Raw genomic sequence first — 144,179 nt, forward strand, 5'->3', positions numbered from 1 at the left:
CTGTATCATTACCCTCAAAGAATTTTCTGGAATAGATATCTCTCCAGCACCCTCCTCAGTAAAGACCAAAGCAAAGTATTCATTTATGGCCCGATTTTTAATGGCCCGCGTGCGTAAAACACGGGGGTTACGCGCGCGGCCAGGCCATGCGCGCACCGCATGCATTTTAAAAGGGGCCCGGCCGCGCGCGTGACCCCTGTGAGGTGCACAAGAGCCAGGCCTCGGCAGAGGGACGGTCCGGAGGCAGGGCAGGGCGGGGCTACAGCCGCCCCAGTACAGCGGCCATTTGCTGCTGTGCCGGGGGGATCGCGCACCGGCAGGATGCCGGCGCGTGCAACTCACTACAGCTGCTTTGCAGGAGAAAAGTAACAAAATGGGGGGGGGGGGGGCCCTAGGATAGGGATAGGGGGGGGGGTAGGATAGAGGAAGAGGAAGGGAGGTTAGGGTAGGGGGTAGGAAAGTTCCCTCCCAGTCCACTCCTTAATTGGAACTGACTGGGAGGGAACTGGGGAAGCTGGACGATGCATCGTCGCGCGATTATGGCCTACGCCCCTTGTGCGTGCCACCTGCGCATGGGCGCGCGCATGTTACAAAATCGCGCATCCATGCGCGCGTGTCGGGTAGCGCGCGCACATGGACGCACACTCGTTCTTTTTTAACATCTACCCCTCTGTTTTTTTGCTATGTCCTTGTCTTCTCTGAGTGCCCCTTTTTTTTTTTGTTATTTCAAGCTTTATTAGATCCGTAGGCACTAAAGTACAAGCAATAAGTTTGGCTGATACAGGAGCATGAAACAATAGAGCAAAATGACTCCTCATAAGCAAAAGAAAGCAAATGAACATACAGCATACAGCATAACCGCTCCACGTCAACATTCAGTGGAGGTGTTCCGTCTGAGTAAACACAAAACCCAAGCTCACCACGCCAACCCGACCAAATTAAACTCTAAATCCCACCGGATCCCTGAGATACCTAAAGATCTCTAAGCTCCGGTTGTAAAACAGTATGAACAATAATAAACAAACCCCCCTCCCCGTTTCCTACTCCAACCTAAGACATCGCCACAATATACAAGAAAATACGTCAATCCCACGAGTAAGCCCACTATGCGCTATCCCAAAGGAGCTTTATTCACTCTTCATCCAGTCCCGATAGGGCTGCCAGGTAGACACAAACTTTCCATATGTTTTATGAAGGCGAGCTGTGATATCCGCCAGCATATAAATTTTATGCATCTTAGTATAGACACCTCCCATAGTAGGGGGACGGCTATCCTTCCATGTCTGGGCAACATGAAGGCGAGCTGCCGTAAGGATAAAGGAAACCAGCCTGTTACCTATGGTCCCAACCAGGGCTATGGATTGACCTAGTAATGCCTGACCAGGAGTGAGGGTGATATGCATCTGAAAAAGAGTCCCAAGCCACCCCTCCACTCCCCTCCAGAATTCCCGAATTCGCAGACAACCCCACCACATGTGAAAATAGTCCCCCGGTTGTGCACAGCCCCTCCAGCAGAGATCCGAAACTGATGCTTTAACCAAATGTAAATGGACTGGGCTATAATGCCAGCGATAAAGCAATTTATAGGCGTTTTCAATCATAGAAACAGCAATCAGTCCCCTCCCCAATTGGCCAAAAATTGTTTCCCAATCCTTTTGGGTTAAGGAACACTGGAGATCCCTTTCCCAAGCCTTCATCTGAGTTGTACGATCAAAAGGGTCAGTACCCAGGAGCGAGTAGACTTGGGATACCAATTTAATTCCCTGGTCCGCTTTCAGACACAGCTCCTCAAAAGCTGATTTACCACGCCCAAGCGAATTGCCAATGGAGTGGGTATGAGCGAAATGCCTCAATTGCATATACGCCAGCATATCCACACCAGAGAGATGAAACTGCTCCTGCAATTCTGGAAAGGGGATCAAATTCGCCCCTCGCCACAAATCGCCCCACCGAGCTATGCCCAATCGTTTCCACCGTTGGAATGCCTAATTGGAGTACCCCGCAGGGAATTTCTTATTGGCATATAGGTAAGTACTCCAAAAATATTCCCCAGGACCCACCAACAAGTGCCGCTTACCATGCCAGAGTTTCAAAATATGGAGCATAGAAGGTGGCAAAAGGTCCTCCATATTATTACCCCAAGTATGTTTAGGCTGCCAAAGATAGCTGGTAAGGGGAACCAGGCCCACCAACTGCTGGCTGAATCTGAGTGCCCCTTTTACCCCTCAGACTCCTAGGGGTCCAACAGAATCCTTCACAGGCTTCTTCTTGCTTCGAGTGTACACGACAAAGTTTTTATTTTGAGGTCTTGCCTCTCTGGCAGCCTTCTTTTCAAATCACATTATCTAATTGCAGTTGGCTTAGGCCAAATTTGCTTCTGAGAGAAGAATTGTCTCACTATTATATTTTAGGAATGCAGTAAAGACGTTTGTTTACTTAGGGGCGGATTTTCAGAGCCCTGCTCGCGTAAATCCGCCCAAAACCGGGCGGATTTACGCGAGCAGGGCCCTGCGCGCCGGGAAGCCTATTTTACATAGGCCTCCCGGCGCGCGCAGAGCCCCGGGACTCGCGTAAGTCCCGGGGTTCTCCGAGGGGGGCGTGTCGGGGCGTGTCGGGGGGCGGGCCCGGTCGTCGCGGCGTTTCGGGGGCGTGTCGGCAGCGTTTTGGGGGCGGGTACGGGGGCGTGGCTACGGCCCGGGGCGGTCAGGGGGCGTGGCCGCGCCCTCCGTACCCGCCCCCAGGTCGCGGCCCGGCGCGCAGGAGGCCCGCTGGCGCGCGGGGATTTACGCCTCCCAGAGGGAGGCGTAAATCCCCCAACAAAGGTAAGGGGGGGGTTTAGACAGGGCCGGGCGGGTGGGTTAGGTAGGGGAAGGGAGGGGAAGGTGAGGGGAGGGCAAAGGAAAGTTCCCTCCGAGGCCGCTCCAATTTCGGAGCGGCCTTGGAGGGAACGGGGGTAGGCTGCGCGGCTCGGCGCGCGCCGGCTATACAAAATCCATAGCCTTGCGCGCGCCGATCCAGGATTTTAGCCGATACGCGCGACTACGCGCGTATCTACTAAAATCCAGCGTACTTTTGTTTGCGCCTGGAGCGCAAACAAAAGTAGGCTGTTCGCACTCGTCTGAAAATCTACCCCTTAGCATTTATATATTGTTTACCATTTAGCTATAGACAGCCTGTCCATTAGTGATCTACCCATGGGGATTTTAGTTGTGGTTTGAACAGTTTGTTCTTAAATTTATTATAATTGATTTTCTTTGTTGATCTTGATTTATTTTTCCCTATTGAGAATGATATGACCTAGTTTTGTATTTTGTTTTTATCCATGATTTCTTTTGGATATGTTGTTCTCCGATGTTATTATGTTACTGCGTTTTTATGTGATTATTTTGTGTCGTAAGCTGCCCAGACCTGTGTTTGGTAAGAGGAAATGCAAAATAGATTTTAACAAATTAAACAAAAAAACGTGACTTCTGTGGGCCACTTTTATTTTTTGAGTGTCCTACGTTTGATCTTTGGCTATGCGGGGCACTACACAATCGAGTGGTTTATGAGTATCACGTGTATGCGCTGGCCTACCCTTTGACAGTGGTATATTGTGTTTCATTTAATAGGTGTTGTCGGAGACAATTCATTTTTCGACAGTGCAGTAAACTTAAACTGAAGCCTAGAAAAAAATAAAAACATCTCCTTCCTCATCAGACGCACAGCTCCCAGGCACAGGCCCGCTCGCCCTGGCACATCTGCCTGTCCTTGTTGGACCACAGCATTAAGTGTGCACCAACACCCAACACCCTGGGAAACGGACGGCACCGTGCACACCGTAGGTGGGGCTGGATCTGAATTCAAACGTTTCGGGTTTTTTAAAATTTAATAATTTACAGTAAGCACGCTGTAAATTATTGAATGGAGCAATCATCGAAATACAAGGTAGGTGCCCCCCAGTGACCATCTAGGGAGTAAGAAATGAATGCTGTTCTGGGGGAGTATTATTGTTTTCCCCTTGCCCAAGGGGCCTCTTCTTGTTCCTGTGGGCTTCCTGCTCTATCAGAAACATTTCATGTCAATTCATTTTAAGGTAACAAAAACAGCTGCTGCACAGATGTTTAGAGAAGCAGCCATGATGAATTGGTCCTTGCGTGTACGTACTCCCTATGAAGATATATGAGGGTCGCATTGCGGTGAAAGTTTTGGGTTTTTTTCAGTCAGTGCACAGTATGTTCTGCTGTCTAATATCTATCCCTTTTTCAGGTTCTTAGTATTTTAGTGACCGATAATTTGCACACCTTGACTTTGTAAGATAATGGTAGAATAACCGGTGGGTGCCAGATGCTGTTCTGGATGCTCTGTTTCTGCCCTCTTATCAGAAGCCTCACTCTTTGACTCACACCGGCTTTAATGGATTTGAGCCATCAAGCCCGAGGCAAGCCAGCTTCAGGGATGATGACGTGGCTTGCAACAGATGCGGTCTCTGCGTTTGTGATCCCCGGTCTCTTTTGGTGAAACCAGAATGGAAGTCCTGGTGCCCACTGCGAGCAGGAAGAAAAAGTATTTCCACAGCTTCCCCGTTTCTGTGGGGAAAGAAAAAGGCGATTTAAAATTTACCAAACGTGTTCTAAATTTCCTGAATTTTGTTGTCCTTTCGGGTTGGGTGGTCTCTAGCTACATCCTGAAACATTGCTGAACAGCAGGTCGGCACACACTGTGCCTGCTAAATCTTTTCCCCCTTCTCTTGCCACCCAGAACCAGAGGTACCTAGTGAACCAGCTCCTGGAGAGAAACCTCAGGCCAGTGCTGGCTTTTTCTGACTCTCTTTTTGATGCATTGCAGTACCTGTGGTGCTAAAAAGGCCGGTGGAAGTACTAGATGAACTAGGCGACCGCCTAGAGCATCATCATTCCAGGGGCAGTGCAGGAATGGCATTTCCTCCTTCCCGCTGGAGCCCAGAAGAGGAAGTGGTATAGTGGCCTGAGCATTGGAAGGAGGAGATGCTATCTCCGGGAGTGAGAGCATGTTGGAACATCAGCCATTGAGGTGGTGAGGAACAGAAAGCCTATCATTGAGAGCATGGATGTGATTGCCAGCCTGTGTGTGTGTGTTTTTGAGAGAGAGAGATAGTGTGTGTGTGTGTGAGAGAGAGAGTGTGTGTGTGTGAGAAAGAGAATGTGTATGCGAGAGAGAGTGTGTGTGAGAGAGTGTGTGTGTGTGTGTGAGAGAGAGAGAGTGTGTGTGTGTGTGTGTTTGTGTAAGAGAGAGAGTGTGTGTGTGTGTGTGAGAGAGAGCGTGAGTGTGTGTGTGTGTGTTTGTGTAAGAGAGAGAATGTGTGTGTGTGTTTGTGTAAGAGAGAATGTGTGTGTGTGTTTGTGTAAGAGAGAGAGTGTGTGTGTTTGTGTGTGAGAGAGAGCGAGAGAGAGTGTGTGTGAGAGAGAGAGTGTGTGTGTGTGTGAGAGAGTGTGTATGTGAGTGTGTGTGTGTGAGAGAGAGAGAGTGTGTGTGAGAGAATGTGTATGTGAGAGAGAGAGTGTGTGTGTGTGTGAGAGAGTGTGTATGTGAGAGAGAGAGAGTGTGTGTGTGTGTGAGAAAGAGATTATATATATATTGAACGTCCTGTAGGTGGGTCCCTTTCCAGTCCTCTTTGCCACTCGCTGTCTAAACGCCCAGCTCTGCAGGGTTTCGGAATCACTTCCTTCTTCAGGAGGAGTGCCCGTTGCGCCACTTCACAATTCACCTTAAAGTTAAGCGTTACACTAACTTAAGGACTTTAAGCAACCGATGATTATACCAAATCGCACGCAGAAGCCAGTTCAGCTCTGTCGGGTTAACCGGATATATTTATCAGGAGCCCAGGGCTATATGAAGGTTGCTCTAACCGATACAGTAATAGCACTCTCTAAGTTCTTCAGAAAGTGAGAAGTATGTATATATATTTGTTTTGGTTGTTTTTCTCACTGTAAGAGGTTTTGTTTATATTTTGAATATTCATGAGCGGCATTTGCCAGCGCGCCACCTTCCTACCTGTTCGTTGTGGCTATCCTGGAAACCCGATCAGCTCGCTGCTCTCTAGGACCCCCCCCCCCCCCCTTCTAAACCGCCAGCGTTGCTGTAGGCCAGGACTTCTGTCTTCCCATTTCTTCTCGCAGTGACTTTTCATGCCTCCAGCAAGACCCGGGTCAACCCCGCCAGTCCTTACGGATGTGCAGGGAAACAGCTTTTGTGTTGTTATTCATTTCATTTTGGGGTTTGGGGTTTTTTGGGTTTTTTTTGTTTCGTTTAGTTTCATTTCTTATCGCATACTAAAATGAGAAAAATAAATAAAAATTTGTCGGGGTTTTTTTTGGGGTTTTTTTTTCATTTTGTAAATGGCAAGAAACAAAAGAGCAGGACTGGATTTTGGGCAACTGGCCCCACCCCCCTACCCGATGGCACCCCCCATAGGGGCCTCTCTTTGGCAGGACGGGTTCCACCCTGGCCACTGGGCCTCTCTTCGGCCGCGACGGCTTGGGATCTGCCGCGGCCACGCTACCGTGGGATGGGCGATGCTGGCAGTGCCCCGGGGGTGCTCCCCAGCTCATGGCAATCACCCAGCTGGCCCGTCCCTAAAGTCTGGCCCTGCAAAACAGCAAATGTCGTCAATGTTTTCTTGTCATTTCAAAACGAAAGTGCATCCCCCCCCCTACCAGTCCTGCATCTATCCCCATTCCCTTTGTGGACTTGTGGTTCTGCACTTGGGTGATAAGCAGAGCCGGATCAGCCTCTCAGGCTCTGGCCTGGGTCATGTGATAACCCCTAAATCTTCATAAATGTTTTGAAGATAAACATCTTTCAGAATTTAAAAAAACAAACAAACCAAAGGGGCTGGACTGAGGTGTGTTGTTGTAGATAAGGCTCATCAGTGCCCGCCCTCATGGTTGCACGGCTTAGGAGAAGCATTGCTGTCACCTGTTGCTAGGTCATTGGCTAACTGACCGTGAGCATGGCGACATCAACCGGTGGTGGAGCCATCGGGTCAGGCCTCCCGTGCCCGCTCTTTCCTCGCCACTCTCCCCTCATACAGCGGGACACCAGCCGCACGCCCTGGAAGCTCATCCTTCCCACTCGCATTCCAGACAAGAAGCCGCGGGGCTCAAAACTCAGTTTGATTGTCGTTGATGCGCCCATTGTTTGCTGGGAGGCTAAGAGCAAAGAGGAATGTTGGATTTAGATCAAGTTAAAAAGTTTGGTACAGTGTGTTCCGAGTATTGTTTGTTTTTTTTTGTTCTGTGTTTTCCAAACTAACCTGGGAGAAGTCAAGGAACTACTGCTGACTCTGGACAACCAACAGGGAAAGGGCATGCATTGGGCCACATCATCTCTTCGCCATTAGCCCGGTGGCTACTAGAGGGCCAAGAGAACAGTAGTGTGTGTGTGTGTTGGGGAGGGGGGTAGGTTCCTGTGTTTTCATCCTTTGACTGTGTTCCTATGCATGTCCCTTGGTTGATCCCGTGTCAGTTTCTGAGTGTGTGTTGGAAAGTGTGCTTTGATGTGGTCTCTGTGTCTGTCAGGTGTGCTGGTTTTGGCAGGCGCTCTGCTGTTCCTGGCCCTTACTTCCGTCTCTGTCCTTTGTGCTGCTTTTGTTTCTTTACCTTCGTTGTGTAACGGTGTCTTCACGTGCGCTGCAGGTTCTGCTTTTCCTGTCCTCGTGTTTAGATTCTGTTCTGGACTGGGCAGAAACCACCACAATTACTTATCTCGAGGCCTTGACTCCCGCTCCGTGGTGCAATCCATTAGCGTGTTCACCTGTTAACCATAAAGGTTGGTGGTTCAAGTCCCAGCCAGGGATGCTTTCTACCTTTTCGAAGATTTGGCAGCTGGGATTCAATGCCAAGAAGTGCAGAGTCCTGCATCTGGGGTAATCTAAGAGAGCTGTATGCGATGGGGGGAGGGGCTGTTGTGCACGGAGGAAGAGAGGGACTTTGGGGTGGTAGTGTCTAGTGATCTGAAGATGGCGAAGCAGTGATACAAGGCAATAGCTAAAGCCAGAAGGGGGTGCATAGAGAGAGGAATAACCAGTAAGAAAAAGGAGGTGATAATCCCCTTGTACAGGTCCCTGGTGAGGCCTCACCTGGAGTACTGTGCTCAGTTCTGGAGACCGTATCTCAAAAGCATCAGAGACAGGATGGAGGTGATCTGAAGAAGGGCGACAAAAATGGTGGGGGGTCTCCATAAAAGGACTTATGAGGAGAGGTTGAAGGACCTAAATATGTATAAAGAGGAGGTGCAGGAGAGACATGATACAGACCTTCAGATACCTGAAAGGTTTTAATGATGCAGCATCACTAAACCTTCTCCGTTAGAAATCAGTAGAACTAGGGGCCACGAGATGAAACTCCAGGGAGGACGACTCAGAACCAACGTCAGGAAATATTTCTTCACGGAGAGGGTGGTGGATGCCTGGAGCGCTCTTCTGGAGGAGGTGGTGAGGACAAAACTAGTGAAAGATTTCAAAGGGGCATGGGATAAACACTGTGGATCCATAAAGGCTAAGGATGGAAATGAAGAAATGAGTGCTTGGGGGGTAACTTGCTGGTATGGTGGTTACTCCGTTTAACCAATAAGCCTTCACGCTGTTGATGCTGCTCCATCATTGCTCTCTGCTTCAGTGGCAGGGGAAAGAGGAAAAGGGGAATGAGATTCCGACAGCAACCAACAAGGACATTGGGTTTTACTGTCTGGGAAAAGAAATAAGCATGGGGGTAACTTGCAGATGCGGCAGTTACTACCCTTAACCAATAAGCCTTCACGCTGTTGATACATCTCATTATTGCTCTCTGCTTCAGTGGCAGGGGGAAAGAGGAAAAGGGGAATGAGATTCCGACAGCAACCAACAAGGACATTGGATTTTACTGTCTGTGAAAACAAATAAACATGGGGGTAACCTGCTGGTGCGGCTGTTACTACCCTTAACCAGTAAGCCTTATACTTGTGTTGTAACTCCTACATTGCTCTCTGCTTCAACAGCAAGGGGCAACGGAGAATTGGACTCAAACAGCAACCAACAAGGGCCCTGACTTTGACGGTTTGGAAAACTAAGTATGGGGGTAACTTGTATGGCATGGCAGATGCTACCATTATGGGGGAGACCTGTATGGCACGGCTGATGCTACCATAAGCTTGCTGGGCAGACTGGATGGACCATTAGGTCCTTTTCTGCCGTCATTTTCCATGTTCTTCAGGGTTGGAAACAGTAAACACATGCATTGGAGCATCAACTGGACTAATAATGAGGGCCTTCTCAGAAATGGGGCTATGGATGCTGTCTGCTGTCTCCCTTGCTTCTTCAGGGGCTCTGCGTGGCTTTACGATACAACAGTGTGGAGCATGGGGGGATTATTTGCTTTTTTTTACTCTTTCAGCCGCAGTACACCCTGCCACCAGGGATCCATCTCCTACCCCAGAAGGGTTAACTTCCTCCCCTTGAATCAGTGTTGCAATGAAACATTGTATTTCTGCCTAACTTTGGTCTCCTGTGCTTTTTCCTCTGTAGGCTTCCTGCTGCATGAGTGATTGAGATGTTCGAATACAGGATTGTGAGTGTGGTAAGACATAAACATGCAAAGGGCTGGTAACCCCAAGGAAATTCCCCTGGCAAGATCTGCCACTTCAAGACCCAAAGCCCGGGATCTCCTGGGCAACTCCACTCGGTGAGATCTGCCACTTCAAGACAAAAAGCCCGGGATCTCCTGGGCAACTCCACTCGGTGAGATCTGCCACTTCAAGACAAAAAGCCCGGGATCTCCTGGGCAACTCCACTCGGTGAGATCTGCCACTTCAAGACAAAAAGCCCGGGATCTCCTGGGCAACTCCTCTCGGTGAGATCTGCCACTTCAAGACAAAAAGCCCGGGATCTCCTGGGCAACTCCACTCAGTGAGATCTGCCACTTCAAGACACAAAGCAGTATCTTGCAGGCCCCTCACTGAAAGGATCTGCTACATAAGAAAACACAAAGCAACACTCACTCTGAGTCAGTACACAATAGATTCCAGGATAGCTGGGTTTACTATTAATGCTAAGTTAAATTCCAGAAAGCAAGGCATAATACACAGATATAGCAAAGGCAATAGCTGCAATGATAATAATGAAATACAAACGTTTTTCTCACGATCAGAGCAGCTGAGTTGCTTCTGTCGGTGAGGATTCTCTCTCACTATCTGTCTCTCTGCCGTCTCCCTCTCCTGCCTCTGTTAGTTATACCCTCTTTGTCTGTGCATCTGAAACTGTGATTTGAGAAACATACGCAGTTTTCACAAAACATACTGGCTTTCTTTTGCACTTCTAAGTCCCTCACCACAGATCCTGCACGCCTGGTGTTTACTTCTTCCCTTCTCACGCTTGCTGTCCGGTCACATGATGTGTGTCAGTGTGCGAACCCTGAGTACATTAAAAGCCTAGCTCCTGAATGCATTCTTAGCCAGGTTTGTCAGGCTTAGGAACAGATACAATGGTGGCAGATAAAGACCTCAAGGTCATATTAGTCTGCTCATTCCTGATTGTAGGCTTTACTGTCCCTTCCTCATGTCTCACAGGTCCTCTGTGCTTATCGGGTTTTCTCCATTCAGAGGCTGTTCCATGCATTCATCAAAAAATATTTCCTTTCGTCACTCCGAAGTCTGTTCCAGGGGCAAGCAACTCTAGTCCTCAAGTGCCACAAGCTGGTCAAGTTTTCAAGATATCACACTGAATATTCATGAGATGCATTTGCACACTTTGCCTTGTTGTGGATATCCTGAGAACCTGAACGTCTTGCAGCATTCGAGGACTGGAATTGCCTGCCCCTGGTCTACTTCCTTTTGCAAAGAAAATGAGTAGCGTAGAATCTCACACTCGATAAATCATCCAAATAGCCAGCAGAGTGCAGAGCCAATGAAAGCCCTTACACAGTTCTGGTGGTTCAGGATACTTTATTCAAAAGACAACTCCTCTTGTCTAAACATTCTCAGTCAACAATCTTGACAAATGTCCCCCGACACGGACACCGTGTTTCGCCCAAAGGCAGCTGCGTTGGGAGGGAGAACGGCATAAATTCCAAATCCTGAAATTAAAAGACGAAAACTATTGGGGGCGGATTTTAAGAGCCCTGCTTGCCTAAATCCGCCCAAATCCGGGCGGATTTAGGCGTGCAGGGCCCTGCGCGCCGGTAAGCCTATTTTACATAGGCCTACCGGCGCGCGCAGAGCCCCGGGACTCACGTAAGTCCCGGGGTTTTCGGAGGGGGCATGTCGGGGGGCGGGCCCGAACCGCGCAGCGTTTTCGGGGCGTGTCGGGAGCGTTCCGGGGGCGGGCCCGGGGGCGTGGCTACGGCCCGGGGCAGCCCGGGGGTGTGGCCGCACCCTCCGGAACCGCCCCCAGGTCGCGTCCCGGCGCGCAAGAGGCCCGCTGGCGCGCGGGGATTTACTTCTCCCTCCGGGAGGCGTAAATCCCCCAACAAAGGTAAGGGGGGGTTTAGACAGGGCCGGGCGGGTGGGTTAGGTAGGGGAAGGTGAGGGGAGGGCAAAAGAAAGTTCCCTCCGAGGCCGCTCCGATTTCGGAGCGGCCTCGGAGGGAACGGGGGTAGGCTGCGCGGCTCGGCGCGCACCGGCTATACGAAATCGATAGCCTTGCGCGCGCCGATCCTGGATTTCAGCGGATACGTGCGGCTACGCGCGTATCTACTGAAATCCAGCGTACTTTTGTTTGCGCCTGGAGCGCCAACAAAAGTACGCCTATTCGCGGTTTTTGAAAATCTACCCCTTAGAGAATAAGGAGCAAACAAAAAATAATAATGTACAAATCACGATAATCACAAACCTTTTCACGTGCAGAACGTCAATATAGGAGTGCAAACATGTCACCCCAATCCTTAAACATTTAAAAACGCCGAAAAAAGGCACCAAAAGGGTTAACCAATCATCAAACCTAGAAGGATGTAGTAGATAGCCAATCAGACCGAAGCTGCCATCTTAGAGGAACGTGGACCTGAGCGGGAACTATCATACAAACGAGAGGTTAAAATCAGCGATAACGCGGACGAGTAAAAGGCCTACAGGAAAGCGAGACATAAAATAAAATGCTTCACTAGTTTTGCAAAGCGACCGGTACATAAGACCGTCATTGGATAATTAGATATAGGAAATGCAGTAATTACATTGCAAAGTCACATATAGAAACATAGAAATGACGGCAGAAGAAGACCAAATGGCCCATCCAGTCTGCCCAGCAAGTTTCACACTCTTTTTTTTTTCATACTTATCTGTTTCTCTTGGCTCTTAGTAACCTTTTGGTTCTATTACTCTTCCACCCCCACCATTAATGTAGAGAGCAGTGTTGGAGCTGCATTTAAATGAAATATCTAGCTTAATTAGATTGGGGTAGTAACTGCTGCAATAAGCAAGCTACTCCCATGCTTGTTTACCCCAACTATGTAATTCAATCTTTGTTGGTTGTCTGTATATAGATCCACTTTTCTTCATTCCCCCTGCCGTTGAAGCAGAGAGTTATGCTGGATATGCATTGAAAGTGAAGTATTAGACTTTCTCCCTGCCGTTGAAGCAGAGATATATAAAAGATATATACATATAAAAGACATTTTTAACAGTCATGCCAATAAAATCAAATAGAGTAAAGGGGAATAGTGTGGCATGGGCTGGCTCAGACGAGTTTCCATAGGAAACAGAAAGAAAGCCACTCAGGCAAAAGGGAGACCACCTGCATCCATCTATTTGGGGTAAATAGCTCAGGAAGGCAAATAAAAGACTAACTTGGGGGTGATAAGGAGGCGGAGCCGAATAATGGAGATTATAGGTGGACTCTGCCTCCTGCATACTCCAAATATTATTTTTGGACCCTTCCAAATACCTTTTGGAGTGGCTGAACGTCCTCTGTTACGACAGCGGAGAGTTGGGGAAAACCCAATATTCAGCTTCTCTTCGCCAAAGTGGAGGTGCAAACCCCTGGGGGTGAATTGTGCCCCGTGGGCCGTGAAGGGTGAAACGCCGCACTGCGCCCGGCAAAGCTTGCCTTTATCCCGTTCCATAACCCTTGAATGCACCTTGCACCTCCTTCCCGTACTCGGCCGTCCTAGCACCGAGCAGCAGCGCGGCTGCAGAGAGGAACCCAAAGGTCAGTCTTGTCTCCCTGCAAGCGTTTCATACAGGCCCTGGTTCACATTCAGATCTCTAGGAGTACACAGGATGCTTCGGGGCCTGAAGAGTGATCAGGTGATTTTGGGAGGAGGCAGGGAGCGAGATTTCAGCTCATTATTGTTTTGAGGGGTTTTTTTTTTCCCAGTATGTGTTTCTCCTCTGCTTGGTCTTTCGGGTAGCAAGTCCCTTTGCCGATCAGCTGCTGCATTCGCCCTGGTTTACAGAGGCTCGGCACGGGAAGAATGTCCCTGTAGTTAGTATTGAAAGGGAGTGAGAGACACAAATCCGAGTTGGTGTCTCTCTTTGACGGCCTTGTGACCTGCCTTGATGGTCCTGAAGGAGCCGTTTTTCTTTTCTTTGGCATGGATGTGGACGCTCAGCTGCCCAGACCTGTGCTCAACGTGAGTAACAGATCAGGTGCAGGAGGCAAGTCCCTGCCCCAGAGAGGGCACAGAATTGAAGCTGATACCTGGGGCGATCCACCCGAGGGGGAAGTGATATTTCCAGCCAGCTTCCCCAGTTCTCGGTTTGCGGTTCTAAGCACCAGACACCCCTCTACCCTTTTTAATTGGCATTATCGACTGCAGTTTCTTGCCTTACCACTGTCGCACGTCACTGACTCGCGGGCCTTTTGTATTTGTTTTATTTTTATGCCTGGTCGTTTAAACAAGAAGCTTTAAAAAGGAATGAGCAGGTACGTAGGGCCCAAACAGCTGTGTGAGGGTCGAAACTTTGGAAGTTTCTCCCGACTTGTAGCAAAGTCAAAAATCCGTCTTCTGCTTGTGTCCCGCCAGCATGCCAGTCATAGGCTTTTCCAGGCCCGGGCACCCTGTTCAGACCTGCCACGGCGAAAGGCTCCTCCGGCGGTCGGCGAAGCCCACGGCTGTTCCTTGCTGTGCGGTTCACCGCCGTGACTTGGGTCTGGATCACTGGAATAACCCCACGGCCCCCCTGTCTGCGGGCGCTTTGCGTGATTCCTGATGGCCTTGACCCTTCCCTGCACCCGCGAGGGAAGGCACTTGGCAGAGCCACCCTGTGGTGTTTGTCGTCCTAGGTGAGCGTGCCTAGGCACGCACAACACATTTCCAGTCGCGGGGCAGCCAGGGATGAAGCGGCTCTCCTGCGACCAGGAAGCTTTCCTGCCACCCCAGGCAGCCGCAGTGCGGGCAGATGGCAAATGCTTGGGGGAGGCGGGAGGTCGTTAACCTGTCCTGATCGTTCTGTTTTTGCTTGCCACCTGACGTCCAGTAGAGTCATTCTGGCGAGCATCTATGGGCTACTCACGTTGGCCAAGTTCAAGCATCGCATCGCACTGGCAGCTGTCATTCAGCGCAACACCCGGCTTATTATTGAAAAGGATCAAAGAGTTCCCTTTCCTCAACAAATGTTAGCAGTTACCAAGTGCAGATGCTGGGACATCTGTTGAGCGCCTCTCTATCCATCTCTTTTTTTTCTTCACATGATAATAGCTTTCTAGTTCTACTTTTAACTTTCTCTAGCTGCCTTTGTGATTAGTGCCTCTGTTAACCTGGGATGGAAACTCCACCGCGGCCCGTTATGATTTGGCACTTGACTTGGCGAAGTTACAAGAACAGCCAGCCCAGTGGTTGAACAACCGAGCAGTTCGGAAACCTACAGCTAGATTTAGGGACGGGCCCTCAGGACACAATGGATTAAAAAAGTATCCTTATAAGATCGAGCCAGAATCATAATTAGGTTTGAGTCAGAGCGAGCTCTCGCCAGCACACAAAGAAAAACAAGACTGGGGAACAAGAAAGCAACCTGAAGCCCAATGGTGTGCCTGGGGAAAGAACTTTTATGTCCAATGTCTTCGTTTTTTTGGCAGCCTGCGAGAGTCACACCGCGTGTGCAGTAAGAAAACATTTTTCAATGGATACCTGTGTTAAAAGAATTGCAAAAAAACCAAATTCTTAATATTATAAACTAATTGTAAATGGGATGACCGAAAATAAGAGGGAGGCGGATATCGCAACCGCAGTAATAATCTATTTTCAGTGAACAATTAATGCAGTTACAATGCGGAGAGTCCAAAACTGGTGATGAGCAATAAAGAGCAGAAACCCTGCCGCTTATCCAGGGAATTTCCCGTGGGCGGGGCTTACTGACTTCTGATGATATGAAGCCAAGAGGTCAATATTAAACTGGCAAAGTCACAGAGGTCGTGGTGAGGGGGGAGAGGTACTTTGCCCATTTGGAAATCCAACCAACTCTGCCCCTAGCAAGTGCCTGGCTGGTGGATGGGTTAGGAGATCACCCTCACTGATGGCAATTTTGTTCATCCCCCAGCTCTAGTCACTGCCCAAGGTGCTTTCCATCTGAATTTCTCTCTGCTTCCTGAGCGCCTCCTGCTGGTGCGATAGAACTGTTCGTCCTTGGGTGCTGTGTATTATAGGGATGGGTTTCTGGCTTTTAAGATGCAGAATATTTGCTTGGGCCTACAATGGTTTTCCAGTTTCTGGATTACTGACAGATGTCAAGATGAGAGATCGTGTTACATCTGTTCCAGAGAAGCTCCATTGGCTGCCAACTCAATGGCGGATCGAGCTCAAAATCCTATCCATTGTATTTGAATGCCTTTGTCCGGCTGGCCCTGCTTAGCTAACATATTTACTAACACGTTACTTTTCCAACCAGAACATCACAGGCAGTGCTAGTGGCTCCTCCAACTCTTACTGTCCACCTTGGTTGGTTCTACCCTCTACCCCAGGGGTCGGGAACCCATGGCTCGCGAGCCAGATATGGCTCTTTTGAGGGCTGCATCTGGCTCGCGGACAAGTGTCGCCACACTTCGCGGTTCCCTGCTGACCCAGCTGCTCCCCGGTCCTCCGCCGCCCGGGCTTAAAATGCTGTCAGCCCGGGCGGAACGCGGCAGGACAGCTGGAGTCAGCGGTACCGGCGTGCTCTCTTCTCCCCCCCCCCCCCTCGCGGCCCGGAAGAGGAAGTGTAGAGCATCGGGTGCCTGCGCGGAAGAAGAGACCACGCTAGTGTGGTCTCTTCCCGCGCAGGCACCCGATGCTCTCCACTTCCTCTTCCGGGCCGCGGGGGGAGGGAGAAGAGAGAGTCAGCGGCACGACTGGAGTCAGCCGGGTGCCAGCGCTGGAGTCATCGGGTGCCTGCGCGGGAGTCATCGGGTATCAGCCGGGTGCCAGCGCTGGAGTCATCGGGTGCCTGCGCGGGAGTCTTCCCGCGCAGGCACCCGATGCTCACCACTTCATCTTCCGGGCCGCGGGAAGAAGAGAGCGCACCGGCGTGCTCTCTTCTTTCCGCGGCCCGGAAGAGGAAGTGGTGAGCATCGGGTGCCTGCGCGGGAAGAAGAGGCCACGCTAATGTTCGACGGGAAGAAGACTGCGGCCCGGAGGAAAATGAAGAGTTTCAACCGTGACCGATGGGACTCCGCCTTCGCCTCCGCGAGGGCTGAAAATGAAGGAGGTTAGCGTTGGGAGGAGGCTGCTGCTGCCGCGAGTTCCCGGGGTGGGGGTGGGGGAGAGAGAGAGTGAATGAGCGAGCAAGCATGTGTGTTTGAGATCCTGTGTCTGTGATTGAGAGCCTGTACATGTGAAAGAGAGTATGTCTGTGATTGAGAGCCTGCCTGTGAGAGAGAGAGAGAGCATGAATGTAAGTTTACCATTGGGAACCTGTATGTGTAAGTTTGTGATTGAAAACCTGTTTGTGTGAAAGAGTATGTGTGTATGATTGAGATCCTTTGTGTGTGAGAGAAATCATGTGTATGTATGATTAAGAGCCTGTGTGTATAAGTAAGAGAGAGATCATGTGTGTCTGTGTGTGATTGAGAGCTGGTTTAGGTGATGGAGCATGTGAGTATGTGATTGAGAGCCTGTGTGTAAATGAGAGAAAGAGAGGACATGTTTGTAAGCATGTGAATGAGAGTCTGTGTGTGAGAGAAAAAGACAGCATGTATTTATGTGATTGAAAGCCTGTGTGTGTGTGTAAGCGTGAAAAGATAGACAGCATATGTGTAAATGTGTAATTAAGAGCCTATATGAGAGAGAAAAAACATGTGTATATGTGAGTACTGAGAGCATGTGTGTATAGGTGTGTCATTGAGAGCCAGTGTGAGAGAGAGCGCTGGTATGTGACTGAGAGAGGAGAAAGTTCCAAGCAAACCATCCATCCTCCTGCTAATTCAGAACAATCTCAGGACACCTGGATATCAAACGTTCCCAGGTATGCAGAGCAAAAAAATTTTTGTATCCTTATTATTTTTCATTACTGGATCTTTGTGTCTGCTATTTTGAAATATTTTGTTGGTATCTGGAAATGTTTTATATGAGTTTTTAATTATTGGATATTCCACTCATCAGCTGTTTCGAAATATGTTCTTTTTGTTAGTACAGTTTTACTGCTGATGATTTTATATTTCTTGATTTGTTTTATAAGGATGGGTGATGTTTCTTTTTTCCTTTGTTACACTGCATACAGAGACTCTGGCTTGTTGCAGTTTCCAATTCAGTTTTTTCCGCATGCTTCTTGTTATGCGTTTTGGTCTCTTTATTCTATGTTAGGTGAGGGACAGCACGTGATTCAGGTGAGGTTTTCTGCTGGCGTGTAGTTTCTGTGTAGGACTCTATAGCAGCCTGACTTGGTCCGTTTTCCTAATAGGAGATGTATTGGTGACTTAAGGCCTGGTGTAATATTTTCAGAGACTTATTGTACATTAAAAGTGTGATCTTACATAAAATGCACATATTTACTTGTATTTAGTTTTAAACATATTGTATGGCTCTCATGGAATTACATTTTAAAATATGTGGCGTTTATGGCTCTCTCAGCCAAAAAGGTTGCTGACCCCTGCTCTACCCTGTGGACCTCAATCCCTCTTCACATCCATCTGGAGCCCCACTATCTATCCTTTAGAAGGCAGTTAAAGCCTTGGTTTCCTTGAACAAGTATTTGTGGGGCATCCTCGTGAGGTTTAGAGAAAGTCTCACTGTATTCTAGCTGGTATGGGAGGCCTTAGATCTGAGGCTGAGGAGGACTTTGGTTACCGCAAGTATGGGATGTTCATAGACCTGTTATTTTAGAGCTTATTGCATTTTATTTTAATTTTTGCACTGTTCTAGCCTTTGTTATCCACTTTGGCTCTTTAGTGGTATAGCAGACTATCAGTCTCAGATAAATGAATATAATGTTTGCTTTTTGGATGTGCTACAGAACTGCTAAGTATTGGGTGCTGTGTAGGGGATAGAGAATAAGGGGAGGGGATCTTGAGAATGGGGAGGAAAGAGAAGGGAGCTTAGAGGAGAGAACTGGGGAAAGTGAGAGGGATAGATAAGTGATGGAGGGGATGGGGTATTGAAGATGGAGGAACGAGCAGGAAGAGAAAATCGAGAGCAGAAGGAGAAGGAAAAGGGGGGAAATCCAAGATCGGAAAAGGGGAGAAGGGCAAGTCTACTCTCTCTCTCTCTCTCTCATACAAACACACACACACCCCTAACCCCTTCTGATCAACTCACATATACACTCCTCACTCACCTTCTGATTCACTCATTCATTTACAAACACACAGTCCATACCCCTTCCAATCCACTCACTCACACATACACCTCACTCACCTTCTGATTCACTCACACACACACACCCCTAATCCCTTCTGATCCACTCACATACACACTCCTCACTCACCTTCTGATTCACTCACACAGATCACACACACACACACACCTCACTCACCTTCTGATTCACTCACATACACACAGATCACACAGTCCATACCCCTTCCAATCCACTCACTCACAAACACATCTTACACACCTTCTGATTCACTCACACACACACACCCCTAATCCCTTCTGATCCACTCCCATACACACTCCTCACTCACCTTCTGATTCACTCACACAGATCGCACACACACACACCTCACTCACCTTCTGATTCACTCACATACACACAGATCACACAGTCCATACCCCTTCCAATCCACTCACTCACAAACACATCTTACACACCTTCTGATTCACTCACACACACACACACACCCCTAACCCCTTCTGATCCATTCACATACACACACCTCACTCACCTTCTGATTCACTCACATACACACAGATCACACAGTCCATACCCCTTCTAATCCACTCACTCACACACAGATCTCACACACCTTCTGATTCACTCACACACACCCACACCCCTAATCCCTTCTGATCCACTCACATACACACTCCTCACTCACCTTCTGATTCACTCATTCATTTACAAACACACAGTCCATACCCCTTCCAATCCACTCACTCACACACACATCTCACACACTTTCTGATTCACTCACACTCACACACACACACCCCTAACCCCATCTGATCCACTCACATACACACCTCACTCACCTTCTCATTCACTCACACACACACACACACACACACACACACCCCTAACCCCTTCTGATCCATTCACATACACACACCTCACTCACCTTCTCATTCACTCACACACACAGATTACACCATCCATACCCCTTCCAAACCACTCACACACCTAATTCACTCACACATATCAGATAGTCCATACCCCTTCCAATCCAGTCACACACACACACACACCTCCACACCTTCTGATTCACTCACACAAAAACCCCTAACCCCTTCTGATCCACTCACATACACACACCTTCTGATCCACTCACTCTCACACACCTTCTAAATCATTCATTAACTCACACACACATCACACAGTTCACACCCCTTCCAATCCACGCACTCACTCACACACACACATCACACAGTCCATACCCCTTCCAATCCACTCACACACACATACCTCACACACCTTCTAATCCACTCATTCACACACGCACACACATCACACAGTCCATACCCCTTCCTATCCACTCACACACACCTCACACACCTTCTGATCCACTCATTCACACACGCACACACATCACACAGTCCATACCCCTTCCTATCCACTCACACACACCTCACACACCTTCTGATCCACTCATTCACCCCCACACACAGTCCATTCCCCTGCTGATACATTCATAATCTACGCCCCTTCCAGTCCTCTCACTCATAACCCTCTGATCCCTTCATTCTCTCCCACACACAGACACATACATACAGCTCTGATTCCCTCAGTTACCCCACACAATGCACACCATCTCCATTCCCTTCCCCGTCCCTGTCCCCTTCCCTACACAATCTCCTCCACCAAGCCGGAAAAAGATAGCTCCGGCACAGTGCCTCGGACTGCTGCTTCTTCCTCTGCTGCCCGGGACTGGAATGTCGCTTTGGCGCTGTCCCCCTTACAGCTGCCAAGCCCAGCAGATGGGAAGGGGGAGAGACGTAAAGGGATGAGGATCGGCCCAGCTCCATGAGGTGCAGGAAATTCTGTGGCAAGGGTCAGACTCTGCAGCCCTTCCTGTGCAGAATCATATGACACCGGGATCGCTGGTGTTAGGGCACTGCTGTATGTTAAATAAAAGGTAGAGCGAAGAAGATTGCTTTTCTGTTCAAATCCTGGAATTCTCTTTATTTTGAAATAGGAATCTCCAGAAGCTCAAAGGTCAGAGGATAAGGACGTGCACCACGCAGCTGGCTAAAAGCTCCTGTGGGTGTGTATATGGTGCATGTGCCTTAAAATGCTACATTCCTACTGCCCTTAATAAGGAGCATACATGCAAACAAGTTCTTTGTACAAAACGTAATAAACTTACACTAGGTTATGTGCTCTAGCTTATCTCTGTCCTTTCTGATGTAGGGCCTCCAGAACCGAGTACAGAAAGAACTTAGATAGGTTAGAGAAGGGCCAGAGAAAGGCAACCAAAATGATGTGTGGTCTGCAACTGAAGCCATAGGAGAATTAAAGACTGAAATATGTATACTCCAGAGTTCTCAACCCAGTCCTCAGGGGCTACCTAGCCAGTTGGGGTTTCACGATTTCCACCATGAATGTGCGTGCGATAGATTTGCTTACAATAGAGGCAGTGCAAGCAAATCTATCTCAAGTTCTCTGATCTCTGCCTCCCCCCCCCCCACACACACATCTACCCCTGCTTCCCGGTCCTAAGGGCACCAAATTCCTAAATCCAGCCCTGATTATCCTCTTCTCTGTAACCTTCAGCCCTTTTTCCTCTGACGGTTCAGGCTAGCTTCCAGAGCCCCGGCTGGATGATTGATGGCTAAGTGAGAGGCTGTATCGGTGGCTGTACCCATCAGCTCTGCCACTCTGTGAAAACCTTTGCTCCAGGGAAATCTTTAGTGAGCTAAGGGCCCAGAACTGAGAGGAGAACGCAGCTGGCCGAAATACCTTGAGGGGTGCACTTGACATGTTAGACTGTGAATTTGAGCGAGCAGCTGATCGGATGCTGTTGATTTCTCACAGTCCCTAGTTTCTTCTTCTTCTTCACAGTTTCCATTCAGAATTGTTTGTGACACTTAGCAGGAATTTGAGGAAGGAACATTTCGTAATCATGTATTCATTGATAGGAGGGTGTGAGAGGAGAGAGGGAGAGCAGCATCCAGGCTACAGCAAATGGGGTCCTACCAGGTCAGTTCCGAAAGCCTCTCCTTTAGCTCAGTGTAGAGTCCCTGTTATAAAGCTAGGAGGTTACAGACTCAAGCCCTGAAGTCCCTAAATTGGAAAAGAGACATGGGGTACCATGCAGCGCTGCAGTGGGTGCAGTCTTCACTGCTACCACATGCAACAGGCGATTTGCACAAGTATTGTTAATTAGGAATTGCAGTGAATATTGCATAAAACAATTACTCTAATAATATCTTTGCTCCTTCTCCCTCTCCAGAGATGGATACGTGCATGTTTCTATGGTACAAAAAGCTATTCTTTCTGATCTTGTCAGATGAATGATTTTGCACAAATACGGAGTATTTTTCTATAGATAGTTAATATAGTCACATACATACAGACCTCTGCACATACAATAATGATAGCATGCAGACGGTTTGTCAAGACGTCACTGCAATGTCAGATTAACTCAGGGAATGAATTGCTGTAAACTGGACCTTCCCTCACAAAACATCTCACAATGGCATCACTACATTGTAAACAAGGCTCATAAACCTCTGAAGAGGAAATGACTGCAGAGGTGGGCCAAGCACAGTGCAACAGAGCTCAAAGACCTCCACCACAACTGGCAGACCACACACACTGACATCACATCCTGCGATGCCTACTGAGGTCGAGGCGGAAAGCACCAGTGTGCACCGTGGCATGCAGCAGCACCCGCGCAGAGCAAAGATGGCCGTGAGGTCTGAACAGCACCCTATGCGGGTGCGGACGCAAACTCTGGCACTTTTGGATAACTTCAAAGCAACACATAACCATACATTCAAAAACTGACTTCCAATATATGTCATTTGGCCGACATGTGTTTGATCTCTTGAGTGCTCAGCAAACTCCCCCTTGCTGTAGAGTCCCTGCTACCATGGGCAGGGCCACCCCTAGCGTAGGATGGTTCAGGCTGACTCCCCATGAGGCCCCATGTGTTGTGACAGACAGCCTCTCCCTCCACAAGGCGGATATGCAGCAATGACCTGCAGAGAACCAAGCAAGGCGACATCATCCTCTACGGCAGGCCTCTAGCAGACCAGCATTAGCACTGTCAGGGCACAGAGAAATGTGATAGGAAAGACGTAGGGAGTCCAGTCCAGTAGAACTATATTCTATTCTATTGTGAGTTAATGTGGCTATAAGTCCAGTGACTAGCAGACAGATTTATTTTTTGTCATTTTAGTTTAGAAGCAGTCCAGGCTGGTACACACATCTGAGAGAGACTTATTTGCATTACAGGAAACTCTGGAAGACATTGTGTGACAGTCGACGTCAAGAGAATTAATTTTATTTGATTTTTATTAGCAAAACAGATCATTAGCACTCTGTGAGTGAAGAGGGCTTCCGAAGCCTACTCCGAGGGACAGGAATCAAAGTGGAACCGTCCGCACTTCCAGGATCACCCTCCAGCTGCTCTTTGTCAGGATACTGCGTGGGATTTATCCAGATCCCTCCACCCACCAGGCACACGAGCCGGAACTGCAATCACACATAACTCGGGCCAGAATTAAACATTTTAATTAAAGCAACATACAGAGAATAGCCACTGCTATTAATTGCATCAGTAGCATGGGATCTTCTTAGTGTTTGGGTACTTGCCAGGTTCTTGTGGCCTGGTTTTGGCCTCTGTTGGAAACAGGATGCTGGGCTTGATGGACCCTTGGTCTGACCCAGCATGGCAATTTCTTATGTTCTTATGTTCTTATAGTGGTTAATTTGAATCAGTAACTTAAAAGGTCAAGTGCATTTGGAGAATTCATACACTGCTAATTAGGGACATAAGTACCTGTAGCGAAAACAAACAGGGGTAGATTAGTTTAATTGAGAACTCAATAGTCGAATTAAGGAATGTAAAGTGGACTTAGCTGTTTATATAACTCCATGTGAAAACCTGAAAAAATAATTGTTGTCCAAGAAATTTTAAAGTTCTTGAATTGCAACCCAGCTTGTTTTTTTGTGTTAACCCTTGAACAGCCTTTTCCAGCTAGAGCAGGAAGTGTTCCTGAAAAATAAACAGTTGTTTTGTTTCAGAGACGTGTCCTGTAGAGATGAGGAGGCGCTTATGCTCGTAAAGTGAGTAATACAAAATTCTACTATAACTGTACTCTCTGTGCCTGTACTGTTCAGGGTCACCATTTCTCATGTTCCAGTTCCTCGTCCCTTCCTCTGGAGAAAACCCTTTCTCTGTACTTGAAGCAATTGATTTGTCCCAGAGACAATGGGAAAGGTACAGACCCGCACGGGACGAGTGAGTGGAAGTCACGTGGGCTCTGCTGAAGCACCACTGATTGTGCTTTCGTGGGGGAAGAGCCGTGGCCCTAGCCTATTGGCGTGGCGACCCAACGGCAACGCCCTGAAGAACCCCAGCTTGTGGGGAGGGTGCAGCTGGAGCCTTTTGTTCTCACCAGAAAAGACTGACCTGGGAGACGTAACCTGGCCAATCTCACCCAGTGTAAGAGGAGAGAAGCAGGGATTTCCCTTTCACTAAATTATACCTGGAATTGGAGCCATACTGGCGTCTAAGCCCCGAGGAAGGAGTGTGCCTTGTTTTCTTATAGGACTTGTAAATAACTTTATCTGCCTCTTCTGTAAACTTTTGCTCCATTCCCTAGTGGGATTTACGAGTTTTACCTCAAATAAATGGCCCGGCATTGGGGAACTCAACCCAGCCTGTGACGTGCACTGTCACAGCTCTCCTGGCTTTCCTTCCATGGGGAGTCCAATCCACCGGCTCCAGGTCCTGCTTCATGAGGTTGATAAACCCCCACTTCTCCTGTCACTGAGATGGGGTGGCTACAGCCACATCACCCTACTTTCAAATTCAGTTTAGGTGGTTAAGGGCTCGTTTAGTGCTGGCTTTAAAGTGCGCACATCGCTTTGAGTCGGGCACCCTCGGAAAAGCTTACGTCTAGGGACCTTCCTTTTCAGGTTTCATTTTATTTTCCGTGGGAATTAATCAATGCTTATTACAACAAGAACAAAAATTATTAAAGAAATCAGTGGAAAAATTGTCATTTTTCTGGGTAGATATAATTTTTGTTCTTGTAATAAACACTAATAAAACCCCAGGTGAAATAAAATACAAATTGAACACGACGGTCCCTAACTATCAGGCCGATTCAGTAAAGTCCGCGGGAGAGCGGGCAAACTGGCGCGCGCACAGGCCACTCGCCTGTGCGCGCAATTCAGTATTTAAATTAGGCCCGGTGGTAGGAACAGGCAACAGAAATTAGCGCCTACCTTTGGGTTGGTGCTAATTTCTGAAAGCAAAATGTGCGGCTTGGCTGCACATTTTACTTACTGAATCGCGCGGGAATACCCAATAGCGCCCTCAACATGCATTTGCATGTTGAGGGCGCTATTAGGTTCGGCGGATTGGACGCGCGTTTTCAGCCCCTTACTGAATAAGTGGTAAGGGAAAACGCGCGGCCAGTGGCGGGTTAACAGTGCGCTCCAACGGAGCGCACTGTACTGTATCGGCCTGTATATCTAATTAGGACATGAGTGCTCTTTGCAGTTTCAATAATCAGGGCTTTTTCAGTCAGGTATATTTTAATCTGGTACAGTCAGAGGCAGCAGAACAAAGCTGACCCATCCCATACGTTTTCATTGGTTCTATTGGATGCTCTTCAAATCCAGTAAGATAAATCTTGAACATTTTCAGCTTTTTTCATCAGTGTAGATTAGGAAGTACTTCAGGTCACAGGGAGGATCATCCCAACATCCATTCCATCTTTAAATGTACAGAGAAAGCATGCAAGGTTAGCATAGCCCACTTTCAGTGAACTGGACACACTTGGGTCTTCATGATTGTGAATGCTGTTGGGGTTTGCATCATTTACAACTGCACATGGTGCAACCTTACAACGCTGCACTGTTCAATTTTAAAGCTTCTGAAAGTCAGTCTAAGGCAGAGCTTCCCAAACCTGTCCTGGGGACCCAACAGCCAGTCGGGTTTTCAGGATATCAATGAATATGCATGAGATCATAAGAAATTTCCATACTGGGTCCATCAAGTCCAGCATCCTGTTTCCAACATTGGCCAATCCAAGTCACAAGTACCTGGCAAGTACCCAAAAACTAAGTAGATCCCATGCTATTGATGCCAGTAATAGGCAGTGGCTATTCCCTAACTCAACTTGATTAGTAGCAAATAATGGACTTCTCCAAGAACTTATCCAAACCTTTTTTAAACCCAGCTACACTAACTGCACTAACCACATCCTCTGGCAACAGATTCCAGAGCTTAATAGTGTGCTGAGTGAAAAAGAGCTTTCTCCGATTAGTTTTAAATGTGCCACATGCTAACTTCATGGAATGCCCCCTAGCCTTTCTATTATCTGAAAGCGTAAATAACTGATTCACATTTACCTGTTGATTTTAAAGACCTCTATCATATCCCCCCTCAGCCATCTCTTCTCCAAGCTGAACAGCCCTAAGCTCTTCAGCCTTTCCTTATAGGGGAGCTGTTCCATTCCCCTTTATCATTTTGGTTGCCCTTCTCTGTACCTTCTCCATCGCAACTATATCTTTTTTGAGAAGCGGCAACCAGAATTGTACACAGTATTCAAGGTGCGGTCTCACCATGGAGCGATACAGAGACATTATGATATTTTCCATTTTATTAACCATTCCTTTTCTAATAATTCCTAACATTCTTTTGCTTTTTCACTGCTGCAGCACACTGAGCTGACGAAGTCAGGCTCACTAGTCTATAGTTTCCTGGATTGCCCCTGGAGCCCTTTTTAAATATTGGGGTTACATTGGTCACCCTCCAGTCTTCAGGTACAATGGATGATTTTAATGATAGGGTACAAATAAATCTGCATACCATTCAGTATGCAAAAACCCGACTTCATTCCAAGCCAGGAACTCTTCACAGTTCTAATCACCAGACCATTCTTCCCCCACCCCAGTAAAACAACATCATTTCCACCCAAATAAAATAATGCTAATAGATACTGGCATCCATACTGCAAAACACAATCACAATCATCAATCACAAGTGAATTTTAAATTTGCTCTGATAGAAAATCATGCTTTATTTATTTATTTATTTTATTTAAAAATCACTTATATTCTGCGCAATCTAAAACATTCAATCACAGATTACAATAAAACATTCATAAAATAATTACAAAAAATACAATACCTAACACAAATAAAACATTGAAATTGCATCAAGAACCAACAAAACCTTGCCTTAGGCTGTCTCTACACTTCTGGATCATTCTCTGCAAAAGCTCTAGGAAACAACTCTGCTCTCAATAGTTTTCTAAATTTCAGATACTCTCATTCACCCCTGATTGCCACTGGTAAGCTATTCCACATATCTGGCACAGCAATGGAAAATGCCCCGGTCCTTGGTTTATGCATCCTATAGTCCCGTGCTGATGGAATTGCCAGAAACCTTTGACTACAATTCTCGACTGGGCACGCAATGCACAATCTTATTTCTTAAACTGTGTGAATCGTCATAGGCTACTCTACGCATTGTAGCTAACAACTGAAACTGTACTCTAGCACTAACTGGCAACCAGTGAAGTCTTTTAAAAAAAAATGAATTAAAGCATGTACTGAGTTTTTGCTTCCACTAACCACCAACAAGTGTAGTGGGAAAGGCGTGCAGATGGTCAAACCTTGACCGTGCCATTGTTTTCATTGTCCAGCGTCCATGCCTCCTCCAGGGGTGCGTCACGCACAATCTCCTAAGAATATGGTGCCCATGCCAGCGCTCCTTTGCAGAAGCCAGAGCTGATCTGCACAGCAGAGGGGGCAGCACTGGAGAGCCAGGCAGAAGAAAGAATATCACTTACGTATGCCATGGGAGAGGATACAAAAGGGAAGTTAATTTGACTTATTTCATCTGAAAGGAAACTAATAATATTTAGGAGAGTGTATGGGCCTGCACATTTGAACAATAGTCCCTTGCCTGCCTGTGTTATTTTTGTTTGGCAGCCCCCTTGTGATTGTTAGCCAACGAATTTCAGCTCGGCCTGGATCAGCATCTTTTTCGCCATTCAAACCTAGGTCATCCTGCTGAGAGAAATCCAGGAGATAAAGAAGCTCCGGGGATTGGCCTAAGTTCTGGGTTGGTAGGTGGGAGAAACTGTGATGCTTTCAGCAGGCCTTAGCAAAACATTTGGATCGAAAATCCTAAAACCACTGGTAACAGGAAAATCCTCTTTATCTACAACTGAACAGGCCTTCTGGACAGGGGGTGGCCAACTCTGCTTCTCCAAGAGTCACAAACAGGGCCTGGCTTTCAGGATGTCTGCAGTGAATATGCACGAGATAAACCTGCATGCAAGGGAGGCCAGCTTGCAGATCTCTCTGGTGCACATTCAAGGCAGATATTCCAGGGCACCCTCAGCACAGGTTTGGGAACCGCTGATCTAGGCAGTGCTGCTCTGTACGGTTGCCAGCCAGTTCCATATTTTCAGGACAGGGTTGATCAGGCCTGGAGTCGCTTCATTCCTTGCAGTTCCTTTGCTTTTCTTAGGGAAATCAGAAACACAAGTCCCGGCAAGCAGCAGTGTAAAACCAGGCCTGGATCAGCCTGTCCTGAAAAAGAAACAACAAGAAAACACAGAGACAAGTGACAGCCTGAGGAACTGAACACCTTGTTGAAGGAGTGAGCGCTACCAATATCCATCCGAGCTGTTCTCACCCTTCTATGACTTCTTTTTCCCACGTGATCTAATTGTTTCTTTTACTATCCCAAGAAGAAAAATTTGCAAACGCAAGTTAAAGAAGACTAAACCAACAGCATAGATTTTAAAACTCTCCCATCGCTACAAGCTTTTCCTGCTATACAAACAGAAAGGATGGCTGCCGGGAGGGAGGGGCCACTCCTGTTCATTAGCGGACGGAGGGACCGCAAGCAGCAGACATCATCCCTCTTCAGAATAAGGCAAACTTGTGCAAAGCAGCGGTTACATTGCAAATACCCCTAACCCTACCGATTCAAACAGGACCCTGGGCCCACTCTCCCCCGCCAGCTCCAGCCAGTGCGATTTCCAGGATATCCCTAATGAATACGCATGAGATAAATGTGCATATAGCGGAGCCCCAGTAAATGCAAATATATGTCATGCATATCCATTAGGATATCCTGAAAGTCAGACGGGCTGGGGGGGAAGGAGCGAGGACTGGTATAAGAACCGGTGTATGTGGACAGTTATTGTTTTGGATATTTTGAAGGCTGAATAAGTTATGGAAGTTCCATTAGAAAGCACAAGTTACAATAATTTGAGTCTCTCCCCAGGTCGACGGGTATTCTGAGATTACTTTTCTACTACCTCTGCTCTCCTCCCAGTTACCTTGCCACTCTGCTTAGAGATTTCTAAAATACGGCACTCTGCACCGCACCCTCCATCCCATGCGCACAGAACCACCAGCTTCTGGTCTTCAGGCCTCCGTTCCCTCCCCTTCCATTAACCTCATCTCTTTCCCAAAGTCGCACAGCCGTGAGTGTTGCTCCTAGTACAAAGGCTCTCAAAGAGAGGTGGCAATGGCCTCCTGTCACTGAGCCTGTGGGCAGTGGGTCAGTGCACACTCCAGAACCCCTGTGAGGGGCCCGTCCCGCCGTGCAGGCTTTCTGCAGGGAAGACGAGGAGCCTCCGCAGGGACTGTGAGAATGCGATGGCTCACAGGCCTCACACTCTATCAGGGCTGCTGCTAGGGAAACCAGTTGGCGGCCCCTTAGCATTTTATCCAAGGCCACTCACTTTGCTGATTCGTTGGACCTAAAATAAAATCTGTTCCTGGAGGGTATATAAGAGATGCCTCCCGAGCTCTTTGGCCAAGAGCCTTATATGTGCATGTAATTCATTGTAAAGTGCTGAACCAGTGCCGAGGATGTCTCTAGTTGAGCTTCCCATTTGTTGCAAAGGTTTCTACCAGCAAAGTTCAAGTAGAAACTGGCAGATGAGAAAATAATGCTGGTGCTGAAGAAATATCACCCGTAATCCCAATCTTAACCTCTGCCCCTGGTTCAGACATTCCAAGGGCACGATCACAGTCACAATAATACGAATCCCTACCTCAATTTCCTGACCTCGTATGATTGCACTAAGTGATGGCAATTTCAATAAACCACACCCACAGGCTAACATTTGGCTTGGAAGTGGGACCTGGCCAAAATGGTGAGACAGACAGTGAAATGCCTAGAAAAAATAGGGAAGCTAATCAAACTGGTAGTGCAGGAACAATGGGAGATTTCAATTACCCTAATATTGACTGGGTAAATGTAACATCAGGACTTTCTAGAGACATAAAGTTCCTGGACAGAATAAATGACAGTTTAATGGAGCAACTGGTTCAGGAATTGACAAGAGAGGGAGCAATTTTAGATCTAATTCTCAGTGGAGCACAGGATTTGGTGACAGAGGTAACGGTGGTGGGGCCACTTGGCAATAGAGATCATAATATGATCAAATTTGAATTAATGACTGGAAGAGGAACAGTGTGCAAATCCATGGCTCTCGTGCTAAACTTTCAAAAAGAAAACTTTGAGAAAATGAGAACTAGTTAGAAAAAAACCTGAAAGGTGCAGCTACAAAGGTAAAAAGTGTGCAACAGGCATTGTTAAATACCATCCTAGAAGCACAGACCAGATGCATTTCATGCATTAAGAAAGGTGGAAGGAAGACAAAACGATTACCAGTATGGTTAAAATGAGAGGTGAAAGAGGCTATTTTAGCCAAAAGATCTTCATTCATAAATTGGAAGAAGGATCCATCAGACAGAAATAGGATAAAGCATAAGCATTGGCAAGTTAAATGTAAGACATTGATAAGACAGGCTAAGAGAGACTTTGAAAAGAAGTTGGCAGTAGAGGCAAAAACATAATAAAATTTCTTTAAAATATATCCAAAGCAGAAAGTCTGCAAGGGTGTTGGTTGGACTGTTAGATGACCGAGGGGTTAAAGGGGCAATTAGGGAAGGTAAGACCATTGTGGAAAGACTAAACAAATTCTTTGCTTCGGTGTTTACTGAAGAGGATGTTAGGGAGATAACTGTTCCAGAGATGGTTTTCAAGGGGGATGGTTCAGATGAACTGAACCAAGTTATGGTGAACCTGGAAGATGTTGTTATGATTGTCCAATCTGGAAGTGGATCCTTGGGCCGACCGTCGCTGAGAGACGAACGGGAGGCAGAACTCGATGGTATCGAGGAGTCTTCACCTGGAAACCCGTGACCCCTCCAGAGGAGCTGTAGAGGCCCGGGTTGCTAGGACTTAGGAGTCTTCGCCCTGGAAGCCCGAGGCCCCCCCAGGAGGAGCCCGTAGGGACCCGGACCGCTGGGACTTAGGTGAAGACCGAAGGATCCAAGAAGAAATACGAACCGGAGTATGGGCAGGCAGCAAACCGGGAGAACGAAGACACGGACCGGATTCAGGGCAGGCGGCAAACAAGCAGGGTAGAGGTCACGAACAGAAGTCAAGGCAGGCGACAAGCAGGCAGAGTAGAGGTCACGAACTGAAGTCAAGGCAGGCAGCAATCAAGCAGGCAGAGTGGAGGTCACGAACTGAAGTCAAGGCAGGCGGCAAGCAGGCAGAGTAGTGGTCAGACAGGCAGAGATCAGGAACCAGGCAGGCATGCAGAGATCAGGAACCAGGCAGGCAAAGAGCAGGAATCAGATGATCCGACGGCAACTAGCACTCCGAAGAGAGACCTCGTTGCAAGGCAAGTTTGAAGCTCAGAAGTCCCGGTTTAAATCCCCTGCTCAGCGTCTGACGTCAGCGGAGGCGTGTCTGCACATCCGGGTGCAGACGCCTCAAAACGCGGCCTTTCGCGCGCGCGTGTTCCCCTGTTGAGGGGAGGAGTTTCTGGCGGCGTCTCCACAAGGAGACGCCGCTGCCATGCCGCCCTGGAGGCCAGAAACCCAGCGGTTTGCGGCGCCGCGGAGCCAGGTAAGAGCCCAGTCACTAGATTAGTGACCGGGATCGTAACAGATGTACTAGGCCAGATTGACAAACTGAAGAGTAGAAAATCGCCTGGACCGCATGGTATACACCCCAGGGTTCTGAAAGAACTAAAAAATGAAATTTCAGAGCTATTAGTAAAAATTTGTTACCTATCATTAACATCATCTGATGTACTTGAAGACTGGAAGATGGCCAATGTAACCTTGATATTTAAAAAGGGCTCCAGGGGAGATCTGGGAAACTATAGATCGGTGAGCCTAACTTCAGTGCCGTGAAAAATCATGGGAACTGTTATAAAGAATAAAATCACAAAACATTTAGATAGACATGGTTTGATGGGACACAGCCAAGGGAAGTCTTGCCTCACAAATCTCCTACATTTTGTTTGAAGGGGTGAATAAACATGTGAACAAAGGTGAACCAATAATTGTGGTGCATTTCGATTTTCAGAAGGCGTTCAACAAGGTCCCTCATAATAGGCTTCTAAGAAAACTAAAAAGTCATGGGATAAGATGCAATGTCCTTTTGTGGATTACAAACTACTTAAATGACAGGAAACAGAGAGTAGGATTAAATGGTCAATTTTCACAGTGGAAAAGGGTAAACAGTGGAGTGCCTCAGGGATCTGTACTTGGATCGGTGCTTTTTAATATATTTATAAATGATCTGGAAAGTGGCACGATGAGTGAGGTGCTTAAAATTGCAAATGACACACAATTATGCAGAGTAGTTAAATCTCAAGCGGACTGTGATAAAGTGAAGGAGGACCTTGCAAGACTGGAAGATTGGGCATCCAAATGGCAGATGAAATTTAATGTGGGCAAGTGCAAGGTGTTGCATATAGGGAAAAATAACCCTTGCTGTAGTTACACGATGTGAGGTTCCATATTAGGAGCTACCATTCAGGAAAGATATCTAAGCGTCATAGTGGATAATACATTGAAATCATCGACTCAGTGTGCTATGGTGGTCATAAAAGCAAACAAACTGTTAGGAAGAGAATGGCGAATAAAATGGTAGATGTCATAATGCCTCTGTATTGCTTCATGGTGAGACCGCGCCTGGAATACTGTGTGCAGTTCTGGTCACCGCATCTCAAAAAAGATATAGTTGTGATGGAGAAGGTACAGAGAAGGCCGACCAAAATGATAAAGGGGATGTAACAGTTCCCCTATCAGGAAAGGCTAAAAAGGTTAGGGCTGTTCAGCTTGGAGAAGAGACAGCTGAGGGGGGATATGACAGAGGTCTACAAAATCATGAAAGGACTTAAGTGGGTAAATGTGAATTGGTTATTTATTCTTTTGGATAATACAAGGACTAGGGGGCACTCCATGAAGTTAGCAAGTAGCTTATTTAAAACAAATCCAAGAAAATTCTTTTTCACTCAACACATAGTTGAGCTCTGGAATTCATTGCCAGAAGATGTGGTTACGGCAGTTAGGGGCGGATTTTAAAAGGAGCGCGAATAGCCTACTTTTGTTTGCGTTCCAGGCGCAAACAAAAGTACGCTGGATTTTAGTAGATAAGCGCGGAGCCGCGCTTATCTGCTAAAAACCTGGATCGGCGCGCGCAAGGCTATGGATTTTGTATAGCCGGCGCGCGCCGAGCCGCGCAGCCTACCCCCGTTCCCTCCAAGGCCACTCCGAAATCAGAGCGGCCTCGGAGGGAATCCTCTAACGCCCTCCCCTCACCTTCCCCTCCCTTCCTCTACCTAACCCACCCGCCCGGCCCTGTCTACACCTCCCCCTTACCTTTCTCCGGGGATTTACGCCTCCCAGAGGGAGGCGTAAATCCCCGCGCGCGAGTGGGCCTCCTGCGCGCCGGGCAGCGACCTGGGGGCGGGTACGGAGGGTGCGACCACGCCCCCGGACCGCCCCGGGCCATAGCCACGCCCCCATACCCGCCCCCAAAACGCTGCCGACACGCCCCCGAAACGCCGCGATGACCGGGCCCGCCCCCCGACACGCCCCCCTCGGAGAACCCCGGGACTTACGCGAGTCCCGGGGCTCTGCACGCGCCGGTAGGCCTATGTAAAATAGGCTTCCCGGCGCGCAGGGCCCTGCTCGCGTAAATCCGCCCGGTTTTGGGCGGATTTACGCGAGCAGGGCTCTGAAAATCCGCCCCTTAATGTAGTTGGGTTTAAAAAAGGTTTGGATAATTTCCTAGAGCAGAAGTCCATAAATTGCTATTAATCAATAAGGATTAGTAGCTTGGAATCTTTTAGTTAATGTTTGGGAACTTGCCAGATACTTGAGTCTTGGATTGGCCACTGTTGGAAACAGGATATTGGGCTTGATGGACCCTTGGTCTGACCCAGTATGGCATGTTCTTATGTTCATAGGTTATTATGATCATGATCACAATTATTTGGCCTACTTTTAAGCATAACGAATTGTGAAAACAGACCTTACTGTAACGACAGCTTTGCGCATTACTAAATCTTTTGCCAACCTTCACAATGGTTTTGCATTTTGGGAAGACTTCTCCCCAGCTTTTAACCTTCCCTTTTGAGATGGGCTCAGTAGATAGATAGATAGATAGATACAAGCATTCTGTGCATGCTCAGGAGGAAATCCCCCAGGATCCTCTTGGGTTGGAGTTGGAGATGAGGGAGATTTTGAAGGTGGTGTTATTGGTGATAGATAGATAGATGCATGCATTCTGTGCATGCTCAGGAGGAAATCCCCCAGGATCCTCTTGGGTTGGAGTTGGAGATGAGGGAGCTTTTGGAGGTGGTGTTATTGGTGATAGACAGATGCATGCATTCTGTGCATTCTCGGGAGGAAATCCCCCAGCATCCTCTTGGGTTGGAGTTGGAGATGAGGGAGCTTTTGGAGGTGGTGTTATTGGTGATAGACAGATGCATGCATTCTGTGCATGCTCGGGAGGAAATCCCCCAGGATCCTCTTGTGTTGGAGATGGAGATGAGGGAGCTTTTGGAGGTGGTGTTATTGGTGATAGACAGATGCATGCATTCTGTGCATGCTCAGGAGGAAATCCCCCAGGATCCTCTTGTGTTGGAGATGGAGATGAGGGAGCTTTTGGAGGTGGTGTTATTGGTGATAGACAGATGCATGCATTCTGTGCATGCTCAGGAGCAGTTTCTAACAGGAGGGCTGTTTCACCCCTTGCTGAAAGAAATGGATTTTCCAGTGGTTCCAACCTGCCACCCAGTTACCCGTGGGCCAGAGACCACTGGACAGAAGAGTTTGCGTCCAGTGATTTTGGTCCAGTTGCCAACACTGAGGCAAACTCCCCTTTGCCGGAGGAACTGGATCTGTTCAGCTCCTTTTCCCCCTTGCAGTCAGTAACCAGCGGGGTCAGAGGGCGACTGAGTTTTGGGGGTCTTTGATGCAAGGAAGATTGTTTCCCCCCCTTTTTGCAAGTTGTTTCCATCTGGTTTCGGATAGCGAAAGAGGAGAATTTCCCTTCTCCTCCACAGGGAGGGAGTTCTGGACACCGACTCAATGGCCGCTCTAAGAGTTAGGAGGTTTTTGCACCGTGGATAAAGAGACCGCGGCCTTTGTGATCCTGACTTTTGTTCTTTCATTTATGAGTTTTGCAATGTTGGCATGGGTTTTGTTTTTTAAGTTAAAGTAAATTTCCTTTCCGCTGAACGCCACTACTGGCCCTCTGCTGGTGTTTTGCTGCCTTTCCAGCCGTTCGAACTCAGTGAGGAGACGTGGGCGAAAGTTAAATGGACTGCGATGAGCATCCCCAGCGCTGCCCCGAGGGGCCCCAGAGGGTTTGTACCTCCTCCCCGCCGGTGATCCCCAGCGTCCCAGGAGCTGCGCGTGTGACGCGATGGCCGAGTGGAAGAGAGAGCCGGGATGCGACCGCATCCTGGGAACTGCGGGGTCCCCCCTCCCTCGTTCAGCCTACCCAGACCAAGCAGGGGATACTTCACTTTATGCTTTGACACTGCTTTTCTGTTACAAGATATTTGGGGTTTTGTTGCTGCCTTTTTAGTAAAGGTTTAATCAACAAGAAAGGTGGAAAACACAGCAAGTGACGCCAAGATTTTGCTCCAAACAAGCGAGTTCAAAGGTTCAGATAAGCTCAAAAAAATAAGCCCCAGGAAGTCAGCAATCTATTTTTAATGACCTAGAACAGTTTATTTATTAAAATGATATAAGTGTTCTGGGACTTCTGGTTTCCCATATGATGAAGGCATTAACTCCTTTACGGGGAAAGTAAAGGCCAAACTGAACTGCTGCTGGGCACAACCAGAACAAACCTCCACATTGGGTTCACACCCATCTCCTCCAAGAGAAGGAGAGCCCAGGAAGAGATTTGGGATGCTAAGCCAATTGCCGACTTTCCGGCTACTGAAAAACTCCTTGTGCTACAGCTGAAGTGGCCGGCGTGACACCAGAAGAGGAAGCCTTGTCATGTCGGTGCACATATAGGGGAATGAAGAGGCGCAATCGCCATATCTGCTATTGTGGCCGGAAGAAGGAGGAGCAGGAGCCATCCCCGGCTCTGCCAACATGGCCCAAGAAAGAGGAGCAGTAGCAGGGCTGGTCCACATGGCCAGAAGAAAGAGGCTATGAGGTCTGAATGAGGGGTGAGGGGGAATGAATGAGTGTGTTAAATAAATAGAGAGAATGTGTGTATGTGGGAGAATGAGCAACTATGTAAGTGTGAACGAGAGTGTGTGTGAGTGAATGTGTGTGAGAGTGAGCATGTTAGAGCATGTGTGTGTGTGTGTGTGTGTGTGTGTGTGTGAGAGAGAGGAGTGAGAGTATGTGTGAGCATGTGAGAGTGTTAGATTGTGTGTGTATGAAAGAGAGGAGAAAGTTTGTCTGCACCCATCATCGCCACCACCGCTTCCATCACCTCTAATCCATTACAATCTCACGGTGATCGGAAACCAAAAGTTCCCAGATCTGCGTATAGCCGCCTTCTTCTTCCTCTCACAGCTTAAGATCCTTAATTCTCCTTTCATAAGACCCCTGCACCATTCAGGGAGGTATAAGACCTCCAGAGCTGGACACAATATTCTCGATGAGGTCTCACCCCTGACCTATATGGAGAGGCCTACTCATCTCCTTTTCTCTGCCGGTTAAGCCTCTTCCTATGCACCACAGCATCCCTCTGGCTCTGACCACCGCCTTGTCATGCTGTTTTGCTTACCTTGAGATCATCGGACGTGTACACCCTGGTTGATGTACATCAGTGTCTCACCCACCACTGTATGCTCATTCCTTGGATTTCTGCACCACTCTCCCCCCCCCCTCCAACCCCCCCGAGCCAACCGGGCAGGTGGATCAGTCCTGGTTTTGTCCCACTGCATGCATATATTTGTAGTTCTGCTGAGTTTCCTACTGACTTCCCTAAGAAACTCAGAACTACAACCTGTGCAATGGAGCAAAACCAAGAGAGGATCAGCCTGTTTGGTTGACCCGGCTTAAGAAGGGCAATCCTACCATATGGTGTCCATTAAGCCCCAGCTGAGAGGTTGTTTTTCTGTTTTTCTGCATGGCCTGCATCACGTGATTCACTTTGTGGCCAGCCATTGATTGTTGAGTTTATCTTTGCTCTGTTAATGGTCTATCCATGGCAGCTATTCATTACGTCTGGGCACAGATTAGATGCTGCTATTCACCGCACGCCACACAAGTAGAGCGGTTTCAGGGGAATTCACTTTATAAAGATTACTGTGCATCATTAACATGAAAGAGCTCGCAGGAGAGGTTTACTTTCCCAAATGCAACAAATCTAGAATTGCCCGGGAACTAAAAGGAGCACATTTTAAGAGTCCATAACCTGAATGTGTGTCTTGCAGTGGCTCTGGGAGTGGGTGGGAGATGTATGTGTGTCTGTGTGTGTGTCTGTGTGTGGATGGGGAGGGGAGAGGTTTGGAGGGTGGGGAAGGGGCTTGGGTGTGAGAGTCTGGGTTGTGTGAGGGAGGGTGGGAGTGGGGCACGCAATCCTTTCACACTTTCTCACAGCCTCCTCCTCTTCCCCTACATTTTCTCACGCTAAACACTCCTCCCTCCCCAATTCCCCTTCTCTACCTCTTCCCCCATTCCCTCCTCTTTCCTCCCTTCCAACCTCCCCTGCCTGTGCCTCCTCTGAGAGCCTCGCCAGCCTTGCTGCTTCCTCTGCCAATGGCATCTTTTCGTCTTTATCTGACAGCGACCGGGAGCCTCGTTTGTCCGCTTGCCCACCAGATGGATTCATGGACAGGTGAACAAACCCAAATCATAGACAAGAAAAAGGTCCAAAGAGCAGTCAAATGCAGAATAGTAAAAGTGCAAACAACAACTCACCTAGACCTTGTAACATGTTACAACACGTGCGGGACTTATTTGTATTTTTTACTATTCAAACCCTAATCATAACCATGGGGTTGGGTTTGTTTTTTTCATAAAATGCATTAAAAATGGCCATTTTTATAGTACTTTGAAAGTAACAAATAGCAGCAGGAAATGAAAAGTATCCCTTCCAGATCGACTGTATCACAAAAATGTCTCCACAAGGTATTAGTTCCTATTTCTTTAAGTGTCTGCATTCATTTAGTAGTTTATGTGACCTGAGCTGTTGGTCTCAGTCCAGCTCCCAGTGCACAGGTTTCCACATCACCAAAACCTCTCAGCACAGATTGGCAATAGTTGACCTCCTGGTTGGTAGGCTGAGGCAAGAGGCCATAGACAGCTCAGTGTGCTGCGGCAGTCAAAAAAGCAAAGAGGACGTTAGGAATTATTAGGAAGGGAATGTGAATAAAATGGAAAATGTCATAATGAGACCGCACCTTGAATACTGTGTACAATTCTGGTCACCGCATCTCAAAAAAGATATAATTGCGATGGAGAAGGTACAGAGAAGGGCAACCAAAATGATAAAGGGGATGGAACAACTTCCCTATGAGGAAAGGCTGAAGAGGTTAGGGCTGTTCAGCTTGGAAAAGAGACGGTTGAGGGGGATATGCTAGAGGTCTACAAAATCATGAGAGAACTAGAACGGGTAGATGTGAATCGGTTATTTACTCTTTCAGACAATAGAAAGACTAGGGGGCACTCCATGAAGTTAGCAAGTAGCTCATTTAAAACAAATCGGAGAAAAATCTTTTTCACTCAATGCACAATTAAGCTCTGGAATTCATTGCCAGAGGATGTGGATAGGGAAGTTAGTTTGGCTGGGTTTAAGAAAAAGTTTGGAGGAGACGTCCATTAATTGCTATTAATCAAGTTGACTTAAGGAATAGTCACTGCTATTACCAGCATTAGGAGAATGGAACCTTTTAATGTCTCAGATCCTGCCAGATACTTGTGACCTGGATTGGCCACTGTTGGAAACAGGATGCTGGGTTTGATGGACCCTTGGTCTGACCCAGTATGGCATGTTCTTATGTTCTCATGATGGCACAGGCATGGAGGCTGAGTTGCCCGCTCAGGCTTAGAAGTGAATCTTTCAGAGCCGGACTGAGGCATGTTAGTGGCTTGGGAGGGAAGCTGGAACTGCCAACGCCCACGCTGCACCTACTCTGCATGTCAATGGAGGACTCTGGTTTCACCTTTGTCAATCTGGCGCCTCTCGTACTCACTAAAACACAAAAGCATCTATTGCTGAATGCAGACAAGGAAGCACCGTGCCAAGGGAGGCTAGGAAGATTGAAATTAGATCTGGAGCAGATCACAATAGTAAAATCTGATGGTAGGAATGCCCATCGGCCCTGTATGTCCTCTGCAGATCTTGCCGGCTTATCTTAAGGAACGAATTCTGAGAACTCGTGTAACAGATGCAAGGGTTTATATTATTTATTTTGCAGCAAATATGAGGCCTTATTTATCAAAGGCTTTCCTCAGAAGTCAGGACCATCAGTTAAGGATGTGAGAAAAGTGAAACTTTCCATCTGCAAATATAACACCAAAAAAATCTGCAGATGTGCAAAAATATTTGCTATGAATTTTAATGAATTTTTAGAACTGATGCACGAAAATTGCAAAAGGGCAAGTTTCACTATTTTTATAAATAATTTTGTTTCAACGGTTTTAAAAAAAAGCACCAGTAAAAATTAGAGTTATTGGCAAACAGCAAACTTGTCAAATGTTTGCAATTTGTCACCTGTTTCATCAAAACGTTTCCTGTTAAGATTTATGGAGAAAGAAATGTGACACACAGGTGGACATCTTTTTCTTTCACAAACGTTTTCCCCACAGAGGAAAACCCAATTTCCACTGTGAATACCGTCACACGTCTCTCTCGCTCATCATTCCTATTTTCTGGGACTCGACTATTGGGTGCTTGGGGTAAGGGGGAGGATGTGTGAGTGGGACCCTACACCTCCAGCAAGAGCACACCGATACCGGCCAGTCCTACGAAGGCTCGGAGGGGCTGTTAACGGGATCCGCTGGCCTCTTTCAAAAAGCAGGCATCTGCGTGCCAGGCATGGAAGTTTCACAGTGATTGGTTTCTGGGTTCTCTGAAGCAGGCGATGCTCTCACGCCCCCCCCCCCCCCCACACACACACACACATACTTCCTCAATCGAGAGCTACAGTCTCTCTTGCAGGTGGATATGCCGTTATGTTTAACTCTTGCTGAATAATCTCTGCAAACAACCTGGAGACATGGTGCAGGGAGAGTGAATGGTTGCTGCCTTCTCTCATTCCATGAGGTGCAATCTGATGTGGGAGAAACACGCGCGCGTGTTTTTCGGTGTCTTTCTCCATGATTCCATACCTCTCCTTGACTGTGTCCTAATCGTCATGGGCATGCTCAAAGTCAGGTACTTCATGGCCTCTTTGGTATGTTTTCATCCCCATCTTGGAACAATAGTGGGAATGACGGACATTTTCCATTGCAGCCCCAGGTCGTCATGGCAAGTTTGGTGAAGAGAAAATTGGTGGTTTGCCTGTTGGAACGTTCAAAGTGAAGTTCATTATCCCTTCGGGCCTCACGTTCACCCTCCCATATCTTCTCTGAGTGTTCGCTGGGGGCTGAGGCTGGACATAACTACTCACACTCCCAGGAGTCATTCTGAACAAGAGGGAAGAAAAGCTTCCGGGCACTTAGGGTTAGGAGAATCCCTCACAATGACGCTCCATGAAATCAGGTCGCACTCCAGGGACTGGTCTTCCCACAAAAGAAAAACGTTTTCAGTGGAAATGATAGTGCACAATACACACTTCTTAGGAATTTAATCCATATTTTCACAATACAAGTTCTCAGGGGGTCTTTCTCTGCCTCAGGTTCTCCTACACATTATAAGAACAAAAGACTCGAAGGAAAATTATTGTATTCATTTATTTATTTTAAAATCTTATAACCCACAAATTCACAACAGTTCAATGCAAGTAACAATTTTCATACAAATTGAAAACATTAAAATACTGTAAGGTTAAAATATGCACAAACAGTAAACCATAATCCCACTGCAGTCCTCGCATACTAACGCACATCATTCTGGATAAGCCTGCAAAAATAAAAACGTTTTCAACTTCTTCCTAAAAACGTTATTATTATTTTCTAATCACAGTTCCATAGGGAGCTTATTCCACACTTCTGGAACATGATATGTCTAAAATCTTTCATAGTGGGGACATTTAATAATTTCTGAGCTTGTGATTGCAAAGATACTCTTTCTGCTAAACAACTATTCTCATCATAAACTGCTTTCTGCAGAGCGGCTTACAATTGAAACTCTGCACATTGGGCTTTTGGTGCTTCACATCGTTACCCACTGAAGCCCGTAAATCAACCTGATCACCTCAGACTGGTCCAGCTGTAGGACTTTTATTAAATATTTCGGTAATCCCATACATAAAACATTACAATAGTCCACTGAACATAAGACTAGAGCTTGAACGATTATCCTAAAATCCAGAGGCCTTAAATAATTACACAAGGAACTTCCTAAAAGCATTTTATAGAAGGCCAACTTCAATACACTCCTAATATGGCTCTTTAATGAAAGTTTGCCATCAGCCATTGCGCCGAGATTGCGAGCCTCTTCCAAAAGCTCAAACTTCTGCAACCCGGCAATATCTGCTGAGGTAGAAAGGTCTCTCCAAATGCTCCGGCCATAGAATTGTTGTTTTTCTTTCATCCAGAGCTAACCGGTTAGCTAAAAACCACTCTCCTGCCTTCATGCTGGGAATAAAATATTGTACGGCGTCTGCGTATAATTTATAAACCAGCCCCAGTGACTTCTTTAAAGACTCCAGTGGTGGTATAAATACCTTAAAAAGAGCAGCCAGCGAGGCTGACCCTGGCGGAGCTCCTAAATTGACCTCACACCACTTAGAAACAATCCCTGCAAACCTAACGTTCTGTCTCCTATTCGCCAGCACAGAAGTAAAACATTTGAGCTCCTCCTCTCGTACACCAAGCAACGTTATTAATTAATTAACTTATTTATTTATATAGCTCTTTTTATATCCCACACATGCAGAAAGCTGACCAAGGAGGTTCACAACATACAAAAAAATAAAACATTAAAAACAGTGTACAAAAAATGTTAAAATAAACATTCCAGCGTAAACACTGCCCTTCATTAATTAATATTCAAAAGCAACCATGTCTTCACCTTCTTTCTACAAGCCGCATAATTAGCCTCAAAAGCAACAGAGCATGGGGTTTAGTATCAAATAATGATGCCACATGAAGCTGAACTAAAATACCAGTGTGACTTGTATTAAAAATTCTCAACAGATCATCAAAAAGGGCAACTAACAGTGTTTCTGTCCCATATTTCCTAAACCCATACTGCTCTTTATCTAGCCCCTGATTTTCCTCCAAAGACTCTCCCAGTTCAATAAGAATCCACTTCTCCATGATCTTATTCATTGTACCTGATTTCGCAATGGGCCTATAAATTAGATTAACAATCTCAGGCTTCGATAAATCTTTTCTTATTGGATGAATCTCTTTCCACTTATCGAGAAAGCCCTATTATTGATAGAAATAGAAACTTCACTAGGCCCTTTTGCAGAGCAGATTATCAGAACCAAAGGGCCGGGACCTAGCGTACATTTTACAATATGTATGCTTGATACAATCTCAACGAGCCTCTACTTTGCTATCTTTCGAAATGATGGCCATCGAATGCTTGAGTCAGCAAAGACGGGGGCCTAAATTTTGCACTCGCCCTCCCCAACGGAATACCCACGTTTACCTTTTTTTTTTTACCTTTTCCTGAAAATGGAATGCTAACCTTTCAGCATCCAAATCTACTTCACTCCCATTAGAAGGCCTTCTTGCCAGGTTCTTGTGGCCTGGTTTTGGCCTCTGTTGGAAACAGGATGCTGGGCTTGATGGACCCTTGGTCTGACCCAGCATGGCAACTTCTTATGTTCTTAATCTCTTTACCAAAATAAACAGGTCCAGAGTTTCATTGTCAGCACTGGTAATCTGCGTTGAACAGAAGGAGTTTTTCACGTTAAGTACCCTCGCTCTATGTGCTACTAGTAGCAGCATGTCTGCATCTTTCTAGGTTGTCATTTTATATGTTCTCCATTTTCTCTCCGCACGCTGCAATTTTCTCTGGTCCGTTAAGTAACTCACGACAGTACCATGAAGCATAAGAGGTATGCGTGTGATCTCGAATTACCTTCTCTGCCTCACGGGGTGATTCCACCAAACGACAGCCTCCCCTACAGGCCCATTCAGTAAAGTCCGCGGGAGAGCCGGCGCGCCGAGGCGAGCGCCCGCTCTCCCGACGCGCGCCCAGGCCACTCTCCTGGGTGCGCGATTCTTTATTTAAATTAGGGCCCGCGCTAATAAGGAGGCAGCGGCTGTCAGCGGGTCTGACAGCCGACGCTTAATTTTACCGGCGTCGGTTGTCAAACCCGCTGACAGCCACGGGTTCGGAAAACGGACGCCGGCAAAGTTGAGCGTCCGTTTTCCAACCCGCAGGCCGTGGGCAGATTTTTTTTTTTTTTAATTCTTTGGGCCTCTGACTTAATATCGCTACGATATTAAGTCGGAGGCTGTACAAAAAAGCAGTTTTTTCTGCTTTTCTGTACACTTGCCCGGTGCTGTCTGAAATTAATGCCTTTGGCAGGCATTAATTTCTGAGAGTAAAATGTGCGGCTTTCTGTATTGCGGGTGACTAACTAATAAGCTCATCACATGCATTTGAATGTGATGAGTGCTATTAGTTTCGGGGGGGTTTGGCCGCGTGTTTTCCAAATGCTATTACCCCTTACTGTATAAGGGGTAATAATAGTGCATCAAAAACGTGCGGCCAAACGGGAGCTAAACGGTGGGCTTGCTCGAGCGCACCGTTCTGTATCTGCCTGCTAGTGAGACACAATCAATGACTGTTTATTTTCTAACCACTCTAAATGAAGCACATCAGCTGCAGGCCGTTTCAACTTCTGCACAACCTTAGTGCTTGAATCTCACCTAAACGGTAAAAGCAAGCTATGATCGGGACCAAAGGCATTAAAAAAAAGATTCCTTAAATGTGTCACAGCATTCAATCGGGCTAAGTCCTCCTGGAATAAAATAATATCTAACAAATGTCCACCTCTCCGCGTGGCTTGCTGTACTGGCTGTGCCAAACCAATTGCATTCAGTTTCTCCAAAAAACGCCACTGCTCTGTTTGATGGAACATCTTCAAAATGCGCACTGAAATCCCCCAACTGTAATTCATTTCTGGTGCTGCGAAAATAAATCAGATATAAGATTAAGAGCTGCATCGAGCACAGAGGACTTTTGTGCAGGACAGAAATAGATCAAGCAAAACGCCCAGGAATGAACTGGTAAAAGCCAAGCTGTAAAACCGTTACTGGAATATGCAGCAAAGTCTCAATACTTTAAAAAGTTTTTTTTTAAACAAATCAGCAAAACCCGCAGGACAGAGACTATTCATGAGCGCTACATCACGCCGTTTTAATCAGGATTCAGTCACAAGCAAGAAATCAGTATCAGACTGAACCATCAAATTTGTAATTTCAATCTCTTTCTTCCTTGCTGGTCAAGCATTAACATGTGCCGCACGCAAATAATCTCAACCTCTAGTGTCCTTAATCAACTGTCACGGTGTCTATTATTTAATCTTAAAAAAAAAAATCGCACGGTAGTTTACTTATTAGCATAGCAAGGTGGGATAGGAAGCAATGACCTTTCGTGGACTGGGACAGGGATTAGGATTAAAAGATCTGTTTTCTAAACAGAGAGAGTTAAACACAGTGGCGTGCCTCAGGGATCTGCACTGGAACCACTGCTTTTTAATATATTTATAAATGATTTGGAAAAGGAATACGAGGAGTGAGGTCATCAAATTTGCAGGAGTCGTTAAATCACAAGCGGAGTGTGAGAAATTGCCAGAAAACCTTGCGGGACATGGAAGATGAAATTTAATGCGCACAAGTGCAAAGAGATACACATTGGGAAAAAAAAACCCCACGCTGTGTCTTAAGTTCCATATTAGGAGCTACCACCCAGGAAAAAGATGTGGGCATCACAGAGGACAATACATTGAAATCAGCAGCGGTGGTCAAAAAGGCTAACAGAATGCTAGGAATTATTAGGAAGGGAATGGTTAATAAAACGGAAAATGTCATAATGCCTCTGTATCGCACCTTGAATACTGTGTACAATTCTGGTCGCCGCATCTCAAAAAGGATATAGTTGTGATGGAGAAGGTAGAGAGAAGGGCAACCAAAATGATAAAGGGGATGGAACGGCTCCCCTATGAGGAAAGGCTGAAGAGGTTAGGGCTGTTCAGCTTGGAGAAGAGACGGCTGAGGGGGGATATGACAGAGGTCTACAAAATCATGAAAGGACTTGAACAAGTTAATGTGAATCAGTTATTTACTCTCTCAGATAATAGAAGGACCAGGGGGCACTCCATGAAGTTAGCAAGTAGCTCATTTAAAACAAATCAAAGAAAATTATTTTTCACTCAGCGCATAGTTAAGCTCTGAATTCATTGCCAGAGGATATGGTTACAGCAATTAGTGTAACTGGGTTCAAAAAAGGTTTGGAAAAGTTCTAGAGGAAAAATCCATGAACTGCTATTATGGTAATTAATAAGCAATAGTAACTTGGGATCTATTTAGTAAGGGTAACCCCTTATGATCTTCTTTAATAAAACAAGCTTGTGCTAACAAAAAACCTCACTGTTATTATATAAATTTGAAGCCAGTGCTAAATCCTCCTATGACACATGCGTTTCTTGCTCCTGGCCTGTGTTGTGATGTTCTCTGGGCCAGCCCTGCTGGATCCTGCATGTTTATTGTGCAAGCTATTCTATTATATCAACGGGCGTTTTGTAATCTCTGCTCTGCGGAAGACCTACAGCCGTGATACTCTTCTGGATAAAAACAGAGTGTATTGCCAAAAGAATCAGAAAGCAAAGCTGAGGATAAAAAGCTCCCAGGGGAAGGTCTCCTTAGGTGACCTCAGGGAGGAAATGTGGTGGTTACAACAAGGAGCTAGAACCCTGGAAAGCTCCTTAAATTCAAATCCTGGCTCTGCCACCAACTTTCAACAGGAAGTTGAACAAGGCATGTTATCTCGTTTTGCCTTGATTCTAATCCCAGCTCTGCCACCGACTCTCTATGAGACTATGAACAAGGCATGTTATCTCGCTGTGCCTCGATTCTAATCCCGGCTCTGCCACTGACTCTCTATGGGACTATGAACAAGGCATGTTATCTCGCTGTGCCTCATTTCTAATCCCGGCTCTGCCACTGACTCTCTATGGGACTATGAACAAGGCATGTTATCTCACTGTGCCTCATTTCTAATCCCGGCTCTGCCACTGACTCTCTATGGGACTATGAACAAGGCATGTTATCTCACTGTGCCTCCATTCTAATCCCAGCTCTGCCACTGACTCTCTATGGGACTATGAACAAGGCATGTTATCTCATTTTTCCTCAGTTCTAATCCCGGCTCTGCCACTGACTCTCTATGGGACTATAAACAAGGCATGTTATCTCACTGTGCCTCGATTCTAATCCCAGCTCTGCCACTGACTCTCTATGGGACTATGAACAAGGCATGTTATCTCATTTTTCCTCAGTTCTAATCCCCGCTCTGCCACTGACTCTGACTCTCTATGGGACTATGAACAAGTCATGTTATTTATTTATTTATTTATTTGAGTTTTTTTCTATACCGGCATTCGCGATGGGAATCGCATCATGCCGGTTTACAATTAACAAGGTGTGACAAAAGGAAATTAATAAGAACATTAACAGGTGCTAAAAGAAAAAATAGCAGTTACAATAAAACAGGGACATAATACAACTTGGAACGGTGAATAGGCGATAGTAATTTAACAATGAAAAAGAAAAAAGAAAAAAAACTGCCAATTTAAAAGAGATTGTAAAATTAAGGAATTGGCAAAGATGTTGATTACTCTGTTGGGTGGTCAGAGTTAATTAAGGTGAATTAATTCACCTTAATGCCACAGAGGCATTCATGGAGCGGGATGCCAGTGGCCAGTGGTTGGTGTTCCACCTTCACAGAGCGGAAGGATGGAGGCCTGCCATCTCCATATTTAAAAAAAAAACAACAAAAAAACAGGGGTGGGCAAGAGCATGTAAAATTAACGAAGAGTTCATAAGCTATAGGTATTACCAATTATTAGGCTTATTCAATATGGGGCGGATTTTAAGAGCCCTGCTCGCCTAAATCCGCCCAAATCCGGGCGGATTTAGGCGAGCAGGGCCCTGCGCGCCGGTGAGTCTATTTTACATAGGCTCACCGGCGCACGCAGACCCCCGGGACTCGCGTAAGTCCCGGGGTTCTCCGAGGGGGGCGTGTCGGGGGGCGGGCCCGGTCGTTGCGGCGTTTAGGGGGCGTGTCGGCAGTGTTTTGTGGGCGGGGCGTGGTTACGGTCCGGGGCGGTCCGGAGGCGTGGCCGCGCCCTCCGTACCCGCCCCCAGGTCGCGTCATGGCACGCTAGCGGCCCGCTGGCGCGCGGGGATTTACGTCTCCCTCCGGGAGGCGTAAATCCCCCGACAAAGGTAAGGGGGGGGGGGTTTAGACAGGGCCGGGGGGGGTGGGTTAGGTAGAGGAAGGGAGGGGAAGGTGAGGGGAGGGCGTTAGAGGATTCCCTCCGAGGCCGCTCCGATTTCGGAGCGGCCTTGGAGGGAACGGGGGTAGGCTGCGCGGCTCGGCGCGCGCCAGCTATACGGAATTGATAGCCTTGCGCGTGCCGATCCAGGATTTTAGTAGATATGCGCGTAGCCGCTCGTATCTACTAAAATCCCGCGTACTTTTGCTTGCGCCTGATGCACCAGCAAAAGTACGCCAAATCGCGCGGTTTGAAAATCTACCCCTATTTGTTGATAGATAATGTGGCTTTCAATGCATACTTCACTTTCAATGCATATCCAGCATAGCTCTCTGCTTCAACAGCAGGGGAGAAGAAAAACTAATACTTCATGCATATCCAGCATAGCTCTCTGCTTCAACGGCAGGGGAGAAGTAAAACTGATACTTCACGCATATCCAGCATAGCTCTCTGCTTCAATGGGAGGGGAGAAGTAAAACTAATACTTCACGCATATCCAGCATAGCTCTCTGCTTCAACGGCAGGGGAGAAGTAAAGCTAATACTTCACGCATATCCAGCATAGCTCTCTGCTTCAACGGCAGGGGAGAAGTAAAACTAATACTTCACGCATATCCAGCATAGCTCTCTGCTTCAATGGGAGGGGAGAAGTAAAACTAATACTTCACGCATATCCAGCATAGCTCTCTGCTTCAATGGGAGGGGAGAAGTAAAACTAATACTTCACGCATATCCAGCATAGCTCTCTGTTTCAACGGCAGGGGAGAAGTAAAACTAATACTTCACGCATATCCAGCATAGCTCTCTGCTTCAACGGGAGGGGAGAAGTAAAACTAATACTTCACGCATATCCAGCATAGCTCTCTGCTTCAACGGGAGGGGAGAAGTAAAACTAATACTTCACGCATATCCAGCCTAGCTCTCTGCTTCAATGGGAGGGGAGAAGTAAAACTAATACTTCACGCATATCCAGCATAGCTCTCTGCTTCAACGGCAGGGGAGAAGTAAAGCTAATACTTCACGCATATCCAGCATAGCTCTCTGCTTCAACGGCAGGGGAGAAGTAAAACTAATACTTCACGCATATCCAGCATAGCTCTCTGCTTCAATGGGAGGGGAGAAGTAAAACTAATACTTCACGCATATCCAGCATAGCTCTCTGCTTCAATGGGAGGGGAGAAGTAAAACTAATACTTCACGCATATCCAGCATAGCTCTCTGTTTCAACGGCAGGGGAGAAGTAAAACTAATACTTCACGCATATCCAGCATAGCTCTCTGCTTCAACGGGAGGGGAGAAGTAAAACTAATACTTCACGCATATCCAGCATAGTTCTCTGCTTCAATGGGAGGGGAGAAGTAAAACTAATACTTCACGCATATCCAGCCTAGCTCTCTGCTTCAATGGGAGGGGAGAAGTAAAACTAATACTTCACGCATATCCAGCATAGCTCTCTGCTTCAATGGGAGGGGAGAAGTAAAACTAATACTTCACGCATATCCAGCATAGCTCTCTGCTTCAACGGCAGGGGAGAAGTAAAACTAATACTTCACGCATATCCAGCATAGCTCTCTGCTTCAACGGCAGGGGAGAAGTAAAACTAATACTTCACGCATATCCAGCATAGCTCTCTGCTTCAACGGCAGGGGAGAAGTAAAACTGATACTTCACGCATATCCAGCATAGCTCTCTGCTTCAACGGCAGGGGAGAAGAAAAACAACCAATAAGGGCTGAATAACATAGTCTGGGTAAACAAATAAGTATGGGTGTAGCTTGCTTATTGCAGCGGTTACTACCCCTAACTAATCAAGCTTGATATTTCACTTGGATGCAGCTCCATCACTGCTCTCTGCATTAATGGTGGGGGTGAAAGGGAACTAGAACCAAAGGTTACTAGGAGCCAAGAGAACAGATAAGTATGAGAAAAAAAGAAGTGTGAGGCTTGCTGGGCAGACTGGATGGGCCGTTTGGTCTTCTTCTGCCGTCATTTCTATGTTTCTATGTTTCTATAATTAAGGTTCAGTTGGTGTCTGGAAAGGCTTTCATAAATAACCAGGTTTTAAGTCTTTTTCTAAATGTTGGAAGGCTGGGTTCCTGTCTCAGTTCTGGTGGGATGGAGTTCCACAAAGTAGGTCCTGCTGCGGAGAATGCCCTGTCTCTGAGAGTCATATGCTGAAAGGTTTTGGAAGGAGGAACCTGTAGTGAATCTCTGTAGGACTCTCTGATCGGTCTGGCGGAGGTATGTTTTTTAAATGGTATTTGAAGGTTAAGCGGAGAGAGTTGATGGATAGCTTTGTAGATGGTGGTAATGGACTTATATAAGATTCTATAGTGAACTGGCAGCTAATGCAAGTCTTTGAGAATAGGAGATATGTGGTCCCTTCTTCTTGTGTTTGTCAATATTCTGGCCGCTGTGTTCTGAACCATCTGAAGGGGTTTAGTGTGAGAAGACGGGAGACCTAATAGAATGGAATTGCAATAATCTAACTTAGAGAAGATTATTGATTGCAAGACTGTTCTGTAGTCGTGGGAGTGGAAAAGTGGTTTAATTCTTTTTAAGACGTGAAGTTTATGAAAGCAGTCCTTAGTAGTTTGATTAATAAAAGATTTTAGATTTAGCCGATTATCAATGATAGCTCCTAGGTCTATTACTTGTGAAGTTTGAAAGCCGGTTGGTGGATTTGAGGCGAGGTTACTGTTTTCGGGAGAAATTATGAGAAGTTCGGTTTTTGAAGAATTTAGGATTAGATTTAGACTGGAGAGGAGGTTGTCAATTTTTTGAAGGCAATTTTCCCAGATTTTAATAGTTTTTGTGAGGGATTCTTTGATAGGGATGTTATCTCGTTTTGCCTCGGTTCTAATCACGGCTCTGCCACTGACTCTCTATGGGACTAGGAACAAGTCATGTTATCTCGCTGTGCCTCGATTCTAATCCCGGCACTGCCACTGACTCTCTATGGGACTATGAACAAGGCATGTTATCTCATTTTGCCTCGGTTCTAATCAAGGCTCTGCCACTGACTCTCTATGGGACTATGAACAAGTCATGTTATCTCGCTGTGCCTCGATTCTAATCCCGGCTCTGCCACTGACTCTCTATGGGTCTATGAACAAGGCATGTTATCTCGTTGTGCCTCGATTCTAACCCCGGCTCTGCCACTGACTCTCTATGGGAATTATGAACAAGTCATGTTATCTCGTTTTGTCTCGGTTCTAATCCCCGCTCTGCCACTGACTCTCTATGGGACTATGAACAAGGCATGTTATCTCATTTTGCCTCGGTTCTAATCAAGGCTCTGCCACTGACTCTCTATGGGACTAGGAACAAGTCATGTTATCTCGCTGTGCCTCGATTCTAATCCCGGCACTGCCACTGACTCTCTATGGGACTATGAACAAGTCATGTTATCTCTCTGTGCCTCGATTCTAATCCCGGCTCTGCCACTGACTCTCTATGGGACTATGAGCAAGGCATGTTATCTCGCTGTGCCTTGATTCTAATCCCGGCTCTGCCACTGACTCTCTATGGGTCTATGAACAAGGCATGTTATCTCGCTGTGCCTCGATTCTAATCCCGGCTCTGCCACTGACTCTCTATGGGACTATGAACAAGTCATGTTATCTCATTTTGTCTCGGTTCTAATCCCCGCTCTGCCACTGACTCTCTATGGGACTATGAACAAGGCATGTTATCTTGTTATGCCTCAATTCTTTTTATTTTTTTTTATTTTTTATTTATGCATTTTCAAAATGTTAACAAACATCTAAATATTTTATACAGATAAATACAATACCTTCTTCCATATAAGTAAATATTTACCACAATAGATATTTATCTGTAAATGTTACAAGAAAAACCAGATAGAGCTAATTTAATTGAGCAATTTGAAAGAAAATAAACAAATAAAGGACATTATGGGGGCATTTAATATAACCCCCATAACCAGCAATCAGAGACGACAGCTGAATTTCATCTTAGCTCTTAACCCACCTCTGTGTTTACTGGGGGATGGGATTCCAAAAATACCTGGAGCTGGGTGACCTCATAAAAAACATACTTATGCTCTAGGTAGCTCACGTCGATTCTGCATGGGAATTTTAACAAAAATCTGGCTCCCCTAGCTACCACTTCTGTTCTCAATCTCAAAATCTCCTTTCTTCTAATTTGAGTTATTCTCGCAAGGTCAGGGTATATCCATATTTGTTGACCATGGAGATTTTGTAACCTATGTCTTAGAAAGAATCTGAGCACATTATCTCTCTCTGTTGGAAATAAAAAGGAAGCTATAAGAGTTGATCTAGATGGAATATCTGTATCGATTGAGGTCTCTAACACCTCAGTCAAATTCATATTACTCTCAGGCTGTAAATTCCCCTCCTGAATGGTTATCTTCGATTTCATAGGTAAATAATATACCTTTGCAAAAGCTGGTAGGGACTCCTGTGGCATTTTCAACACATTGTGCAGTTACTCTTTAAACATATCTATCGCAGGTATTAATTTCTGAACAGGGAGATTCAAGACCCTCAGGTTTACATATTTCAACGAATCCTCTATAAATTCTTTTCATTTCCTGTCTCAGATTTAACCAGATTTTTTTGTACAGCTTCCACCTTTTCCAAACGTTTCTCACGTTTTTCTAAGTTATTTTTACCCATTGATACAGAGCCCTCCAAATTAGGAACTTTCTGTTGAAAACCCATAACATTTTGGGACATATTTATAATTGCCATCTCTAAAGATTCACTTGCAGACCACAACAAATCCATAGTAATCTCTGCAGGCTTTTGAGGCAATATTATCTCCAGTTCCGGTCTTGATGTCCCTTCTCCCACCACAGCCGGGTCTCCACTCTCTTTATTTTCTTTAGGTAAATTGATTATATCAGCTCTATGGGATTCCTATGAATTTTACATGGTGCAGAGGGAGTTTTAGGAGCTCCGGGGCTCAATGAAATTTCTTCAGCCAGCGGCGAGGCTCCTCGCTCCAAAGCGATCCCCGCAGCGGCTCTGTCCTCCGGTATTGTACCAGCTGCTAACCCAAAGAAGGAGGATATTTGCAGCTGTGATGTCATCGGTGAGGGGGATGATGTAAGCACCCCCCTCAACCGTGTCTTCCTCTTAGTATGAGGCATCGTTATTCATTTAATTCTAGGAAATCTGCCAAAGCTCCTTCTTGGTGCTTGTCTCTGTTAAAACTTAATTACCTCTACTGGAGTTATGCCTCAATTCTAATCCCGGCTCTGCCACCGACTCTCTATGGGACTATGAACAAGGCATGTTATCACACTGTGCCTCAGTTCTAATCCCGGCTCTGCCACCGACTCTCTATGGGACTATGAACAAGGATTGTTATCTCTCTGTGCCTCGATTCTAATCCCAGCTCTGCCACTGACTCTCTATGGGACTATGAACAAGGATTGTTATCTCACTGTGCCTCGATTCTAATCCCGGCTCTGCCACTGACTCTCTATGGGACTATGAACAAGGATTGTTATCTCTCTGTGCCTCGATTCTAATCCCAGCTCTGCCACTGACTCTCTATGGGACTATGAACAAGGCATGTTATTTCTCTGTGCCTCGATTCTAATCCCAGCTCTGCCTCTGACTCTCTATGGGACTATGAACAAGGCATGTTATCTCGCTGTGCCTCGAAGCTAATCCCGGCTCTGCCACTGACTCTCTATGGGACTATGAACAAGGAATGTTATCTTGCTATGCCTCGATTCTAATCCTAGCTCTGCCACTGACTCTCTATGGGACTATGAACAAGGCATGTTATCTTGCTATGCCTCGATTCTAATCCTAGCTCTGCCACTGACTCTCTATGGGACTATGAACAAGGCATGTTATCACACTGTGCCTCAGTTCTAATCCCGGCTCTGCCACCGACTCTCTATGGGACTAAGAACAAGGAATGTTATCACACTGTGCCTCAGTTCTAATCCCGGCTCTGCCACTGACTCTCTATGGGACTATGAACAAGGATTGTTATCTCTCTGTGCCTCGATTCTAATCCCAGCTCTGCCACTGACTCTCTATGGGACTATGAACAAGGATTGTTATCTCACTGTGCCTCGATTCTAATCCCGGCTCTGCCACTGACTCTCTATGGGACTATGAACAAGGATTGTTATCTCTCTGTGCCTCGATTCTAATCCCGGCTCTGCCACTGACTCTCTATGGGACTATGAACAAGGCATGTTATTTCTCTGTGCCTCGATTCTAATCCCAGCTCTGCCTCTGACTCTCTATGGGACTATGAACAAGGCATGTTATCTCGCTGTGCCTCGAAGCTAATCCCGGCTCTGCCACTGACTCTCTATGGGACTATGAACAAGGAATGTTATCTTGCTATGCCTCGATTCTAATCCCCGCTCTGCCACTGACTCTCTATGGGACTATGAACAAGGAATGTTATCATGCTATGCCTCGATTCTAATCCTAGCTCTGCCACTGACTCTCTATGGGACTATGAACAAAGCATGTTATCTTGCTATGCCTCAATTCTAATCCTAGCTCTGCCACTGACTCTCTATGGGACTATGAACAAGGCATGTTATTTCTCTGTGCCTCGATTCTAATCCCAGCTCTGCCTCTGACTCTCTATGGGACTATGAACAAGGCATGTTATCTCGCTGTGCCTCGAAGCTAATCCCGGCTCTGCCACTGACTCTCTATGGGACTATGAACAAGGCATGTTATCTCACTGTGCCTCAGTTCTAATCCCGGCTCTGCCACTGACTCTCTATGGGACTATGAACAAGGATTGTTATCTCTCTGTGCCTCAATTCTAATCCCGGCTCTGCCACCGACTCTCTATGGGACTATGAACAAGGCATGTTATCACACTGTGCCTCAGTTCTAATCCCGGCTCTGCCACTGACTCTCTATGGGACTATGAACAAGGAATGTAATCTCTCTGTGCCTCAATTCTAATCCCGGCTCTGCCACCGACTCTCTATGGGACTATGAACAAGGAATGTTATCACACTGTGCCTCAGTTCTAATCCCGGCTCTGCCACTGACTCTCTATGGGACTATGAACAAGGAATGTTATCTCACTGTGCCTCGATTCTAATCCCGGCTCTGCCACTGACTCTCTATGGGACTATGAACAAGGATTGTTATCTCTCTGTGCCTCGATTCTAATCCCAGCTCTGCCACTGACTCTCTATGGGACTATGAAGAAGGAATGTTATCTCACTGTGCCTCGATTCTAATCCCGGCTCTGCCACTGACTTTCTATAAGATTATGAACAAGGCATGTTATCTCGCTGTGCCTCGATTCTAATCCCAGCTCTGCCACTGACTCTCTATGGGACTGTGAACAAGGCATGTTATCTCACTGTGCCTCAATTCTAATCCCAGTTCTGCCACTGACTCTCTATGAACAAGGCATGTTATCTCGCTGTGCCTCGATTCTAATCCCAGCTCTGCCACTGACTCTCTATGGGACTATGAACAAGGCATGTTATCTCTCTGTGCCTCGATTCTAATCCCGACTCTGCCACTGACTCTCTCTATGGGACTATGAACAAGGCATGTTATCTTGCTATGCCTCGATTCTAATCCTAGCTCTGCCACTGACTCTCTATGGGACTATGAACAAGGCATGTTATTTCTCTGTGCCTCGATTCTAATCCCAGCTCTGCCTCTGACTCTCTATGGGACTATGAACAAGGCATGTTATCTCGCTGTGCCTCGAAGCTAATCCCGGCTCTGCCACTGACTCTCTATGGGACTAAGAACAAGGAATGTTATCTCACTGTGCCTCGATTCTAATCCCGGCTCTGCCACTGACTCTCTATGGGACTATGAACAAGGATTGTTATCTCTCTGGGCCTCGATTCTAATCCCAGCTCTGCCACTGACTCTCTATGGGACTATGAACAAGGAATGTTATCTCACTGTGCCTCGATTCTAATCCCGGCTCTGCCAATGACTTTCTATAAGATTATGAACAAGGCATGTTATCTCGCTGTGCCTCGATTCTAATCCCAGCTCTGCCACTGACTCTCTATGGGACTATGAACAAGGCATGTTATCTCACTGTGCCTCAATTCTAATCCCAGTTCTGCCACTGACTCTCTATGAACAAGGCATGTTATCTCGCTGTGCCTCAATTCTAATCCCAGCTCTGCCACTGACTCTCTATGAACAAGGCATGTTATCTTGCTGTGCCTTGATTCTAATCCCAGCTCTGCCACTGACTCTCTATGAACAAGGCATGTTATCTCTCTGTGCCTCGATTCTAATCCCACCTCTGCCACTGACTCTCTATGGGACTATAAACAAGGCATGTTATCTCACTGTGCCTCGATTCTAATCCCAGCTCTGCCACTGACTCTCTATGGAACTATGAACAAGGCATGTTATCTCTCTGTGCCTCGATTCTAATCCCGGCTCTGCCACTGACTCTCTATGGGACTATGAACAAGGCATGTTATCTTGCTATGCCTCGATTCTAATCCTAGCTCTGCCACTGACTCTCTATGGGACTATGAACAAGGCATGTTATTTCTCTGTGCCTCGATTCTAATCCCAGCTCTGCCACTGACTCTCTATGGAACTATGAACAAGGCATGTTATCTCTCTGTGCCTCGATTCTAATCCCGGCTCTGCCACTGACTCTCTATGGGACTATGAACAAGGCATGTTATCTTGCTATGCCTCGATTCTAATCCTAGCTCTGCCACTGACTCTCTATGGGACTATGAACAAGGCATGTTATTTCTCTGTGCCTCGATTCTAATCCCAGCTCTGCCACTGACTCTCTATAGGACTATGAACAAGGCATGTTATCTCGCTGTGCCTCGAAGCTAATCCCGGCTCTGCCACTGACTCTCTATCGGACTATGAACAAGGCGTATTATCTCATTGGGCCTCGATTCTAATCCCGGCTCTGCTACTGACTCTCTATGGGACTATGAACAAGGTATGTTATCTCTCTGTGCCTCGATTCTAATCCCGGCTCTGCCACTGACTCTCTATGGGACTATGAACAAGGTATGTTATCTCTCTGTGCCTCGATTCTAATCCCGGCTCTGCCACTGACTCTCTATGGGACTATGAACAAGGCATGTTATCTCTCTGTGCCTCGATTCTAATCCCGGCTCTGCCACTGACTCTCTATGGGATTATGAACAAGGCATGTTATCTCGCTGTGCCTCGAAGCTAATCCTGGCTCTGCCACTGACTCTCTATGGGACTATGAACAAGGCACGTTATCTCGCTGTGCCTCGAAGCTAATCCCGGCTCTGCCACTGACTCTCTATGGGACTATGGACAAGGCATGTTATCTCACTGTGCCTCGATTCTAATCCTGGCTAAGCCACTGACTCTCTATGGGACTATGAACAAGGCATGTTATCTCGCTGTGCCTCATTTCTAATCCCGGCTCTGCCACTGACTCTCTATGGGACTATGAACAAGGCACGTTATCTCACTGTACCTCGATTCTAATCCCGGCTCTGCCACTGACTCTCTATGGGACTATGAACAAGGCATGTTATCTCATTTTGCCTCGGTTCTAATCCCCGCTCTGCCACTGACTCTCTATGGGACTATGAACAAGGAATGTTATCTTGCTGTGCCTCGATTCTAATCCTGGCTCTGCCACTGACTCTCTATGGGACTATGAACAAGTCATGTTATCTCGTTTTTCCTCAGTTCTAATCCCGGCTCTGCCACTGACTCTCTATGGGACTATGAACAAGGCATGTTATCTCGTTTTGCCTCGGTTCTAATCCCCGCTCTGCCACTGACTCTCTATGGGACTATGAACAAGGAATGTTATCTCGCTGTGCCTCGATTCTAATCACGGCTCTGCCACTGACTCTCTATGGGACTATGAACAAGTCATGTTATCTCATTTTTCCTCAGTTCTAATCACGGCTCTGCCACTGACTCTCTATAGGACTAGGAACAAGTCATGTTATCTCGTTTTGCCTTGGTTCTAATCCCCGCACTGCCACTGACTCTCTATGGAACTATGAACAAGTCATGTTATCTCGTTTTGCCTCGGTTCTAATCCCCGCTCTGCCACTGACTCTCTATGGGACTATGAACAAGTCATGTTATCTCGTTTTGCCTCGGTTCTAATCACGGCTCTGCCACTGACTCTCTATGGGACTATGAACAAGTCATGTTATCTCGCTGTGCCTCGATTCTAATCCCGGCTCTGCCACTGACTCTCTATGGGACTATGAGCAAGGCATGTTATCTCGCTGTGCCTCGATTCTAATCCCGGCTCTGCCACTGACTCTCTATGGGACTATGAACAAGGCATGTTATCTCTCTGTGCCTCGATTCTAATTCTGGCTCTGCCACTGACTCTCTATGGGACTACGAACAAGGCATGTTATCTCACTGTGCCTCGATTCTAATCATGGCTCTGCCTCTGACTCTCTATGGGACAATGATCAAGGCATGTTATCTCATTGTGGGTTACTTTTAATTCCAGTTCTGCCACTGCCTCTCTATGGCACCCGAGACGAGGCACATTATCTGCCTATGCTCACTTTTAATCCTGGTTCTGCTACTCACTCTCTATGAGACTCTGGATAAGTCACGTTTTCTCTGTGCCTTGGTTCTAATCCTGGCTCTGCCACTGACTTCTATGGGATCCTGGATGAGTCATGATATTTCCCTGTGCCCTGACTGTCTGTGTGCCATTCACTTCGTTTCCCTCTGCCTGTACTATTGCCATTTCTGGCGTTGGCTTTCCGTGAAACATCTGGATGACTCATTTTATTTCCTTGTGACTCTTATTCCCCACTTTCATATTAATATTATTGGGCCAGATTTCCTACGCATTTCTTCCTGTTGACAAGACAGGGAATTCCTTTAGTCTACGAGGCCATAATCCCCCCTAGCCTGCATGGAGGACCCCTGACACTGTCCTACTGCCAGGCATGTCACAGCCCACTCCTGGATTGAACCTCGCAGCTGCGGCTAGGCCACAGGGTTCCCGCGTCGTTCATATCACAAGACAAGGGGAGCACGCCCGGCGGTAAGGTGGGAGGTCATCCTTGCAGACCAATGGAAATATTGCATCAAGCCTATTGTTCCTTCAACCCTTTGAAAACCATTAGAGAAGAATCATGGAAGGCAGCACAGCATGAACTAGAGCCAAACCTTGCTTCTGCACTAGAGAGGTTTGCAAGTATTTAAAGGATTTAGGTTGTAAACAGAGTTAAAATCCAGTTAGATGAAAGATGCTGTTAATGATAAGTGGTTGTGGCTTTGTATCCTGCTAATAGAGAAACCTCGCTAATCTTTGCTTAACTCTGGTAAACACTGGGTTTTTTTCCCTACATGCCCCTGAGGGAAGAAAGGGCAGAGGTGGGCTGCTCCCCAGCTGTGACCAGCAGCTCAGGTCCAGCGTCCCAAGGGTTCCCCAATTTGAGTCCATTCCAGAGATCCATAATCTGTGGAGAGCTAGGGGAGGGCCAGGCGAGAATGGGCCCTGCAGCTGTCATTCCTCATCCTGGCAATGACCCTCATGCCAAGGTTGCCCATCCGGGCCAGAAAGTTCTGGAAAATTGTTTCTGTGGCATGGACGCTGGAGTCCTCGCACCGTCATCCTTCACGGTAATAACAACAATCCCATTCCCAGTGACCCTCATATTGATCTATCCTGCATCAAAGAACTTACCAGGTGGCTGAAAGCTCCTGGGGCAGTCTCGTCATAGTGACCCCCCCCCTCCCGATAAGGTGAACCCCTCCGGACGTATAATCACCCTCTGCCGTCTTTCACTGGAGAAGAAAGTTCCCTGAAGCGAGCGCCTGATGCAGGGGGCAGCCTAGCAGCTTCCTCCTGCTCTTTAGGGGTTTCCAGCTGGACTGGAGTCGGCCTCTGCTGATTCTATGGAGCCATGCGCTTTCATGCACATTTACCTGGAGCTTTCACCCATTTTTACCTCTCTCTCCACTGTCCCTTCAGCACAGCCATCCCAGTGACAATCCTCATACAGGGGACGCAGAGCACAGCTCCCTCCGTTCTCCCCCCACCCCCAACACACACACACGCACACACGAGCAGAGTTTGCAGAGCAGGTGTCGCCATTTTGCCTGTGTGAGTGTACACCTTGGATGGACAGGTATAGCCATGCTGAAATTCTGCCAGAAAACACTTCTGCAGGGGATTCAGGGCGTGCCTATAACCTGGTTCCACCAGGTGGCGACAGAAGTTCAGGATCACGCTTCCTCTCTGTGCCAGGATTACATGCTGATGGATGAAATTAAATAAACTGAGCAGACCCAGCAACGCCTTTGTCTGGTGAACTTTCGAAAATAATACCGATTCCTCTCATGCCATGTCTGATAGACACAATTTGTCATCTGGTTTGTGGTTGTCTGTTTCTGGTGCTCTTGTGTGCATTCTTCAAAGACACTCATTGAACGATCCCGATGCAGACAAATTGCTAGCTGTTTCACTGCTCTTTTTTATTGCTATTATAATATGTGTTTTATAAGTACATTAAATTCATATCTTTACATTATTTCTATGTTATTTATACTTTCTGGGTATTTCTAAGCAATGTGGCTGCTGCATTAACACCACTTACAACCTCATGCTGCCATCCTCTTTTTTCTATCTGCAGTCTTGAAGAGATTTCATACAACAGCTGAAATATTAATATTCTGGGATCTGCTCCTGGTGGCATGCAAACAGAAATCATCCAAGTATTCTGGTTTTGTCATGGCAATTAGCAAAAATGCATCTTCTGCAACTGTAAGAAGGTTGGCAATGATGCTGTGGAAACACACCTGGTCCTGACGGCTATTTCAGCCTACCCGACTTCTAAAGTCAGCTGGGATGAAATGCACCCTAAAAGGGTCAAGCTATTCAACCTCAACAGAGGAGAATGGCTTTCTAATTAAAACTTAGTTTTTCTATGATTTGGGGGATTTTTTTCCAGGTGACATCACTCATTCTCCCTCTGGGCCCCTGCACAAGCTAACTAGGTTTAACACCTGGCCAGGTCAACATTGACAGGTTGACCTAGTTTGGGCTTTCTCCATTGCATGCGTGGATTTGTAGTTCTGAATTGCTTAGGGAAATCGATGAGAAAATCACAACTGCACATTCCTGCATGGAAAGGCAGTAAAACCAGGACTGCTGCTGATGGCCTGGAGCCATCTTGAAAGCTCTGTCCTTTGGCAACGTTGATGTGCGGTGAGGTGAGAACCCCAAGTGGAGCAGAACGTGGTGTAGCAAAGCTCGTCGGGCGGTGGACCTAGGTAAGCTGCAACCACCCCAGGCCTGTCAGGAAGCTACTTTAGAAGCGTGGGGTTCCCCGGGACACTCGGCCGGAGTCTGGGGTGTTACAAAATATCTTCTAAGTCTGGCCCTAAATCTGGTCCTAAGCCACTAGAAAGTAGTTCTTTACCTAATCCTGAATTTTTGTCATTTAACCTCTGTCTTTGGTTAAATGGAGATTTTCCCTCTCACATCAGCGAAGGGGCAAAGTGTTTTTGACCTCTTAAATAAAGGTGTGAGGGAGAGTCTCTAGGGGAAGAGTGGCTCGGGGGAAGGTGGCTCTCAGAGTGAGGAGCGGGGGTCGTTCCCTTTCTTCTTCGACATGGGAACCGGAAGAGGCTGTTGCGTCTGGCAGTAGGGCAGTAATTAAGTGGTGGGTCTGCTGGTGCACCCAGCCCAGCAAGGTCATGCCCTCCTAGGATCCAGAGTAAGGACTCCAGGCTCCTGGGCTATGCTTGGAGGCAGCCTAGGGGGGACTGATGCACCACAAGTAGCCTTGTGCTCTGCCCTGCTGTTAAGGGAGGATGCTGAGGAAGGACGTGAGTACCGATAAGAACCAGTCTGCAGAGGGACTAAGCCAATTCGGATGTGTAAGATTCTGATTCTGATCTGATAGGAGAGTTACGAGAGAGAGAGAGAGAGGAAATGTACAAGATGGTTTGTGGAGGGAAGACAGGGGCTGCAGCTTATCTCTGCTGTGTGCTTCCACGAGCTTGATCATCAATGTGGTTCTCATTATTGTTCTTTGGACCGCTGATAGCCCCAGAGAAATAAGGTTCTGGGTTTTTTTTGGAAGGTACCCTTTGAGTGAGGCTGCATTACGTAATCTCAGGACGTGGGGTGCAGTCTGACAATCACAGAGTGGGGGGGGGGGGGGGGAAGGGGAAATAGGTGTTTTTCCCTAGTCTGGCATGAGAAAATACAGCCCTTGCCTCTGGAACAGGTCAATTGCAGCATCTCCTGGACCATGTTTGTAAATTTTGAACCCACAGGTAGCATGACAGACTCTTATACTATGTGCCCCAGAGTAGGGGATTAAACAATATTTGGAGACAATTATTCCTTGCACGGGTGTAAAACAATTTATTTCAGTTTGGGTTGTCACCTCACCCTGGTCAACCCAGACAGGCCAATCCAATCCTGGTTTTTTGCCCCAATGCATGCATGGAAATGTAATTCCTACTTTTCTTGGGGGAATCAGATCTAAGACTCCATGCATGCAAAGAGGGGCAAAGCCAGGACTGGCTCAGCCTCTTCAAGCTGACCTGGGTGAGGTGGCACTCCTAATTCCAGCATGATAAACCTCAAGGTTGCATTTTAAGCTAGTCAACTTTTTTGATTCTAGTGGGACGAAATGCCCCTTTAAAAGAAAGTTACATCCTCCGCGCACCCTGCAAGATTTCCCAGCAGTAATTCTCACCTTGGGTCTGTTAAACATTTCACTAAGTTAAACTCCTCGTGCATCTCCCATGAGCTCCTCCTGTGCACATCATAAATCGTGTCACCTGCCCCTGGAGATTTGATTGGTTCAGTCAGTGTGCGATGCAGCCAGTGACATGGCAGCAGCCTAGGTGGACCAATCAAGTCCAGTGGGTGGCAGCTGATCTGCGGCCATCTTGCTAGCACAGCAGCTTCCTGGGAGCTCAGGGAAAGGGAGGAGGGGGGTCTTTAAATACATTAAAAAAAAAAACCCTGTGACTTTGATTGATAGATGCTATTACTGCAGCTGTATTTTTGAAAATGATTTACACAGACTTTAAAACCCCCTGATGTCTCTGTGAGTCTAGCAGCCCGCGTGCGTTTTTAACCAAGCAGAGAATCTGAATGCGAGGTCCCCTGCTCTGCCAGGCGGGGGCTAGAGAAGCACAGGGGACGAGGAGGTGCTCTGTCCTGGCTGTGTGCCGCTGCGGAGACCATGCGGTCTGGCAGGAATGGAAGAGGCCCCCACTGCCCATTCAGATACCTGCTGGACCAGTGTACCTGAAGAAAAGGTTCAGGAGCTCTCCTGCGATGTTGGCTGTGGGGAAAGCAAAATACAGTAGTAACTGCATGGATCATGAGAATAAGGCCTGCAGGCTCTCGCCCGCCGTGCTCGCGTCCCTCACTGCTTGCTAGTCAGGAAGCCTCGCATGCAGGGAATTGAAAGCCGGGGGCCTTTTCCACCCCATCCCTCTCCCTCGCCATCTCAAAGCAGCGGGCATCTCTGGCACTTGCAGCTTTCAGGTGGATTTGACTGGCATTAAACTGCCCAAAGACATTTGTCCATCCGTGTCAGCCTTCCCCTAGCTGTCTAGTGCAAGCGATCCTGCCCAGTGATGCGTTGTGGATCCAGGGCCATTGAAACCTTCCTGCTCTTTCGGTTGTCTCACTTGCCCTTTAACACATCTGATGATGGTGCATCCACGACAATGCAAGGCAGAGGATTCTTTAACATGTTGAGTTGAAAATCCAAACAGTCCTTCTTCAGAGCCGCACCGCAGTTCCCCGTCTCCAGCTTCTTGCCTGATGCAAACGCATTGTGTGTTTGAGATTTCCAGTGTAACAAACTCTGGACGGACTAAAGGGGCGCAGTGGGGAGTTGCAGGGCCACCGCCCAACCCTTGGGGTTCCCGAGGTTCTTCTGAGAGAAGAGGTGCTTCAAGGTCCTTGGGACATTCTCTGGGGACCCAGGAACAAAGACACTTCCACTCCAATCTGGGCCGTTCTAAAAATAAAGTCTACTGAGGAAAGGGAGGAAGGGCGCTCAGCTGGCAAAACACAAAGTCCCCGTGTGTTTCATCCATAGAAGCAATCCAAGCAGCCTCATACAAGCAGGGGCTTCTTCCGACTCCAACCCTGGAACACCCTCCAGGAATCCGAACTCCCCTTTAAGGGGCCTGAATCCAACACGTGGTTCCTTCTCCTCGGGACACACAGGTTAGCTCCACTGAGAATTATTCCGCCAGCTCCCACTGTTAGAAGTTGCTGCTACCACCTCTTTGGGTACAGAACCTTAGTTGCAGAGACGCGTTTCCTGGAGCTGGTTCTGCTCCCGAACATGGATGCAGCTGGCGAGCAACCTCCGCTGGAATGAGCGTGGGGGAGATGCACCTTTCCCCAGGAATCTACACCAGCTTCCACAGTGGCTCCAAGCCCTTAACTCACTCTCAGGATATTCAGAGGCTCTGACCTCGAGCCCCAGATCCCACCAGCAGGGAGAAAGAGTCCAGAGACTTATGTGCTTGGTCTTTTATCAAACTTCCTCAACCTTCAGGAGTGCCTGAACAATACTCCACCTCCTCTGACATCACCACAGTCTGTCTCTGTGGCGGCATGTGCCTCACTATAAGGGGAACCTCTTACACCACTATTTGTAGGCAGTAAAGGTGTCAGCTCGTTGTCCCCTCCTTTCCAAGAGAAACGACCCTGGCTTCCCTCATAGAGTAAATACTTTATTCCCCAAATTGCACTGCACACGTGGTATAAACCAGACACAGCAGGGTCATGTTCAGTAGAGAATTATTTTACAGACAAAGAATGAGAGAACCTTCCTCCTCGGGATGGGATTAGGAAGGTGATTATGACTGTTTGCGATTACCACCTCTACTTGGTGAGAACAAGGCCCTTCATGAAGGCCTCTGGCAATAAACGTTGCTTGCTTCAGCTTGCTTTCCTCAGGCTGCTCTGCAATTTGCTGATCGTCTCAACTTGTGGACATACCGTCATTTTTCTTACCTGCATCGGGTCTTTGGATGACTCAATAGACGATGCCTTCACATGGTCTGGGAATGTCTTCTCCTGCAGCCCTGCATTTCGCCTCAATGACTTTTCTCACCAGACAGCCACTGTAGAAGAGGTGGCCTGTGACGGAGGGGGTTTCTCTCCGTTCTCTGCAACCTCTGGCCTCCCAGGCAAGAGCACTGGGCCCAGGCCTAAGTTCAGTTGCCTGCTCCTTTGAGCAGTAAGGGTGAGGAGCGCTGCACAAAGCCCAAGGACCATGGAAGAGGACGGCCTTCATTCAGCCCAAGTGGAAGCTCCCTAGAACTCTCTGACAAACAGGAGAGCGTGAGTACACCCAGGGAGGGGGAGAAAGAGGAGACACACTCCTAGTAGGGATCACCGTGCCTGAGCTCTCTCTTTCCCTGCAGATTCTTTCGTCTTCTAGCTCAGTTGGAGCCAGCCTTGCCATGAGCTTTCTTCCACAACTGTCGGGGGGCTTTCATCTAGGTCAGCCATTGCAGTGATAATACTTGGCCCCAGCAGGCGTGCACTGAGTCTGGCCACTAGTTACCACTGTTGGGCAACGGCTGAGACTCCCTCGTGTTGGGTGGGAGGGGCATTCCCAGGTCCTGATGGCCAGAGAAGCAGAAGCCAAGCTCAGGAACAGAACCAAGGTCTTCCTTACGGCCGCAAACAGCACTGCCACCGAGCCATCGGGCAGACAAACGTCTCGCACTTAATCTGTGCATTTTGGCAGCATTTCCTATTTTTTGAGCTTAAAAATTTGGTTCCTTTAGGAATTATCTTAGTCGGAACAGATAAGTCCTAAAGCACTGTTGTTCCAAAAGTATGAGTGGGTGAAATCAATTAAATGTACTATCCACAAAGCCTGCTAACAGATCAAAATAATCTAATTTGCCGAATGAAAACGCAATGCCTGAAACTGTGTTTTGTTTTTTAAGCCTGTGTTTTCATGCAATCTGCTTTTCATGCTGATTTATGCAAAAGCAAGAAACAAAGAGTGGAATGTACTTTGAAAAAAGCGTCTGTTTAATAGTTAGGACCAGCAACACTGAGAATTAAACCACAAAAATCCAGGATGATGTGGACAAGGCTAACTGAAGCTTCATTTTGATTCTGTTGCACCCATTGGGTTCAGTGTGTGTTGGAACATCAATTCGATGAAATGGATGACGTTATTCTTGCTTTAGACAATGACCGATATAAGGTCCCACACTTGTGTTGCAGTGTACCCTGTCTGAGCCAAGTTATCAAAAGATTATTGAAATGGAGTGAGTGGGTTCGGGGCAGTTTATATTTGTGAGTTAAAGGTTTGCCGGACAGGGGAGAGGGGGGCAAGGACACTAGACAGCAGCAGACCTGAAGACCAGTCCAGTCCAGGCCAGTCCTCCTCACAGAGGAGCTGTGGATCAGCTAGGGATGAATGACGGCCCAGGCCAGGAAGGGATGCTGGACAGGGAACGTGAGGGGAGGAGGAGAGAGGGGAAGAGAAAGATGAGAGATGCTGGGAAAGGATGGAAGGAGGGAAGGAGGGAAAAGAGAGGGAGGAGATGCTGAGGGGAGAGATGCTGGGCAGAGAAGAGAGAGGGAGATGCCGTAGGAGAAAGAGGGAGAGGAAGGGAGAGGAAGGGAAGAAATGAGGCAGAAGAGAGAAATGGAGAAAAATGAGATCAAAAGTGACAGATGTAGGAGAGAAAGTGAACAAGACAGGGAGAGAAGAAACAGAAAATGGACTGGAGACTCTGAAAAAGGAGTTAGAGGAAAATCAACAAGGAAAAGCAGGACCAACAAACAGAAAAATTAAATGATCAGACAGCAATAGTAGGAACCAAGCATTTGATTTTCCCTTTAGAGACTGGAATAAGTTACGCTTTGGGAACATACGTCTCTTCATCTTTATACTTGGATCAGTACAGAAGAGAATGCATTTCTAGTTGTATTTCTCCAGCATTGCACTGCTTGCAGTCTGGCTTCCTGGCATTCCCATATCAGTTTTTATCTGAACATTTGAAATGTGTGATTCCCCTCTTCTGTCTTTAGTGCTCTGCGGGTGGGGGACCAAGCGAGGGATTCTGCTGGTGTGTACTTTCTGTATACGCATCGCTTGCAGCACAGTTTATTGTGTTTTCCCCATAGAAGATGTATTGGTGCTGCAGGCCCATTGTAATATTTGCATTGCTGTCTTTTCATGTGTAAAGTTATTGCTGAGGAAGTTAGTGCTTTTTTTTGACTGCCATGGCTCTGTGTGCTGCAGCAGTCAAAAAGCAAACAGAATGTTAGGAATGGAAGTTGTCATAATATCTCTCTATCGCTACATGATGAGACCACATGATGAGACCGCACCTTGAATACTGTCTGCAATTCTGGTCACCACATCTCTAAAAAGATAGCTGCACTGGAGAAGGTACAGAGAAGGGCAACCAAAATGATAAAGGGCACAGAACAGCTCCCCTATGAGGAAACGCTAAAGGGGTTAGGGCTGTTCAGTTTGGAGAAAAGACGACGGGGGGGGGGGGGGGGGGGTAATATGATAGAGGACTACAAAATCATTAAAAAACTTGAAAGGGTAAATGTGAAAGTTATTTACTCTTTTGGATAATAGAAGGACTAGGGGGCACTCCATGAAGTTAGCAAGTAGCACATTTAAAACAAATCAGAGAAAATTATTTTTCACGCAATGCAGAATTAAACTCTGGAACTCATTGGGCCTGATGCAATACAGTGCGCTCAGCCGAGCGCACTGTATAACGCGCAGTAGGCCATGGGTTGTATAGGCGCTAACTAATCCCCTTATGCAATAAGAGGATTAGCGCCTCTACAACGCATGTCCAACACGGAGTGAAACTAATAGTGCTCATCACATGCAAATGCATGTAAATGAGGCTATTAGCTACTCACGCCCAATGCAAAAAAAAAATGTGCGACTAGGACGCACATTTTAGTGATCAGAAATTAACAGCTGCCTAGAGCAGGTGTTAATTGCTGAGCACTACTAAAACTAGCACAGAAAAGCAGAAAAAACTGCTTTTCTGTACTGCCTCCTATCGTTGGGATACTAAGTAGGAGGAACAACTCTTTAAAAAATAATTAAAAAAAAAAAGTTTTAAAAAAGCGCTGGCAGTGCGATGCAGGAAGCAGACGCTCAGTTGACAAGCATCCCTTTCCTGAACCCCTGGGATATGAGGGGTTAGGAAAATGGACGCTGATAAATGTAGCGTCCATTCTCCCAACCTGACTACCGACACCAGAAGGAATGTGTAAATCAATATTAGAAGTGTCGGGCACTTAATATTAATTTATTCACTCCTTCACTTATTGCCCATTGGTCCTTTTCACTTACATCTGTCAGTGAAAGGACCAATCCCCTTTCAGGACAGCCTTCTGAAAGCTGATTGGTCCTTTCACTGACATGTGACAGTGAAGGGACCAATGGGCAATAAGTGAAGGAGTGAATAAATTAATATTAAGTGCCCGACACTTTAATATTGATTTATTAACTCCTTCTGGTGCCAGTAGTCAGGTTGGGAGAATGTATGCTGAATTTATCAGCGTCCATTTTCCTAACCCCTGCATGTGCGCTGGTTAGGACAACGAGACGCTGATAAATTCAGCGTCCGTTTTCTTAACCGGCGGACAGCCACCGACAGCAGACCTCTCTCCAGCGCACGCTGTCAAGGAGGCGCTAGGGGCACGCAATTGACAGCGCGAGCCCTAATTTAAACATTGCATCGCGCCTCCCAGGAGAGGTGCCTGGGGGTGCGTTAGGAAAGCGGACGCTGAACATACAGCACCCGCTTTCAGCACAACTTTTTTTTGCATCGGCCCCATTGCCGGAGGATGTGGTTAGGGCAGTGAGTGTAGCTGGGTTTAAAAAAGATTTGGATAAGTTCCTGGGGGAGAAATCCATAAACTATTAATCAAGCTGAACTTAGGGACTAGCCTCTACTTATTACCGGCATTAGTAGCACGGGATCGATCTAATGTTTGGGTGTTTGCCACATACTTGTGACCTGTACTGACCACTGTTGGAAACAGGATGCTGGGTTTGATGGACCCTCGGTCTGACCCAGTAAGACAACTTATGTTCTTAGTGTGACAGGTGTGCTAGATTGATGTTGAACACAATATTTATTTATTTATTTTTATTTACTTATTTATTTATTATTTTTACTATACCGGCTTTCATGACATGAATCACATCAAACCGGTTTACATTTAACAAAGTGTGCAAGGTAAGAGAGAACTCAAACAACTGGAACAAGAGCATTGTCAGGAGAGTGACAGTTACAATAAAACAGGGAAATAAATACCTGGGAGCTGGATGTCTCACCAGCGACCTGTACAATGGCATTGTCACTTCCTTTTTCCTGCTCGTTTATGCCTTTTCCCTATGCGTCCCACCCTACCTCTGGCTCTTGCTATCACTTTTACAGTTTCACTATTTGTGTTTGGAGGGGGCTTTGGAGCCATGCATCACATGTTTGAGGGGGCACAGGGTGGGGTAAGTGGGGGGGGGGGGGGGAGAACATGGTGGGATTTTCTTTTTCAGAAAGTTGGTGCCCCTGTGGAGATCACTGGATACGAGCAGGTAAGAACATAAGAACATGCGATACTGGGTCAGACCAAGGGTCCATCAAGCCCAGCATCCTGTTTCCAACAGTGGCCAATCCAGACCATAAGAACCTGGCAAGTACCCAAACACTAAGACTATTCCATCTTTCCGTTGCTAGTAATAGCAGTGGCTATTCTCTAAGTCAACTTAATTAATATCAGGTAATGGACTTCTCCTCCAAGAACTTATCCAATCCTTTTTTAAACCCAGCTACACTAACTGCACTAACCACATCCTCTGGCAACAAATTCCAGAGTTTAATTGTGCGTTGAGTGAAAAAGAACTTTCTCCGATTAGTTTTAAATGTGCCCCATACTAACTTCATGGAGTGCCCCCTAGTCTTTCTATTATCTGAAAGAGTAAATAACCGATTCACATCTACCCGTTCTAGACCTCTCATGATTTTAAACACCTCTGTCTTATCCCCCCTCAGCCGTCTCTTCTCCAAGCTGAAAAGTCGTAACCTCTTTAAACTTTCCTCATAGGGGAGCTGTTCCTTTCCCTTTATCATTTTGATGTGACAAGTGCTGCTCCCTGTCATGCAGACACCCTGGGTTTGATTCTCAGGGTAGGATTCAGCTCCCTGGTCCAGCTGGGGGTAGGGATGCTGCAGTTGGCAGCGATCACAGGGCCCTGGAAGGAGAGAGAGAGGAATCGCTCAGCAGCGACACCTACTGGCCAGACTTCGGGTGCACATTAGGCAGGTTCTGCAGGGAGCTGTGGTTTGGGGACCTTTGGGGGAAGTCTGTCACCGTGATGGCTGGGCAGAGTTGGAAGAGGGGTATAAACCTAAATGAAAGCTCATGGAATCACAACCCAAGAAAGAAAATCAGAGGTTGGTTTGATTGTGCTGGAAGCCCAGAGGCGCAGGAGGCACCTGCAAGCTTGATAATGAAATGAGGAGGGGGCATGTCAGGGTTTGTGATTTTTCAGCTTACAAGCTTTTCTCTCGGCCATGTAGGAGGGCAGGCCTGCGCCTCCACATCCAGCAGAGCTGGGAGTGGCCCAGCCAGCAATGGCAAACTCATCCGAGCAGGCATGGACGGCTTGCAAAGCTCCTCCTGCTGCTGATGGGTCAGGCCTGAGAGGTGCAGGCAGGTGGATGTAGAGCGCCACGATCACGGTCGTAGCCCAAGCAATTCCCCTCCCCACCTCATCGAGCCTGAGCCCAAAGCAGCAGCGTCGTCAGGCCCAATCCCACTCCCCAGAGAGCCAAGCTCGCTTCTCTCTCATTTTGTTCACGGTCATGTTGGCAGTGCTACCGTGGCCCTACTGGTAGGGGTAAAACTGTGCCACATAATCGCAGTCGACTTTTGTGTCTCCGCGAACCAATTGACAGGGGCCGTCTTCTCCCCACTTAACCGTGCAATTACGTCCCCGTTGCGCGGAGCAAGCTGAGCTGCAGGAACCCAGCAGAGATTATGGTGTAGAGATCATGCACCGAGAACAATTACCGTCCTCTTTACATCAGCCCAGCTCCAGTCCTCTCAGCCCTGCCAGCACAGTGTCCGCTTTCTGCGGGAAGCAACCGTGCCATCGGTAACAAAGCTGGCAAGCTCAGCGTCGTACCTGTCAAGGGCTGGGAACACGAAGAGCTTTCCTGCCGACAAGAGACCTCTCAACAACAAAAAAAAAATTCCTGGGGCATATCCTTGTGAAATGCTGCCGGCAACAGGCCAGCGCAACTCTCTGCCCTTGGTCCTGCGTGTACGCTGCGTTGGACGAGATGATTAATGTATCTCCGTCAAACACTGGGCAGAGGTCGAACAGGAAACCGTGCACATAGAAATTATCTATTGAAGTTCTTCTCGGGGGGAAAAAAAAGCCGCTGATGCGAGCAGTCTCAAGTATCTTGTGCCGAGACCTTTTATCCGGCACTGATGTATAGTTATTTGGGGCAGCCCTGGAGCTGTTTTTATGAAACTTGGTGTTACGTTTGCTAACCTCCAGTCCTCCGGTGTAAGGTTTGAATGATAGGTCACACATTATCCGTAGCAGGTCTGAAATTTCATACTTGAATTTCTTTAGAATCCTGGGGCAAAATACCATCAGGTCCCAGTGATTTGCTACGATTTGGTTTGTCTGTTTACCGTAGCACACCTTCCAGATTCACACTGATCTGATTCAGTTCTTCTGAAACATCAACTACAAAGAACGGTTCAAGTGTTTGGTTTTCCTGATGTGGCTGTCTCCTCCCCGAGCATTTCTTTTACCCCCTCCCATCTAATGGCTAGACTCCCTCACGTTTCCAGTTTTTAATGTATTTATTTATTTAATTGTTTTTATATACTGACATTCATTGGGGTATATCACATCGGTTCACATTATAACTATGTAATAGTAAGAGGAGGGTCTTACTATTTATACATTAAACACTAGAAAAAGGTTTAGTATTAGCTTTTGCCTCTTCGAAAAGCCTCTCCTCGAATTCTCTCTTGGAGTGCTTTATTAATAGTTAAGGTCTAATTTGGAGGTGCTTATGTGCCTTCCTATTTCCCCATTAGGTCCTGGTTACCTTTTTTCTTTTTTTTTTCTTTTTTTAAATAAGCCTTTTTGGCTTTGATGGCCTCTTCCACAGCAGCGTTTAGCCATGCTCTTCCTTTGACCCTTCCGAGATGGCTCATGCAGACTGATCATCACGGATTCAAAGCCCACATAAGACCTAACCCCTCCCTCCCAAAGCAGCACACTCACCCTGTTCTCAGAAACGTCCCTCTAGGTAGGTAAGAAAAATGAAGACAGGATCTCGCACCACAGCAATCTCTTAGAGGACTGACGAACAGGGTTTATAAACTATCCCACCGCAAAGACTCAAAGTGAAAGATGTTTTCTTTCATCCATTTATCTCAGCTCTTGTGGTTGTTGGGTTTTTTTTTTCCTACTTTCCCTGGGACGGGGCTGGGCACCCTGCACACAAGGGGTGATCAGGTTATAATATGCCAACGTAGGAAAGGACAGTAGACCAAGAGGGAAATGCTCCACATCCAGTCTGCTCGGCAAGGTTTTCAGGGCTGCAAATGCTGTTCTGAGCAGGTTACCCAAAGGGTAACAAAAAATAGTTGTTGTCATTGTAAAGAGATCTCTCCTCCCTGCTCTGCTCGCCAGTGTACACTTCTTGATCTCTAAGAAAGCCGTTTATAAACCTTTAATAATATGTGTGGGGGGGGGGGGCAGTCCTGTCCCGTGTACTTTTCCAGGCTCTCGCTCTCTGGTCAGGAGCGAGATTCCCTCTGGCTTGGCTGGAATTTCTCCAGCATGGGCCAGTGAGAGGTGGAACTGACTCCCCCCCCCCACTGTCTCTCGGCAAACCCTACCGCTTGATCATTTTCAGATGCTACCCTCTCCGACTTCTGAGGACTCCACCCTCCCCTCCCTTGACCCTGCTGTTGTTGGGAGCTTCTCTGTTTTACTTCTGTAAGGACCAGTCTCGCTGACACTGCTCGCTTGATGCATTTGGTGTCAAGTAAGCAGATAAAAATAGAAAGTACCTTGAAACTGGCCAGAGATGTGCATGCCGCCTCCCAGCACATGAAGCTCTGCTCTCGTCCGACCGATCTCCTGCCAGCATTTTCCAATAGCTCGGCAACAAGCGTTTGGAGAGTTCCAGTCCCGTCATCGGCTCCGTGCAACACAGACACCTGGGCAGGCTCATTTCACAGCTATGGAAACAAACACCGGTGATACAATCCAGCCTTCAGTTTATTTTAATATTCAGGAAAGGGCATTCTTAGCTCATTCTGGGCCGGCACGGTTTAGGGAGCACTGGGCTTGTGATGGGGGAAATCCCAGCGCACCAGCGTTAACTTTCTTCTGGCAGCTTGGTGCATCAGAGAGAGGGTTACTGGCTCCCAGAGATAGGAGGGCAGCCCGGTGGCGAGTGCGGGGAGTTTCAGGACCGGGCGCCAGCAGAGGTCTTCCGGGCCCAGTGCTCCTCCCCAGGCTCTTTAGGGCTGCTAGCAAAGCTCAAGGCTCAGCCGGGTGCTCTCGGGCTCTCACCCGTTCCCAGTCTGCCAGGAGCCCCTGCACCGTCCTCCTCAGCACGGGACCTCTCTCCCAAATCCCTCCCCACCCCTATTCTCTCCCTGTCAGATTCACCCAACTTTCTTGGCATGGGGCTGTCAAAGCAGAACATGGAAGAGTTAAACTAAAAAAATAAATAAATAATGCGTGAGGACAACAGCAAAATAAAGTTACAGGCTAGAGAGAGGCCCGGAAGAAGGACCCGTTCAGGATTCTGGTGCTGGGCCCTATTGTCCCCGGTCAGATTGCGTTTCCGGCCCGGCCACAAGATACGGCACATGTCGCAGCTCTCACTGCTGTGGCTCCCAGCCTTATAAAAGCGTTTTACCTGCTCATTCTTTTGTGCAATGGCTGTGATTTGCTCTGCCAGCTTTGGGAAACGTGTGTACTTCCTCTATCTTTGTGTTTTTCACAGGACCGGAGGAAATGCCATCTTTCTATTCCTTTGCTGTTGAGTTAGGTACAGACTCTGCCTTCTCAGGATTTCCAGTTCTGCTTTTGACTGACTGCATTTTTCCATTTCCGGTCTACAGTCACTTATTCTGTAGTTAGGTGAGGGTCTGGGTGTGTGACTAAGGCGAGCTACTCTGTTAAATGTGTTGGTTCAGGGTAGGGATCTATAGCAGTCCAGCTTTTTCTGTTTTCCCCAAAAGGAGGCGTATTGGTGTTGTAGGGCACATTGGCAGTGTTGCTGTTTCATAGTTGGGCTACGAGTCCTGAGAGTTAGCGCTGTTTCTGTATGGTAAGTCTGTTACATATGTGCCCCCGCCGCACCGGCCAGCTCTCCTGCGACTCAGCCGGCTTCACAGACTGCCTGGTAATGGAGGGAGTTTGTGTTACTGTTGAAGGGCAGAATATAAATCAAATCAAAATTATTGTATTTAATTCTTTTAAATTCCACCTTTCAGACACTTCAAAGAGGATTACATTCAGGTACTATAGGCATTTCTCTGCCCCCAGCGGGCTCACAATGCAGGTAAATAAATACTAAGTGACACCAGAATGTGTATAGAGCTGTGCTCTTAGGTTTACATACCCCTGGCAGAATTTCTAAAATGGTTAGCATTTTAAGAAAACATGAGCGATCAGACAAAACACGTGCGCCCCCAGGCACAACATCCTGGCTGAAGAATGCAAATTCTCCTTCAATATTTTCTGCTAAGATGCTGCATTCATCCTGCCTAACTTCCCTGTGCCGCTGTAGCTCACCCCCCCTAAAACCAGCAGAGATCCACCTCCATGCTCCAGGGTAGGGATGCTGTGCTTCTCTTCATAGTGTTCATGGTTGTGACCATAAAGTTCAGTTTTGGTCTCATCACTCCACATTATTTTGTTCCAGAGGTTTTGAGGCTTTTCTTGCTGCTGTTTGGCGTGTGGCAAGCGGGATGTTTTGTGGCGCCGATGCAGCAATGGCTTTTTTTGGGCAATAAATATACAAATACGTCGATATGAATACTTTTCACTTTAGCGAAAATAGACCTTTTTATAAATCAACAATTTTAACCAAATAATTTTTTGTTATTAAGGACCGTCATACCACCCTGCGGATTCTGGCGTTACTATTTGAACTTGCAGTCTTTTCAAATAGTAACTCCAGTATCCACGGGGCGGTATGATGGTCCTTAATAAAAAAAATTTATTTGGTTAAAATTGATTTATAAAAAGGTCTATTTTTGCTAAAGTGTAAAATATTTATATTGACGTATTTCTATATTATTTTCAAGCTCTCGTCAGTATTATTGCGACTACATATTGTGTGATTTAACTATTGTTTTTTCGGGCAATGCCACCATGCAGCTCCTTACCGTGCATGCTGAAACACCCATGCTTCTTTCAGAGAAGGCTGTATTTCAGTAGAAGTTGCTTGTGGGTTTTTCTTTGCAGCCAAATTTTCCTGTCTGAAATCTTTCTTGGTCTACCTGACCGTGGTTTGGTATTAACCGAACCCATAATTTTCCACTTCTTGATCAGAGTTTGAACAATACTGCTTGGCATTTTCAAATCTTTGGATATCTTTTTATATTCCTTTCTTGATTTATAAAGTTGAACTATTTTTGCTCGCACATCCTTTGACAGTTCTTTTGCTCTCCCACTGCTTCAGTAACTACCAAAGTCAGTGCAGCCCTGGATGACATGCACAAAGGTTTCTCAGGAGCTAAGAAACCCATTGACACTAATTATTATCAAACAAGGCAGAGGTGTGGATACCTACACTTCACTGCCATCTCAACCTGTGTGTTTCAACTTGAGTGTATATTATCAGCCCAAACATTCAAGGGTATGCAAACTTTTTAACAGGACCATTTTATTATTTCCCGTATTGCTATGGTTTGTTTTAATGATTGTGCTATTCTGTGATGCATAATAGTTTAAACTGAAACACTAACAATAACAGATGTGTTTTGTCTGATCACTCATGTTTTCTTTAAATGCAACACGTCTTACAAATTCTGCAGGGATATGTCAATTTATGAACACAACTGTATTCTTTATGGCAAGGCTAGTATTAAGGGGGGAAGTATAGACAGTAACAGTAAGTAAAGGCATGTAAAGTCCAAATATCTATCTAGTCTGCAGGGTTGCAACTGCTGCTCCATATAGGTTACCCATATTCAGAAAAGTGTGTTTGCAGAATTGGAGGTGCAGGGTTTCTGCTGGAGATCTGGCGTTTTATGATGGACCCCCTGACCTCACTCCCATCTAAGAGGATTGGTTGAATGATGCTATTGAATTATTTAAATAATAGTTTCAGTGGGGAGCTGTAACTGGCCAGGAAACTACAGTAAAAATGATCTGACGGCATCATTCAACCAGTTTTCTCATACGAGAGTGAGGCTGGGAACACTTTCATTAATCTCACACTATGCAGATAAGGCAGGGACCTTCCTTTTCAATTTTTATTTTTCCTGGTAATTTATCAGTGGGACAATTACTAGGAAAAAGGGGGAAAACCAACATGGATTTAGCCAAGGCAGGTCTTGCCTCACCAGTCTGCTACTTTTTTTTTTTTTTTGAAGGTGTAAATAAAGAAGTGGCTAAAGGTGAGCCGGGTGATGACAGTGTGTCTGGATTTCCAGAAAGTGTATGACAACCTCCCTCATGAGAGACTTCAGAGGAAAATAAAGAGTCATGGGATAGGGGGCAGTGTCCTATTGTGGACTGGTTAAACGATAAGAGACAAGAGTAGGGCTAAAAGGTAAATTATCCCAATGGAAAAAGGTGAATAGTGGAGTGCCCCAGGGTTCTGTTCTGGGACCTCAGCTTTTTAACATATTTATAAACAACCTGGAAATGGGAACAATGAGGTGATCAAATTTGCAGATGACACAAAATTATTCAAAATTAAACCACAAGAGGATTGTGAGAAATTACAAGAGGATATTGCAAAACTGGGAATGCAGATGGCAAATGAAATCTAATGTAGATAAGTGCAAGGTGATACATTTGGGGAAAAGAAACCCAAATTATAGCTACAAAATGCAAGGTTACACATTAGAAGTCACCACTCAGGAAAAGGACTATTGAAAATATGTGGAAATTCTGCTCAGTGTGCAGCAGCAGCAGCCAAGAAAGCAACCAGAATGCTTGGGATTATTAGGAAAAGAATGGAGAATAAAACAGAGAATATCATAATGCCTCTGTATCGCTCCATGGTTCAACCTCATCTTGAGTACTGTGTGCAGTTCTGATCACCACATCTCAAAAAAGATATAACAGAATTAGAAAAGATACAAAGAAGGGAAATCAAAATGATAAAATATGGAACGATTCCCCTATCAGGAAAGGCTAAAGAGATTAGGACTCTTCAGCTTGAGAAGAGACAGCTCAGGGGAGATATGATAGAGGTCTATAAAATAATGGGCAGAGTGGAACGGGTAAATGCAAATCTGTTTACGCTTGGAAAAAGTACAATTTGCTAAGTAATACATTTAAAACAAACAGGAGAAAATATTTTTTTACTCAACGCATAATTAAGCTCTGGAATTTGTTGCCAGAGGATGTGGTGAAAGTTATTAGCATAGCTGCTTTTTTTTTTTTTTGTAATAAACTGTTTATTCACAGGGTAGCCATCAGTAAGAAAGAGGCACAGCCAGTACATAGTAAAAAAAAAAAAAAAAATTATACAAAGAAAGAGAACAGCCATAATACAGGCAGTACATCCATCACATCAAAACAACCCCGTCTTTTTAACATTAACAAAACCACTCCCAACCCCCCTCCCCCCACAAGGAAGAGAAGCAAGTAGCAAAAGAAAAACGTTGTGCAGAAATAAAGAAAATATGAAACGAAATCAGAGAACATGGGCAACAGTAAAAACCCCATTATCCCTAGGTCCAAATACAAGGCCGCACCCAAGGCTATAGTAGCAGAAAAACCAAAAGGGACAGTCCCAACCACTGAACGCCAGTGAAAAGGTATGTTCAAAGAGGAACCTGACAATGTGACAACTGCCACTGCCGATACCATTTCCAAGGTGCAAGCTAAGCGATCGTACTTAATTGCAGTTAATTTCTCCATATAGTACACCCAGTGAAGGGGCCTCAAAACACTATCAAACGGGGGCACATGGGCACTCCGCCAATCACGAGCTAGGACCCCCCCCCCCCCCCCCCCGTCCGTAGGGCCATTAGAGCTGCCTTCACAAAGGAACATTGAGATTTAGGCAAAATATCCACAGGAAAATTCAAAAGCGCAATTTGAGGAGATAATGTTACTGGGGTGAGCAGCACCTCACTGAGCCAGCTCTCTAGCTGACGCCACAAGGGCCGGAGAGCAGGGCAAGACCACCACATATGAAAATAGTCGCCAATCTGTCCACAGTTTCTCCAGCATTGAGTACTTCTGCCAGAGAACATTTTAGCCAAGCATAGCTGCTTTTAAAAAAGGTCTGCATAAGTTTCTGGAGGAAAAGTCCATAAACCATTAAGGTACAGTTGCAGAAATCCACTGCTTATTCTTGGGATAAACAGCTTGGACTCTATCTACCCCTTGGGTTCCTGCCAGGTACTTGTGAGCTGGATTGGCCACTGTTGGAAACAGGATACTGGGCTTGATGGACCTTTGGTCTGACTCAGTGTGGCATGTTCTTATGTTCAGTGTTTATTACAACACAATCAAAAATGAGAGAAATCAGTGGAAAAAAAAAAGACTTGTTATTTTTCCACATAAATATCTTTTTTATTATTATAATAAACATTAATACATTCCCAGGAGAAATAAAAATAAAAACTGCAAAGATCCCTCAAAATAAAACGGAAACCCTGCATCTCCAGTTCTGCAAAGACACTCCCTGTCCACAGAATTAGAATACTTCCCCTTACTAATCGCCATGCAAAAAAATGAATATTCAAATTCTGGAGTCACTTCAACAACAGCCACACAAAGTTTCTCCACTATCAGGCTCTCCGAAGTTACAAAACCCAGAAAAAAAAAAAAATTTCCTCACTATCTTCTCACAATACTCTCCCCCCTCCCCAACTCTTACCCCAGGGTTCTGTCTCTCTCCCCCTATCAGGGCAGCTACCTTCTCCTCCAAATTAGCTCCTCCACCAGCTCCCTCACCCTCTCTCTCTACAGCTCTCACCTCCCATTCACTGTCTTTCCCCTGAACACCCCCCCTATACACACACATCAGCTCTCTGCCCCTCCCCTTTTAGCTCTCTCCTCTCTGCACCTCTCTTCCCCCTACTCATGGTTTCTTTCACCATGCTCCCTTTCCCTACTATCACTGCAACTCTCTCCACTGATCTCTTCCTCACAGCTCTGTTCTCCCCCTCCCTCCTGCAACTCTCCCAACAGATCTTTTCCTCTGCACCCCCCTCCATTTCCCTCTCTCTTTTCATTCACAAACTCCTACTTTCCCTGCAGGTCTCTCTCCTCCATATTCTATTTCTCTTTTTCCTGCAGCTTCTTCCTCCCCAGTTTGCTCTCTCTTGCAATCTTCCATTCCCCTTCTGTCTGCAGCTCTCCCCCATTCCTCCCACGTCCCTGCAGCTCTTGAATCTGCCCTTTCCCTATAGTTATCCCCATCCTTTCACTAAAGTTCTCCCTCGCCATCCCTGCAGCTCTCTCTCCATCTCTCCCTTGCCTTGCTGCTCTCCTCCCCATTCTCCGGTTCTTTCCCCACTGCTTCTCGTCTCCATTCCACGGGTCCCCGCAGCTCTCTCACCGGCTCTCCACTTTTTTCCCCTTCCACCTCTTCCCCACTTTTCCTTCTCCCCCCCCCCCATTCCCCTTCTCTCACCGGCTCTCCCCTGTTTTTCTCTTCTTTCCTCCTCTTCTCACCGGCACTCCCCCGCTTTTCTCCTCCCTCTCCCCTGTTTTTCTCTTCTCTTTCCTCCTCTCCGGCTCTCCCCCGCTTCTCTCCTTCCTCTCCCCCGGCTCTCCCCTGTTTTTCTCTTCTCTTTCCTCCTCCCCGGCTCTCCCCCGCTTCTCTCCTTCCTCTCCCCATTTCCCCCGGCTCTCCCCCGCTTTTCTCCTCCCTCTCCCCATTTCCCCCGGCTCTCCCCCGCTTTTCTCCTCCCTCTCCCCATTTCCCCCGGCTCTCCCCCGCTTTTCTCTTCTCTTTCCTCCTCTTCTCCCGGCTCCTTCCCCTCTTCTTTCTATTCCTCGCAGCTCTCCCCTCTCCCTCCCCGCGACTCACTTCGGGAGGAGGGGGGGGCGGGGCGGGGCCGGGAGGCGGCCGTCTCTCGCTGGTTGGCCCCCGGGGGCGGGTGACGCGGCGGGGCTGGCAGTCGTGCCGGGCGCCGGAGGGGCCGGAGCCGGCAGAACCATGCTGAGCTGCAGGAGAGCGGCAGGGAGCCGGAGCCCGATCCCCCCGCACCCAGCATGGGCGACGGCTGGCTGCTCTCTGCCGACTGCCAGAACCAGTCCAGCGGCGCCGGTGGCACGGCGGGGCCGGAGCCGACGGGGGGCGGCGGCGGGGGCAGCCCCCTGCCGCCCTCGCAGCAGTGGATGGCCGGCATGGGCTCGCTGCTGGCGCTGCTCGTGCTGCTCATCGTGGCGGGCAACGCGCTGGTGATCGCCGCCGTGGCGCGCACGCCGCGCCTGCGCACGCTCACCAACCTCTTCATCATCTCGCTGGCGTGCGCGGACCTGGTGATGGGCACGCTGGTGGTGCCGCTGGGCGCGGCGCAGGTGGCGCGCGGCCGCTGGCTCTTCGGCTCGCTGCTCTGCGAGCTGTGGACGTCGCTCGACGTGCTCTGCGTCACGGCCAGCATTGAGACCCTCTGCGTCATCGCCCTGGACCGCTACGTGGCCGTGACGTCGCCCTTCCGCTACCGAAGCCTGCTGACGCGCCGGCGGGCGCGCGCCGCCATCTGCGCCGTCTGGGCCGTGTCGGCGCTCGTCTCCTTCCTGCCCATCATGATGCACTGGTGGCGCGACGAGGACCCGGCGGCCCGCGGCTGCTACGAGGACCCGGGCTGCTGCGACTTCGTCACCAACCGCGCCTACGCCATCGCCTCCTCGCTGGTCTCCTTCTACCTGCCCCTGCTCGTCATGGCCTTCGTCTACCTGCGCGTCTTCCGCGAGGCGCGCCGGCAGGTGCGCAAGATCGAGCGCTGCGAGGGCCGCTTCCGCGGGCCGGACCGCGGGCCGGCGGAGGGCGGCAGCCGGCGGAGGCCCTCGCGCCTGCTCACCGCCAAGGAGCAGAAGGCGCTGAAGACGCTGGGCATCATCATGGGCACCTTCACCCTCTGCTGGCTGCCCTTCTTCCTGCTCAACGTGGTCAAGGTCTTCCACCGCCACCTGGTGCCCGACCAGCTCTTCCTCTTCTCCAACTGGCTCGGCTACGCCAACTCGGCCTTCAACCCCTTCATCTACTGCCGCAGCCCCGACTTCCGCAGGGCCTACAAGCGGCTGCTCTGCGGCGGCTGCCCCCGCCGCGCCGGCCAGCTCTCCCGTGACGCGCCCGGCGGCCTGCCTACCGGCGCGATGAGCGGCTGGACCGAATGCAACGGCACCCAGCAGGAGGGCAGCGACGGGAGCCTGCCCAGGAACGGCAAGGCCTCGCTCTCCGACTCCCAGGTCTAGTGTGCCGAAGAGAGAGAGAGGCGGATCCGGGCTGGCAGGGGTGCAACGTGGGCATGCAAGAGATGGACCACAGACTGATCGGGCTGGCTGGGGTGCAACGTGGGCATCCAAGAGATGGACCACAGACTGATCGGGCTGGCTGGGGTGCAACGTGGGCGTTCAAGAGATGGACCTTAAACTGATCGGGCTGGCTGGGGTGCAAGAGCTGGACCACAGGCTGGCTGGGGTGCAACGTTAGCGTGCAAGAACTGGACCACAGACTGATCGGGCTAGCTGCGGTGCAACGTGGGCATGCAAGAGATGGACCACAGACTGATCGGGCTAGCTGCGGTGCAACGTGGGCATTCAAGAGATGGAACCACCGACTGATCGGGCTGGCTGGGGTTGCAACGTGGGCATCCAAGAGATGGACCACAGACTGATCGGGCTGGCTGGGGTGCAACGTGGGCGTTCAAGAGATGGACCTTAAACTGATCGGGCTGGCTGGGGTGCAAGAGCTGGACCACAGGCTGGCTGGGGTGCAACGTTTAGCGTGCAAGAACTGGACCACAGACTGATCGGGCTAGCTGCGGTGCAACGTGGGCATGCAAGAGATGGACCACAGACTGATCGGGCTAGCTGCGGTGCAACGTGGGCATTCAAGAGATGGACCACCGACTGATCGGGCTGGCTGGGGTGCAACGTGGGCATCCAAGAGATGGACCACAGACTGATCGGGCTGGCTGGGGTGCAACGTGGGCGTTCAAGAGATGGACCTTACAACTGATCGGGCTGGCTGGGGTGCAAGAGCTGGACCACAGGCTGGCTGGGGTGCAACGTTAGCGTGCAAGAACTGGACCACAGACTGATCGGGCTAGCTGCGGTGCAACGTGGGCATGCAAGAGATGGACCACAGACTGATCGGGCTAGCTGCGGTGCAACGTGGGCATGCAAGAGGTGGACCACAGACTGATCGGGCTAGCTGCGGTGCAACGTGGGCATGCAAGAGATGGACCACAGACTGATCGGGCTAGCTGCGGTGCAACGTGGGCATGCAAGAGCTGGACCACAGACTGATCGGGCTAGCTGCGGTGCAACGTGGGCATGCAAGAGATGGACCACAGACTGATCGGGCTAGCTGCGGTGCAACGTGGGCATGCAAAAGATGGACCAGAAGCAGATCTGGACTGGCTGGGGTGCAGAAAGGGAACGCCAGAGGGAAGGCAGCAAACCGTAGGAGCCAAATAGATGGGAAAGGGGCACCTGACTGTTTACTTGGACTACAAGCAGGAGAAATTCCTTGGTCTCTGGTGTACCTCAGGTGAACGCTACACGAGCAGCGGGGGCCGAGGCTTTCTTAACAAGGAAAACCGATTTCGGATAATAAGGAAAAGTTTCAACTTTTTTCAGACGTTTTGCAGCAGGAGGAAAAAAGGTAAAAAAAAAAACAAAAAACCCCACAAAAAACTTTTGTGCTTGCTTTTTCATTTTTTGGGAATTTGCACTTCGTGAACTTTCCTTAAACTTTACAGACAGTTGGCTTCTTCACTTGTTCCCGGGACTGTATGCGATAGGGGACTTGATGTGGCTTTTTAAGTTTTGCAAACAGTCGATTGTTTTCTAAACAAATACAAAAAAAAAAAAAAATCAAACTATTTTTTATATTCTTATATTTGAAACCACATCTGCTTTTTTTTTTCTCTGTCCGACAAACCTTGTCTACCTCAACCTGTGCACTTTTTTGCACAGAGAAATCTAGAAGTGTTTATATTAAACCGGCTAATTCTGTATCAGTATTGATAAGAGAAATGCACAACGTCTCTGTGACATGAGATTGCTCATTTGACTCTTGAGGTTGAAAAGAAAGAGGGTGCCACAAGCATCTAGGACAAGTTAGGGAGGGTTTGTTTGGGTTTTTTTGCACAGTGTTAGGAATTGCAGTCGTCTTTGGAAGACGTTACTTGCACAAATGTATATTAAATAATGGGGGGAGAATTACAATACCACAAACTCAATCTGCTGCAGTCTGTTTCCTTCAAAAGCGACAACTCCCCATCCTTATCCAGGTACTGTAATTCTGCCTAACTTAGGGAGTAAATGAGAGTATCGGGGGAGGGGGGTGGATTTTTTTTTCTGTCCAAGTGCACACGTGAGTCTGCTGATGTTTTGGCACTTTTATGTCATTTCTGTTCTCTTGCCTATTTCGTACAGAAAAGAGAAATATTTATATACTGATGCGGATGATTGCTCTGTAGATAAGAGGTATCTGTGCAATAAATTCAGTAAGCAGTACAATCAAGTGTATGTTCTTTGTATGTTTTTTAAAACTTGCTGTAATGGAAAGAGTTTGGGAAATGGATTAAATTATCAATAATAAAATTTATATTTTTTACAAAATCGCTTTTTTTTTTTCCCCCCCCCCCTGACATTTCACAGTGATCTCTAGGCTACGCCCTAGCTTTTGCCACAATGCCCGCCTAGGTATGGGATACCCGACACACCTTTATTACAGGAGCTCTCATGTGCTTTACCTGTAACCTACTATTTATAAGTTAAATATATATATTTTTTTTTTTATTTTGTCTTTTAGAAGACACAGCTTGCTATCATTTTTGTTAAAAGGTTCTTAGTTGGGTGCACAGTTTTACCATAACCCGTTCATGAATGCATTCTAATACAGGCAATAGCTTCATCCTTTTACACAACTAAAGAAATAACCCCCTTAGAGCAGGAGTTCTACTGTCACACCAGTTTCAGCATAAGGCTACAACATCCCTTGTCGAACAGATAATCCAGACTAGTGCAGCAGCTGGAGAATGTTTGGGAATGGCTAAGGTTTCTTCTGAAATGCTGGTAACTGAACCCCCGGGCTGTGCGCTGGATTAAAATCTGCCGCATGGCTTTACAGCAGAAAAAGCAGAGAGTGCGGAGCTGGAAATCACGCTGCAGCGTCCACGTCTCTAGAGCAGATGAAGGTGTTCCCTTCCTGGGTGTAATAGAAGGAATAGCAGTGGCCTTCCGAATCTTTTGCTCTGCTCAGTCCCTTTTATTTATTTATTTTTTTCTCGTGCAAATTAAGAAATATAAAGATCTGCAGTAAAGAGACAGAACGCCCAGGTTTGGATGGAGCAGGCAGAAAAGCCCCCCACTCCTTTTTGCAGTGACTTTTAAAAATATTTTTTTCCTTAAAAAAAAGGCTCCCGTATGTATTGGCTTTATTTGTGTACAGGTGGTCTCCCAGTCCATTCAACGCGCAATAACCAAACGTTCAGGATGGCTGTGTGTCCAAAACAAGGTTTTTCCCGTAAAGGTGTGGATTTAGAAAAAAGCACTCATGTGAATTGTGAATTTGTGTTTTTGTATTTGTTAAAAAAACATTTCTGTCCAGTGCTGGACGTGTACCCTTTCTGAGTGACCATTGGTAAAGAGGGCAGCAGCACTGTGGAAAGCCCTGGCCATAGCGTAGCTGGTAGCTCATATAGGTGATGGTCCGAGCTGGTGGGGGAAACCTCTCAAGGCTCGGTGATGATCATTGCGCTTTTATTTCTGGTCCCCCAGAAGTCCTGTGTCTGCAGGAACCTCTAACAGCTACCGCCCCGAGCACCGCCCCGAGCACAGCAGAAAGCTTCCAGTTTAAACTCAGTGTAACCTCTGCCCTGCTGAAGATTAAAAAAAATAAATAAACCAGCTATTCTCTTTTTTTTTTTTTTTTTTCCTCCTGGTATGCAACAATTGCAAAGACAATACTTGAGACATATTTCTTCGTGTGGCATGTGACGGAGAGGTTTCCATTTGTCTGGGGCTGCTTAAGTCTTATCAGAAGCTGGAATTTTATGAATAACTTTGGAGTGGCCATGGTGCAATCTGTCCTGGTTCCACATATCTAGCACACTTTTTTTTTTTTTCCCCCCCCTTTTTCTTTTCCAATGTTCTCTGCTGCTGTTGATTTGTCTCTAGCACTCAAGTCAAGAGTGAGCGCCGTCGGAAAAGCTGCTAGTTACAAGCAACCAACAAAGCTTGGCATAACTTTGCATGCCAGCCGGGGAAAAAAAAAGCCCGCAGGTTCCAGAAAAGTCTATCCTCGTGCGTCGTTTGCTGCCCCCCTCTCCTTGGAAGGAGCTCTCTCCGCTCCTTGCCGTGCTGGTGCTGTCGGCATTAAGCAGTTGTCGGTCTGCCATGCAAACGTGTAGTAACAGCAAGGTGCGTGTTTAGGTGTTGATTTTAGGGGGTGGGTGAATTGGAAAATGAAGAAGCAGAGGGAGTTAAACTTTTCTGCAGGTCCCTTGCCTGCCTGCTCACAACTAAGGCAGAGATCTCTCAAGGCTCTTCTGGTTGCACCCAATAGTTTTGTGTTTTGCTGTAGGCCAAGGCTTCCCAAACCTTTAGGCAGTGCAGACCCCCATCTAAGCACTTGAAAAGCCGTCTGACCCCAGAGGACAAGGGAAAACAAGTTAAGCAGGGGGGGGCAGGACACCTCATCCTCCCTCCCCTCCTCCACCCTTTCCATTCAGTCATTTCTCTCAGCCTCTGCCCCCTCTTAGCTGATCCTTCTCTCACCCTCTCAGCTCGCGCTCTCCGGCCCTCGGGCGTCCTTGCAGCTGATCCCTTCCTCGCTTCCAAGCCGTTTTTATAAAACCCTCTCTCCCTCCCATTCCAACCCGCTCTCTCGTTCCCCACCACTAGCTTGTCCCTTGCATCCCCCCCGTTTGATCGTCTATCATTCCCCCCCCCCCCCCCCTCTTATCCTTCACAGCCAGACCCTCTCCAGCTGATCCAACCCTCAAACCTGCCCTGCATCTGATCCCTCCCTTCAAACCTACCCCCGGCCAGGGTCAGCAGCAAGGTTGCCCTTTGGGCTATGGGCCTAAGCTGGACGACAGCGGCTGAAAAGAGGAGGCAGGCTATGATAGGGGCAGCGTTATTGGGTTTTTTTTCTCTCTCTTGGGTAGGTTCGGTGCTGCCCATGCCCATTCAGCCCTCTCTTCCCCTCATGGCTGCTCCAGAGCCCGTTGGTGATCTGGCGGTGGCATTGCCAGTGAAAGTCAGGGTGGAGCCAGTGCAGCCCCCCCCCCCCCCCCCCCCATCCCTGTTCAGACAGGGGCTTCCCGTTAACCCCTGAAACTCATGCAAGGGCAGGGCCCTGTGACCCGTGTGCTGACTTGCACTGCTCGTGCTGCTGCCTCTGAGGCACTTGTGACCCAGCTTAAAGGTGTTACGAGCCCGTCTGGGGCTCCTGCCCAGAGTCTGGGAAGGTCTTCTGTGCTTCCTATTTACCTTGATTAATCACCTTTATCACCTTTCTGGGGAAAAAAAAAAAAAGGCAAATCAAAGCAATGTACAAACAGAGCTTAAATAGAAGTACCAACAACAACAGCAGGGCCCAAAGAATGACTTTTAAAACTGTAAACACCGTTAAAATGTAACCTAATAATCTAAAAGTAACACAACAAAGGTTTCATCTGCCAGACTCTGGCGAGAAGCAGAGGCCTTGATGCCTTTTCTAAAAGTTTGCGTGGCCCTTTCATCAGTAACAAACAAACAATCTAAAAAGATAAAGTACAAAGTCTGTTTTCAGCCTTAGAAAGTTCTGGTAAGAAGCCAGCTCTTTAGGCCTTTTCTAAACGTTACATAATCCTCCTCTGGGCACAGAGGAAGAGGATGGCAAATAGAAAAAAAGCCCTTCTGTCAAGTTGTTTCAATCCTGCTGTCCTTCGGGGAAGGCGGTCTGAGCACGCCGTGTTGTGACGCGGATAAACGGGTAGCAGATTTGAAAAATAAGCTGGACACCCCCCCCCCCCCCCACCCACCCACCCAATGACAGGCCTGAAAAGCAAGGTGTCTGATCTCAAAGCGCACGCGAGTGGCGATCACACGAGAAGGGAGCAAGGGGATCAAACGTTTCTTACCAAAATCCCAGCATGGTATTTTATACCCGAAGGAATTAAACAGTAGTCTAGAGATGACAGGAGACCTCTGGCCTCGCAAAACCTGCTGGGGTGGCTGCTGCCTTCAGCCACACTTCGCATGCCCAGGAAGGGAGAAAATAGCAGGAGGGGGGGGGGGGTCAGCAGGTTGCTGTGGTCTTGGTTCCGCCCTGCGCATCTCCGGCTTCCCCCTCCCTTCCTCCTCTGGGCTATGCCCATGCCGCCTCGCATCCTGCGGTGAAAGACTGCCTTCCCCCTGCACCGCTGTCCCAGCCTAGCCGTGAAGACCGGTCTCTGGCCCAGAACCATCCTATCCTTTCAGAAGGGCCGGTTTCTTTTGCATTCTTGCTCTTTTGAGATATCGTGATTGTTTGTTTCTATCAAATCTTGCAGTTAACGCAGTAGTATTCTTAGGCGTGTAAGTAGTATTTTGAATAAATTGCACAAATCATTAAAATAGCTACTTAACCATCTTATTTCTCGCAGAAGCCCAAGCCCAGTTTCGGGTAAGCTTTATGTATTCCTGTTACGTTGCAAAGTAAAACGTCAGAGACGGGCTTCGATTAACAGAACCCAAAATGCATCAGGTGTTCTGGATGTGTGCTGGGTTAGGGGTGTGCACGGCCCGCAGGGTGCGTGCAAGAGAAATCCCGTGACGGTGAGAATGCTGAAAACGTGTTCTGATTGTCCGGGACGTTCTTGCTCTCAGCCACTCGAAGAAGGGTTTATGACGGACCTCCCGCTCTCCATCCACCAGCACTAAGCGCTCTGACCCGGGGAGCCCGTGCCACCTGTCCGATGGGTGCTACTCTTTCGTTCTCGCCAGCTGTCTATATATAAAGCCCTGTACGGAGCTGTAGGGACTCGGCTCCACAAGAGAATGCAATCATTCTGCTAATCTGGCCCTTCAAGAACAGTTCTGAAGATCCAGCGTATTCCATTTTGCAAACGGAACAAAGCAGCAGTGTCTTCGCTTCTTGTTCCTGAAACAAAATCCTTGAACTTTACCTAGGGCTATTGGTCTGCAATCTTATATTTTGTATATGTTTTTGCTTTCCTTTTATGGAAGCGTGCAGAACAGAGCAGCAGGGAAAGGGAGCGCAAGGTCCATCCGGGCTCTGTCCAGTGTCCATCCCGGTCCAGTGCTGTAGCCCCAGGCTTTGCCTTCGCACGTTCATGGAGCGTGGCCTGCATTTGCACTTATAGCCCGCCTAACGGAGAGTGGCCTAGACGGAGGCCGTGCAGTGGTGATTTCAGAAACCTTTCTGGCGTGCCCTCTCCGTTGGCTCTTACACAACTGAAAAGCTCTAACATTTCAGGTGTTCGTTGTTTTGGTTTTTTTTCTCGCTTTTCCAGGTTTCTGCGTTTGAGCTGGGGGTGATTGGATACTCGAGGCGTGGCTGTGCCACGCAGCGACGGAGAGGCACTACAGTCCCACTTTAGTTTTCTGTTACTTTCTAAATAATTCTTAGCATTCAGTCAGGCTGTTTTGTTTGGTTTTTTTTTTTATTTGACTGCCGCGCAGCTGAGGACTTGGATGTGTCGCCCACGCTGCTGGGTGGGGACTCCTGACACGGAAGCCGGCGTCGTGGAATCTTTTATTTTTTTTCCCCTGCCTGCATCGTTTTGTGTTTTCCCACCTTGCCCGTTCCCTCTTCATTTGCTTGCCCAGTTGCCCAGCCTGGCACGGTCCTCCTGCGGTTCCTCACGTTCTGCTTGGGTTGCAGGTACTGTGAATAATTTGGGGTCATCTGCACCTTTGCTTACCTTGCTTATTGCTCCCTTTTCTAGATCATTCATGACCATGTTAAACCACCCCCCCCCCCCCCCCGTTCCCAGGGAATTCCACTGTTCATCTGTTTTCATTGGGGGGAAAACGAAATCTTTAGGATTTAACTGTTTCCTGGCCTATAACCGGATAGCATTGCACATGGCCCTCCTACCCCCGTGCAGAATGTAGGAAAGAGTTATGTAAAAAGGCACAACTAGGCTCCCAAAAGGGAGAGAAGTTCACCAAATTTGGCCTGCAGGAAGAACATCTGAATATCTCGGATGAGTTTGAAAACCGGAAACATTAGAGAATCAAGCTCCTCCCCCCCCCCCCCCCCAAAGAAAACAAAATCCTATTGCTTTCCATGGGAAGATGATAGAAGCCATTCAAACTGTTAGACCAGGGGTCGGGAACCTTTTTGGCTGAGAGAGCCATGAACGCCACATATTTTAAAATGTAATTCCGTGAGAGCCATACTAACTACAAACCCCCACCCTCCTGACTCCCCCAAGACCTACCAAATTAATGTACTACAACCCCCTACTCTCCTGACACCCCCAAGACCTGCCAAATTAATTTACTACAACCCCCCCATCCTCCTACCCCCACCCCCCCCAAGACCTGCCAAAAGTCCCTGGTGATCCAGCGGGGGTCCAGGGCTCACAGACAAATCTTTAATAAAAAAGTAAAAATCTAACAAAACCCCCCACCCTCCTGACGCCCCCCCAAGACCTCCAAAATTAATTTACTACAACCCCCCCCCTCCTGACCCCCCCCCCCCCCCCCCAAGACCTGCCAAAAGTCCCTGCTGGTCCAGCGGGGGTCCGGGAGCGATCGCCTGGACTTGGGCTGTCGGCTGCCAGTAGTCAAAATGGCGCCGACGGCCCTTTGCCCTCACTATGTCACTGGGGTCGACCAATGGCGGCGGTAGCCCCTGTGACATAGTAAGGGCAAAGGGCTGTTGGCGCCATTTTGACTACTGGCAGCCGACAGCCCAAGTCCAGGAGATCGCTCCCGGACCACCAGGGACTTTTGGCAGGTCTTGGGGGGGGGGGGGGTTCAGGAGGGTGGGGGTTGTAGTAAATTAATTTTGGAGTTCTTGGGGGGGCATCAGGAGGGTGGGGGATTTTGTTAGATTTTCACTTTTTTATTAAAGATTTGTCTGCGAGCCAGATGCAGCCATCAAAAGAGCCATATCTGGCTCCCGAGCCATAGGTTCCTGACCCCTGTGTTAGACTGTCAGCCAGTGCTTCAATATCCACCCCCACCCTTCCAGGACTTTGCCACAGAGCAATACCGACAGAAAGAGCACCTGATGAAACACACACACATACATACATACACACACACACATACATACACACACACATACACATATACACATACATACATACATACACACACATACACACACACATACATACACACACACACATACATACATACATACATACACACATACACATACACACATACATACATACATACACATACATACATACACACACACACACACACATTACCTGCAATTAATGAAGCTGACTTAGGGAATAGCCACTGCTATTAATTGCATCAGTAGCATGGGATCTTCTTAGTGTTTGGGTAATTGCCAGGTTCTTGTGGCCTGGTTTGGCCTCTGTTGGAAACAGGATGCTGGGCTTGATGGATCCTTGGTCTGACCCAGCACGGCAACGTCTTACCCCCGCTCACCATCAATACAGGGGCTGGAGCATACGAGTAACCTGATGCCGCTGGGGATCCCGTCCTCCCGCCTTCCAGCGATTTTCAGGGACTGCATCGGTGGGGGGGGGGGGAGGTCACCACCGGCATCCTCAGTCCTGTCGGCGCCTGGGTTCGGCGCACCGCTGACGTCACTCGTGGACGCCGGTCACACTGGGTCATGTCGGGGGGGATAGTGGTCGCAGCCCAGTGACACAGGCCCCTGGGAGCAGGGCTCCCTCTTTCTTCGCGCACCCCCACATCTTTTTAATGGATCGTTCCATCGGGGTGGCCTTACGTCTTCGGAAGAAGCGAGTCCTCTTGAAATGTTCAAAGGATACCCCTTTGGGTTGGTGGGTTATGTACCGTCCTCACGTGTTTGCGTTTCTTCCGCAGAGGTGAGTGTGGGTAGGACATGCATGCGTTTCTTCCGCGAGGTGAGTGTGTGGTTAGGACATGCATGCGTTTCTTCCGGCAGAGGTGACGTGTGTGGGTAGGACATGCATGCGTTTTCTCCGCAGAGGTGAGTGTGTGGGTAGGACATGCATGCGTTTCTTCCGCAGAGGTGTGTGTGTGCGTAGGACATGCATGCGTTTCTTCCGCAGAGGGTGTGTGTGTGCGTAGGACATGCATGAGTTTCTTCCGCAGAGGTGAGTGTGTGGGTAGGACATGCATGCGTTTTCTTCCGCAGACGGTGTGTGTGTGCGTAGGACATGCATGGTTTCTTCCGCAGAGGTGTGTGTGTGGGTAGGACAGCATGCGTTTCTTCCGCAGAGGTGTGTGTGTGCGTAGGACATGCATGCGTTTCTTCGCAGAGGTGTGTGTGTGGGTAGGAAATGCATGGTTTCTTCCGCAGAGGTGTGTGTGTGCGTAGGAACATGCATGCGTTTCTTCCGCAGAGGTGTGTGTGTGCGTAGGACATGCATGCGTTTCTTCCGCAGAGGTGTGGTGTGGGTAGGACATGCATGCGTTTCTTCCGCAGAGGTGTGTGTGTGCGTAGGACATGCATGCGTTTCTTCCGCAGAGGTGTGTGGGTGCGTAGGACATGCATGCGTTTCTTCCGCAGAGGTGTGTGTGTGGGTAGGACATGCATGCGTTTCTTCCGCAGAGGTGAGTGTGTGGGTAGGACATGCATGCGTTTCTTCCGCAGAGGTGAGTGTGTGGGTAGGACATGCATGCGTTTCTTCCGCAGAGGTGAGTGTGTGGGTAGGACATGCATGCGTTTTCTTCCGCAGAGGTGAGTGTGTGGGTAGGACATGCATGCGTTTCTTCCGCAGAGGTGAGTGTGTGTGCGTAGGACATGCATGCGTTTCTTCCGCAGAGGTGAGTGTGTGGGTAGGACATGCATGCGTTTCTTCCGCAGAGGTGAGTGTGTGCGTAGGACATGCATGCGTTTCTTCCGCAGAGGTGTGTGTGTGCGTAGGACATGCATGCGTTCTGTGCAGGATAATTGCCTCGTGTGTGCATATGACAGGCAGCTGGTCGATGTTAGTGAGCCTGCTGTGTTTATCTCTTGTTTATGTTCACCGCTTTCGGGTAGTGCTAGATGTTAGCAGAGGAAATTCCAACACCTTTATTCATACTTTTGTCGCAGCCTGGGCAGGTGCTCAAAGCCGGTGGCCAGATTTACAGGTTGCGCTGGGATCTTTTGCCAAGGTACCAGGTCTGCCTGTGGCTGACAAGGCGACGCCTTTAAGGCAAACTGGTGGGGTATGAGTGTGCTTGGAAGCGTGGCAGGGGTGCCTTGCTTGGTTTACTCACGGGGGATGGCAAAATTGGTGGGCGTAGCCCAGATCTTCATTGCCCCGGCTTGGGTATGGGTTATTTAATTGTTCACGTGTTCTTGGAATAAAGCAGCAGCCTGTATCCCAATTTACTCTTCCTGTTTTTATTTTGATTGTGTCATGGTTCCCTTGCTGTGTGTGTGTGTGTGGCGGGGTGGAGTGGATTTAGCGGGCATTACAATCACGGCTGCCAGCTTTACATCTGCTACCTACAAGCAGCCATATCCTAAAAAAGAAATAATGCATTGTCCAACCCTCCCACCCACCCAAAAACATACACGCCACACAGCTGTAAGAATAGTAGTGGGTCATGCAGGGGCGGAGATACAGCGTAGACTGTAGCTGGTAGGAGGTGTACCAGGTTGCATTGCAGCGTATACTCGTGGTTTCATTGCTCTCTATGGATTGGCTGAGACGTTGCAGCGTATACTCGTGGTTTCATTGCTCTCTATGGATTGGCTGAGACGTTGCAGCGTATACTCGTGGTTTCAATGCTCTCTATGGATTGGCTGAGACGTTGCAGCGTATACTCGTGGTTTCAATGCTCTCTATGGATTGGCTGAGACGTTGCAGCGTATACTCGTGGTTTCATTGCTCTCTATGGATTGGCTGAGACGTTGCAGCGTATACTCGTGATTTCAATGCTCTCTATGGATTGGCTGAAGACGTTGCAGCGTATACTCGTGGTTTCAATGCTCTCTATGGATTGGCTGAGACGTGGCAGCGTATACTCGTGGTTCAATGCTCTCTATGATTGGCTGAGACGTTGCAGCGTATACCTCGTGGTTTCATTGCTCTCTATGGATTGGCTGAGACGTTGCATCGTAATACTCCGTGATTTCATTGCTCTCTATGGATTTGGCTGAGACGTTGCAGCGTATACTCGTGGTTTCATTGCTCTCTATGGATTGGCTGAGACGTTGCAGCGGATACTCGTGGTTTCAATGCTCTCTATGGATTGGGCTGAGACGTTTGCAGCGTATACTCGTGGTTTCAATGCTCTCTATGGATTGGCTGAGACGTTGCAGCGGTATACTCGTGGTTTCAATGCTCTCTATGGATTGGCTGAGACGTTGCAGCGTATACTCGTGATTTCAATGCTCTCTATGGATTGGCTGAGTCGTTGCAGCGTATACTCGTGGTTTCAATGCTCTCTATGGATTGGCTGAGACGTTGCAGCGTATACTCGTTGGTTTCAAATGCTCTCTATGGATTGCTGAGACGTTGCAGCGTATACTCGTGGTTTCATTGCTCTCTATGGATTGGCTGAGACGTTGCAAGCGTATACTCGTGATTTCAATGCTCTCTATGGATTGGCTGAGACGTTGCAGCGTAACTCGTGGTTTCAATGCTCTCTATGGATTGGCTGAGACGTTGCAGCGTATATACTCGTGATTTTCAATGCTTCTATGGATGGCTGAGACGTTGCGCGTATACTCGGATTTCAATGCTCTCTATGGATTGGCTGAGACGTTGCAGCGTATACTCGTGATTTCAATGCTTTCTATGGATTGGCTGAGACGTTGCAGCGTATACTCGTGGTTTCATTGCTCTCTATGGATTGGCTGAGACGTTGCAGCGTATACTCGTGATTTCATTACTCTCTATGGATTGGCTGAGACGTTGCAGCGTATACTCGTGGTTTCATTGCTCTCTATGGATTGGCTGAGACGTTGCAGCGTATACTCGTGGTTTCAATGCTCTCTATGGATTGGCTGAGACGTTGCAGCGTATACTCGTGGTTTCAATGCTCTCTATGGATTGGCTGAGACGTTGCAGGCGTATACTCGTGGTTTCATTGCTCTCTATGGATTGGCTGAGACGTTGCAGCGTATACTCGTGGTTTCATTGCTCTCTATGGATTGGCTGAGACGTTGCAGCGTAATACTCGTGGTTTCATTGCTCTCTATGGATTGGCTGAGACGTTGCAGCGTATACTCGTGATTTCAATGCTTTCTATGGATTGGCTGAGACGTTGCAGTGTATACTCGTGGTTTCATTGCTCTCTGGCTGAGACATTGCAGGGCTCTTTTGCTTTTCATGCTATTTGTGTTTCATGCACATGAGTAAGGGTCGGAATACAGCTCCCTTGTCCACTGCAGGCCGATTGTTTATGTTCTGTATTTATTGTGTGCTAATGCTTGATTATAACTTGTCAGTGTTGTCTCTTACGATTCCTCTGATCTAATTTTATTCGCTTATTGTTGGATTACGAATGCTACTTTGGAAAGCACCTAGAAAAGTTGATGGGCTTTAAATAAATAAATAAACGTGCCCCACCTCTATCCCTCCCCCTCCCCCATACACACACACACACACACACACACGCCCCTGTATTTCTAATACTGCCACCTGGCAACCTGTGATTGTATTGATTAGCTTAATTGCACTGCCAGGCATAGGTAACCTTTGATATAATAGGCCATCAGAGCTGTATTAGGATTGATCTTACCTTACATTTTTTGCATTTCCTTATTCAGAGTGTAACCTTTTTTTCCCAGCTGATCCTCAGGGATCTCAGAGCATCCTGGGGCAGTTGTCCCTTGGGCGCAGAATTCTCCATGTTCCACACACACAGGCTGCCACCTGAGCCTTTCTTTTCTCTCCCCCAAATCCCAGAATAATGCACTGCCTTTTACCTACTGAATTCAACTAAAGGTATTCCAGAAAAACCCAGTATTTTGTACAGCTACTATTGATTTAATTCAGTTTACATGACTGCTACGTTTGTTCATTGTTCTGAAGTAAATATTTTAGAAGATAAACAAGTTTCTGTCCAGCAACACAAGAAAGAAAAGATGTGGAACAAGGGCAGAAACACCGCCTTATTAATGTTTTACAAGTCATTTGACAGTGGTTATGCTTTTTTCCTTCTTCTGACCTTTTAACTTGTGGAAAAACATTTGACCTGGGCTTCCAAGATGGTATTTTTGAAAACTCTTGATGTCTTATGCAGACTTTTTACTCTCTAGTCTCTTCATTTTATCATAGTCTCCCTTTTTAAAGTTCAATGGTTCTGCAGTAGTTTTCCCCCAAACATTCTGCCTCCTCTAAAGGTCAAATTGTTATTGCACTGTAATCACTTTTGCCAAGCAGTTCTCTCACTGCTGCCCCTGGTACCAGTGGATGGAAGGTAGCTTCCCTCTCCCGTTGGTTCCAGGGCCTGCTGCTCTGAGAAGAGGTCATTTGTGGCAGCTAGAAACTCTACCCTCATGAAACTTTTACCCAATCACATTTTTTTTTTTTGTTTTTTTAGCTTTCTCTAAGGGGCCATATTAATAAATGTGGGCATTTGATGTAGGATTGGGAGGTGATTGCAGGGGTTCCTGGACAATAATCTGCCTCACAAACGTGCTGTGGGGTTCCCTCCACTGCATGCGGGACAGAGCTTAGTCGCACAGGCATCGCCCCCCCCCCCCCCCGACAGGCCTGAATCCTGCCCTCGAGGGACCTTTTCTCGTTGTGGGAGGGGGGGGGGCGTTATTTTCCGTGACCCTTCAATATTTCACTTCAGGTAAGGATGACAATCAGGACAGCCTGGGGTGCTGGAATTAGCCAAAAAAAAAAATGCACGTGAAGGGGATAAGAATGGTTTTATGAGGTTGTTTGCAGTCTGAAGTCTGTCCTGCGCTTTTAGGAATATTATACAGGCCAGCCAGAGCAGCCCCCCCCCCCGAGCTGAAGCCCTGCTGCTTCTATCACTTGCAGTGGTAAATAGTTACAGAGCAGGCGCTTTCTGCTCTCTCTTTAAAAATTGAGAATAAGACTTAAGGCTGTTGGGATTTTTTTTTTTAACTTTCTTTATTCAAGAGATGTACGTGCAATACAAAAGAAACGAGCCACAGTACAAACGTCCAAGAAACATCCACATGATAATAACAAAAAAACACAACGTCTCTTCAGAATTTTATATTATCCCAAATACCAGAAAAATCCCTGCACCCCTCCAGACAGGAGGCACAAACTGAGCAGCGCTGCACTCACCTGCCCGCCCGCAGACACCCAACCAAGTAAACCCGTCCGGACCAGCAAAGACGGAGCCGGTGACGGCCAAACCCTGGAGAAGGCGGGGCCAGAGAGCTTCCAAAGTGCCAACGCGCCTCCTTTCACCAGGAGCCTCCAGCTCCGAAACGCAGGCACCAACCCAGACTGACAGAATGACTTTCTTAGCCAGCAACACAGATTAAAAACAAACACCCCCCCCCCCCCCCCCCCCCCCCCGATTCTGTACAGAATTAAGATTACAGGCTTCATCCAGAACGCCCAACATCAAAACCGGGCTCGGTTCCCTAAGCTTGCTCGATCTCCAGCCAAGGCTGCGCCCTGCACCAGAGCCCTAGCAATCTCAACACAACCATTCCCACTAACATTTTTCAGTATTTGGGACAAACTGCTAATACCAGAGTTACCCAAATTTAAATAGTTCAAAAACTGGAACGCGTGCAGATCCGGACGTCCTTCCTCGGTTTTAAAGAGAGGAAACCCCTGCAAGCTCCGGGCCTCCCACGGATTGCTGACCATGGCACATGATCGGTCAAGAAAGAGCAACGCATCGCACTGCGGACATGCAGTGCCCCCAAAAACACCCTGTGCTACTGACGTGCCCAAAGGGAAAATACTCCATCCTCGGGGTGGGGAGCAAGGCACGTGTTTATGAAAATCAAAGCAATCGTAGATTCAGAAAGCAGGTTGGGGGTATTTTTAAAGACTGCCCCATCGGATAAGCTGCAATATTTATTCAAAGGGATTATGAATGGATGGGAGACACAGAAAGGCATGAAGATCCTGTATTTGTTTCCCCCCTTGGAGCCCTATGTCGGTAAGGCCAGGCTCTTTTGTTGAGCCGCAGGCTTGCAGTGCGACTGTTGCTGGTTTTGTCGGCTGTTTGCAGGAAGACCTTGCCCCTGCTGCAGCTCACTGAGGAGAGGGCTGGGCAGGCTGAGAGCACCAAGCCAGGCCTGAAGGGCACTAGGGGTTATATGAAAGGCATCTGGATTTGCACCACCTTGAGGCTAAGTACACAATTTTGGGTGATTTTTTTTTGACTGTTCGGTTTGGCTAGCAATTTTCCAAACCTGGAGGTTTTCTTTGTGACCCGTGATTAAGCTTGTCAGAGCTCTCAGTGGTGCATGTTGTGGGTTAGCTTATTTGTTGGTTTGTTTGTTTTTTTTGCTTTGTAATTGATCCTGTGTTTGGGGGGGGGGGGTTTCTAATTTGCTTATTTAAGTTTCTGCTTGATGGTTTGTTTGTTTTTTGTTTGTTTGTGAAAATGGTCTAAATGGTTTAAAATTAAAAAAAGCTCTCATGGCTCAACCCCCCACTATTGGATGTTGCCTTCAGTTTTAAGAAGCAGAAAGTGGCTCGAGTTTTGCTGGGTCTTCTGTCCTGACTTGCATTTCGGACTGGAGCCTTTGCTGGGACGGTTTGAGTGACTCGGTAGCACCTTACTTCACCTTCCCTTGTCTGAAAGCTGCTCCTGGCAGGGCCTGAATGTAATGGAGTTCTCTCATATTCAGGACGGTCCTGTAATCAGGCCACCATCAGCAAACAGTATCTCACCCAGTCCTCTCTCTTTTTTTTTTCAGATCCCTGCTGCAACGCTGGGATTGTCTCCTACCTGCTTGGATGGCTGAAACCAGATTTAAGAGCTCTCTTCTCCGCGCGGGGAATAACGCAGGAGAAGATTTGCCGTCGGGTGTAGTAAGACCGAAATGATTTGCCCATCCAAGGCCTGACCTTGTTCTCGTGCCTCTGGGATGTGTTTATTCCTCCTGTAAAATACTGCACTAAAACCTTTTCTAAAGAAAAAAACGTTAGGCTGAACGTTTCGTTTGGGTAAAGAAAAAAAGATCATCAGAGTAATGCAAGGCGCTAACAGCTAAATTTAGTGGAAATACTGCTGTGGCCAATCTTAACGATCAGTTTAATAACTCCCTTTGCTGGGTGGCGGAGCAGCATCGTGCTTGGAGCACTGGATTCGGACGTTCCTAGCTCTCCGTGTCGTTGTTTTATCTCTGTTTGCCTGCAGGCCACCATGCAGACGCGGGTTCTTTGACGTTCCTAGGTCCCACATTGTATCACAGATATTAATAAAGGGACTAAACGAGGGGTTTTAAGTCCCATCCTGGAAACTTATAAGCAACGCCACATGGGATGAGGCTTCACAGTCCTGTCTTCATGCATCTTCAGCCTCCCTACAATTTTATCGGGGGACACAGTATATCCTATGGTGGCTCCATTTTTATTTTTTTTTTTCAGGACAGGCTGTTCGTTTCACCAAAGCATGCATGAAACTGGTAGTTCTGGTGTCCCATACTGATTTCCCTAAGCAAAAACCAGGAGTACAAGCTCATGCAAAGAGCAGAATGATGAAAGCAGGACTGAATTAGCCTGGTCCTGAGAATCTGGAACTCCGTACTGAAGGGAACATACTTAACGTATGCCAAAAGAGTGTTATCATTCCATGTAACAAGGTGCCAGCAGCAAGGGACCACCCCAGCCTTATCAATCAATCACTTGTGCAATTCACTTGTTTTTCAGTGTTTTGTTGCATATGAAAAAAAAAAAAAATCCTAAAAACCCATCTGGAGCCAGTTGGCAACTCTGCAGGGTGTAGATAGCTATTTATTTATTTGTTCACTTTTCTTATCCATATTACCAAATATGCTCAAAACTGAAAGCAATTGAAACGTTCAGCAATCTTAGTAAGAAAAATAAAAAAATAGTCTTAATGACGTAACTTAAAAACATGTAAGCAGATGCACACTGTAACCACTTCTAAAAATGTTGGAAAACAATATAACTGCACATTATTAAATTCATAACTCTACTCATTCCTATTAGACTCATGCCTAGCCTCTACGATTAAAACTCATATCTGAGCTCTTGTCAGTGAAAGCAAACCATACAGAACCAGTCAGGTTTTCAGGATATCCACAATGAATATGCATGAGATAGATTTGCATACAGTGGAGACAATGCATGCAAATCTATCTCATGCATATTGATTGTGGATATCCTGACTGGCTAGGTGTCCCTGATAAGACTATAGCAGCAAAATAGCCAAGTCCTCAGCTCCCATCTGAAATCCATCAGAGCATTTCATAGTCTCAACTCATGCACCAGCTTATTCCCAAAGTTGAGGTGCCTTTTTTTAACTCTTTTTTTATATATCCAAGAGCAGTACAAAACTCCAAATGCGGTGAATACCAATTTTACAATTTGAATTAAAAAAAACACAAGAACCAAATCGTATCAAATTTATATACAGGCTGAATTATATATATATATATATATATATATATATATATATATATATATATATATATATATATATATATATGTAGTCTGGTCTAGTTTTTAAACCACTTCAGAGAGATCCGCCACTTTTGAATTGATTAATTCATTATTGGCCCATTGGAGCACCATGGTCATCTCAACAAGAGCTATTGCTGATTCCTGTTTCCAATTAGGTTGTAGTCAAGATGTTTAGTGTTTTCTTATCAAGCACCATCTTTACCACATCTTGTTTGGTTAATTTTGAAAAATTGCAAAAGCTTGGCTTTTTAATCAGGCTTTTAACTGATCTGTAGTTGTTCTTTCTGATTTTATTGCCTTAGTGATGCTGTTTATTTTTTATTATATTTGTTTTATTATATTTGTATGTTTGTTTATTATTTTTATATTGGCATGTTGTAATTTTTTTATGTGTAGCTTTTGTAAACAGTTTTGATATTTGAAAAGCATTATATCAAATGTTATTAAAATAAACTATATTTGTTCACGTGTTTCATACTTGACTTGCATCCTTCTCCTGAAGGTACCTTCAGCAGACCCTTTTTCTCTGATCACAGACAACTGAAGGATGAAAGTATTACATTTTTTTGAGGAACCTTTAATGAGATGATCCTCACACATGAATAGTCAACTTCCTTCTGTTTAGTAACATAGAGGTTAGTATTGAGCAGGGGCAATCAGCAGCAAGTTGTCCTGGAATCCTGCCTGGATTACTGGAGCTGAGATACTCAGTGGGACATGTTTCCTGGAGAATACAACCTGTTAATCTTAAAGTTAGCTGGGTAAGTTTATCCGGATAGGTTTAAAGCTGCTCTGCACCATGACCAGACTTAACTGGATAAACATAGCTGAGTTATGCTGAATATCGGTGCGACCTGGCTAAGTTTAAGCCCCGTCCTCAGAATTTCTCCACATCGTTTCTTTTTTTTTTTTTTATCTGGGTAACTTAAGCCGGATAATGACTTCCCTGGCTAAATCTACCTGTTTGCAGTGAGAAATTCAAAACTCAGGGTTAGTCCAGCTAAGTCTAAACAAAAACATAGCCAGACAAACCCTTTTAAATATGGAACTTATGGTAGCATAGTAAATGCTCACAAATAAAGACCAAATTGTCAGTCTGTTCCAGTGGATGTTGTTCAATATTATTTCTATTCTTTCCTCATACTTCTTTTAACTCTGCACAGCCTCCTCACTTGTTTAATTTCTCACTCTTTTCCATATCTCTTCATAAAAGGACCAGCTGGTATCTTTTACTCAATAAAATCTAAATTAGGATACAATTATTTTCTTTTCCCAAACTTGTAGCACTGTTCATCAGAATTGGTTTAAAAATAGTCAGACTGGTTTGGAGGAAAAGAGAAAACGTGCAGGCTGCATTCTCTCCGTCTCTGCCCCTCACCTCCTCACCCCCATGCCCTGCTTTTCTGTCATAGATAATTCTTTCATAGGGCAGAGGCCTGAATTAATGTAGCTTTAACCCTATTAACTGAAGTGGCCCCTGTCCTCAGTTAGCTCCCCTCTCGCTGACACTGAGCCTGCTTTTCAGCCCTAAACAGAAGGCATGGGATGACTTGCAAGGAGCAGCGGTTACAACCCTGGACAGGAGACAAGGGCAGTGCAACCCTGTACACCTTACTGGGCAGACTGGATAGGCCATTTGGGTTTTGTCTGTATAAATAACTTGTGGCAGCGATAGTAATAGTTAGGTACAGCACACACCAAACCAGCCTGGTTTTTCACTGCAGACATCCGATAAGGAAAGGGCAGCATACTAGTGTCACAGGCTGAACCCTATATGTATAAATCTGAGCCTTCCTAGGACCCTGTTTATACTAAGGGCAGATTACATCCCCTTTACTGCCTGCAGTCACTGCTCATTACTCAGGGAATCTGCTTTGCTTTTTTTTGCTGAACTACCTTGAAAATGATTGACTCACCCTCCAATCCCCCACCATCCGGTGAAAAATAACAGCATTTAGATGTCTTGCAAGCCCACCAAAATGGCATCCCTAGCTTTGTGCTTTCTTTACAAGGTGTTTAATTTGAAAAAAAAAAAAAAAAAAAGGAACAGTTTGCCAGTAAACCAATTTTAAGGACCCATGCGGCTTGACTGCAGAGCACAGGGGTCTTCATGTCTCCTGCTCATCGACTTGTCCACGATGACGCTAGAAGTGCTGGTGTCACCAGTACCTGGGCTCCTGTTTAGGTGGGTGGAAGTGTCCATTTCCAGCAAAAACAGGGCCTGCTGAGAACGCCTTCACCCTTCCTCATACTGATAAGGATCCAACAATCCACTGCTTATCAAAGGCATTCCCAAACAGAAGAGACCGCTGAAAGCAGCCGTCTCCCCTACAACTCTCCTAATAACACCTGGCCTAGTCTAGGGCCAAACCCTCCCCTTGCTCATAAGAAGCTGCCTTACTGGGTCAGACAAGGGTCCATCAAGCCCAGCATCCTGTTCCCAACAGAGGCCAATCCAAGTCACAATACCTGGCATTACCCAAACATTCTTGGAGAAGTCCATTACCTGCTATTAAGTTCACCTAGACTAAGAATAGCCACTGCCATTAGCAATGGTTACATGGAATAGACTTAGTTTTTGGGTACTTGCCAGGTTCTTATGACCTGGATTGGCCACTGTTTGGAAACAGGATGCTGGGCTTGATGGACCCTTGGTCTGACCCAGTATGGCATGGTCTTATGTTCTTATGTTCTTAATAAATAGATCCCATGCTACTGATGCCAGTAATAGCAGTGGCTATTCCTTAAGTAGACATGATTAATAGCAGTTTATGGACGTCTCCTCCCGGAACTTATCCAAACCTTTTTTAAATCCAACTACAGTAGCTGCCTTAACCACATCCTCTGGCAATGAATTCCAGGGCTTAATTGTGCGCTGAGTGAAAACGAATTTTCTCCAATTGTCTTATTCTGCTTTCTGTTCCTACTGTATCCTTGAATTTGTAGCTGTTCTTAGGATAAAACACGTGCACCTTTCATTAGAGGAAGGCACCCGTTCATTTCAAAACTCCCTCTCTCCAAATTCATGCTTCAGCCATCTCTATGGCACGACGGAGGGAAACGCCATAGGTCTTGCAATACATAGAAATGATATATACATTCGTGCATGCACACATAGTATATAGTAGAGGAGAAATATTTCAAACCCCTATTTTCATCAAGCATGAATTAAACTCAGAAATGAAGAGTGCCCTCGTTAACGATGCCTGAAGGGAAAAAAAAAAGATTTTTTGGCAAGGAGCAGCTGCTGCTCTGAGACCGGGGCCAATTTCTGGCTGGTATCTTCTTCTGAGCACATCACAGATTAACTTTCTATTTATGAAAACTATCTTCAACCTCTGGATCCATGACAAAACAATTAAATAGCCCCCGGTGACCCGGGAGGCCATCATCTTCCCAGGACACGCTTTCTGCGTCCTGCTGGCTTACACTTCTTTTCCTGCCTCGTGATTAGGCAGGTCAGATTTGAAATTCAGCTTCCCCTTTTATGTACTGAAGGGGCAGGAGATGTCAACATTCTTCTAATGTTATCGAGCGCTGCCTCCCCGGTGAAGCACGGGCAAGCTGGCGTCTCGGATGCGGCCAGGGTCAGCGCTCCGTGCTTCCCCTCAGCAGCCACAATGAAGGTCACGACTTTGCCCTAGGGAGCAGTCAGAGCCTAGCAATCAGTTCATGGAAATGGGAGTCGGTGAGTGTTAGGGTTCTTCTGCCCCCACGTGACCCGGAGCCAGTCGCTTTTGTCTCCCCTGGCCCACAGGCCATGGATGCGTAAAAGGATGCAGAGCCTCACATTTTGTCCCAATTCTTCAGAATCCGTCCTGCACTACCAGATAGTCAATTTGCACAGATCTCAGAGCGTTGCAATTTAAAGCATCTGACAACCTTTCTGGATCACACTGTTAGAGAACCGTGTAATGATAATATAGGCCATCATGTGCATAATACTTTCCAGCAGTACGAGTAATTATTATATCTTATTTTGTATTAAAATTCACATCACAGGATTTCTGTTGAATTAAGCGGAAGTACTTTGAATGGTTTAAGATACTGAAGATTAGTGTTTAAAGGTTGTTGTGGTTGTTATTTTTTTTTTTGCTGTTGTTATCTTTCTTTCGATCTGTGTCGAGCATCTTTGCGTGCGACAACTTGCTGTGATAAGGAAGTGCACACATAGGGTTCAGGTCAGAGAGGCTGAATAAACAGATCACTCCCTCTCCCTCTCCCTACGCCCCAGTCCCAGTGGCAGCGATGGCGACCGGACACACCCCTAGCAAGGCTCGGCGAGCACAGTGTACGTGAAAGGCCTGGTGGCAGCGGCTTGCAGGGAGCGCACCCTGCTTACAGGTGCGGGTGCCAGGGTGATACTCTGGGCAGGGTCACAGGTTCCAGAGCACCGCCCAGTCCTGGAATACTTTGCTGTGAAGGATCAGGGAAGTGGACCCGCGTCATCCTTCGGCTGCGTTTGCCAGCTCAGGGTCATCGCTGCAGAATGTCACTTTGTCTTTTTTTTTTGTGGGGGGGGGGGGGCAGCCTTTCCTCTTGCTCTTTTGGCCCTCCAATCAGAAGTGGCTCTTACCGGGGGTTGTAGCCTATTCAGGGTTTTCCACCCTATTTTTTAACACCCCCCCCCCCCCCCCACCAGGCCAGCCACTGCTGCAGTGCTCCAGGATCTACTAAAGTAGATCAAGAGTCTGGCCACTAGGTGTCGCTATTGTGCAATGGCTGGGCCTCCCCTCGCTGCCTCCACAACTTCCCACTTCCCCGCCAGCCCTGGTCCTTTGCATGGTAGAGCACAGCCTTTGCCACTGAGTCACGAGGATGGCCCAATAGTCAACACCTTGTAGCAGAATAGATCAGGGGTTCTCAATCCAGTCCTCGAGACACACCTAAGCAGTTGGATTTTCAGGATTTCCACCACGAATATGCGTGAGGTGAATTTACAGGCACTGCCTCTATGGTATGCAAATCGATCTCATGCACATTCACTGTGGCTATCCTGAAAACCCGACTGGCTAGGTGTGTCCTGAGGACGGCTTGAGAACAAGCGGCATAGATCATTTTTCTTATGCAAACAGAGAAGTTAAGGCAAGGCTTCCCAAACCTGTCCTGGGGACCCCACAGCCAGCCAGGCTTTCAGGCTAGCCTCATTGAATATGCATGAGAGAAATTTGCCTAACATGGCGTCTCAGTAGATGCATATTCATTGCGGGTATCCTGAAAACCCTGCTGGCTGTGGGGTCCCCAGGACAGGTTTGGGAAGCACCGGGCTAAGGTGAAACCTGATAGTACTGGTGACCAGGGGTTTTTATGCGAGGAATTTGTTGCCAGAGGAGGTGGTTAGTGCAGTTAGTGTAGCTGGGTTCAAAAAAGGTTTGGAGAAGTCATTAATGGCTATTAATTAAGTTTACTTAGGGAATAGCCACTGCTATTAATTGCATCAGTAGCATGGGATCTTCTTAGTGTTTGGGTAATTGCCAGGTTCTTGTGGCCTGGTTTGGCCTCTGTTGGAAACAGGATGCAGGGTCTGACCCAACATGGCAATTTCTTATGTTCTTATGAACTGTTCAGGTGAGGCAGAGTACAGGTTCAATTACACTTATTAAAAATGTGCTCAGTTAGAGGCCTGGGTTTTGATTCCTGGTTCTGACGGGCTGGAGAGGTAAGATCCCCAGCCCCCGGTCAGGAGGAGTCCCAGCTCTCATACGCTGAAGCATCTCTAGGTGAGATTCTGGCTTCTGGAGGGAAACTTTATTGTGACAGCCTCGACAGAGGTATTTAGGAATGAACGACACCGTTCACTGCTTGCAACACTACAAGAAAAAGCCCTGAAAGCCTTCTATACAACAAAGAAAGCTCTGGAGAAATACAGCTGCCCAATAAAACGACTATGAAAATTATCCAAAAGCATCATTCAATCAGTCCTCTTATACTGAGCAGCCAGTCCCCTGTTTTGGTGCTTTATCCTTCACTAGGAGTGGGGTTCGGGTCTGGGTTTTGAGTCCAGATGGGGCGGGGAGATTAACGTCCAGGACCCTAGGCGCAATTGACCACAGCAGCTTCACAAGGGAACCAAAATCCACACCACAGGCAAAAACTCTGAGTCACACCAGGGTCCTTTCATCACCTTGCACATCCAGGAAGGGAAAACCAAGAAATCCAAAAGAGTCCAAGTTTGGTGTTCAACTAAAAATAGTCTTTACTGAAACTTGAAAAAGGACGAGCCAGGCCACAATACCAGAAATACGATGGCAATGAGTCTGATTGTCAGTTTGTCCATCTCAGGGGGCTATCTCCCTTCTCACGTCCCTTGCACCATTATCCTGATGGGAAAAATATCCTCCCCAGTGAGGGTGGAACAGCGAGAGCGCGGCCCCAACATGTACCAACAACCAGCGGAGGCACCAGGCACCAAAACGTCCCAAAACCTTAACTGCAAATCCAGTTTGGGCAGAGCTGACTCTGGGTTCTTCTACCCCAAAGCCCTTAACTCTTCCTCCCTTTCCACCCTCGCTTGACTGGTGGCTTGGGCAGAAAGATATCCAAATCCCGATCCTCAGGGAGATGGAGGGGGTGGGGTGGGTGGGGGTGGTTAACCCTTTCCCTTCAGATCAAGAAAATCAAAAGTCTTCCAAACCAAACTCTTGTCTGTAGTTGAGACTCGGGAGAAATCTCTCTCTCCTTCCTTCCTTCTTCTGCGCAGTCAGCTCACCCCTCTGCTGAGATCCTCCAGCCGTGCCTAACCCCGTGACCACTGAGCATGCTCCCAGGGGCTATAAACCCCCAAAAGATAGCCTCTCCCCCAAAAAGCTGGGGTTAAAGCCATGGGAGCGGTCCCAAAATCTCTAGCTCCTCCCACTACCCTTTGGGAAAAATATTAGTGACGGGCCGAGACCCCCGTCACATATGGGAGTGAGGTCCACTCCCCAAAGTACGCGGAGTGGGACAGAACCCCAGCAGAAACCCTGCGGTCCAAGTCCACAGAAACTCCCCTGATAACGGGTGCAGAGCAGAATTAGGACGCTTCGCCTACCGCTCCCCATGCACAAGGAAATATCCACATTCTGGTGTCATCTCCCACAATAGCAAGACAAGCTCTCTTCGCTACCAGCTCTATGTGATGCAACACAAAACCCTGGGGAAAAAAACAACACACTCAGCACCTATGAGGCAAACCTGCCCTACCAATCCAGTGCTAAGACCGGGAACTCGAACCTTTATGACCCAGCATACAAAAAAAGGCGGCCATGCAAATATTGCAATGTGTCCTATAGCACCAGTACACCTCCTGTTGGGCAGAGCAAATTGGAAAACAGGAAACCTAACAGCAGCTACAGCAGCAGAACATGTGGTGGCCTGGGGAATCTGACCGGGGCGATAGGCACCAGCACCAAAAACCTGAGACATGTCCCTGCCTTGATATACCTTGTAACTGGTTCCTTTCTATTTCTTACCTTTTTATTGGAATCATGTTCTATATTACCAGGGTAATACATCTAAAATTGCCAATGCCGGTACCGTTATCTGAATCTGAACGTGAACGGGCGCAGGTGTGTGAAAAAAGTGTGCAGAACACCTGGAAGGAAGCCAGACAGAAGGACAAAGTTAGGAACAGACTTATCCCTGTAACTTCCCATACTTAATCCTTCACATAATATTATTCTCAGAAACCTTTTTGAAGATGAAGCCAACATACTTTTGTTTCCCCCCAGAAATATTTTTCCGGTAAGCCTTGTCGCAGAATTGTTAAGGACACACACAGGCAGCAAGCAGGAGGTTAAAGCTGCTGTGATAGCGGGCAGATAAGACAGCTGCCTCCGTTCCTTCAAAAACATCACGTTTGGTAGGAATGAGCCTTCCCAGTGAAGCTCGCTGTCCAGCAGCGCAGGCCATTAGCCCTCTCCACCTCCCACTTTAACCCGACAACGAAGGGATCGTCAGGGGCCGGAGCCATTCTGCAAGATTAGAGGGGGGTTCACGGATGGGAGAAGACAGAGCTGGCGTTGCACAGTGTGGTGGCGCAGGTTGCACCAAGCTTCCATGAAAAGGAGGCAAGGGTCAACCAGCCTGGAGCAGCAGAGAGGCTTCGACGCATTCAGGGCAGACGGCCGGGCCAGATGGGCTTCCTCTGCTGAGATCTACTGTTTACTCTGGGGTCCATTTGCAAAGGGTAGAGGGTGGCTAGGTAGGTGCTTGCCACTGATCCTCAGCACTAGGCAACTACGTCTAAGGCTAATTATTTCCCGGCCTAAATTTAGGAAACGCTTACTTTTAGGTTCTAAGCTTGGGGGGAAATTTTCAGCTGAAAACTTATCTTCCTGAATTCAGGTCGAAAATCCTCCAAACTGTTAGGCTCCTAACCTTTGCTCGGACAAACCCTTTAACTGAACGCTTCCCCCCTGCCAGTGAATTCCCTGAATTATGGGCCTCTTCCAACCTCATTTAGGCACTGAGCCTTTTTTTATTTTTGGGAAACCGACCCCCCCATGTGACTGCGTACTGCATGCAATAAGGATACAGAGGCAGCTGACTCAAGCACCCCCATGCTCCTGGGGAAATCCTGCACCCAAATAAACCAAAAACACATCTTGCACACAATAAAGGAAACTTCACAGCAAATTCTGAATTTCCTTTGTTTAACTAAACACTGCATAACTATTGCCTTTCAGGAACAGACACTCAGGACAGAATTCCCCTATGAAAACAGTAATACTCCATCATGATATGTGGACCACTGGCTCTCCTCACCTTCTTCCCACTGCTCTCTCGCCCTGGCCTAGGTAATTCCTGTAATTCTCCACCCCCCCCCCCCCCAGCTTAAGTGAACAACCTTACCCCCAGGCTTGACCCCACAGCTCTGTCTCCTCTCCCCCAAACTTCACATAGAAACATAGAAATGACGGCAGAAGAAGATCAAACGGCCCATCCAGTCTGCCCAGCAAGCTATGCACTTTTTTTTTTTTTTTCTTCTTCTCTCTCATACTTGTTATGCTTGGCTTCTAGTACTCTCTAGTTCTATTTCCCCTCCACCCCACCATCAATGCAGAGAGCAGCGCTGGAACTGCATCAAGTGAATATCCGGCTCTATTAGGGGTAGCAACCGCCGCAATAAGCAGGCCCCACCCTGCCCCCTGTCCACCCAGACTATGCAAGCCACATACAGATCCTCCCTTCCTCATTCCCCCTGCCGTTGAAGCAGAGAGCTGTGCGTTGGAAAGTGAAGTATTAGACTTTCTCCCCTGCCGTTGAAGCAGAGATCCACGCTGGACATGCATTGAAATAAAGCATCTGCCCAGCTACACCTCGCTTCCCTGTGAATACACATTTTTTATTTTTTTTTTCTTCCTCATTACCTCTTGCCGTTGAAGCCCAGAGCAATGATGGAGTCACAACCGTGTGTATGTACACTGAACAAGGATATTATCTCCAGGTAGTAGCCCCCATTTCCGCGAGCCACATTAACAAACAACAAATATTGAACAAGCCTAATAATTGGCAATACCTATAGCCTATGACCTCACCGGTAATTTTACATACTACTCTTACCCACCCCTGTTTTGTTTTGTTTTTTTAATTTATTTATTTGGGAGATAGGCAGCCCTCCATCCTTCCGCTCCGTGAAGGTGGAGCACCGACCATGGCAATCCCCGCTCCGTGAATGCCTCTGTGGCTACTGCCGCTCCGTGCAGTGTTCTGCCGCCTCCTTCCACCCCTGGGCTTGCGGGCCCCGGTTATTGATCCCTGCGTCTGCTACTTTTCGTGGCTGTGACAACTCCCCCCCCCCCCCCCCCCCCCGCACAACAAGACCTTTAATTAGGGCTTCAGGGGCTGCTGCTTCTCCCTTTTACTGCCACAGGTCTGAGGCGATCTCTAGCTCAGCCTTTCTGCACACTTCACCCTAACAATCTCCCTCCTCTTCCATTACTCACCTGACGCTACCAATCCCCCTCTCATTCATCCCACCATTGTACCCACCCCCTCCACACTCTCTTCTCTCTCTTCTCAACCATTTTATCCCTTCCTTTTCCTCCTCCAGTCTCTCCTCCCCAAATGTACCCCATCACTCACACACCACTGCGCCCTCCCCTCCTCTCCCCAATCAATCATTCCCCTCTCCCCTTCTCCCCGCAGCTTAACTTCAGTCTTTCCCTCCTCTGCAGCTTGACCTCGTCGCGTCTTCGGATGGGTCTTCACCACCCTTTCTTTCCCCTCCCAACTTGGTCTCCACCACTCATTCCCTACCCTCCTTCCCACTCTTTCCCTCCTCCACCTCAGTTTGATCTCACCACTCCTTCCATCCCCACCCTCTAGCCTGAACTCCCCATGCTTTCCCTCCTTCCTCTAACCTCACCCCCCCCCCCCCCCCCCCCCCCCCAGCTAAACCCCACTGCTTAAGCTTCTGGGCTGCCTCTGCTTCCTTTCAGCTGCGGCCCGCGCTCCGCTTCCTGCTGGCTCTCTGCAACCGCAGCTCGACAGCGAGCCACATTCTGCATTGTGCAGTGCCTCAGATTCCCCCCCCGGGAGTACCTCAGGCAACGCTTATATGGATTTTCTACTGACAAATAAATATTGTTAAGAAAGCAATTTTAAAAAAGTGTTATTATTGCTTATTGCTTGCCGAACGCTTTAGACCAAAGCACAGAACACATATGGAACATCAGAGAAACCCCAAATCTCAGCGCTAACGAAGAAGAGCGTGTCACATGGGATTCTGCAGGGGTCCCCTCCTGGGTCCAGTAAAGTTTAACATTTTATGACCATAGTAACGTAAGGTACGTAGTACATGTCACAGACAAAGCCCGACTGGTTCATCCAGTCTCCGCCCAATTATCCTGCTCTACACTGCCATGGATATATCCTACTTGTAGAAACTTGACCAACTTGTAGGATCTTCTTGTTGTGTCCGTCGCTGTCCAACGTCTCTGCTCCACCCACCTTACCTCGTTGGCGACTCCCTCCAGGGTTGATGGAAGGCTAGCTGCTGCTGGCGTCTCCAGGCTGTCCTCCTCCAGCGTCCCTGGACCGGCTCAAGGCTGCAAGCCGCCATATTGACCAGATGCCTGCGGTGTCTGAGGGCTGCACTTCCTCTGTTTCCCCTTGCCTCTGCTCTCGAAAGAGTGAAGGGCAGATTGCGTGCAATACTGCAGCCTCCCCCAACCCTGCTCCTGCCCCCGTCCTTCGTGTTCTTCCATTCATTCCTATTTCTTATTTTTCTTAGATGCTCAAAACAGGATACACAAAATACAACTCATAAAAAACCCAAACATAATACCACTTACATAAATCCCGTCGCAAGAGCGTTTGAGTTTCTGTCACAGTCGGGCCGATGCTATATCGGTGCGCGTTAAAGGACCGCCATGATATTAAGTCGGAGGAAGTACAAAAAAAGCAGTAGTTTCTACTTTTCTGGACACTTTTTGGACTTCTCCAAAATTAACGCCTGTCCCTAGCAGGCGTTAATTTTGTCGAGTAAGAATGTGCTCATCGGGCGCACATTTTATTTTGGCATCAGGAGGAATAGATAATAACCTCATGAACGTGCATTTGCATGCGATGAGCGCCGTTACCTATGCGCACGATCGGATGTGCATGTTGGTGGCGCTAACCCCCCGTTTTTGCCTTGGAGGTTATGGACGCGCGTCCAATTGCGCATTGAGCTGCGAGCTGCGGCCAGCGCACGGCATTGCATCGGCCTGAGTGCTGGGTTTCCACCCCGTCTGCTGGTGTCTACCAACTTCTCAGAAAGAATATTTCCTCACCTTTCCTCTGAACCTTTCTCCTTCCAATTGATATCATGACCTCCCCCCTGACTCTGAGATTTCTTTCCTGTGGCAAATGTCACCTTCCTGTGATTGAAGTCTGGGAAATGTTTGAATGCTTCTTTCACATCGCCTCCCTCCGTTCCCGGGACCAAAGCCGTTTTCATGTGTAAAGTCTGCGTGCACATTTTATACGCAGACTTTGATGAGTATTTTCAAAGGAAACTTACACGCATAACTTTGCTTTGAAAATACTCTATTAATTACACAGTAAATGATGGCAAGTGGGCCATCCAGTCTCCCCTGCAAGTTATTAAGGGTGGTAACTGTCGCTCCATGCACGTTATTTAAAAAGGGCTCCAGGGGTGATCCGGGAAACTACGACCAGTGAGCCTGACTTCAGTGCCGGGAAAAATAGTGGAAAGTGTTCTAAACATCAAAATCACAGAACATATAGAAAGACATGGTTTAATGGAACACAGTCAGCATGGCTTTAACCCAGGGCAAGTCTTGCCTCACAAATCTGCTTCATCTTTTTGAAGGGGTTAATAAACATGTGGATAAAGGTGAACCGGTAGATGTAGTATACTTGGATTTTCAGAAGGCATTTGACAAAGTTCCTCATGATAGGCTTCTAGGAAAAGTAAAAAGTCATGGGATAGAAGGTGATGTCCTTTCGTGGATTGCAAACTGGCTAAAAGAAATGAAACAGAGAGTAGGATTAAATGGACAATTTTCTCAGTGGAAAAGGGTAAACAGTGGAGTGCCTCAGGGATCTGTACTTGGACCGGTGCTTTTTCAATATATTTATAAATGATCTGGAAATGAATACGACAAGTGAGTTTATCAAATTTGCAGATGATACAAAATTATTCAGAGTAAGTTAAATTGCAAGCGGATTGTGATACATTACAGGAGGACCTTGCAAGACTGGAGATTGGGCATCCAAATGGCAGATGAAATTTAATGTGGACAAGTGCAAGGTGATGCAAATAGGGAAAAATAACCCTTGCTGTAGTTACACATGTTAGGCTCCATATTAGGAGCTACCACCCAGGAAAAAGATCTAGGCATCATTGTGGATAATACTTTAAAATCATTGGCTCAGTGTGCAGCAGCAGTCAAAAAAGCAACAGAATGTTAGGAATTATTAGGAAGAGAATGGTTAATAAAATGGAAAATGTCATAATGCCTCTGTATCGCTCCATGGTGAGACCGCACCTTGAATACTGTGTATAATTCTGGTTGCCGCATCTCAAAATATATAGTTGCAATGGAAAAGGTACAGAGAAGGGCGACCAAAATGATAAAGGGAATGGAACAGCTTCCCTATGAGGAAAGGCTGAAGAGGTTAGGGCTGTTCAGCTTGGAAAAGAGACAGCTGAGGGGGGATATGATAGAGGTCTTTAAGATCATGAGAGGTCTTGAACAGGTAGATATGAATTGGTTATTTACACTTTCGAATAATAGAAGGACTAGGGGGCATTCCATGAAGTTAGCAAGTAGCACATTTAAGACTAATCGGAGAAATGTTTCACTCAATGCACAATAAAGCTCTGGAATTTGTTGCCAGAGGATGTGGTTAGTGCAGTTAGTGTAGCTGGGTTCAAAAAAGGTTTGGATAAGTTCTTGGAGGAGAAGTCCATTAACGGCTATTAATTAGGTTTACTTAGGGAATAGGCACTGCTATTAATTGCATCAGTAGCATGGGATCTTCTGATGTTGGGTACTTGCCAGGTTCTTGTGGCCTGGTTTGGCCTCTGTTGGAAACAGGATTCTGGGCTTGATGGACCCTTGGTCTGACCCAGCATGGCAATTTCTTATGTTCTTATGTTACCCCCATGCCTTCTCTTAAGGGTAGAAACTGGCACTCCATGCAGCTTATCCCCATGCCTTCTATTAAAGGCAATAACTGCTGCTCTATGCCTTCTGTTAGGGGTAGTAAATAAGTAAGAGTCATAGTCTGGCAGGTTGGAATCAGGAATCACCCCTATAGAAGTGGCATAGGACTGCAGGGCAGGACGGGAGATGTTTCTTCTGCCTAGCCAGCCCCCTCTCCTCGCAGGTTTGAGCCCTTGGGTTCCTGGGGGCCAGTAGTACTTTCCTTCTGAAGGACACATTGGCTGGTACTCGATTCAAGCACAGGATGGAAGCTGGATCCAGGCACTGACGTTAAGGCTGGTGCCGAGGACAGGCAGGGCTGGACAAGGACAGGACTAGGCCACACAACAGTAAACAAGAAAGCCCAAACAGGCCACAAGACTGGACAAGGTCACCCTAGCAGACCCAAAGATGCCCAGCAGGTCTCTGTGGACCTGCTGGGCATCAGAGGCGGAGCGGAAGGGGAAGCAGAGACCGACTGGAGCTTCGCCAATACCAGCCAGGTTAAGCCCTTGGGTACCGGGGCCGGCTGGTCTTAGGCGGGGGCCTCCGAATGGTTGATCCCGAGGAAGATGTTCAAAGCAGGGAGCCAGGAAGCAACGGATACACAGGGTCCGAGGGAGCTGAGATCAAGACGAGGCCTGGATCCAGAAGTCCGGACAGGCTGAGGCAGGCTTGAGAACAGGAACAGATTAAGTCCAGGTTTGAAAGTAGGCAAGAGCCTAAGAAAGGCCAAATCCAAGCAGTCAGCTGGTGGCAAAGTCAAGTGCAAGCGGAAGTCAGGGCAGGCGGCTGGAGACAAGGTCAAGTGCAAGCTGAAGTCAGGGCAGGCAGCTGGAGACAAGGTCAGGTGCAAGCAAGATCTGAGCCAAAGAATCCATCCAAGGCATGGTCAGGAACAAGCGAGGGTCAAGCCAGGAATCCATCCAAAAGGTATCGGGAACAGGCGAAGGTCAGGAACAGGAAACTGGTACTGGAACTCGGGAACTGGAACAAACAAACACAGGAGCAGGAACAGGAACACGAAGGAGTAGCAACTAAGCACATGACAAGAAGCATGGAGACCTGTTGCTAAGGCAAGGACCGGATGGCAGGGCCTGCATTAAGTAGCAGGGCCTGGTGAAGTCATCATCCGGGGCCGCGGGAAGGTTTTCCCGCCACGGCCCCTCCTTTAAAGTCAGGAAAGGCGCGCATGCGCCTAAGGCAAAGTGACTGCAACTACGTGGTGGCAGTATCTCCCCTCCATGCACGGGGAGAGACCCAACTGCGACCAGAGGGAGCCCCAAAGCAGGCCGGAGGTACCTGGGGAAATGGTAGAAGCGGCTGCCTATCACTGCCAAAGAGGAAGGTCTGGGACCCAGGCATCAGGGGTGAGTAGAGCCGGTCGTGGGCCTGCCGCAGCCGGGACACGCAACACTCTGAGCAAAGCAGGAGAGCCTAGAAGGCTACAGACAAGGCAAGGAAACCTGGAAGACTACAGAGCAAGGCATGGAGCCAAGACAGACCACAGAGCAAGGCAGGAAACCAAGGTAGGCCACAGAGCAAGCCAGGAAGCCAAAGTAAGCTACAGAGTAAGGCAGAAGGCCAAGATAGGCCACAAGGCAAGACAGGAAGCCTGGGTAGGCCACAAGGCAAAATAGAATAGTAAGACAAGGCTGGCCAGGTCAAGGAGCCAGGTGACTCCATGAAAAGACAAGGAGGGCTGGAATTGCCATATCAGGTTGATTAGCAAGGACATAGCTAGGACAGCTGTGGGTGAGGCTTGCTGAAGAGCTCTGCTGTTGGAGAAGCTGAATAACAGGCAGAACTTTGGCACAGAGAGGCTGAATAGCAGACGAAAACCATGACAGAAAGGAAAGATAGGTAATTTTAAGTGTGTTTGCCTGATAATAAGGAAATGTATGGCTATGTTAGCTATGTAAGGAATGTATAGCTAAGTTTAAGTGTGTTTGACTGATAAAGAAAGGAAAGGTAGGTAATTTTGAGTGTGTTTGCTTGATAAAGACATAAAAGGTGGGTAATTTTAAGTGTGTTTGCCTGATAATTAAGGAAAGGAAAGGTAGGTAATTTGAGTGTATTTGCTTGATAATAAAGAAAGGAAAGAGGTAATCTTAAGTGTGTTTGCCTGATAATAAGAAAAGGAAAGGTAGGTAATTTTGAGTGTGTTTGCTTGATAAAGAAATAAAAGGTGGGTAATTTAGAGTGTGTTTGCCTGATAATAAGGAAAGGAAAGGTAGGTAATTTTGAGTGTATTTGCTTGATAATAAAGAAAGGAAAGTAGTAATCTTAAGTGTGTTTGCCGATAATAAGAAAAGGAAAGGTAGGTAATTTTGAGTGTGTGTTTGCTTGATAAAGAAATAAAAGGTGGGGTAAATTTTAAGTGTGTTTGCCTGATAATAAGGAAAGGAAAGGTAGGTAATTTTTGAGTGTATTGCTTGATAATAAAGAAAGGAAAGAGGTAATCTTAAGTGTGTTTGCCTGATAATAAGAAAATGAAAGGTAGGTAATTTTGAGTGTATTTGCTTGATAATAAAGAAGGAAAGAGATAATTTTGAGTGTATTTGCTTGATAATAAAGAAAGGAAAGAGATAATTTTAAGTATTGTTTGCCTGATAATAAGAAAAGGAAAGGCAGGTAATTTTAAGTATGTTTGCTTGATAATAAAGAAATGAAAAGTAGGTAATCTTAAGTGTGTTTTGCCTGATAATAAGGAAAGGAAAGGTAGGTACTTTTGAGTGTATTTGCTTGATAATAAAGAAGGAAAGAGATTATTTTAAGTGTGTTTTGCCTGATAAAAGAGAAAAGAAAGATAGATAATTTAAGTGTGTGTGATGCTTTCACTGGTCCGTACACCATCTGCTTGAGTCTGTTCCCAGGTCCAAACCTTGACTGTATTTATCTTAAAAGTCCCAAGGTGGGATTTGAACCCTCACCACCTGGATGGAAGGCAGATGCCTTCCCCCACTGAGCCAGCAACTCACTTACCAACCACTGGCTTCAGAAGTCCCTCTCAAAGTCCATAGTTCAAAAAGTCCGGCCCCACTGGGCCTAACTGCCACCTCCCTCCGTACCTCTGGGACCCCTCAACCCTTCCCCAGAGGTACAAGGCCACCCACCGGCAGTCATCCAGGCAAAGTATCCTTGTCGTACGTCCAACAAACAAAAGTCCCCGCGCTCACCTTCTTGTGATAGTTGCTTGCAGTCCTTCACACGGTCCGGGGAATGTCCAGCACTGCTCGTCTCCCCAAGCAGACAGGAAATCCAATCCTTCTTCCTCGGTCCCCCACAGGAGACTGACACTGCTCTACTAGGGAGTCCTTTTTATCCTGTGGGAACTCCTCCGCCAACTGATTGGCTCCAGGGAAGTCCCACCCTTAACCTCTCACAACCTGTGGTTCTTCTGTCCTTGTAACATCCGGGGGAAGGAATCAAGGGATGTCTCTAGCCTGGTGTTGCTGTATTTTTCCTTCCCCCCACTTCTAGAACTTTGGTTCCTAGCTTTATTCTTCCTATCCAGTCTAGCATAGTGACCCCGTCACAGTGTTTTTGATAAGAAAAGAAAAGTAGGTAATTTTAAGTGTGTTTGCCTGATAAAGAAAGGGAAGGTGAGAAATTTTAAGTGTTTGCTTGATAATAAAGGAAAGGGAAGTAATTTGAGTGTATTTGGATTGATAATAAAGAAAGGAAAGTGGTAATTTTAAGTTTGTTTGGCCTGATAAAAACTGCCTCCCTTATTCAGTTCCACCCTCACTCGACCTCCAATCCCCATTTGCCCCTCCCTATCTGTCCAACTCCTCCACTGCCCTTCTACACCCCTTCCTGCCACCCCCTAAATACTTTATATTTAAGAGAACAACCATTGAATTGATAAAATATTTCCAGTCTTTTATAGTACCATTTTAGTACTACATAAGTTGTTTGTAACTGTACATATATTCAACTGTATATAGTTACTCTATTTGTTTTTTTTCTCAATCTTTACTGCCTTTCTCATCTCCTCCCTGTCTCCTCCCCCTCCCCATCCCCCCTTCCTTCTCTCGCCTTTTTCCCCCTCCCGCTCCCTTGTTTTATTGTAATTTTCCTCCTTTCTGTTCACTGTAAACCGGCATGATGTGCTTCACGAATGTCGGTAAATAAAAGTTCATAAATAAATAAATAATAATAAATAAATAAACAGAAAAGAAAGGTAGGCAATTTAAATGTGCTTTTTTATCTCCGGCCCCCCCCCCCCCCCCCAGTACATTCTTTGATTTATAGACCTTATCCCATTTGAGGGCTCAAGAGTCCAGAGAGAGTGCTGACTGCAGAACCTTTGTCTGCTGGTGGTAAGTTGGACTTGCTGGGAAAGAACACTTAAAATCTTTTTTAAAAATCTTAAAGAATTAAACTATACTGGCTGTGTTTATTGTGTGCTAGTTTTTAAGGCCTAGTATTTGTTTCCAAGTGTTAAGAATTGTGTGTGCTTAGAAATAGGAATTGGGGTTAATTTTGTGAGCTTATATAAGTTAGTATTTGTTTACCACTGTTAGGAATTGTGAGAGTTTAGGTATAATACACTTTGAACTAATTTGTGAGTTAGAATAAATTAGTAGTAACAGGCATATTTAAAAAGGTGAGATGAGAGAGGCAATTCTAGCCAAAAGAACATCTTTCAGAAATGGAAATCTGAGTGAAGAAAGCAGGAAACGGCATAAGCACTGGCAAGTTAGTTGCAAAGCATTGATGAGGAAGGCAAAGAGAGCATTTGAAAAGATGCTAGCTTTGGAAGGCAAAACTCATAATAAAAGCTTTTTTCGGGCACATTCGAAGCAAAAAGCCTCCAAGGGAGTCATTTGGATCATAGATGATCGAGGAGCAAAAGGGGCACTAAGGGAAGACAAGGCCATAGCAGAGAGACTAAATGAATTCTTTGCTCCGGTCTTCACTGAGGAAGATGTAAGAGAGATACCCAGGCCAGAAGTGAGATTTGAAGTGATGATTCAGAGGAACTGAAACAAATGTTTTGGGTTACAGTGAGATGGGCTCTACTGTAGGCACCTCCCCCCTCCCCACACACACCACACACCAAGCATTCAGTGGGCCATGGTGGCCCCCTCTTCTTTTCTTTGGCCACAGGCAGGCAACCAGAGCAGGCACTAAGAAGAGGAAACCATGTGACCAGAGAGACGAGCCCACCAGCGATTGCCCAATCCCGAAAGGCCAATCCACCCCCAGCTTGTGATCCAGGTTGGCCCCCGTCGGAAACAGGATGTGGGCCTTGATGGACCTTGGTCTGACCCAGCATCTTCTTATTACTACTTGATCTCTTTCTTAACAGCATCCAGGTTTCTGTCCTTTTAAATTATATGTTGCTAATGGTTTTTTGCACCCCTAATGCAAGATCTTACACTTTGTTTTAATATTAAGCCTCATTTTCCAAAACCCTGACCATTCTTCAAGCCCCCTCTCAGTTGCTTTCATCCCATCCAGTGTCCTGTTATCTATTCTGTTGCAGATGTTTGCATCAGCCTAGCACTTAGCTTTGGGTTTCCTTGACGGTAACTTTGCCTTCATTAGACTGAGATCAAAAAGGAGGAACATTAGCCTGTATGTTCAGTTTATTTAATCCTCACCTCTTGCTGGATGACACACGTTCATGCAATCTTTTTGCTTTGCCATATACTCAAGCATTTGCAGGGGACGGTATGTCCACACCAACGACTGTTTAACACGGTCCCTATCCATATGATATCGTTTGCCATTTCTTCCTTCTGTCCTCTGCTGCAAGCTTGATGGCCAAAACGGTCAGGATGATAAGAAATCTTTACGAGCTGGAAGAGGGAAAGGGTGAAGTTGATGTTTGTCTCAATGGAACAGACTCCAAACAAAAAACTAGAGCAAAAAACTCGAACAACAAAATCTAAATAACAACAAAATATTCACGTAGAGAAAAATCCGAACCTTTTCATATATGAAAAGCTAGTTATTTCAATGGGGAAAATGGTATCAGATACAGTAATGCTTGTAAATTATAATCTACAGGTGCTTGCCCGCAATGGTATTCAACCAGTATCATATACCAAGCTGTTGTTCATGTTATGACCCTTTCCCAAAAATATTGTTTTTAAATCATAAAACGTTTTATTAGCTTCTGCACAAATATTTAAAATCTACTTAGCTTAGTATCCCGCTCTCTTCAGTTCTTTTATAAGGTTTTTATCTTGAGCGTCATGTAGGCTTGTGACATTTCCTTAAAGTGGAGTGTAATAATGCTTAATGCAAGGCAAGGAGAATAACAGGAGCCCATCATCAGGAGTAGGTGTGGACTGCTATAGTTCTACTGCAGTAAAGTAGTTTTATAAACTTGGGACTTGCAGCGAATTAGCTACCTTTACATATCATGGACTTTCATTCAGGTCCCAGACTTACACATAGGCAATGTAGGCAGTTTTGAAGATACCAAATTGTGATGGTGCCATCCAGTCCTATCCTTCACCTGAGAGCTCTCTGGTTTCACTCCAGAAATACTCTGGAGGAGGGGAGGGGCTGGAGAAGGGAGCAGTTCGTGCTCCAACCTCACCCCGTCCCCTCCTGACCAAGCAGAAGGGGAGAGGTGGGCTGAAGCAGACATATCACCCAGCAAGAGATGAGAAATATGAGGAGAAGGACTGAAAATGCAGCATAATTTTGTGCTCTGAGGTGTCCCCCTTCCAGTTTCACCCTCCTCCATGCCTATGTCACATGCTCACAGGCCCTGTGCTAACATCTTTCCATAGCTGCCGCAGGTTGGGTGGAGAAGAGATGAGCGGAAGAGTGAAGAGGACTGGAGGAGGATGTGTGCAGAAGGGGAGGACCTAGGTAGAGGCAATCTAGGGGACTCTCCTCTCCTCCCCCTCCCCCCCCCCCCATCCACCCCGCTCTGTAATGACTGGGGCCCATCCCAAACTCACCAAGAGTGCCTATGGGTTCCAAAGTCCCAAAACCAAGCCTGCCTTCACTCTTCCTTCGTAGTTATTGTGTGATGGCTTTGCAGTGTCACTTGTATTTGGATGCAAAGAGCCCTTTAGGAAACAGAAGGATCCAGATGCTTTGACAGATCTTGGAGCTTTTGCTTTATCATCTCTGTGAGAGTCATGAGGTGTCTCAGAAGCAAAGCGTCTGAAGTTGTCAGATGCATGCTATTAGTGCATGGGAATGACAGAGTCTATCTCAACGTCTCACTCCACTGATAACACCTGCTGACCCCACGCCATCTAAGCTTCCAAAGTATCACGGAGCTCAGTGGGAAGCCTCTTCTAGTGAATCTGTACGTTGTGAGGCTGCTGACAGTAAGTCTCCTTTCCCCTCACGTCACAAATTCCCATTATTCTAATTTCCGTGATAGGATGAATCCGATGGCATGGGAACACTCTGAGGCAATGACATCTCTGCTGAAGAGCAAACCTAAGAGACCGTGGATTTTCTGGTGATGGCTCCCTGACCATGCGGTCATTACGCCAATATGACTCCCTACGGCAGCAGCACACTTGACGTAGTGACTCCCCTGATGTAGCGACTTCCTTGACCCGGTGACTCCCTAATCCAATGACTCCCTTTTGACTCTCCCAATAATGGATTTCCAGATGCAGTGACTCCTTGACACATTGACCCCCATAGGCAGATTGCCCTGATACAGCGATTCCCTAATGCGGTGAGCATGGCCCATTTCTTTCCAGGGTGGCTCACTCTAAAAAAAAAAAAGAACCCTGGTAGGGTGAGTTATGTGCTAAACAGTCTTACTGTTTTACCAGTTATTGGGGTCAACATCAGGGTGCGGGCAGATTTCCTGAATGAGGGGAAAGTTCCTTTTGTATCCAACTCTCAGCTCAGTTTTCATGTGTTCTTCTCTTCAGCTTAATGGTGCACATTAGATTGGAAGCAGTGTCCCCCTCAGCCAGGGAATATACTGTACCGAAATATTAATAGAGAGAAGCTTGTCTGAAGAGAAGCAAATTTATGTGATGTAGGACAGGAATGTCAGAGTCTGTGGAGTGTTAGGTGTGCTGCATCTACCCCGAGGGCAAATGATTGTATTACGAAGACACTGAGATAATATCTCAAAATATAATTCGCTTTGTTTGCCTGTGTTGCTCACTCCATCAGTCCCACTCCAAAATCTGCGATGCCTTTTTGGGACATTTAATGATTGATTTTGCTTCCTTAGGGTGTTCTATTCCTGACCCACCAAATATTGTGCCTTAATAACTTGAAGGCCACCATACTGAACCGCGAACGGCTTCACAAACATCATAACATGCGGGAAAACGGCAAATAGCCTGCGCGATCGCCACCGCAAATTGAAGCGCACCCATCATTTTGCATTTTCCGCGCCATTCGCAAAATTTGTGCAAAATTGCTCATGAGCTGAAGAATCACCCAGAGAAAAATCCTGCAAAGTGGCAAATCTCTGCAAAACCTTTATTACACTTTATTGCAAAAAAAAAAAAAAGCAATAGACAGTAAAGGAAGAGAACGGATTCAGAAAGGTAGCCCCCGTCTCCTGGGATTCTTTCAGCCAGGGCTGAGCTGTGGGGGTGAGGTCATCCGCTGGAAGGGCTCACAGACCCCTCTGTGGGCAGGAACCTCCCCTCTGGAGGTTACAGATGAGGCCTGACTTCTTACTCTTTTAAGCAAGCTGAGAACTGATGCTGCTGTTGACCTGCGGTTCTAAACATAAGCCCTTTTTTTGTTTTTTTAACCTGAAGGAGTTGTTTACCGAGCCACATGCACAAGTACAAATGAAAGGAGCTGAGCTCCAGCAGATTAGCAGCAAGCACATTTCACCTGTAAGGCTCTTCTTCCTGGGCCGGCTCAACCAGTTTCACTTTACTGACGTCGTAAGCGCCGAGTCCCCGCTCTGATGAGCTGACAGGAGATTCCAGCTCTGACCCTTTTAGAACCTTTGCTTGGGAAATTCAGTGAATCACTGGCAGTGGCCAGATGCAGGGTGAGGGCATGGGACAGTCCATGCTGGCTCTGCCCCTTCCTCTTATGGGGGGGGAGGCCACAGAAAGGCCGGCCTGTGGGATAGCTCAGCCAACGGGAATCTTCCACGGTTGCTACAGGAGCCCCTGATGTGGACCTTAGGGATCCTTCCTACAGACTCTGGCAGAAAATCAGAGACCGCTGAGGGGGTTCTAATGCAAAACGCTTGAGGGATGGAGCAAAAGGCTGATGAAAGGCAATGCCCCCTAAAATGTATGGGAGCACCTGGTCACCATTTTTCTTCTGCTTCATCAAAAATAATACCATTAAATTCTGTTGTCAAAACTCCCCCAGAAGCCAATATATCCCATCCATTTTTTGATAAAGGCGGAAAAACCCTGGGTTTGTTTGTTTTTTTCTTTTTTTCCCTCTTTTCTCTGTCGCTGCGATCGTATTTATTTGCACCTCTCCAGTCTATATTCCGAGCCTGCAGGTCAAACCACACTTCCTCCATCCTACTGTCCAGAAATTCACGTCTGCACGGCCGTATCCCGGTCGTGCCTCACGCACTGTGCAGTAGCAGAAGAGATTGAGAGATGGCTGCACTTCACAAGCCAAAAAAGTTACTTTAATCTCTTGCATAAACTTCAGGGTTTTTACTCCGTGCCAAGGATAGAACAAATATTAATCAAGTCTCCTCATGCCCTGTGACTGTACTGCAAACAAGACTTCTGTGTCAGTAAGATTTGCACCAATGGAGCCAACAGGCAGAGCAAATATAATTTAAAATTAATTATGCCGTCTCACTGTTTGGAAAAACAAAATTCAATACAAAAAAAAGCTAAGGCAGTACAAACCACAGGCAGGTGCTCTTAAAATAATACAAGAGAGCAAACCCAGGAGCTATTGCGTCTCACGTAAAGATCTAAGAAATGAATTACTCATTCAAAAACCGGTTAAAAATGGAGGCTTCCAACATGCATCAACGTCTATATGTTACAGTCGTGTTCCAGCAAAGACCTTTTGATAATCTTTGTCGAAAAAAAGAAGACACCCCACCCATATATCTATCTATATATAAGAATCTTTCTGCAAAAACAGTCATCTTAAGATTAAAAAGCCCAGCCAAACAAACCCCAGCCCACACGTGTTTTGACATAGGGCTGTACCTGTCTCTTTCGGCCACATCGGTAGGCATACTTCCAGGTTCGGTCTGGAACAGGTCACCATGGACACTTTACCCTTTGCAATGACAAAAATCAAAAGAGGAACGCAGATCCGGCCTGCCCTGAACACAGGGCTCCCACCGGTGGCCCTTACCGAAAGCTAAGATAGCTTGGCTTGGAGTTATTTTGAAAAGCTAACCTCTGACAGAAGAAGCAAGCCAAGAAGATACGATCTCATTAGCCAAGGGGGTCATCTGTGCATCTGATGGAATATAAACCGCAACGGAATAGACTTCAAAGCGAGGGGAAGAGAGGAGGAACGTAGGACTGGGGGAATGGAGAGCTCACAAAGAGAGATTTCTAAGTGAAAACATTCCCACAAAATCCTGGTGCTGCTGGGTCCTGACAGAGATATTATCCCTCTCAGCATATTTTGTGAATGAAAAACACCCTTATGATTTGTATTGATTTAGTTACTCAATGTATTTTATATTCTGCCTTTCATCCACTTCAGAGCGGATCACGTTCAGTATCGTAGATATTTCCCTCTCCCCAGGGGGCTCACAATCCAAGGCCTGGATTTATCAAGCTGTGATGTTTTTTCCCAGGAGGAATACATTATAAACATTGCTTGATTGTTCCAAGGGTAAGGCAAGCTACGGTGGACTTAGCTAGTTTGTCTAAATATCTGGGAAATTGCCGAGAGGTCCCCACTGCTTGCTACTTTTCCATATGTTTCGGAGTTTACGTTTTGTGATGAAGTCTTATTTTCAAAATTTTAATGCTAGTTTTCTGGGTGCTGAAGTCAGGATGTATCCCGACTCAGCTAAGGTCGCTCAAGAACGACGCAAAGGTTCCCTTCAAATGCGCCAAGAAGATTTTGCCCTGGCTGCTTCGTTTCTTCTGTGTTTATCCTAGCAAATGTATCGTGAAATTAAAATGAAAATACTTTTGCTTTTTTTTTTTTTTTGTTCCTGAGCAATTAAGGGAGTTTCTTACTGCTAGAGGGGGGTGAGTTTTACACGTAACCCAATAGCCATGTTAGTTTATCCATGATACAAATTGGGCGTAGTACCTACCCGCCATCTATTGTATAAATACAGGATTCATTCTGTTCTTTCATTTTGCTCCTCTTAATTTTGATTCCCCCCTCACTTGTTGGTTTTTATTAGAGAGAGAGGCAGATTTGTTTCGCTGATCATATTTTGGATTGTATAACTAGTAGACACCTCTTTTGTTGTTTCTGTGCAAAGGTATTTTGCTTTGTATTTTGAAAAATTCTAATAAATAAAATTATTTTTTTTAAAAACATTGCGTAAGGAGCGATATCGCCTTATTGCGGCTTAGTAAATCTAGCTTTAAGTTTGTACCTGACACAAGTGAAGATAAAGTGACATGCCCAGGCCCCACAAGGAACGGCAATTGGTCTGTCCTTCTGTCCATCTGCGACACATCAGGGACAGGTGGACAAACCAAAAAGGGGTGAAGACTGGTGACCGCCGCTGATGTGGCTGTTCGGGGGCCAAGACCGAAGCCCACCGCCGAGGCTGAAGATCGAGCCCCGAGCTCCCATTGCCTGACCTTCTTGTACCCCCGCTGCACGTTGTCCAGAGGGAAGCGGACAGGAGGAGGGGGGGGGCGGTGCAATGAGTTCCTTTGGGAACTGGCATTTCCAGCAGTCGGCGGGGCCTCTCTCTCACTCTCTGCGTGGCCATAACCCTGGCAATGGGAAGGAGAAGGCGCTGCTGTGGGAGCTGAGCTGAGTGGCCCAGAAACTGATGAAGGCTTTGCCGAGGCTGCTGGGGGGCGATGACCTGGAAAACTGAGTGCAGACATTGGCCCCTTCCAGGGAGCGTCTCCTGTGCCAGTGGTGGGTGGAGGAGCGCCACGGCCCGCTTATTCCCTGGGCAAAAGCTGCGGAAAAGAAACCAACCAGAGAAAAAAACTTTTCCTAATGTGTTTTTTTTTCATGGTTTCTTACAGTTCTAATTTTCCTGCAGTTTTCCCCATCAGTTTGGTTTGCGATGGGGGCTTTTTTTCCTCGCCTTCCGTCAGCGCCTGCTTCCCAGCTCCCAGCAGTGGCTCGGCATTGCCAAACTGCTCCAGGGCTTTGAGAAGTCGGGTGGCTGACTCACCTTGCAGAATGCTTTTTTTTTTTTTTTTTTTAATTTCTTTTATTCTCCCCTCTTCTATCCAAATCCCGGGTGATATACGGAATGACTCACGCACCCTTGCCGACTGCTTCACTTCGGTATCTGTGGTGCCCATTTCAAATAGAAGGGAGCAGGAACTATAAATACCAGAATGCACTGCCATCCCGGAATATAATTACATAAACTCATATAAATTGCCATTTAATTCTAGACTTGTATTTTTCTGTGATGTTGACAGTGCTTTGAAGGTGCAAGATCAATACAGTTTGGATACTACAGGAAGGTAGAGCCAGGACTTACATGGGTCACTGTCTGAAGGTCAGTCACTGCCCAGAAAAACTTACAGTCCAGAAGGGGGGGGTGGGAGGAAGGTCATAAGACGGATTCAGTGGGTACTGGTGGCTATTTTCTAGAGATATGCAGGGTATGTGTGTGTGTGGAGGGGGTTGTTTGTTTTTATTTTTTTGGTTTGTTTTATTGGTGGGGTCCTTTTATTTTGGCTTTTTTTTTTTGTTTCCTTTTGTTTTTTCCGTTTCAGTGCAAGTTAAATGGTTTTTACTCCCGATTAGCCATCTGCGCAAATAGCATGCATAAATCCAGGGCTGGTGCATCCCAATAGGTGAACTAGGCGGTCGCCTGGAGTGCCAGTCATTAGGGGGTGGCAAAGAACAGCCATATGGTGCTGCGAGCACAGCCCATCCAGGGCCGGTGCGAGGGTATTAGGCACCCTAGGCAAACCTTACAGTCTGGCGCCCATTCCCCATACACAATTTTAAATTATGCATTTATAACATATTTTACATGAAAAATGACATTCTGAGGTAAAATTAATATACAAGTTGTTGTGATAATTTCATGCACTGTTGTGATGCCAACAAGAAAACTTTGCATCTTGGAATTCATATGGCATCATACCTATTGTGATATATTTCGGCATGGTCTTCCTGTATCAACACAGTACTATCTGCCAACACTCAAAGAATAACAACCCTACCTATGAAAAAGAATACCAAAAATATTACACCAGAATCTAAAATATCAATACACCTCCTATCAGGAAAACAGAACAGGCTAAGCTACTACAGATCCCTACAGAGAAACCACATGCTAAAAGAATGCTTCATCTCAGTCTTTGCATGCAGAACACAAACTCTCACCAAACACAGAATAAAGCCACATAAAGTATAAAGAGAAATGTGCAGACAAAAACTGAACTGTAAAACGCATCACGCCAGACTCTATACAGTGTAACAATGGAAAAACAAAATTTCACCATTCCTCGTGAAACAAATCAATAAAATCAAGATATATAAATCATTAATCATAATTATAAAATCATACTAATAAAAAATTTCAAAACAGCTGATGAATAGAATATCCAATAATTAAAGACTCATGCAAATTTTGAAAGCTTTACCAAACACCAATAAAATATTTCAAACAGCAGACACATCACATACTACCCAATAATTAAAATGGTAGTCAATCAAGAAAAATGAACTTAAAAGCCACCTTTACTTACCCTCTCCAGCAGTTGTCCTACTCCTTTCCCTTGCAGGCCACACCAGAAGCAGCAGTAGCTGATGAAGCTGTCCTCACGGTCCTCTTCCTTAGGGACCACAACCAGTCTCTTCTCTCTCTCTCACACACACACACACACCAGTCACACCCTCAGAACCAGTTTCTGTCTCTCACACACCAATCATCTCCCCAACCAGTCTCTCTCTCTCTCTCACTCACACACACACACACACACACACGCACACACATACCAGTCATCTCCCTGATCAGTCTCTCTCACACATACACACGTCACCTCTCTGGCCAGTCTCTCTCAATCACACAATGCTCTCACTCTCTCTTACTTACACACAGGCTTTCAATCATACACATGCTCTATTTCACTTACACACAAGCTCTCAATCACACACATATTTTTTTTTTTTATTATTTAAATTTCTTATATACCGGCATTCGCGATGGGAGTCGCATCATGCCGGTTTACAAATAACAAGGTGTGACAACAGAATAAATGCTTAATAACTTAAAAACATTAACAAGTGATAGAAGAATAAGGTAGCAGTTACAATAAAACAGGGATAAAATGCAACTTGGAATGAAGAGAAGGCAAAAGAGAGATTAACACTGAGATAACAAAAGAATGACCAAGGTAAATAAAACCAAGGTAAATAAAACCTGCCTCATTAAAAAAGAGAGAACATTATTGAGTTGTCAAAGGTTGTTGATTACCCTGACGGGAGTTCTTAGTTGCTTGAGTTGAGAGTGGGTTCAGTTGGTGTCTGGAAAGGCTTTCAAGAATAGCCAGGTTTTAAGTCTTTTTCTGAAAGTGGGGAGGCAAGGTTCCTGTCTCAGTTCTGGTGGGATGGAGTTCCACAAGGTAGGTCCTGCTGTAGAGAAAGCCCTGTCTCTGAGAGTCCTATGGTTAAAGGTTTTTGCAGGAGGCACCTGTAATGAGTCTCTGTAGGACTCTCTGATAGGTCTGATGGAGGTATGTTTTTTAAATGGGATTTGGAGGTTAAGCGGAGAGAGTTGATGGAATGCTTTGTAGATGGTAGTAATGGATTTATATAAGATTCTATAGTGCACTGGCAGCCAATGTAAGTCTTTGAGAATCGGAGATATGTGGTCTCTTCTTCTTGTGTTTGTCAAAATTCTGGCCGCCGTGTTCTGAACCATCTGAAGAGGTTTAGTATGAGAAGACGGGAGACCTAATAGAATAGAATTGCAATAATCTAACTTAGAGAAGATTATTGATTGCAAAACTGTTCTGTAATCGTGGAAATGGAAAAGTGGAAATGGAATCGTGGAAATGGAAAAGTGAGATAGAACACATGTTCTATCTCACATACAAACAGGCTCAATCACACACATGCCCTCTCTCACAGCCACAAGTCAGCCAAAAACATGTTCCACCTCTCTCGCACACACATTGACACACACAAGCACCCTCCCTGACTCACATAGACACCACACACATACAGAAGCACCCTCCCTGTTTCACATATACACCACACACATACAGAAGCACCCTCCCTGTCTCATATACACATTACACTCTCACAGAAGCACCCTGTCTCACATACACATTACACTCTCACAGAAGCACCCTGTCTCACATACACATTACACTCTCACAGAAGCACCTTGCTTTCAGACTTGCATGATTTTTCAATTTTACTAAAAGTGAAAGTGATGCTCCCAACCGTTAAATAAGAAAACCATATTCCTATCAGAAGGCGAAATGACACCCTTCCTTCAGGTTCTGTCCTCCCAAGGGACAGCCACCGACACCGTACAACTTCTCTTGTTTTACACTTTCAGGCAATAAAACAAGTGTCTTTCTTCAAACTATCAGTCGTATGATTATTCATGTGGGAGATATGGAACAGAAAGACATCCTTAGTCAGCTTCCCTTTTAAATGGGAAGATTCCAGTCTTAGTCATTTAAAAATATACATTTTCTAAAGGCTTAAAAAAAATAGCAAAACCGTTTCAGATTGGAACTATTCTAGTCTTCATGCTTAAATTATGCTTCAAAAAAAAAAAAACAAACCCCACCTGGCATCAGTATCTTAAATTTGTGATTTTGCTGAGATGAACATTTTAAATATTTTAATTTTTTTTTTTTGCTTTAGTATTTGTCTCTACCCACTTTATTAAATTTTATTTTCCAGAAGAAGGATGCTTAAAATTCAGTAATTTCATCTTTCATTCAAAAGTTGCGCTACCAGCACAAAAGTTGAGGTATATGTATTATCACATTTCATTTTTTTAAACTGGCAGATTCACACACAGATACACACACACAGAAAGAAGATCGGCACAGCCGGAGATCAGGCACCGAGACTTAGGGGGCGCCATGGCAGGCAGCCAGCCCCCAACTCGCCCTGCCTCCCCCCCCCCCCAGTACCACCCTCCCGCCGTCCCCCTGGTGGTCCAGCAGAGGGCCCAGGAGCGATCTGCCGCTCCCGGGACCTCAGCTGCCACTAACCAAAATGGCACCATGGACTTCAGCCCCTACCATGTGACAGGGGCTACCAGTGCCATTGGTTGGCCCCTATCACATGGCAGGGGCTAAAGGTCAATGGCGCCATTTTGCTTAGTGGCAGCCGAGGCCCCGTGAGCAGCAGATCTCTCCAGGGCCCTCCACTGGACCACCAGGGGGGGCATTGGGAGGGTGGCACTGGGGGGAGGCAGGGTGAGTCAGGGGCTGGCAGAATTTTGAAAGGGCACTTTTTGCCCTTTCAAAATTCTGCTGCCTGCCGCGGTGCCCCCTAAGTCTCAGCGCCCTAGGCACAGACCTAGCTCGCCTAGTGGTTCCTCCGGCCCTGAGCCCATCCCACTCATGGCCGAGAGGAGTACGTCAGAGACTTGGCAGGCTGTGAGCAGCATCCATCCTGCTCATGGACAAGAGAAGCAGAGTCTCAGTAGGCCATGAGTGGCACCTGTGTGTGTGTGTGTGTGTGTGTGTGTGTGTGTGTGTGAGTGTGTGAGAGAGATTGTGTGTATACGAGAGAGCAACGGTGTTAGTGAGAGAGAAGAAGGGAGCCTGTATAAGGATGAGTGTGTGAATGAGACAAGGAACCTAAGTGTGTGTAAGAGAGGGGGCCTGTCTGAGTGAATGAAGTTGGGGCTGGAGCCAGGGCCGGGGCCTGGACTGGGGGGGGGGGGGGGGAGGGGGCTGCAAGGCAGAAGGTTATGCCTAGGGCGCCTAATACCTTGCACCGATTCTGCATGAAGCGTGAATGCCTTTTGTATGCACGTGCTTAACACTAGCAAATTCCCAAAGAGAAACTACCTGGGCACACACGTACCTTGCAAATAAGCAGGCTCTTGCAAATTGCCCCCTTGGAATGGTCTCTTTTCAGAGTTCACATCGCCCACTTCTCTTTGAGGCCACCACTTTTCCCTGTCCTGTTATTGATTGGACTGGCTTTGCCTGGTATCCTTGTGGTTGCACTTTGCATGGCTAAGGAATGAGTATAGCCAGGTTTTAAGGAAGCATTTTGCTTGGACAACGGCGCGCTATGCCATTTCATACCAAGCGAGCTTTGAAAAGAGAGCCAACGATTCCAAAAAAAAGTGCGAAATGTCTCTTACCTGGCACATGGTTCGGTTCAATAAACTTGATTGTTATCCTAGTGATGCTCATCATTGCCCCAACATAACCTATGAAAGCAAGCATTAGGAATCTGTAACTTGACCTGCTCCAAAGCTAATTACATGCCGGCATGAGTAACACCGAATTCCTGGCTACACCCCTGGGTACGGGACTGATGAGTAAGCTCACTTTATATGAGCAATGCAAATCACTGCTGAGGAAGGGATTGTTCTGGATTTTATGCTTATCCAGCTTGGCTTAAATTCATAATGAATCAGGAGTCCAAAAATAGCCTCCTTGATTACGGAGAAAGACGTCAAATTATCCAACCCATGCAAAACCTGCGTCGTTTACAGGTATTACGGCACCACAGAGACACTGGAAATATCACTCAGATATGTCTCCATTATCGTTAAATTGGTTTTCACCAGTTCTCTCTCTTTCGCAGCTGACATTTTTACCATGGAAAACTCCATCCATCTGGCAGGTCAGGAAGATTCTTGGTCCAAGAAAAGTCATTCACAGCTGTCGGGCTGCGGGTTTGAAGCTTTGCTTTGCAGCTGGGAATCGCTGCTGTATCTAGGCAGGCTCCCCACGTATAACAACTTTGCCCCTCGTCCAATCATTTGATATTAAAGAATGCACCATTGTTTATTTAATGTTATTTATTAGTCGCTTGGGGTGAATTCTGAAAGCCCGCTCGCACCAAAAGCAGGAGATGGGCGAGTGTGTCGGGCTGGCGGGCACCGAGTGGATTTCAAAGGCCGCCCGTGTGTGCACGAATCTCCTGGTACGTGCACCAACGAAAAACTCCCCCCAAAAAAAGGGGCGGGCCGTGGGAAGACCAAGAGATGTGCAGGAGCGTGCACCAGGGCCCCCTGCTGCGAAACTTCACTTCTGCTGGGGACGACGTGTAAGTTAGAAAACAAAAAAAATATATAAAGAGGTGAGCGGGATTATAAAGGTTGTTCTTATTTAACCAGGGGAGTTAGGAAGCCCGAAGGAACTAAGAAACATCAAGGAACCTACATTTTTTTTTTTAAAAGCTTCTACAAAATTATTTGTTCAAGAAAGCAGATTCTTCCGAGTTCTTCCTCCTGATTGTCCTTAAGATTTTGTTTGGTCACGATTTATGTTTTTATTCTTACTTAAGCTATTTGTTTTCAATTTGATTGTGGATGTGTCATTGTACCCCCACCCAGAACACAGGAAGGGCGGGTGACAAGCGTTTTAAAATAAAATAAATAATGAATAGACTGGGCAAACTGGGAACGAATCGTGAAAACTGGTAATTGCGTCGGCATGCGTATCTGCTACAATCCCCCCACCTACGCGGCAGAAGTTGCATTTGTGCACGTATGTGCACGCCTACTTAAACTTGCACGCACGTGTGCCCACGTACGGCCTGTGTTATACCATGCGCACACATAAGCACGTGTGTTATAAAATGGCCACGTCCCTGGGCACCAGCCGGTAAATAATATTCTTTACGCCGCTATCCTTGTCTCCTTCCTCCCCCAGTTCTACAACCTTGTTTTATTGTAACTTTTGCTTCCTCCGCACTTGTTAAAAGAACAGTTTTTGCACCCCCCCTGTTGTCTGTAAACCGGCATGATATGATCTTATCATGAATGCCGGTATAGAAAAACCTTAAATAAATAAAAATAAAATAAATAAATGCGCGCACACGTGCCCAGGCGGCTGTTTCAATGTTATCGTCCCAATGTGTTGAAAAAAAAAAATGGTTCTGGATGGTGTATACTACAGTATGAAAACAAAATAAAATTGGTCGTTGATTGCAACCAAATGTAAATACTGGGTTCGGTTTTCAAGTTCCAAATGTATTTTGTTGGGGTTTAATAGGAATTACATTCTTATGATATTCTTGAACTAGGAAATGAACTTTCAGTTTATATAGATGGAAACCAACATTGTATCAATAAACTCGGATTCCACCCACAACATAATTTAACTTGCCTTTCTATACAATGTACTGTATAGACACAAACGGAGAAAAATGTCAAAAGGATTTACACATTTAAAACAATTTACACCTGTGAATGCACATTACGTGCATAAGTGGACTTTTGAAAATTGCTATGATGTATGCCTTTGAATTGACAATCGGTTTTACCTGTGCTAAGTGCATTTTAAGCGCGTAAATAGGCTTTTGAAAATTGCTATGATATATGCTACTTTTATATGTGTAAATGCTTTTGAAAATTACCCCATCTGAGAGAATTTTCAAAACCCATTTACCTGGGTAAACAAACTGTCTGAAAATTGCCCTCATGTACATAGGTAAAAGTAGATGCATAAGCACTGGCAAATTAAACGTAAAACACCGATAAGTCAATCAAAAAGAAAAGTTGATAAGAAGCTGACCATAGAGGCAAAAACTCATAGTAATAACTTTTCCAAATAAATCTGAAGCAGGAAGCATGTGAAGGAATCTGTTGGACCATTGGAATAAGGGAAGATATGGCCATTTATTTTTATGTGATATATATTCCATCTTTCAGTCACATCAAAGCACATTACATTCAGGTATTTTAGGATTTCTACTATCCCCCAGAAGGCTTACAATCTAAGCGGAAAGACTAAATGAATGTTTTGGTTCAGTGTTTATGGTGGAGGATGTTGAGGAGTTACCCATGCCAAAAATGGTATGTAATTTTAGTATCCAGAGGAACAAAAAAAAATCATGGTGAACCTGGAAGATGTAATATGGCAAACTGACAAACTAAAGAGTAGCAAATCACCTGGACCAGATGGTATATACCCCAGAGTTCTGGAAGAACTAAAAAAAATGAAATTGCAGACCTATTACTAGTAATTTGTAACCTATCATTTAAACTGTCTATTGTACCTGAAATGTAGAGGGTAGCCAATGTAATGTCAATCTTTAAAAAGGGATCCAGGGGTGATCCAGGAAACTATAGACTGGTAAGACTGATGTCAGTGCTGAGAAAAAGGCATAGAAACTATTTTAAAATATAAAATTGTAGAACATATAGATATAGTTTAATGAGACACAGTCAACATGGATTTCCCATGGGAAATCTTGCCTCACCAATCTGCTACATCTTTTTTGAAGAGTTAATAAACTTGTGGATAATGGTGATCTGGTGGATATATTGTATTTGGATTTTTAGAAGTCGTTTGACAAATTCCCTCATGAGAGATTCCTGAGAAAATTAAAAAATCATGGGATAGGAGTCAACGTCCTGTTGCGAATTGTGAACTGGTTAAAAGACAAGAAAGAGATTAGAACTAAATGATCAGTTTTCCCAGTGGAAAAGGGTAAACAGTGGAGTGCCTCAGGGATCTGTACTGGGACCTGTGCTTCTCAATATATTTATAAATGATCTGGAAAGGAATACAACGAGTGAGATTATCAAAATAGCAGATCATACAAAATTATTCAGAGTAGTTAAATCACAAGCGGATTCTGATAAATTGCAGGAGGATCTTGAGAGACTGGAGATTGGGCATGCAAATGGCAGATGAAATTTAATGTGGACAAGTGCAAGGTGATGCATATAGGGAAAAATAATCCATGCTGTAGTTATATAATGTTAGGTTCCATATTAGGAGCTACCACTCAGAAAAGAGATCTAGGTGTCATAGTGGATAATACCTTGAAATCCTTGGTTCAGTGTGCTGCAGTGATCAAAAAAAGCAAACAGAATGCTAAGAATTATTAGTAAAGGAATGGAGAATAAAACAGAGAATATCATAATGCCTCTGCCTTGCTCCATGCTGTGACCACATCTAGAGTACTGTGTGCAATTCTGATCACTGCATCTCAAAAAAGATATAGCGGAACTAGAAAAATACAGAGAAGGGAGATCAAAATGATTAAGGGAATGGAACAACTCCTCTGTGAGAAAAGGCAAAAGAGGTTAGGGCTGTTTACCTCAGAGAAGAAACGGCTGAGAGGAGGTACGATAGAGCTCTATAAAATCACGAGTGGAATGGAACGGGTAAATGCGAATCTGTTGTTTATACTTTCAAAAAAATAAAACGACTAGCAGACACTCCCTGAAGTTATTATGTAGCACATTTGAAATAATTTGGAGAAAATTAAGCTCTGGAGATAGCAGCCCTTTGTTCTATAAATTAAACACAGTTATTTCAATACAAACTAGCAAGGATTCTAAAAACATTATAGCGAGATAAAATACAGAGAGTGTTCAAACCATGCAAAATCAGAGGAAAGTAACGCTGCAGAAAACTGAACTGTGTCAGCAAGAAATCAGTCTGTATTATGGCTAACAAATTAAAATTCTCTGGCCACAGGCTCAAGTATCTGTGTCCCTGGAGAGATAACTGAACAATCTATTTTATTTATTTATTTTATTTGTGGTTTTCTATTCCGGCATTCACGGAAGTTCGTATCATGCCGGTTTACATAAAACAAGGGGTGAGCAATACATTATAACGTACATAACTATAACAAGAGAGTATACTTTACAATTTAAAACAAGTGCATAGAAAAATAAGTTACAATAAACAGGGACCTGAATCTTACTTCTAAATAAATTCCTCCTTAGTGAAGCCCTGCAGTGCCCTCTGAGTCACCGGACCCAGAAGCTACCGCCCTTTTTAGTTTTGTAGTTTTTTGGGGGGTTTTTTTTTTTTAATCAATCCACAGTTATTTAAATGCACGCTAGCAAAGTGGAGTTGCAGAAATCCTCTTCTTATCCCTGGGAGAAGCCGCTGGGATTCTATCTATCCCTTGGGATCCTGCCAGGTTCTTGTAGCCCTGTTGGAAAAAGGGCTTGCTGGCCCCTTGGTCTGACCCAATATGGCAAATCTTATGTTCATACTCAGATCTGCTTTCTTAGAACTCTGGAGGTAATTTTGAAAAGGTTTTACACGCATAAACCCCATGCTACGATATGTGCTACTTTTAGGCATGAAAGTCCTTTAGAAAGTGACCTTCAGTGCGCGTTGGTTTTCAGGCAAAAAATGTTTCTGCGAATCCTTACAGAATCTGTGGGGGAAAGCACCAACAAACTTTGAACTGGGCACTTTTGAAAATCAAACCCTATATTTCCACATGTAAATAGCAGTGAAATAAACAAATATGTACGCATGTTTACATTTGCTAGGAATGTGTCATTCTTTGGCACGCTAAATAGATGTGAATGCGAGCCTGTTCCATCCATTTCTCTTGCAAATATTGCAAACGGCACGCTCGCTGCAGGCCTGCGTTTTCTGAGGAGCTGGAATTCAGTTTCTCAAAGTCTTAAAAAGATAATGATTAACAATGCGCATACACACCGCGGTCCCCAGTGCAAACGGCTAATGCAGTGCACAGCGGGATGCATGACTGAGAAAGCGTGAAGCAAAGCACAGTATACATGTACAAGGAGGGCGGCAACACGGCACAAATTCAATGGTCTGTGGCAAGCGTAGAAACCAAGGTCTGCGGCCAGTGCTGCCAGTCGCCATTGTCAGGTGGCCAGATGACCTCCGGATCAGGCCCAACTCGCCTGTCCCGGGGCAGCACGGCAGACCCCAGCTGATCTCTGGCTTTTTCTCCTCACTTCTTTGCAGCTAGGGATCCTCTTGCCTTTTCCTGAATTCTGTTACTGTGGGGGGGGGGGGGGGTGTTGTCTTTTTTTTTTAAATCTCCACCACCTTCCCCCTGAAAACATCAAGGGCACAGTGACAGAAATCCAATGGCAAGCAGCAACTTCCTAAATTGAGTTGTCTACCAGCTATAGTGAGTCAAATGACCACTATCCTTCAGATGGATTTCTGCTGTGCTGGGAAATGGAGCAGTTTTCGTCTCTGTGAATTGTCTGTGCACAGTTCTGTTTTCCACCTTGAAAATAAACTCACAAAAATCCCTCATGTTGGCTGTATTATTTATCACTGAGCTGCTTTCCTCCTCTTCCACTGTCAGCTTGAGCAGATGGAAGGCCTGACTGCTCCCCCATGCTCTCTGATTGGCTGTCTGCAGAGAGGAAGAGGAAATATATCATAAATCACGAATATTTAATATCTGATGTTTCCAGTGTGCTTATTTTTAGTTTAAAGAAAAACTCTGAATTTATTTATAAAATTTAAGAATCGCTTTATAGATCATACAATAAAATCTTTCAAAGCAATGTACAACAAAATAATACAGTACAATAAAATACATTTAAAACAATAAAATAATAAAAACAAACATAAAAAAACCAATCAGAGCCATCATGTTGCCAATCAAAATAAATCCATTTATAAGTCGGAAATCATCAGCCAGGTCTTCAAGTTACAACGAAACCGTATTAAATTGGTTTCTTCCCTCATAGTCAATGGAAGATCATTCCATAGCTTAGGCATAGACTGAGAAAAAGATCTGTTTTGCATCTTCACTTGCCGAAAATCTTTGGAGATGGAATTGGAAGCTGATGACTGTGCTGTGAGCGAGAACATAAGAAAATGCCATGCTGGGGCAAACCAAGGGTCCATCAAGTCCAGCATCCTGTTTCCAACAAAGGCCAAACAAGGCCACAAGAACCTGGCAAGTACCCAAACACTAAGAAGATCCCATGCTACTGATGCAGTTAATAGCAGTGGCTATTCCCTAAGTAAACTTGATTAATAGCAGTTAATGGACTTCTCCAAGAACCTATCTAAACCTTTTTTGAACCCAGCTACACTAACTGCACTAACCACATCCTCTGGCAACAAATTCCAGAGCTTTATTGTGCGTTGAGTGAAAAAGAATTTTCTCCGATTAGTCTTAAATGTGCTACTTGCTAACTTCATGGAATGCCCCCTAGTCCTTCTATTATTCGAAAGTGTAAATAACCAATTCACATCTACTCGTTCAAGACCTCTCATGCTCTTAAAGACCTCTATCATATCCCCCCCCTCAGCTGTCTCTTCTCCAAGCTGAACAGGCCTAACCTCTTCAGCCTTTCCTCATAGGGGAGCTGTTCCATCCCCTTTATCATTTTGGTCGCCTTTCTCTGTACCTTCTCCATCGCAACTATATCTTTTTTGAGATGCGGCGACCAGAATTGTACACAGTATTCAAGGTGTGGTCTCACCATGGAGCAATACAGAGGTATTATGACATTTTCCGTTCTATTAACCATTCCCTTCTTAATAATTCCTAACATTCTGTTTGCTTTTTTTGACTGCCACAGCATACTGAGCTGACAATTTCAATGTATTATCTACTATGAAGCCTAGATCTTTTTCCTGGGTGGTAGCTCCTAACATTGTGTAACTACAGCAAGGGTTATTTTTTCCTATATGCAACACCTTGCACTTGTCCACATTAAATTTCATCTGCCATTTGGATGCCCAATCTTCCAGTCTTGCAAGGTCCTCCTGTAATGTATCACAATTCGCTTGTGATTTAACTACTCTGAATAATTTTGTATCATCTGCAGATTTGATAACCTCACTCGTTGTATTTCGTTCCAGATCATTTATATATATATTGAAAAGCACCGGTCCAAGTACAGATCCTTGAGGCACTCCACTGTTTACCCTTTTCCACTGAGAAAATTGACCATTTAATCCTACTCTCTGTTTCCTGTCTTTTAGCCAGTTTGTAATCCACGAAAGACATCGCCTCCTATCCCATGACTTTTTAGTTTTCTTAGAAGCCTCTCATGAGGGACTTGGTTAAATGCCTTCTGAAAATCCAAATACACTACATCTACCAGTTCACCTTTATCCACATGTTTATTAACTCCTTCAAAAAAATGAAGCAGATTTGTTAGACAAGACTTCCCTTGGGTAAATCCATGTTGACTGTATTCCATTAAACCATGTCTTTCTATATGCTCTACGATTTTGATCTTGAGAATAGTTTCCATTATTTTTCCCAGCACTGAAGTCAGGCTCACTGGTCTGTAGTTACCCAGATCGCCCCTGGAGCCTTTTTTAAATATTGGGGTTACATTGGCCACCCTCCAGTCTTCAAGTACAATGGAAGATTTTAATGATAGATTACAAATTTTAACTAATAGATCAGAAATCTCATTTTTTAGTTCCTTCAATACCCTAGGATGCATACCATCCGGTCCAGGTGATTTGCTACTCTTTAGTTTGTCAATCTGGCCTACTACATATTCCAGGTTCACAGTGATTTTGTTTAGTTCGTCTGACTCATCATCCCTGAAAACCATCTCCGGAACTGGTATCTCTCCAACATCCTCATTCGTAAACACGGAAGCAAAGAATTCATTTAGTCTTTCTGCAATGGCTTTATCTTCCCTAACAGCCCCTTTAAGCCCTCAGTCATCTAATGGTCCAACCGACTCCCTCACAAGTTTCTTGCTTCGAATATATTTAAAAATAGTTTTTATTATGAGTTTTGCCTCTATGGCCAACTTCATTTCAAATTCTCTGTTCGCCTGTCTTATCAATATTTTATACTTAACTTGACAATGCTTATGTTTTATCCTATTTTCTTCAGATGGATCCTTCTTCCAATTTTTGAAGGATGATTTTTTGTTAAAATTGCCTCCTTCACCTCACTTTTTAACCATGATGGTAATCGTTTTGCCTTCCTTCCACCTTTCTTAATGCGTGGAATACATATGGACTGCGCCTCTAGGATTGTATTTTTAAACAATGTCCAAGCCTGTTGAACACTTTTAACCTTTGCAGCTGCACCTTTCAGTTTTTTTCTAACTATTTTCCTCATTTTATCAAAGTTTCCCTTTTGAAAGTTTAGTGTTAGAGCTGCAGATTTACTTATTGTCCCCCTTCCAGTTATTAGTTTAAATTTGATCATGTTATGATCACTGTTGGCAAGTGGCCCCACCACCGTTACCTCTCTCACCAAATCCTGCATTCCACTAAGAATTAAATCTAAAATATCTCCCTCTCTTGTTGGTTCCTGAACCAATTGCTCCATGAAGCAGTCATTTATTACATCCAGAAACTTTAGGTCTCTAACAAGTCCTGATGTTACATTTACCCAGTCAATATTGGGGTAATTGCAATCTCCCATTGTTACTGCGCTGCCAAATTGGTTAGCTTCCCTGATTTCTCTTAGCATTTCATCTGTCTGACCATTTTGTCCAGGTGGATGGTAGTATACTCCTATCACTATACTCTTTCCCAACACACATGGGATTTCTACACATATAGATTCTACTGAGCATTTAGTCTCTTGTATGATCTTTATCCTGGTGGACTCTATACCCTCCTGGACATAAAGTGCCACACTCCCACCAAGTTGATCCTCTCTATCATTGCGATATAATTTGTACCCTGATATAGAATTGTCCCATTGGTTATCCTCCTTCCACCAAGTCTCTGTGATGCCAATTATGTCAATCTCATCGTTTACTCCTATACACTCTAACTCTCCCATCTTACTTCTTAGACTTCTGGCATTGGCATACAGACATTTCAAAGTGTGTTTTTCGTTTGTATTAACAACCTGCTTTTCAGTTGTTAGGGATAATTCGGAAATCATTAGCTTCAGTGATTTTTTACATACAGGCACATGGACTACATTTGCTTTTATTGGAACCTCTCTGTTGGGATGCCCTAACTCTCCTGTTTCATTAGTATCCTTCAAGGATACATTTCTCCAAACCATGCACTGCTGAGTGACTGTCAGCTTTCCCCCTTGTTTTAGTTTAAAAGCTGCTCTATCTCCTTTTTGAGAGTTAGTGCCAGCAGCTTGGTTCCACTCTGGTTAAGGTGGAGCCCATCCCTTCGGAAGAGTCTCCCCTTTCCCCAAAGGTTTCCCCAGATCCTTACAAAACTGAATCCCTCTTCCCTGCACCATCGTCTCATCCACGCATTGAAACTCTGGAGCTCTGCCTGCCTCTGGGGACCTGCACGTGGAACTGGGAGCATTTCAGAGAAAGCCACCCTGGATGTTCTGGATTTCAGCTTCCTACCTAAAATCCTAAATTTGGCTTCCAGAACCTCTCTCCCACATTTTCCTATGTTGTTGGTGCCCACATGTACCACGACTGCCGGCTCCTCCCCAGCACTGTCTATATTACTATCTAGGTGACGCGTGAGGTCTGCCACCTTCGCACCAGGCAGCCAAATTACCAGGCGGTCCTCATGTCCACCAGCCACCCTGCTATCTACATTCCTAATAATTGTAGATAGCAGGGCCCAACTATGATGGCCGGCCTAACCCTTCCCTCCTGGGCAGTAGCCCTGGGAGACTTGTCCTCAGTGCGAGAGGACAACGCATCACCTGGAGAGCAGGTCCTTGCTACAGGATCACTTCCTGCTACACCAGGGTGATGTTCTCCTACTGGGAGACCTTTCTGATCTTTCGATTTTGCTTGTCCCTAAATATTCCTGTGATGCTTTCACATCCATCCTCCCCGATGGTTACTCATTGCTTTAGCTTTAATCAATTACAGCTCCCCCTTCCTGAATTAATCCCCCTTGGTTTACGTCTTCCGAGTCACGGCCCCATGGCAAAGCCCCTTTATTTTCTTGCTTGTCTTATCTCTCTGTGCTGAGTAGATTGTAAGCTCCATGGAGCAGGAACCGTCCTCCTCTGTGTCTCTGTACAGAACTGCAGACATCTGGCATGTGCTGAACAAGTGATAACGAGGGCAATAACCTTCCCGTTCTTTTGCTGTGCTTTGAAATACGATTTTGTGATACTGAAAAAACCAATACATAAAATGAAAAATGAGCAAGAAGGCTTGCACCTATGTTTTCAGGATCCTGTCCGGTCCTTGCGACCTGGATTGGTCACTGTCGGAGACAGGATGCTGGGCTTGATGGACCTTTGGTCCATCAAGCCCAGCATCCTGTCTCCGACAGTTTGGTCTGACCCCGCCATGCGGGGTCAGACCTGTTTGGTCTGACCCCGCATGGCGGTTTTCATGTTCTTAAGTTGTACAAAGTTTAATTCAGCAGCCCCTGCAGTCGAGCAGTTAAACTCAGGCTGACTTGTCTGACCTTTAGGTTAATTCAGCCCAGCCTTAACGGGTTTCTGCAAACTGATATTTCTGTTGGCAAGAAAGGGGTCATCCGTACACCCAGCTACCTTAATCCTCCGCCCTTTTGACTTTTCTAGGAGAGGGTGAAGGCACATTTGGCCGGCCCGGCTACCGCCCTTGCTGCGCCTGCCCGCACCGGCGCTGGATTTTAAAACGATGCGAAAGAAAGCGCAACGTCCACCAGTGCCACGCAGAGCGGGAAGACTGAACGCTGGAGGGGTGTGCGGGGCTCTTCCCCCCCCCCCCCCCCCCATCCAGGCGACCCCACGCGCCGGCGGGAGGATCTCGGCTCGGGGGGGGGGGGGGGGCACCCGAAAAGAAACCGCCAAACCGGGATCAGACGGAAGGGTCCCTGCGCCCGCAAGGGGCAGCTCACGTCCGCCCGCTCTCTCGTGCCCTTCCATTCCCGGACATTAAAGTCTTTCCCTGCGCAGGAGCCTTTCCCTCCGTCCATTATCAATACCCGAACGTACCCCTGAGGTAACCCAGGGAAAAGAAAGCGAGAGGATTTTGCCGCGTCTTAGCAGAAACACGGATAAATAGCAAACAGCAAGTGCAGAGAGATTAGAGGGGGGTGTCGGGACTCTCTGGCGTGCAGATAAGCGGTTCCAGGAAACGACACAACCCCTCCCCCCCCCCCCCCCCGTCCTGTTTTTCAATGTGCAGGATCCCTCTTTCTCTGCCCCCCCCCCCCCCCCCCAAGCTGTCAGCAGGTTTTCTGCGGCCTGCACAGTGGCTTCTGCCACCAGCTCCCAAAATAGCAGCAATATCAATGAGGCTTTTAATAAGGCATTAATCGGAAAAGAGCCCCGAGGGCCAGTTTTCTTTTTATATCCAGGATATATGGTGCCAAGTTTGTCAAGAGAAGAGACAGCGGCGTAATCTCGTATCCCATCCCCTCCCCCCCCCCTTGTGTGCTCCAAGCACTGCGAGCTCGGGCGACGCTGTCCGTCTCTTCCTGAATATAACAATTATTGCAACCCTGTCACGGCTTCGTTAATCCTCTGACCCAAGGCATGAAAACGCACTTCGGTCAAATGCCCAAGCCTCACCCAGTGACCGCGCCAGGCAGATCCGCAGAGCCGGCCTGATCAGGGCCCATAGGCTTCGCTGCCTGCCAGGGCTCGGGTGGCCCCCGCTGCGGGGGCCGTCGGTTTGGTTTGGCAGCATCGGACCTTCAGGATACCTGGGACCTCTCCGGATTCGACCCAGAGACTCCCGGGTTCGGAGGCTCAGCTCCTGCTCTCCGGGACAGCAGCCAGGATCTCCGGGGGTCTTAACCCATTATGTCCCAGCGTCCCATTTAGAGGACGCCATCCAGCTCTTCCCAGCATGGCTGGCTTTTGTTTTTTGGGGTTTTTTCCAAGCCTTTACTGAGGAAAGGGTAGGGACTGGGAGGACATTGGAGGCGGGCGGAGGAGAGGGAGGGGGAGTGGCTCTCGTCCCACGTCCCCTCTGATTGGTTGCGGTTAGCAGCAGGAGCCAATCAGCTTTAAGAGGAGGGGAAAAGACGGCTGTAGGCTTTCCCCTGCGGTCCCCCCGGCTGTTTCCACTGACCAAGGAGGGAGAGGAGAGGGAGGCAGCCAGACTGTGACGGACTGAGACAGTGAGGGGGGGGGGGAAGCAAGAGAGGAGCGGGCCGTGAGGGTGGGGAGAGTGGGCTGAGAGAGAGGAGAGGTGGCAAAGAGGGAAGAAAGATGTCAGCAACAGGGAGAGGAGAGAAAAGGTGGGAGATGGAGAGGAGGAGGAAGATTAAAGGGGGGGGAGAGAGAGAGAAGCAAGGATGGCAGGAGATGGAGGAGGGATGAGGAATCCAGGAAGATTATGGAGGAGGAAGGGGGGCAGGAACGGAGGAGAGAGTGCAGGAGAAAGAGGGAGAGAAATGGTGAAAGGAGAGAAGGTGCAAAGAATAGGACGAGGGAAAAGAAGGCAAAAAGCAGAAGAAAAAAAGAAGCAAAAGTATTAAAATATCCTCTGCTGAGAGAAGGGAAAGAGCAGAAACAGCAAAGAAAAGGAGGGAAGAAAGAGAAAAGAAGATCAAGGAAGGGAGAGAATGGCAGAGAATGAGGAGGAGAGAGAGAGGGGGTGAGGCAGGAAAGCCACAAAAAGCACCCACGGCTTGGAAACCTTTCCTCTGATAGAGAAGATTGGTTCGGAAGAAGAAAGCAGTTCCTGGTGGGAAGGGGGGGGGGAGGGAAACCTTGAAACCCTGGCCCCCCACCACCACCACCACCACTACCACCACTACCACCAGCAGCACCACCACCACCACTACCACCACCACTACCACCAGCAGCACCACCACCACCAGCAGCACCACCACCACCACTACCACTACCACCACTACCACCAGCAGCACCACCACCACCACCACCACTACCACCAGCAGCACCACCACCACCAGCAGCACCACCAGCACCACCACCACCAGCACC

General features: G+C 46.8%; 1 protein-coding gene and 2 long non-coding RNA genes across 3 annotated transcripts in view; 1 reads left to right on the plus strand and 2 right to left on the minus strand.

Moving 5' to 3' along the window:
- Window positions 1-22,983: 22,983 nt before the first annotated feature.
- On the minus strand, window positions 22,984-79,530 carry LOC115095999. The gene is made up of 4 exons (XR_003857934.1): window positions 79,488-79,530; window positions 73,572-74,057; window positions 72,712-72,882; window positions 22,984-23,190 (listed from the first exon to the last, which is right to left on the minus strand). It is a non-coding gene; the product is annotated as an uncharacterized LOC115095999 (long non-coding RNA).
- A 430-nt stretch (window positions 79,531-79,960) lies between these two features.
- On the plus strand, window positions 79,961-81,809 carry ADRB1 (adrenoceptor beta 1). Its single transcript, XM_029610453.1, has one exon. The coding sequence runs from the start codon at window positions 80,072-80,074 to the stop codon at window positions 81,275-81,277; it is 1,206 nt and encodes a 401-aa protein (XP_029466313.1). The 5' UTR covers window positions 79,961-80,071; the 3' UTR covers window positions 81,278-81,809.
- A 53,595-nt stretch (window positions 81,810-135,404) lies between these two features.
- The window catches only part of LOC115094926, a 12,122-nt gene continuing 3,347 nt past the window's right edge, over window positions 135,405-144,179 (minus strand). The window contains exon 2 of the long non-coding RNA XR_003857637.1: window positions 135,405-136,760. This is a non-coding gene — a long non-coding RNA (uncharacterized LOC115094926). The remainder of the gene's footprint in view (window positions 136,761-144,179) is intronic.

Source organism: Rhinatrema bivittatum, chromosome 7 (genome assembly GCF_901001135.1).
Source record: "Rhinatrema bivittatum chromosome 7, aRhiBiv1.1, whole genome shotgun sequence".
NCBI lineage: Eukaryota > Metazoa > Chordata > Amphibia > Gymnophiona > Rhinatrematidae > Rhinatrema > Rhinatrema bivittatum.

Bases quoted from the DNA above. Each gene is read 5' to 3' on its own strand.
- ADRB1 (XM_029610453.1), top strand. From the start codon at position 80,072: ATGGGCGACGGCTGGCTGCTCTCTGCCGACTGCCAGAACCAGTCCAGC.